Source organism: Antechinus flavipes, chromosome 4 (assembly GCF_016432865.1).
Source record: "Antechinus flavipes isolate AdamAnt ecotype Samford, QLD, Australia chromosome 4, AdamAnt_v2, whole genome shotgun sequence".
NCBI classification, from domain to species: Eukaryota; Metazoa; Chordata; class Mammalia; order Dasyuromorphia; family Dasyuridae; genus Antechinus; species Antechinus flavipes.
The window spans coordinates 184,735,411-184,864,352 of NC_067401.1; the positions used below are offsets into that span (position 1 = coordinate 184,735,411).

General features: G+C 38.7%; 3 protein-coding genes across 3 annotated transcripts; 1 reads left to right on the plus strand and 2 right to left on the minus strand.

The window, feature by feature from the left end:
- The first annotated feature begins 10,512 nt into the window (after nt 1-10,512).
- ALOX12B (arachidonate 12-lipoxygenase, 12R type) lies at nt 10,513-27,266 on the plus strand. The gene is made up of 15 exons (XM_051995750.1): nt 10,513-11,035; nt 11,910-12,114; nt 14,937-15,018; nt 15,161-15,250; nt 15,498-15,620; nt 15,971-16,074; nt 16,523-16,695; nt 16,995-17,138; nt 17,359-17,562; nt 22,605-22,691; nt 23,199-23,368; nt 25,032-25,153; nt 25,895-25,995; nt 26,175-26,345; nt 26,880-27,266. The coding sequence occupies exons 1-15, from the start codon at nt 10,889-10,891 to the stop codon at nt 27,057-27,059; spliced, it is 2,103 nt and encodes a 700-aa protein (XP_051851710.1). The 5' UTR covers nt 10,513-10,888; the 3' UTR covers nt 27,060-27,266.
- A 66-nt stretch (nt 27,267-27,332) lies between these two features.
- ALOX15B (arachidonate 15-lipoxygenase type B) lies at nt 27,333-43,860 on the minus strand. The gene is made up of 14 exons (XM_051995748.1): nt 43,714-43,860; nt 43,369-43,588; nt 42,694-42,775; nt 39,353-39,449; nt 39,141-39,279; nt 35,904-36,076; nt 34,238-34,384; nt 33,269-33,472; nt 32,864-32,950; nt 29,732-29,901; nt 28,650-28,771; nt 28,452-28,552; nt 28,004-28,165; nt 27,333-27,808 (listed from the first exon to the last, which is right to left on the minus strand). Exons 1-14 carry the CDS (start codon nt 43,858-43,860, stop codon nt 27,629-27,631), a joined length of 2,031 nt encoding a protein of 676 aa, XP_051851708.1. The 3' UTR covers nt 27,333-27,628.
- Nucleotides 43,861-61,577: 17,717 nt separating this feature from the next.
- Nucleotides 61,578-102,746, minus strand: GUCY2D (guanylate cyclase 2D, retinal; the record flags this gene model as incomplete). Its single annotated transcript, XM_051992607.1, has 18 exons — nt 61,578-61,787; nt 62,312-62,397; nt 63,484-63,578; nt 63,787-63,885; nt 64,119-64,293; nt 64,537-64,729; nt 66,246-66,409; nt 67,126-67,274; nt 68,038-68,187; nt 70,818-70,974; nt 71,127-71,339; nt 71,782-71,862; nt 98,168-98,266; nt 98,836-98,938; nt 99,371-99,455; nt 99,824-100,175; nt 101,386-101,687; nt 102,152-102,746. Coding segments are annotated over 18 exons (3,192 nt in total), but the record flags the coding sequence as incomplete, so codon positions are not given.
- Nucleotides 102,747-128,942: the final 26,196 nt, after the last annotated feature.

Here is a 128,942-nt window from a genome sequence, read left to right on the forward strand (position 1 = left end):
TCAAATGCTCTTTAAAGTATATGAGCTGCTATTAAAGTTTATAATCATTTGTGATTATTTGTCCAGTCTATAAATGCTAGGTTTGCTATTGAGAAAGGAAAATTAACCTAAAAGATAAAGAAAACTTGTCAGTTCAGACTAAGAGCGTGAGAAAGTAGGGGATTGAGAAAGTTTATTGAAAAATAATTTTTGATATGTCCATACCCCATAGTTCTTTGAATTTGGATAGAAACTTAATAGGAAAATGAGTCATTAATAAAGAAAGATAGACCCAACCACATATTTTAATGACTATATTTATATGACTATATTTTTAGCCCTAAATAGGGGATAATAGATTGTCAGAATTAGAAGAGAATTATAGGTTTTCTAATCTAACTTTTTTATTTTACTCATGAGGAAACTGAGATAAAAGGAAAGTTAATTGCCCAATACCACATATTGAGACAATAGCAAAATTTAAACTCACCCATGTGTGAGTCTACTCTATGTCCAGTTATCTTCCTATTCAATGTCTACCAATATTCCAGTATTAATCATAATCCTGTTCTGTAATAATCTTCTCTAAAATATAATATTTTCTGGGAGCAGGTTTCTTGGGGGGCTTCTGGAGGCAGCCTTAGTTTCAGTTCAGTGTAATCACCCTGAATGCAGCCAGAAATTAAAGTCCAAATCCTTTATTGTCTCCTTCAAAGTCTTGTCTCCTTCCTTGAGCCCAGTTAGCTTTCTTAGAACCTTATTTCTCTCCTTGGTTCCAAGAGCTCCTGCCACTAGTCCTTTGTCTCTGCCAGCTTCTGCTCTAGTTCCCTCCGAATGTCTCCGAATCCAAAGGTTTGTACTTCAGCCTCCCACCAGCACAAAGGTGGAAGATGGAATTAATTTGTCTCAGCCTCTGAGAGCTTCTGCTGCACCTGTCCTTTCTGGCCCTGAGAGCTCCTCCTTATATGTTCCACACTGAGTATACATCAATCATTATATCAGTAGGAAACCATTATTTGTTGTAGGATTAAATCAATGCTAAGCTAGATTTAACCACTGTCTCCTCAATTCCATTTATTTAGCACCTTGTTTCAAGTTCTGGCCCATAACACTGTTCCTTTTTTTTTTTTTTTTTTTTCAAAGCAACTAAAATAAAATTATTTATCTACTTGTATTTTAAAGTTTTTTGTTTTTAAAACATATGCAAAGTTTTCAACATTCACGCTTACAGAACCTTGTATTCCAATTTTTTTCTCTCTCTCTTCCCCCTACCACCTCCTCTAGAAGGCAAGTAATCCAATATATGTTAAACATATGCAAATTTTCTATTCATATTTCCACAATTATCATGTAACACAAGAAAAATCAGATCAAAAAGGGAAAAAAAAGGAAAAAAATAACAGAATGCAAACAAATAACAACAAAAAAAGGTGAAAATACTATGTTGTGATCCAAACTCAGTCCCCCCTGTCCTCTCTCTGGGTGCAAATGACTATCTCCATCACAAGACCATTGGAACTGTCCTGAATCACCTCACTATTGAAAAGAGCTATGTATAATCCTATTCCTAATCTGGGTCCCTAACACAAATTTAAAATGTATCTATTTCTGTGGCTTTAGGATTACTATTCCTAAAGTTATCCTAACCAATACCTAATCCTAACAAGGCAGAGATTCTTAAGCTGGGGGCAAGGAGTCCATGAACTTGTTATATACATACATATATACACACTCACACACACATATATAAAACTAATGTACCTAATTTAATTTATCATATATATACCAATCATAATGAAATAAAGTTATAAATATTTATATAGGTAGATAGCTTTATTTCGATATAATTGATTTTATTTATGTATTTAAAAACATTATTCTGGGAAAGAGTCCACACATTGCCAAAGAGGTCCACAAAAAATGCAATACTTTATATATAACCTTACTATGTATAAAGGAACACAAGGTCCCAAATGTCAACAGGGCCTTCAAGTCTTTCAACATGAAAGAAAATGTCCTGGGGGCCCATTACCTGCCTCCAATTCCTTGAATTCCTGATCTCATTTATTCTAGTAGCTTGACTCCTTAAAGAATTCTAATTTTTACTGGTTAACTCTTTTTTTTTTTTAAATTTTTTATTTAATAATTACTTTATATTGACACTCGTTTCTGTTCCGATTTTTTTTTCCCCTCCCTCCCTCCACCCCCTCCCCTAGATGGCAAGCAGTACTGGTTAACTCTTTTATTAGAAAAGTCTCTCTTTTCTCTGCCAGGCCTGGGTCATTGTTGAAGGCTTAGTAAGGATTCTACAGAATCATTGGAAGATGACTTGGTAGAGTAAATAGAAAGCTGATCTTGAAGTCAGGAAAACTAGATTCAAATCTTCCCTCTGTCACATATTGGCTATGTAACTCATAATAAATCATTTAACCTCTCAGTGCTCCGGGCAATTCTAAGGCTACAGTACTGATCACAGAGCAGATGGAGAGCAGTATTGGTATTTCTCTCACTTGGGAGTTCACTAGATCAATTTCTTCTGCATTCCCCTCTCCTCCCTCTCTGCACCCTTTAGATGTTTATTACCATTTTTTTTTTAATATCTATTACTACTAACCAACACCTCCCTCTTCCCTTCCTCCTTAGTAGAAATCCTCCCTAATAAATACTCAGTTACACAAAATATCCATATATTGACCATACAGGTGAATTTATGTTGGATTTAGACCTCTTGGCCCATCACTACTTTGCCAAGAGATGCTTCATCCTCATTCTTTTGAACCTAGGTCTAGCCTTTAGCCCCCTTATTAGAAAAAAGGTCAAAAGAAATAAACAGAAACAGTAAAGTTGATTATATATGTGATATGGTACCAAAAAACCAGAGAGCTTAACCAATATGATCAATATGCCTGGATGTTCCTAAACATCCTCAATTACAATTACCCATTCAGGAATAGTCTATTTTCTCAAAGTATGGTATGGGCAAGAACAAAGCTGGACATATCTCTCCACAGCTGAACTTGGAGTCTGAATGCCCTGAATTTCTGGGTTTGCACTTTCATAACATTAGATACTATATTTGATTACTCTGGGCCTTCACTTGTAAAATAAGGAGGTTGATAGATGGTTTTTAAGATTCTTTTATGTTATGATTCTTTTGCTGACTCTCTTGTCAGACACTTTCTTCCTCCCATATTGTTCTGATTCTAAGTAGATAGACTGTTATCTTCCCATTTTCTAATTTGTCTCAATTAATTCATGAGGGTTACCTTTACCTGGTCTGCCCTGGCACACTGACCAAGGCCCAGCTATATGTTGAGGTCACACAAAAATATTCATACATCATGAAGGTTATTGTGGAAAATTTCTATCACTTAGAGGATATAACATATCTTTTCAGGATATAGAACCATGAAAACAGTGTATATGATGGTTATAGCAATAAATGTGAAAGCAAGTAACTGAAATACTTTAAAACTCTGTCTAATCATTGGTTCAAAAGATTGAGGATGAAGCACCTCTTGGAAGGCAGTGATGGACTAAGAAGTCCAAATACAACATGAATTCTTGAGTATGGTCAATATATAGATGTTTTGTGTGACCAAATATGCGTTATTAAAAAGGAATAGAAGTTAAGTAGTGATAGATACAAAAACAAAATTGTCAATGAAACATTTAAAAGGTGCATAGAGGGAGGAGAAGGGAGTGTTGAAGAGGAAACAGATCTTTTAATACTCTTTCATTAAATAAATAGATATTATAAACAATACATATGTATTTTTTTAGAGAAGGAAGAAAACAAACTTTAATTAGGTGCCTGCGTGTGTCAGGCACTATACTAAGCATTTTACAAATTATTTCATTTGAGCCCCACAACAATCAAAGAAAATAGATGTTATTATTATCCCTATTTTATAATTGCGGAAACTGAGATAAACAGAAATTGAGTGACTTGCCCAGGATCACACAGTTAGTAAGTGTTCAAGGACAGATTTAAACTCTTTTTGACTTTATACCCAGTGTTTTATCCACTAGTGGATAGGTACAGATATATTCTGTACCTAACAGAAGTTTCTTATTTCTTCCTCTTCCCTGTTTTTCTTGATGTTTTAACATACTTGGGATTGTTGATTGTGGAATGCACAGTCAAAAAAGGAAATCTTTCTTTTAACATTGAACATCAATACACTTAAACTTGTTTAGTAACTATCTAGTTACTATCTACATTTAAATGAATTTATTTCAATTCACTCATTTTTTACAACAACTTTCCAGTCATCCTCTCTAAGTCCTGGAAAAGATTCATTGTCTCTTCATTCTTTTTCTCTTTTATGGTCTTTTCTTTTCTTCTTATATGGTCATAGCTGAAGTGAACTCCAGTCTTTTAAATGGATTTTTCCACTCTGCATTATTTCATATTGATCTTTCCATATATTTGCATATCTCATATATATCTGTCTTAGTAATTATATTAGTCCAATGCTCCTTTTGAGTACAGATCTTCCTATACAGAAACATTTTTAGGTTATATCAAAATGACATGATCAACCAGGACCTTACTCTTTGGTATCATCTGTAACCAAATAGTGACCCAAGGAGGGGTCAGTGGGGTTGGAGAAATGAAAAACAGTGGCCTATACATTATCATACACATGCATGCACAAAAGCATCTACTTAGACATACATGTAAACAGACATGTACATGCACATATACACACATTCCTCATGTGTTGTTTTTTTTTTTTTTAACTAATGCACGACAATTTATTTTATCATTCTCCAAATAGATTCTACAAGTTTGCTGTTTCACCAACAATTGGGTCAATAATTGGGTCATTTCTCTAAATCTTGGTGGCATTGAATTTTGTTATTTTAAATTACTTTTGTCCATTTTATTCATGTTAGGTGATACTCCAAAGGAGACTTTTACATAATTCTTATCTCTAAATTAAGATCTAGTTCTCTTTTTGTTGTATATGGGCCCTTGGTTTCTGCTAAGACTTATTTTAAAATCCTAAGATCTTCTTCTCTTTTTATTAATGTTTTTATTGAGCTTTCCTTTATAATAAAGATTTTAAAAGAAAGAAAATAAGTTGTTCAGCAAATTCAACTGATATGAGTTTGACAGCATAAGTAATTTTTAGTACCTATAGTCCCTTGCCTCTGAAATGTAATTGTAATCACACATTGTTCTATTTCATTTTATTGTTATTTCAATTTCTGATGTTATGGTCTCTCTCTCTATATATATATAATAGCTAGCATTATATAATGCTTTAATGTTTGTATAGCATTTTATACATATTATCTCATTTTATTCTCATAACAGAGAAGGTATTCCCATTTGACAAATGAGAGACCTGAGGCAGAAAGACTTGGCCAGGATGATACAACTAATATATTGTTTTCCTGGTTTCATTTACTTTATATAAATTCATCTACATTTTGCTATGCTTCTCCAAATCTTCAAATCTATAATATTCACTTATTTTAGTTTGTTTAATCATTCCCCATTCAATGGGAATTAATTTTATTTCCTGTCCTTTGCTGTCAGAAAAAGTGCTGCTAGAAATATTTTGTTGTATATGGGACCTTGGTTTCTGCTAAGACTTATTTTAAAATCCTAACTCTATTGCTTAATCCATTCCTAATTTTATCTCCAACCCTAACTTTCTTTTTGTATGTGTGTGCTATATTTTTCTTTATTTTGTTAAATGATTCTCATTTGGATTTATTTTTTAGTTTTCAACATTTAAGATTTTGATTTCCAATTTTTTCCTTTCTCTCCCTCTTTTTCCCTCTCCCCAAGTTGACAAGCAGTTTATACATGTGAGATCATATTAAATATATTTCATCAGTCATGTTATGCAAGAAGAATCAGGATAAAAACAACCCTAACTTTCTAAGCCAAACAAATTAACATTAGCCCAATTTTTTATCCCTATCCCTACATTTAATTCCAAATGAACTACAATCCCATTCCTAACCCCTATCATAACATTAGCCCCTTCTCAGGCCTCAGTCTCCTTGAGACAAAAAGAGATTCTCCTTGACCTCTCACCAGCCTTTGACTATGTTGATCACCCTTTTCTGGTGGCTCTCTCCTCTCTAGGTTTTCATGACATTGTTCTCTGCTGGTTCTTCTACCTGTCAAACTGGTCCTTCTCAATTTCCTTTGCTAGTTTCTGATCTAGGTTACACCCACTAGCATAGATATCTTCCAATACTCTGTTGTGGGCCCTTCTCTTTTCCCTCTATATTATTTATACTATTATTATTTCTTTACAGATGATTCCCAGATCTATATATTCAGCCTTAACTTCTCTCCTGAGCTGCGGTATCACAACACACCAAACATTTATATATCTCGAACTGGATGCTCCCCAGATAACTTAAATTCAATATGCCCCAAACAAAACTCTATTTTCATCCTCAAACTTTCTTCTTCTGAAATCCTCTACTACTTTTGAGGGTACAAACCATCGTCCAATAACCTAATCTCACAAATTTGGTGTCATCCTCAACCCTTCACTCAAACTCACCTCACATATCTGTCTGTGGCCAAGTCTTTCCTTTTCTACCTTCACATTTTGTACCTCAATCTCTCTACTCAGATGACACTTTAGTCATTTAGACTATTGCAATTCCCTTTTGATCAGTCTCTCTGCCTCAAATCTCTATCCACTCCTGTTCATTCTTCATTCAAAATCCTTTCTCTAATGTCTGATCGTGACACTTATCATCCCTCCACCTCTTCCTTTCTCTCCTCCCCAATAAAGTCCAGAAATCTGAAAAATAGGGAAGTGAGTTATGTGATTTGTTCCAGCAATATCAGCATATAAATATCAGCAATTAATTCCAGTGTCTTGTTATTGCTTCCAGGAATAAATATAAAGTACTTTCTTTATCTGGCATTTAAAGTCCTTTACAACTAGTTTCTTTCTCCTTTTCCAGTTTCCTTACATTTTATTTCTTTTTGCATTCATTACCATCCAGAATCATCTGCTTTCCTACTCTTAGTACAGGACACCCCACCTCCTGTTTCTATGCCTTTGCATTGGTTGTACTTCATGCTTGGACTGCCTTTGCTCCTTACATCTGTCTATTCTGACTTCCATTCAAGACTCAGCCCAAATTCTATCTTTAATAATAGGTTTTTTTCCCTCCTAATCAAACTCTCTATTCTCCACACCAGGGTTAATATCTTCCCTCTGAAATTAATTTCCTTCTGGTATTTATAAATCTTGTCTATACATGTTGTTGTTCAATTATTTCAGTTATATCCAAATAAATTTTCATGACCCAATTTGGGATTTCTTTGGCAAATAAACTGGAATAGGTTACCATTTCCTTCTTCAACTCATTTTACTGATAAGGAAACCTAGGCCAATAGGATTTAATAACTTGCTTGCTCAGAATCACACAGCCCTCCTGACTCTGGCCAGGCACTTTATCCATTGTACCACCTACCTGTCTTGTCTATACACAGTTGTTTGCATTAGAATGGAAACTCCTTGAGGAGAGAGACCCTGTGTCATATGCCTTTCTTATATCCCCAACTCTCAACACAGTGCCTCAAACATAGTATGAGTTTAATATATGCTTATTGACGGACCCTAAACCTATTCCTATCCAGACCCTTTTCTTTCTCTCTAATACTGATCTTGCTAATCTAAGCACTATGTACAGAAACATTTCTAGTTGAATTGATATAGTCAATTATGGTTCTGTCTAAACTTTTCTGGGTTCTGTGCTGGGCAGTGACTTTGAAAAGGCATCAGCTTTGGCTCTAAATGTTTAAATATTCCTTTTCCCATTAAAGAAAAAGAGTAGCATTTTCCCAGCACATTTTTTAGGACGTCATCTTGAGGCATCTTTTTTTCCCTTCCAAGATTCCTTTATGGGAGCAGCTAGTTGATGCAATGGATAAAGCACCAGCCATGAAGTCAGGAGGACCTGGGTTCACATCTGGCCTCAGACACCTAATTATTATTAGCTGTGTGACCCTGGGCAAGTCACTTTTCTTTTCTGACTCAGCAGAAAAACAAAAAAAGAAAAATAAATTGTCTTCACCAAAACATAGATTCATGAAGAAGATACTTTGTGTCTAGCATTGCAAACTAGAATCATAGATTTGGAGTTAAAAGAGATCTTAGAGGGAAGCTAGGTGGTGCAGTGGATAAACTATCAGCTCTCACTTAAGGAGGACCTGAATTCAAATCCAGTCTTAGACTGTTGATGGTTACTAGCTGTGTGATCCTGGGCAAGTCACTTAACCCCAAATGCTGGGAGTAGGGATTAGGGGGGAATCTTAACAAATTCAATCCCTTCATTTTATGAAAAAATAGTTCAGAATAGTTGTGCCACATGGGATTTAAATCCAAGTCCTAGAATTACAAAACATTTCTCTTACAACACTGCCTTTCTCAACTTACTGTAACTGAATTTCACATTTTGGGGAAATTTTGGGGAGAGGAAAATGATCTATCTGATTTGCCCTGATGATATCAGAATCTCTAACCTAGTCTAAACCTAGGAAACACACCCTCCTTGACCATGACCCTCACAAGGGATTCTGTGTCAGCATCAGAGCTTTAGTAGATGCGGCAGATATGGTCTGGGAGGAAATTTTAAAAGCAGGGGAAAAGCCTGGCACGGATACCACAAATACTTTACATAGAATTTGCATCTTGAAAAGTGAACTTTGGTGGTAGTGCTTCAGGGCTTGCTGACTGTCGTCATCAGTTATGGGGTGAGTAGAGATCTCCATAGAGAGCATAACTGACGTGATTGAGCTCCCTCCCTCTCTATCCTTTCTGCCTTCTCCCTCACATTTCAGGGCTAGCCCCAAGCACATAGCTTAATGTGCTATCCTTTACTATTACTCTAAAGTCTGCCCCTAATCTTGAGCCAAATCCTTGATTTGTCCTGATCCTGAAGCAGAGCCCTAATATTAACCTTCTCCTGCCTCTTGTCCCCTTATCAAATCCTTACCTTATTCTTAAAATTATCTTAATCTAAAAACTAGTTTTACCTATATCATATCTATTTCTGACATTTACACGAGCCTCATACTTTTATTTTTAATTTAATTTTATTTTTGGTACTGAATTCTCTCCCTTCTTCCTTCCTCTCAACCCACTGCAAATATGTGTAGTTAGTCATGTGCAAAAAAATAAAGAAAAGAAAGAAAAAATATGCAATAATCTTCATTCTGTGAAGATGGAGAGCATCTTATTTATACTCATTTTATTATGAGTACTTTGGAATTGAAGTTTAACCCTATGCTTTGAATTCTATTCCTGAACTTTACTCAATGTCATTTCAGTTTTTCACATTCATAAAATTCTAATCTAAGAGCCCATTCCTTTTCTGAATCCTAATTCTAATCTCATCATTATTCTTAATTTTACCCTTAAATTCTAATCTTAGGCCAACTCTTCAAAGTCAACCAAACCCCTAACCCCTTCCCTGAGCGTCATTATAGTACTAGTGCAGGAGGGGAAGTGGGAGAAGCACAAGATAACACAGAGGTAATCACTCTAGGAAGACTCTGGGCATTGGCATTGCTCCTCCCTCCAGTGGTGTCCCTTACAAAGGTCTGTCAAAACTCTTTAACATTAGCATTTCCTAGTTCCAAAGCACTGGCTAGTAGTCACAGACAGAAAAAGGGTAGAAATAGTCGAGGGCACAGCAGTGTGTTTCTCTCTCCATCTTCCTTTGACTCAAATGTTAACTTGGATCCAGAGTAAAAAGCAGGATTTTAGGCAGCTATAATAAATTAGTACTGGATTTGGGGATCAATAAAACTGAGTTGAGAACCTCTTATTTACTAGTTGTGTGACTTTGAGCAAATGTTACCATTTTTTCCTCCTCTAATGTGGGCAGGTTGGAATAAGTCCAAAGGTGCCTTTCAGTTCTAAAATCATTTGATCTTTTTATTCCCAGCTCCCCAGTCTAGCCATATCTCCATTCTTATTTGGTACTCCATCCCTTCCTCTTAGTCTATCCTTTTCCATCTTCAGAGGCTTCTTTGGGTATCTAGACATAGCCAGTATAGTAAAGAAAATACTATGGATGGTTTTTCCTTCTCTTCTCTCATGTAAAGGTGAGAGTTTTTCCCATCTTCTTTTCCAGTGTTCCCTCCCCATACTAGTGTATAGCCAGTCAACTATCATCTTTCTCTGCCCCACTCCCCTGAGGTGCCCTCCAACCCAGGAATAACTTCAGGCAATCTAGGCAAACTTCAGAGCCAATGCAGGTCACCTCTCCCTACTTCTTCCTTCTCCCTTAATTGCCCAGGGCAGGCTAAGAAAGGAGGTTATTAATCTGATAAAAATCGGGGTGCCCCACCCAATCTCTACTACCCCCCCCCAATAAACACACAGACAAATGCACATTTCCCTGAAGGCCTAAGACTCAAGCTCAACTGGCTTCCCCACCCACCCTGGAAGACATGGCAATATAGGGAGGGGCTCTTGGTACCCATCCCTGCCCGCCCTCTGACTCGACCAGACAGAAAGACTCATAGCCTCCTCCAAACCACAGCTCCTAAGGAGAGTTGAGAGCTGGAGAGATCTTCTAAAATTCAGAGGTCTACTATCACCAGATCCCAGAACATCTCCATTGAGGAGATAGATCATTTCTGTCTATTCAGATCTGAGGCATCAACCAACATCATTCCTGGATTCTGAGTCCTGCCAAGAAGACCATACTCTTTATTGGATCACAGATTCTGAGAAAAATCATCCAGTCCTCTCTGTAGACAGAGAAGGTTTCCTGACTGCTCTAAGGACGACACCACTCCTAGGAAGCCTGTTATCTCTTGCTCCCAGTCTGGATCTTTCATTTCCAAGTGACTGACGCCAGTCCCCTGCCCCTCTTGTCCCCTGCTACTGATTCCATCCCCACTATGGTCACCTACAAAGTCAGGGTGGCCACAGGCAAAGACCTGATGTCTGGGACGTTTGATTGCATCTCACTGACCATGGTGGGAACTTTGGGAGAGAGCCACAAGCAACGGCTGGATCATTTTGGGAGAGATTTTGCCTCTGGATCAGTGAGTGGGGAGGCTGTTGTGGAGGAGGGAAGGATGGAAACAAAGAAGAAAGGAAGGAAGGATGGAAACAAGGAAGGAAGGAGAGGAGGGAAGGAAGGAAGGAAGGAAGGAAGGAAAGAAAGAAGGAAAAGAAATCAGCATTGAGAAGACAGGATTTTAACAATACATTTATGTTCACTTTAAAATAGATTTTTGGTCATTTGGTCTATTGTATATAGTGAATATATAAGAAAATAAAAATGACTCCGTAAAGGATAAATAGGGGTTTAATTTGAAAAGGGAAGGAGGGAACTGAAATAGAGAAAGATTGGGGAGGGCCATAGGGTAATTAGGGAGTATGTTAACTTTGAACTAGTCATTTGATACTAATGGTAGTCCTAAATCTTTATTCCTTTCCCTTTCCCCATCCATCTATTTAGACCTTTTCTTTTCCCTGATTTTTTCCCTTTCTTCAACTTTTTCCTCCTTCTTACTTTTCCTAAATGTCTGCATTTCCCAAATTCTTTCTTTTTTTCCTCAAGCTTTCTCCTTCCTTTAAATTTCTCTGCAATGCCACTCTTTTTCCTTCTCTTATTCCATTTCCCTCTCTTTTCCTCTTCTCAATTCTCTCTCCCTTCTACATATTAAAAAGATGCATCAGTAATGTTTAAATATCAATTTGTTTTGGTTTTTTTGGGAACTTGAGATGGAGTTAAATAAAACTCCTGCTTGGTTGCTGGGCATTCCGAATGGTTTCTGAAAACTCAGCTCCTTCTGTCTTTGAGGGAATGAAGGGAAACAGGCAAAGAAGCTGTTCTGTTGAAGGTGGGTGATGGAGCAGTAAGATCTTGTAGCTGCCTGGGAAGACCTCATGCCTCTGCCTCCTCCCCTCCAGATTGATAGGTACACCATCCAGTGTGATCAGGACCTGGGGGAGCTCATTCTCATCCGCCTTCACAAGGAGCGTTCCACCTTCTTCCCTAAGAACTCCTGGTACTGCAACTATGTTCAGATCTGCACTCCTGCATGCATCACCTACCACTTCCCTGTCTACCAATGGATAGATGGCTATGAGACGTTGGAGCTTCGAGAGGGCACAGGTGGGGGACACCACACCTAACGTGACATCCCACTGCCCCTCCTTTGTGACACCCTGTGACTCCCATACCAAGATGAGCACCTAGAGTGCTCTATTACTCTTACAGGGTATGCTTTCATGGTTATAGGGAATCTTCTTATTACTTAATTTGCTATGTGACTCTGGGCAAGTCTCCTCCCTGTTTTGGGTTTTAAAGAGAGAGGGGGGAGCTATAGAGATCATTAAGTACCCAAAATGTGCTAGGCATGTGCTAAGCACTTTACAATCGTTACCCCATTTGATCCTCATAACAACCCTGGGAGGTAGATATTGTTATCCCCATTTTATAGTTAACTAATAAAGCATGTAGGATTAAATGATTTGTCTATGGTCACATAGCTAGTCAGGTAGTCCTGACAAAAATTTAGTGATCTATCACTCTATTATGCCTCTATTAAAAAAAAAAAAGAAGAAGAGATTATATCAGATGATTTTTAACATCTCCTTTGTTTCTATTGGTTTTGGGGAATACATTGTTCATCTAGTCCTAGGAAATTTCCTATATTTCCATAGGCCACTCTTCCATTGGCCATTAAGGCCAATCCTTAGTATTTCTAAAGGATATCTTATTCAGATCTTATTCAGATGGCCCCTGCCCTAACAAGCCCCTTCTTCTTAAGACTGCCTTGCTACCATTTAGACTATATAGAACTCTAGTTGGGGGAACAATCCTAGATCCCTGGAGTAAAATCCCATTGATTTTCTCTGCCAACATTCACTTTTCTATTCAAATGACTAGTTAACTGGGGCACTTAGTATGGCTTAGTAGGTTGAAAATGCTGGGCTCTGGGGTGTACTGGTGTTCTTGGGGGATATTCAGTTAATCTAGTTATCCTTTATCCTTCTAGTGCTATTAGAAGCATTAGAAGCACTTGCCTCCAAGTGTTAGCAAGAGTATTCCCCAGTTCTATTTCTGGGACTTACAGTGAACTTTTAATTGCTAGCTCCCAAAGTTTCTCAGAAAAGCTCAGGCAGGAATAACTGACACCAGATCAATGTAATCATTAGGGATTAGGATGCTCTATCAGTCTCTTTCATCCCAAATTGTATTTCTCCACTCAGAACTTTGGAAAAGCAAGGTCTAATTCCAGAGCAAGCAAGTTCTCAATTCAACCCTATTATTGTTGCCAGTTTGTCTATCACTCTTGTTTGACCTGAAGCCCACTGAAGAAAGATGGCTCTAACTGCTGGGGAGTGGGCTGTGAAAGGACTTTTTTGATGGCAAGAAGATAGAAAATCAGAAGAGTTGGGCTCTCATAGTTATTCTTGGGGTGACCTTGGTCATCATTTCTCTATTGGAGCTCAGTTTTCTATAAAATGAATGGATTGGATCAGATATTCTCTAAGTAAATGATGCTTTATGTTGTCTATGATGGAACAAGATACATCTTGTTCCTACCACAGGCTACCCTGGTGCTCTCACGAGGTAGGCTAGGTTGTAACTCCTGAAGAGTTTCCTAAGGGTCATTCTCATTCCTGTGAGATGCTTCATTTGTCAAGGCCCTTGGCCTCCTTGTTTCACATCTCCTGTCCCTGAAGAGTTCTAGATTCCATTTTTTGTTCCCATCAGAACCTTTTTCCTTTCCCTCTGAAAATCAGATAGTGAGGTGGAAGTGGAGCCTGCTGAAGATAGAAGGAAAGGGGCACCTTCCTGACATTAAGGAAGAAGAAAAAAGAGAAAAAGAAGTGTGTCTTTGATTGTATATCTTTTTCAGAAGTTCTTATTAGGATTAGAGATAAGGCAGTCTGTCATGGAAGCAGAGTACTAGGCAGGATCAGTCCAGGACTTGGGTGTCAGGAAAAGAATGAAGCTTGGCAGGGCTGGCTCCTGTAATACCAGGACACAGATTTGAGTCATCAGGTGAATACTCTGGCTAGCCTGGTTCCTGCCCTAGGGAGGAAACATAAAGGGATGGGAGGGACTTTCAAGGGGAGTAAAGATGTGCTGCCGATGAGGGGGATTCTACATGGTTTAAGAAAGAAAGGGAAAAGCATCATTCAGTCCTATATCCCCTTAGAGGGAAAAAGATTAAAATAGCCATGCTAGATTTCAATGAAACTAGCCTTGAGTAGGGAAGTGGTGGAATAAAGCTTAATCTGACTTGAAAAAGGACAGACAGAACACTTTTCCCTTGAGATCTCCTCCTATAGCCTCTCAGATCTTTCCTTCTAGATCTTAAATAATAGAGCTTTCTTTCACAGGAATCTCTGTTCCTATTAGAGCCCTTTCTTCCCACCTCGTATCTAAATTCTCCTGCTCAAGCCTGGGGTTTCCAGAGAATTGTCCCTCCTGGAGGCTATCCCTACTGCTATTGATATGAAATATGCTATCAACCCTCATGGGGCAACTAGGTGGTGCAGTGGATAGAGTGTCAGGCTTAAAATCAAGGAGATACTTACTGTAGGACCCAGAATCAAGGAGATACTTACTGTAGGACCCCTACTTGCCTTAGTTTCCTCATCTGTAAAATGAGCTGAAGACAGAAATGGCAAACTACTCCAGTATTTTTGTCAAGAAAACCCCAAGTAGGGTTATAAAAGTCAGAAGTGACAGAATAACAACAAAAATTCTGGGACAATGCATTTGGCTAGCAAGTTGGCAAGAATCCTTCCCCAAATCATTCTGTTGTCCTATTGCAAGAATTTCTGTCAGTAGAATCAGGAAGTTTTCCCAAAGGAATCAGTGCTTAGATCCCCTGTTGGGGACAGGAGTTAAAGGGAGATAAATCCTAGTATTGGCAGTAAAGAGATCAGATGGCCAACCCCATTTCCATGTTCTTACAGGGAAGACAGTATTAGATGAAAACCTCCCTATTCTGTTGACCCATCGTCAGGAAGAGCTTAGAGCCAAACAAGACTTCTATCGGTAAGAACATTATGGAAACTTAAGTGGGACTTATAGAGGAGGAGGGTCCATGCTTCCTCCCCTTATGGTCAAGTTTAATGCTTGCTGACTTGTAATGACAAAATTCAGGTAATCTAGCCCAAGGTCTCTCTTCTCTTTTTAGCTGGAGAGTCTTTGTTCCTGGACTTCCAAACTATGTGCACATTCCCAGTTACCATCCCCCTGTTCGGCATCGTAACCCTGATCGGCCAGAGTAAGAACTAGCACATATATAAATATAGGGTCCATGGCCCTATTCTAGGTCTGCCATTCTTGGGATTCCTACTGTCTATCCCACTTAGCCCTTAATCTTTTCTCTACCCGTGACCCATACATATGGCTCCAAGTTCCATGCTCCAAACCAACTTAACCTGGGTCCTATCTTATGTTTGGTTCCTATTTCCACTTCTGAAATCCAAACATCTTGTTCTTCAGTCCTTGGCTCTCCTTTCTCTCCATAGATGGAATGGCTACATCCCAGGATTTCCAATTCTCATCAATATTAAAGCCACCAAGTTCCTGAACTCAAATCTAAGATTTTCTGCTATCAAGACAGCCTCCTTTTTCCTCCGCTTGGGACCAGCGTGAGTTGGGAAGGGGGAGCAAAGGAGAGGAAAAGTCAGGATTGGGGAAAGTTTTGGAACCTGTAGAAGGAATCACTTCAGGTCCACTCTCTTGTTTTGTCATCTTGGCTCTCTTCTTGACTTTCTAATCGTTTTAATAGTTTTAAAGATACTTAAAAGCAGGGAGAAGGGGAAAGAAAAGTAGAGACAGCTATATACACTGGATTAGGGAAAATGGGGAAGCAAGGGAAGAGAGAGACAGAGAGACAAAGACAGAGAGAGACATAGAGAGGGACAAAGACAGAGAGAAGAGGAGAGGGGGAGAGAGAGAGAAACAATGTCTCCTTCTTCTTCTCCATTTCTTTTCCCAGGTCCTTGGGAATGAAACTTCGGGGACTGTTAGATGAGAAGAGGTCATGGAAAAGGCTAAAGGAAATCCGCAAGATCTTCCCTGCCACCAAGACTGCCATCTCTGGTATGGAAAGAATAAAAAGACTGAAACAGTAAGACAAAAAGAAAGAGAAGAGAGAGACACATACACACACACAGAGAAACAGAGAGTGAAGGAGTAACATGTTGGAAGAGTTATAAGCAGGGAGGAAATTGTGCCCCAATAAATCTCAACAGTCTTGGCATCTAACAGAGAAAGAAACCAGATGGAGTCAGATTCTGGAGATGTTAATTAGATGCAGGAATCCCTCACTCAGCTATGGTAGAAGAGCTTTTGGTTAGAGCTTCTGCTAGTTAGTAGCTTCTGCTAGTGTTACCCTATAATTTTTCTTCTCCTGTATCTCTTTTTCTGTCTTAGTGTCTCTTGTATCTCTCCTTGCTGAATAACCTCTTTCTTTGTCTTTGTCCCATGTCCCTCTCTAACTATCTCTATGCTTCTCCCTGCCTCCCTGAGCACATTCCTGTTTCCCCAGAGTATGTATATAATCACTGGAAGGAGGATCAATTCTTTGGCTATCAATACCTCAATGGCATCAATCCTGGTCTGCTGAAACGTTGCCTCTGCCTCCCAGAGAAATTCCCTGTGACTGATGACATGGTGGCCCCATCCCTGGGGGAAGACACCTGCCTGCAGGCTGAATTGGAGGTGATTACTTCATCCTAATTCTTCATAGTCTCTTCCCTTATTGCTGATGCAGTTTTGACCATCTCCCTCCCCCCCAAATCCTCCTTCACCATCTCTCTTCCTGCTCCCTAATTCAAGAATCACCAAAATGGAAGGTAAAGACACTTTTCTACTTATTTGTATAGATTTATATCACCAGAATCCTGTCTATCTTGCCTTAAGGCCCTTGAGCTTCACTCTGAACCCTGAGTTCTCTTTGGATATTGTCTCATCTCTCATACTTCTAATCTAATTCTTTTTTTCCCTCCCTCTCCTACCAGAAGGGAAACATCTACCTGGCAGACTACAAAATCCTAGAGGGCATCCCTGCTGTACAGCTTAATGGAAGGCAGCAATACCATTGTGCCCCACTCTGCCTGTTGCACTGTGGACCACAGGGGGACTTGATGCCTATCGCTATTCAGGTGCTTGATGGGATGGGGAGAAAACACAATTGTGGATGGGAAGGATAGATGTGAGGAATGAGAAGGATATGTGGTAGACATCTCAGCTGTCTTTGTCTCTGAGTCTGTCTTTGTCTCTCTGTCTGTCTCCTCTCTTTCTTTCTCTGTCTCTCCATCTCTGTTTCTCTGCTTCAACCTTTCTGGCCATCACTAATGCTCCATTCTCATTCCTATTTCCCAGCTCAGTCAGACTCCTGGCCCTGATAGCCCCATTTTCCTTCCCACTGACCCTGAGTGGGATTGGCTCCTTGCCAAGACCTGGGTGCGTTATGCTGAATTCTACTGCCATGAAGCCATTTCTCACCTACTGGAGACTCACCTGGTAGCAGAAGCCTTCTGTCTGGCCACCATTCGGCAATTGCCCATGTGCCATCCACTTTATAAGGTCAGGAAATGAGGAAATCGCATTGTTCTTATTAGTTATTAGGAGACAATTGAACTTCGTTGCAACCTTATTAACTCATTTATTCATTCATTCAAGCAAAAATTCATAAATCAATCAATCAGAATTTCTTAAATGTGTACTATATGCCAGACACAGAGGCAAATGCTATGAAATGAAATAAACCTTGTCCTCAGGAACCTTACATTATATCAGGGGAGACAAAATGCATATATATATAGAGAAAGAGATTATATACAAAATAGGTACAAGATAGTTTGAGAGAGAAGGTACTAACAGTTGGGAATACCAGGAAATGTTCCATTTAGAAAGTAATGAGCTGAAATTTGAAAAGTGTAAGAAATGCTAAGGGAATTCAGAAGAAGGAAAGGAATAAGTATTTATTAAATATCTATCATGGGCCAGAAACTAGACTAAGTACTTTACATAGTCTTTGATCCTCACCACTCACCTATTTTATACTGGCGGAAATAGGAGCAGACAAAGATTAAATGTCACACAGCTAGTGTTGGGGGCTGGATTTGAACTCAGACATCCTGCCTTCAGGTCTAGCCCTCTATCTGTTGAATCACCTAGCTAACTCTCTTCCCTCAAAAAGGAGAAATTATGTTAAGTAAAGTTAAGACTCCTGTTTTGTAATGTTGAATTTGAGTTAGTAAGGGACACCCAGTTCAAGATATCTAAAAGATTGCTGGTGATGTAGAATTGGAGCTCCAGGAGAGAAGTTAAGGCAGGATCTATTGATCTGTAAATCATCTACTTAGAGATGATCATTGAACCCACAAAAGCTGATGAGAAAACCAAACAAGACAAGGCCCAGAACAGATCTTTAGGTGACATCCATGGTTAGTAGTCATAATCTAGATCAAGGACCAGCAAAGCAGACTGGAGAATTGTCAGAAAGGTGTGAGGAGAAACAGAAAAACCCTAAAGAGAAGAGAATATACAGAAGAAAGTTATCAACAATGTCAAAAGCTACAGAAAGAGTAAGAAAAACTAGGGTTGACAAAAAACCCATCAGATTTGCGACAAGAAATCATTGGTAACCCTAGAAAAGGTCCTCAGTAGAATGATAAAGTTGGAAGTTTAATTGCAAAAGATTCAGAATGGAGTGAGAGAAGAAGAGGGAGAGGCATCTAATGTAGCTAACTTTTTCAAAGAACTTAGTCAGGAAGAGAAGGAAAAATATTGGAAGATCACTTGTGGGGAATGGATCAAATGAACGTTTTTGTTTTTTTTTAAGTATGAGGGATACCTGAACATTTCTGTAGGAATCAAGGAAGGAACCAATATATAGGGAAGAGGAAGAAAATCATTGAGAAAGTGAGGATGAAAATGGGGGCAAACTACTGGGGAAGACTAATGAAGATGGGATCATTGACATATCTAGAGAGATTTACTTTGACAAGGAGAATGACCACCTCAGAGATATTCATGAAGTAGGAGATAGTGGGAAAAGATATTTGAGAGATGCAAGATGAGAAGGAGGAGGAAAAGGGAACCCTTGGCTAATGGTGATTAGTAATTTTTAGTGCAGTATAAGGCCTCAGCAGAAAAGTTGGGGACAGACAGGAGATGAAAAGATTTAAAATACCTATTGTAGTGAGTTGGATAGTGAATTTATTAGCTGTTTTAAAACCATTCCTTTCCTGAGGTGAGAGTCCAGCTAATATTATGTAACATAAATTTGGAGTAGATCTAATTAGCATGACTATGATTTTTTTTTCTATTCAAGTATCTGTGGATAGAAGAGAAGAGTCATTTGGCAGAAAAGTACTTCAGAGTTAAGCTTTAGCAAGACATGTTTAGTGATAAAACAAGGGGACAATAGGTTAGTGAGCAGGAGATAGTCTAGAGTTAAATTAGTATACCAAAGGGTCAAGATTAGGAAAGGGAAAAAATAGCCTATATAATAGTGATAGCCTGGGAAAGAACTAAAATTAGAGAGTGGAGATTATGGAGAGAATGCCAAAGAAGAAGAAAGGGTTGTAAAGCATAGGGAATGATGGAATGATAAGAGATTATGATTGGATGAAAAAATTCCAGAATTCATGATCTTAGAAGACAGTATTCTATAAAAAAAAATGTATTCTAGAAATGCATGACCACCACAAAAGCGAAAGTTGGGAGATGATAAAATGTTGTGTGGGAGGAACAGAAAAAAGGCCAGTTTGACCAGATTGTACAATTCAAGAATAAGAATAATGTATAACAATGTGGCAAAGATAGATTGGAGCAAGATTTTTATGGATCTTAAAACCCAAAAAAGAGTAGATTATATTGTTTCTTATGTGCAATAGGGAGCCATTGAAATTTATTAAGTAGAGGAATGACATGATCAGATTTCTGCTTAAGGAAAATCTGTTTGGCAACTGTGTGAAGGATGGAGTATTTGAGTGAGGAGATACTTGAAATAAAGGGACTAGTTAGGTTATTGAAGTGATCTAAATGAGAGGCAAACTAGTGAAACTATGAGAGATGAACTAGGATACAGAAAGGGTTGAGTGAAAAATGTGGAGGTAAAAATGGGTAGATTTGGTTAACTAATTGGGTACAAGAGATAGTCAGGAGTTGGGGTTTAAGCCAAAGCTATGAATCTAGGAGATTATTAGAATATTTATTCATGTATTCTATAGAAATTGGGAAGTTTGGAAGAAGAATTGGTCTAGAGGGGAAAATAATGAGTTCTCTTTGGGACAGTTTGATATAATTCAAGGGCATACAATTGAAAATGTCCAATAGATAAGTAATCATTGGGAGTAACTTTTGTAGGAAACACTGGTTGAGGACAGAGATCATATTACCGTCAATAATTTCAAAACTTGAGAGCTGATAAGTCACTGAGAGAGTTTAAGAGAGAGAACAGGGCCCAAGACAGAACACTGGAGAAAACTCTTAGTTAAGGAACATGATATAGATGATGAATCAGCAAAAGATTCTGAGATGATACAATCAGACTGGTAACTAAACTGTAGAGTTGGGAACCAGGAAAGAATAGTATCACAAAAGCCCAGGGAAGACAGATTATTTAGTAGGAAGTGGTAATTGTATCAATTGCTGCAGAAAAGTCAAGAACAATGAGGACCAAGAGAAGACCATTATATTTGGCATTAAAGAGGTCTTTGGTAACTTTGGAGAGAGTGGTTTCACTTGAGTGATGAAAATGGAAGCCAGATTGCAAAAGGTTGAGGAATGAGTGAGAAGAGAAGAGAAAATAGAGACAATGAATATAGGAGCTCTTTCCAAATCGTTTAATTAAATTAATTAAAGAAATGAAAGATATAGGACAATAATTTGAAGAGACAGTAGAGTCTAGTGGGGATTTTTTAAATTAAGAATGGAGGAAATGTGGGCATGTTTAAAGACAGAGATAGAAGCAGAAGATAGAGACTGTGGATTAGAGAGAAAAGATTGGAGGAATGCTTGAGGGGGCAATCTTCTGGAGACTGGAGAGTATGGAATCAAGAAGAGGAAGGGTTGATGCAGGAAGAAGGACCATCTAATTATTAGAAACATGGGGGAAGGAGAAAATGGATAATTATATGAAGGAGTTTTAAGATTAAGTGAGAGCTCACAACAAATAATGGCCTCAGTTTTTTCAGTAAAGTAATAATATCTTTGGAAAGTGTGGGGGAAATTAAGAAGGCATAAAAGACTTGAAGAGAGAAGAGATGAGTTGAAATAGTTTCTGTCAGGAATGGGGATTATGCCAAAGTTTTGAACCTGCGAGGCTGGAAGGATAGTGTTGCCCTGGATAAAAACTTGGAAATTCTTAAAAGGGTTAGGGTCAAGGGATAAATATAATGAGTTGGGTAATTTGACATATTTATGGGATATCTAATTTGAAACATTCAAAAGGTAATTAAGATGGTGATTAGAATTGGGAGAGACATAGAGATGGAATATAGAGTTGTGGAACTTACTCCACAAATGTCTTTCTCTGGCAACTCATCATGACATAGAAGTACCCCTTGGATTCACACAGGTTACTCCAAATAGAAAGCAATTGAACATTGGTCCACTTTCAGCATTAGCTAGGCAACAGCTTGCCATACAAGGACTTGCTTAGAGAATCTCATCACTGAAAGACTGGCCATTGGATGACATATTTTTTGGCTACAATATGTTAAAATGTTATGGGATTGTGACATGTGTTAGTGGTACCTACATTGATGAAATCACAGAACCTTGGAATACTGAAAGACTGTGAACTAGGGATTATGGGGTTTACAAAGAGGCATAAGACATGGAGCAAATTCACTAACCTCACGAATCTAAGAGGAGAAAAGACTCATATGTGAATAATTAAAATACAATATAGAATTTAGCTGCTAAGTGCATCAGATAGGCACAAATTGCTGTGGGAGTCTAGAGAAAGAAAAGATCATTTCAAACTGTGATATCAAAAGAGGCTATATTGGAAGAGGTGGGATTAATCAGGACCCTAAAGGAAGGTAGAAGTTCAAAAATTGGAGACAGAAGGTAGGGGTGAGAAGTAGGGATAGTAGTGATGGAAGAGAATTTTAAATTTTAGGCTTAAGGAACCATGTGAGCAGTGGAGGATCATCAAGGTCTATGTTTCAGACAGGGTCTAGTTGGACAGATTATAGAGTGAAACAATATGCATAGTGCTTCTAATGCAGTGCCTGGCACTGCTTAATGAATACCCGTTCCCTTTACCTTCCCTCCCCATGAGAAAATACAAGAAAGCAAGTGTTTCTTTCAGCTAGCCCTCAGCATGTGAGAAATCCCAAAGGCAAAGGACAGGTATCTAAAAATCTCCCTAGTGGGCAAGGAGGATTGGAATTAGAACTCTTAGGGAGATTTTCCCAGAGGTGAGGTGTGGGAAGACTTGCCTTCTAGGCATAGGAAGAGAGAGAAAAGGGCTTCTGGGTAAGCTTTTCTAATGCTCTGCTGTAGAGATACCAACAAAGGAGTCTTTCCTGCCTGGGTGAGATGAGTAATTCTGAATCACTTATCTCCCAGTTTGTTTTCTGATCCTATCTGCTCCATTCTCTCCTCAGCTCGTCATCCCACACACTCGATACACCATCCAGATCAACAGCATTGGTCGTGCTCTCCTCCTGAATGAAGGTGGCCTGTCTGACAGGGTAAGGGGGAATTTCCTACCCAGAATTTCCGGAACTCCCCCCCTACTTTTCTTCTACTTCCCCAAACTTTCTGGGTTAGATAGCTTTACTTTGCTTCTGAGTTCCCAAGTCTATAGCAGTTAAAGACACTAAAGTTAGATTGATGGAAAGACTTTTCATCTGTTTTGTGGAAGGAATGAATGGGGCTAATCAGCAGAGAAAACTGTTCTGAATCTCAAAGTAGAGAGAAAGTAGAGGAATGGGAAGATTGTGAGCAGCATCTGGAGAAGAGTAGGGATGATTGGAGTTTCATGGTGGCGGAGGGGAGGGGAAGTGGCAAGTTCTTGACTAAGGGTGAGTCCCAAGGTGGGATTACTTGTCCATTTCTTCATAGGAGAAGGGGTATAAAGGGTAAGTTCTGTCCCCACCATTTCCCTTTGTCTGCTTCTCTGGGGAGGAGTGTGTTGGTATAATGGGAGGGATTTTTGTGTGTGCGCCATGTTCCCATATCTGGCTCCTTGTCACCAGGCAATGTCTCTAGGACTAGCAGGTTTTGCTGAGGTCATGTGCAGAGCTCTTGCTGAGACTAAATATGAGGATCTCTACCTTCCCAATGACTTCATCCGTCGTGGGGTACAGGACCTGCCTCGATACTATTATCGAGATGACTGTCTGGCCGTGTGGGAGGCTCTTGAGACGTGAGTGGATGGAGAACTAAGGAAACAGAAATAAAGTTCGAAAAGAGCTGAAAAGATGAAAAGGTAGAAGAGGATGGGGTATGTGGGTAGTAGGGTTATTGGAGATAGCAGAAGCATGAGGGAGGTCACAGTTGCATAAAAAGAACTTGTATATGGGTTTGATTTTAAATGAAGATTGATTCATTTTATCAGGAGCTAATGGAAGTGAAAAGTCTATTGAATTATATTCTACATCATCACATGTAAATATATATGCATATCCTCTAAGATAAGAGGAGCTTTGGTGGAGCAAAAAGAGCATCAGACTCTGAAAATGGTATGACATACTTATAATTCCTGTTAGTGGGGAGGCTGAGGCTGAACACTAAGTCCAATGCAATTATGGTGAGTCTTCAAAAGATGGAGGAGTGCGGGATAGTTACCAGTCTGTCTAAGAATCAGTATTTGCTTCTTGAGTTCCCAAGTCTGTTAGATTGCTAATGGCTCTTGTATTTATAGCCTGGTTTAGATAAAGAGATTCAGTTGCAAAAGAAAGAAAGGAAAAAAAAGAGCATTGGACTAGAATACAGGATTATTAGTATTTATTACTAACTTCTTGTATAACTTTGGACAAGGTCCTTCTCTCTGGGCTTTTGATCCCACATCTGTAAAAATGAATGGGATTGGTTTAGATCAGGGATAGGGAATGTCATGTGGTCTGGCCTTGCCAAGGCAACCACAGGTAATGATGAGCTGAAAACTTTCTACAACACCCTACCTATTTTTAACCTTTTAAGTTGATAATTTTGTATGATCCATGAATGATGTTATAAATATCCAGATGGCCCTCAGGAGAAAAAAAGGTTTCCTGCTCCTGGATTAGATGATCTTTGAGCATTTCTCCCAGCTCTAAAGTTCTAGTTATAAATCTGTTTGCACCTCTTTGTGTTGTACCTTTTGTCCGGCAGTACTCATGGTCAGTCTTCCCAACTTAATCCAAGAGTTCCGTCTCTATTCTATACACATCTCGAGAGTCTTGGCCTTTTGAGTCAGAAAGTCTGAGGAGATTTTTGACCCCCCTGAAAGAGTTCATAGTTCTTTTAGTCCTGCTGATAGTCCAAACTTCTTTTTTAAAGTAGAGCAGGAAACTGAGGCCCAGAGAAGTTAAATGTCTTATTTAATGCTTACTTAATTTTGCAAAAATAGTAAATAGCTGAGCAGGGAAATGAATCTTGGAACTTTGGACCCAAGTGTGAGGGGTTTTCCCCTGTTACAACTACCTACTCAGAACCATCACTGCAGGGCAAACTAAGTAACTACTTAATACTTTTAATATATATATGTACATATACATATATATATTTTTTTAAATAAAGAGACTTATTTTTTTATCCTAGGAAATCCCTTCTCTTTGGAAGTTTATTTCACACAGCCAAATTCCCAAGGCATGGGAGTGGGAAAAGCTCAAAGCCCCTTCTAGAGGACAAAAAGGGGCACACTTTTCAAACCTTATCTAGGATTTTGAATACTCTTCAAATATTGGTCCTAAGAGAAATTAAGAGAGGCAGTCCCTGGAGAAATGAGGGTGCTACTTGACAGAGAGTGGGGGGGAAGGATAGGGGGGCCCCTAAGCTTGAGATAGGGAAGTATCTTTCCTTCTGGGCCTGAATTGTCTCCTTTATAGGTATGTGTCTGAGATCATCAAGTATTACTACCAGAATGATGCTACTGTGGAAGGAGATACCGAACTACAAGCTTGGGTGCTGGAGATATTTAACGAGTGTTTTCTGGGTCGGGAGAGCTCAGGTACTGGAATCCATTCCCAGCTTTCTCCTCCCCAACCCAAGCTCTCCACTTCTTTCTGGATCCTAGAAAGTAAACATCCTGGGAAAGCTACTGAAAGGGATTAACTTCAATTCTACAGATGCTTATTTATTTATTTGGTCTACTGTTTGCAGTTATCCTAGGTCCTGGGGCAGATACAGGAGATATAGATAAGATACGCTTCAATTGGAGGGAGTGGATTGTGCTGGTCTCAGAATCAGTAGGTTCAGGTTCTGAATCCTGTGTGATCCATTTAAAATTCATGACCTCTCTGAGCCTCCTTGATAAAATAGGGATCATGACATTTATCTTACAAGGTAGTTGTGAAGCTCAGATAATATGTGCAAAATACTTTTCAAGCCTATATTAATTATTGTTTTTACAGTCTGGTAATAGAATAAGACATCAACATTGAGTGATTAGAGAAATTCAGAATAAAGAATAAAAATATGAATTCTGAAGTGAAAGATTGTTACTGATAGGGGAGATCAATGAAGGCTTCCAGAAAAAAAGTGAGACATTTAAATTAGGTTTTAAAGGATAGTATTTCAGATATAGGGAACTTAGAACCTGATAAAAGACAGAGAATAATCCAGGTGGAATTCTGTAGAGAATGCATGGGGGGAAGGGAGAGAGAGGGGAGAAGTATGAAATAAGGTTTAAAACACAAAATGTTATTAGATTGTGGAGATTTTTGGAAATAACCCCATATTCTTTTCCCAGGATTCCCCACCTGCATAAAGACAGTGCCTGAGCTCATCCGTTATGTCACTATTATCATCTACACTTGCTCAGCCAAGCATGCTGCTGTCAACACAGGACAGGTATTGGGGAGGGGACCCAAAGTCTGTCTACTCCTTCACAGACTTTTTTCTGCTCCCAGTCCCATGACTCTAACTGAATAATGCTAGGGATTACTCTGATAGTGGAGTAAGCCACCGGTCATTTGGAAATGAGATTTTCACTTTAATAACAGATCCCCCTCTCTTTCCTTCACCTTTAGCTAGAGTACACAAGCTGGATGCCCAATTTCCCATCATCCATGAGGTGCCCACCCATGCAGGAGAAGGGGCTGACCACTGAAGAGAGTTTTATGGAATCACTGCCTGATGTGAAAACCTCATGCATTGTGCTCCTTGTGCTCTGGACCCTTAGTAAAGAACCTGATGACAAGGTATCAAAGGAAGGAAGATGGAGGCTGAGTGGAGGAATGCTGGCTGGGAAAGTGAAATATAGATTCATGAAGTTTTCAGGAATTAAATTGGACGGAGCTAGAGATTTGGTGGGGGATGGGGGAGAAAAGATTGAGGAAGCTTTCCTATGGAGGCCTTTTGGAAGGAATGAATGAGGGAGCTGAGTGGTGACATCAAATGGACCTATAAGTTACAGTGTATGTGTAGAGCAGAACTAGAACCCAGACAGGTTTAAAATTTGTGCTCTTTATGTTACTATCTGCTTGGTTTCTATTTTTTTTTATAACTATATGAAGTAAGGCCATGGAAAAGATTGACCAGTATTTTTAAAAAATGCTTTTATAAAAAGTCATATCTTTAGGTGTCACTCTCTAGGTGTCTACCTACCTTGTCTACCTTCTGCTATGTGTAAGGTTAAGAGACTACAGAACATGTACTAGGCTTAGTTCAACTCAGAGTTGGAGACTGGATGTTTGGGCCCTATAACTTCCTTCTCTTTTTTTTTCAACTCACAGAGACCCCTGGGTCACTTTCCTGACATTCACTTTGTTGAGGAAGCACCATGGAAGAGCATCCAGAATTTGAAAGAGCGTTTGACCCAAATTTCCTGCAACATCCGAGAACGGAACAAGACTCTCCCCATTGGCTACTACTATCTAGACCCTGCCTTAATTGAGAACAGCATCTCTATCTAGATGTTTTCTCCTGGTCCCCAACTGTAATGCATATGTATGCATGTATGGACAGGATACACATCCCATTCAGGGTCTCCAGCCCTGATTCTTTTTGAGGACTAGGAAACCTATCTTCCTTTGAGGGAGAAATGATTTACCCTTCTATGGATTCCTACTTTGTACCATCCAACACACCTTGAACTCTGTTCTTAAACACATACACACACACACTTCTAGTTGTGTCAATGTGTATGATTTAGGAGTAAGAAAAGTTTGAATTATACAAAGCATACTGGGACAGGGCTAGGTCTTGACATCATTTACTAGTATCACTGGCATTTCTGGAGGCTTTAGAACAAAAAGGCATAGACCTGCTTTGAAGGGGTGGAGGAGACAGAGTCTGGAGACAGGAGTGAGAGAGAAAAAAGTGATAAGGGTTTCAAATTCTGGGATCCAAGGCTGGAATATGAAGGCTCTAGAATTAGATTGGAAGTAGGGATCCGGATTTCTTGGTTTTCTAGCTCATCATACTATTATGATGTTGGACAAGCTGATGTTTTCTCTTGGGTGGGAATAGAGAGAGGGTTCTGTTATATAGCAACACTGTTCTCTATATGGAGAGGATCAAGGTAGGTGTAAGGCAGGTCTAGGCCCTTATTCCGTTCCTGGATATCTTGGGAGATCTGGACCAGGCGACTCTGGAAGGCAGCTATACTTTGTTTGGGGGCCTCCTCCGTGAAGTGCACCTCTGGGTAGGTACCCAGAAGCCTCTGTGGATAATGGAGAAACATTTGGGACTGAGGCATCTAAGGTTCTCCCTTCCTCCCCCAGGTTTGAACTCCCAACTCTTACACTCTGGTCTCCCTCATCTGGGAATCAGACTAGGATCAAACCTCTCAGTTTTGTCCTGAATCTAAAATCCCTCTGATCAAGCCCTAGCCCCAATAAGAAACTGCATGGCTTACCATATCTCTGTCCTGGTCACTGACACCCCAGAAGAGTATCAAGGCATGGCAAGCTGTGGAGACATCCCCGAGGGATCCTAGAAAGTCTGCAGTGCCCTTAGTTATGGGTGGAGGCAGTCTCATGGAGGTGGGAATGTTGGGTACCCAGGCACTGAAGTCAAACTGACACACACACACACCCATCCACAGATAGTTAAGTCAGGACCCAAGGCTTCTAGCTCCCTCCAGGGGACCCTCCTTTCCCAATTCTAAGTCACAATCTTCTCCCACTCCCACTCCCACCTCCCTCCTAATCTTGAGTTCTTAGAAATCCAGGGCCTTGCCCAGACTTGTTACCAGTTTTATTCTTCTGAGATCTGAGCTCATAGGAACTCATAGTTCTGAGCTCAAGACCAACTAGGCCCTCTCAGGGACCCAAAATCAGTAAGAAGTTTATGAGTCAGCTCACCTGTCCACTGTTGACTGCAGCATGCTGAGCAGAAGAGTTGAAAATAATCATAGTGAGAAACTGAACCAGGTCCTGCAGGGTCTCCAGGCAAGTGGGGATACCTGGAGAGATAGCAAGAACTAAGGGGCTAGATATCTAAGAGAAACCAGTTCTGGTGGGATATGGGAAAACTGAGATGTTAGGAGCAGAAACCTATACCTGAGCATTCTTGGCCCAAAAAGCCCTCCACGAAGATTTCCTGGACCCAGGACTGGAGTTCTGAGTCCTGGAAGACAGATCTGTCCTCTGGGTAATAGATGTCAATGATATTTGAGACGAATCTGAAATAGTAAATATTTTACTAAATACCTGTACATTTACTGTGTATTCAGCGTAACCAGTATAGGAGGGGATTGATCAATTAATCAGTGAGCAAGCTTATTGGATGGTAATAGGAGAGAAGGTTAGGACAAAATAATCTATCAGTCAATATTAAGAGCCTAGTATGTACCATTTACTACTACATATATTATGCTAAATTCTGGGGATACAAAAAGAGACAAAAGACAATTCCTTCACTCAGGGGGCTTGCAATCTACTATGGGAGTAACTGGCAAACAAATCTTATGCCAAACAAACTATATATAAGTAGAGAATAAATAGGAAGTAGTTAAGAGAAGAAAGGTACTAGAATTAAGAGGGGTTAGGGAAAGCTTCTTGTAGATGATGGGATTTTAGTTGGGACCACAACACAGAGAAACTTGAAAAATCAAAGAAAAAATAGTAAGAAACTGGGGACCATTGTAGATTCTTGAGCACTGGCATGAAAATAATGTTTTAGGGAGATCAATCTGATTGCTGTATACAAGAGGAACTAGAGAAAGAGAAAGACAGGAGGGAAATCAATTATGAAAAATTACAACAGGTAGGTGAGAGGGGATGAAAGTTTAAACTAGTATCCTAGCAGCAAAAGATTGAAAGGAGGATACCATTAAGAGAAATTTTGAAAGAATCAATAGCAATAGGTGTCTCATGGGATGTAGGGAAAAGTAAAAGTTAAAAAAAACTAACACTCCAAACCTGAGTGACTACAAGTATGGTTTTACCAACAGAAATTGAGACATTAAAAGAAGCAAGTCAAAGAAAAAGCTAGAAAATACAATATAAAAAGGTAGAAAATGGTGCCAAAATCTAGCTCTCTAAGGGGAATTAGAGATTGTAGAATATAAAAGGTAGGCAGAGGTATAAAGTAGTACAGAGAAACATCTGGAGGTCTTGGACCCATGGGTCCTAATCTTTACCTTTCCACAGCATCCCAGATCTGCAGCCCATCATCTCTATAGTGATAATTGGCAAGACCCTGTACCTCTCGATCAGCCAAGTTGTGGGGTAAGCAGAGGGAACGGTAGGTGAGCATTTTCATCCCTCTGGCTACCAGTTCAAGACAGCCAACGTGTCCTAAAGCTGTAGACTGCAATGAAACAGAGACATCATTCCCCTTCCTGGAATAGAGAGTACTTATATCCCTTGTTTCTTCTCCTACTTTCTTAAGGAATTATTTTCTTTTTCTTTTTCTTCTTACTTTCTTAAGGCCCCAAGACCTTCACTCCCTCCAACCTTTGCTTCCCTGCCCCCATTCATCCTACAAACATTCATACAGAACACCAGGCTAGGAACTAAGAATACAAAGGTTCCCTCAAAAAAAAATGACAATCTAGTAGGGGAGATAAGATAGGGACACATAACTGTGTAGGAGAGAAAGGAATTTGGTGTTGGAAGTATAAAAAGTACTAGCCCCACCTTTCTCCTTGAGTTTTGCCAAGTTAAGCTACCCAAGAGAGATTTTCATGGGGAGACTAAAGATAGATTCAGAACATTTCCTTGTATTTTCTTTCTTTTTTCTTTTTAAAAAAATTTTATAATTATAACCTTTTATTGACAGTACATATGCATAGGTAATTTTTTACAACATTATCCCTTGTACTCACTTCTGTTCTGACTTTTCCCTTCCCTCCCTCCACCCTCTCCCCTTGATGGCAGTCTTATACATGGCAAATATGTTATAGTATATCCTAGATACAATATATGTGTGCAGAACTGAACAGTTCTCTTGTTGCACAGGAAGAATTATTTCCTTGTATTTTCAATCTTTATTAGAGAAACTTGCAAAGATTTTTTTTTCTCCCTTTGTCAACTGTTTCCTTCTAATTTTAACTTCATTGATTTTATATGAGCAAAACCTCTTCAATTTTATATAATTGAAATTGTCCATTTCTAAGATCTTCTCTATCCCTTGTATCCATTACATGTTACAGGGTCTAAATCTTAAAAGATTAGATACAGAGTAAAAAGAACTGACAAATTACTCCAACGGTAATTATAACTCGGGAACTTTGGGATAATAGTTCAACCCAGACGCCAGCAGATGGCAGCCTAGCAGAAAGAATAGACCGGTGGAGGACTCCCCTCCCTTTCTCCCCAACCCCCATTGGAAGCAGAGAGGTCTTTATTTCAGTAGAAATGCCACCTTGAGAGGTCCTGGCCATATGTCTCCTTCTCCCACAGCAGGAGATTGTGTTCTTGTTGTTGCTTTCAAGGAGAGGGCCATGATTGCAGAAAGTGTGTAACGAGCAGTGATTTACTGAGTTTTGTTCTGGGTGGGACAGACAATAATCAGGGGCGCTAGAATGAGAATGCAATGACAGGACATTTGGACTGTCCAAACTGCAAGCTTCTCTCCCTCCTTTATAAATTCCTAGAAAGAGTCACCTATGCTCTTTGCTTGTTTCCTTTACTCTTACTCTATATTTGAACCTTATAACCTAGCTTCTTATGTCAATTCAGCTGAAACTCTTTTCTCTAAGATGATATGGGTTTTGGAGTTGCAAATTTTGTTGACATTTTCTCAGCCTCTTTGCAACCTTTGATACCGTTGACTATCCTCCTGCCTACTCTTCCTTCTTGTCTAATCAGTGCTTTTCAGTCTCTTTTCTTGGATATATCTTCCCCACCTGCCCAAACCCAATCCTTCTCCAAAACTCCTCTATAGAAGACAAGTTCCTTCCTTCTAATCACCAAAGTTTCATCTTCCTTGTCCTCCCCCTTCATCTATACAATCTGTTCCCAAATCTTGTGTAATCTTAATATCCTCAGGTCTTTCTCCTCTACACTCATGCAACCACCACCCTATTTCAGGTCCTCATCACATATTCCACATCATTCTCATTAAACTTCCAGACACCAGAGTTGATTGTTAAATTTTCATTCAACTTATTATGCACCTTGGAAATCAGCAATGCTACAAATCAGGACTTGATTTATTGTTTTGTTGATTATCTAGACTTAAGAATGTAATGGAGAAATGCTAATAATACAAATTAAACTTTAAAACGTATTGTGTGTAGATTTTTTTCTTTTTTTTTTTTTTGGAGAGCCAGTTGTTAAAATTTACCAGGCAAATCTATTTATATCAAATTTCAGTTCATATGCCACTCTCTTAAAAAATTCTTTCATCACCATATTAATTATTAGTCTCTAATTCCTCAAATGATTACTTATATAAATATCTGCATGAATGTAACCACCAAATAGAATGTAAGCTTCTTAAGGGCAGAGTCTGTTTTGATTTTATCTTTTTATCTGTCCTCATCAGTGTCATGGAGAAGTAACCAGAGAGCTTGCTGTGGAGACAGGAAACCTGATTTCAGTATCTGAGTGTGACACATACTGGCTACGGGATTCGGGCAAATCATAGGTCCAGATAAAATAATAATAATAATAACCCCCACTTCCTAGAAAAACACTTAACAACTGCATATTGTATTGAATTAGATTGTAAACTATCAGATGAATTACAAGGATGCCCTCCTTCCATCCCCTTGTGTCTTAGGAAGTAATTCTTTTTTCCCTGCTTCACCCTATCTCAGGGCTGAACATCTGAGTGTGTCTTCCCTGCTTCTTGCCCTGGATAATAACATCCTAGTTATAGTTCTGTTGATTGGTGCTATTAGAAAGATTTATACTAAGTTCTCTAAATTATGAGGTAAAAAATATTATTCTTCCAGTCCCTAGATCTATTAGCATTCTGTATTGCAGTTGACAATGTCCTCAGTTTCCCAATCTCCAGCTTCAGATAGCCTTGCTTCCAATTTTCTCTCCAAGAAGGCCTCCAACTCTTAGCCATCTCTCCATTTCCCTTTTCCTTAATACTTAGATTCTCTTTTATCCTTGAATCCTGCCCCAGCTTCCCCCATCCCATTCCATTTTATATCTTAGATCTCCAGTCACCTTTAAGGATTCTTAGTTCTCTGATTTGTCCTCCCTTCTGATGTCCCCATCCTCCTCATTGTTCCCACAGCCAGGCTCAGATTCCAAAGATCCCCTCCTTTCCCCAACATTCCCCACTCCATCTCTACCATTCCCCTTTCTCTGACCTTGTCAATGAGGCCCCCAGGTTTAAAGAGATCCATGCGTCCTATAGTATTGATGTGAAATGTAAAGTGGAAATGAGGGATGAGCAGCTGTAGGAAGGAAAAGTGACAGATGGTGAGGGTCATGTGATATAATAGACGGGTTTTAGATTTGGAGTCAGAATACTAGGGTTCACATCTTGGCTTAGCCACTTTTTATCTAAGTGATCTTGGACTAATCATTTAACCTCTCTGGGACTCAGTTTCCTCATCTGTAAAATGAGGGGTTGTGACTAGATGATTTTAGGGTTTCCTTTTAGTTCTAAATATGTAAACCTTTGACCCTTCATGAAGGTTCTATTATTTTTTGGAAGGGGTTAAATGGCTGGGGCTTGGAGGGAATGTAGAAGGATTGACTATAATCCCTACCTTGAAGACTGGATGACACATGGGTAGCTGACGCATGGTGGCTATGGCAAAAACCTCAGAAATGAAGTGAGTACAGAGCAGGTGAGTGACCATCTCATGGACGAGGAACTCTGAATTTCGGACCCAGGTCTTGGCGAGAAGCCAGTCTTCCTCTGAATCACTTGGTAAGAAGATGGGGTTGTTGGGACCTGGAGTCTGGTTGAGCTAAAGAACAAAGGGATGCCAGAGAGACAAAGACAGATGGAATAAATGTTTTCTGAGCTTTTGATCATCACAGTAGCTCAACAAAGACACTTCTTGAGTCATAAATCTATATGATATTCAGAACTGGGAGGAAACTCAAGGACTCTTTATTCCAGTCCCATCATAAAACAGAGGATGGGGGCAGGGAGGGAAGGGAAGAAAGAAATGATTAGTAGCAAAGTTAGGAATAGGATTCAGACCTTCTGGTTTCCAGTTCAGTATACTTCAAAATACAAAAAAAAAAAAAAAATGTCATCACCATCTTCTTCATTTTAAAAGCATTTTAAAAATAACTTTTCAATATGACATTCACTTCCAAATATATCTCTCCCAATATTTTCCCCAGGTAAGTCATTCCTTGTAACAAAGAATTCTAAAAGAAAATAAAAGAACTTTAATCTTTCAAAATATCTATTCCTATTACAATGCAGACTGCAACCTCTCAGTACCCTAGTAAACAGTTTTTTTAAGAGTTATTGCGCACTTCCCTCCCCCAAATTGTTGCCTGATAGTGCTTTGTACTAAGCCTATTCAAGCTTATAATTAGTGTAGGATAGACATGCCACTTGTGTTGGTTAGTTTTTGAGATTTCAAAGTCAAATCCTTGCCTTTAAGGGATTTTAGTGGTAGATACCATCATGACATATTTAAAAAATGCATTTACATACATCATCTTTTTTCATCCCATCCCATGACACATCTTCTTTCCCCCATGACCCCTCTCACCTGGATGGCAATGGGCAGGAGTGGCCCACCATCTGGCTTCTGGTGTAACAGAGTCATTGGGGCAGCCACATATTGGGGTCTCCCATCAATCAGTCCAGGGGAGAGACCTGAGAGGAGGCTATGATTCACCAGGTACAGAGAACCCTTCTAAAAGGAAGAAAAGGGCCAAGGATAGATCTTCTAACTGTTGGAAGTCCAATTCCAGGAGACTCAGAAGGAAGGAATAAGTATAACTTGGAAAAAAGAAATGCAGTGAATGTGGAGTCAGGAAAAAATGAGTCCAAGCCTGATCTCACATACATACTAACTGTATAACTTTGATCAAGTCACTTAACCCATTTGCTTCAGTTTCCTTATCTGTAAAATGGGGATAATAGCACCTATTTCCCAGAGTTAAAAGATAGTGAATAATCAATAAGATAATCATTGTAAAGTGCACTGGCCTGGCACACAGTAAGTGCTATATAAATGTTTGATATTATTATGGGACAGCTAGATGATTTATTGACTAGAATACTAGGTCTGGAGTTGAGAGTACCTGACTTCAAATCCAGCCTCAGACACTTATTAGCCGTGTAACCCTGGGCAAATCACCTAAATAACAAAGTACTTCAGTATCTTTGCCAAAAAAAATTCCCTGGTCCATGGGGTCACGAAGAGTCAGACAAAACTGACAATTATTATTATTACTATTTTTAAAGTCTTCTTAGTCATTAATTTATATCATAGAGTGGCAGAGCTAGAAGGGACTTTTGGGGATGACTTATTTTATGAAGGAGGAAATGGGTTCAGAATGGGATAGGACTTGCCTGAAGTCATGTATCTCTAATTGAGTCAGGACAAATTAACCAGCCAATGGCCAATGCTGGAATTTTAGAGGACCAGCCACTGCAGGATATGTCACTAGTGATTTCTGGAGAGCTAGAGTTATGACTCTCAAATTTGGAGATCCCACCATGGATGCAGATTCACAATTTATAATTTATCCTAGAGAATTATCTGAGAGTGCTAAGGTACAAGTATTTGGACTGTTATCTATGAGGAAGAGAATTTGAACCCTAAACTTCTTAACTCTAAGGCTCACTCTCTTTTTACCATGTATGCTGTCTCTCAAAGGATCTCCAAATCAGTTTTCTACCTCATTGCACAAAAAAATCATTTGTTAGGCCAGCTCTGGACATCTGGAAGGCTTTCTCCAGCTCAAAATTGATGATAAATTGCTAAGCCCCTTGAATATATATGAACTGGTTCATCATCATAAATTTTTTTTTAATGGGTCATCCTCAGGGCAAAAATAGGAACTTCACATTTTGCTTAAAGAGTATAACATGAACTCCTGGCCGACTTAGCCCTGTCCCCTCTGTTTTTGGCATCACAGATTAAAAATACCCATCAGGTAAGAGTGAGATGTTCTTTATGGGAAGTGACAAATTTAACTGAGGACTGAATGCCCATGTTCTTTTTTTGGTAGCTTTTTATTTACAAAACACATGCATGGGTAGTTTTTTAGTATTGACCCTTGCAAAACCTTCTATTCCAACTTTTCTCCTCCTTCTCCCCATTCCCTCCCCCAGATGTTGCCCATGTTCTTTGAGAGCCATGGTTGGAGGAAGAGGTAAGAACCAACAGTATGGGGTCTGAGGATCTAGATGACTGAGTGTCTCACCTCTAGTTCCTCCTGAAGGCTGGTACCTGGTCCCAACAGTGGGGCTACCATGTTATTGGTGACAGGGAAGTTGTCTGGGAGGCTGTGGCAGCATTGAATCAAGACAGGGTTGAGGCCATTCAGGAACTGGGAGGCAAAAAACTCATCATCTTGCCAATATTCAGCTACATACTCTGAGAGATAAATGACACCAGAATCACTACCCAACCTTCCTAGGAACCCAAGCTCCGGAGGCTTCGTAGTGTTGGACAAGAAGACAAATTTTCTTCTTCCACAAGTGGTTTGTTAGCTTAGTAGGGTGTTGATTTCCCTGGGAAGGATTTGAGTTTTTCTGACTCTATTCTAAGCATCCCAGTCCCTATCTGGGATCCAGGCATTCCTAGCTATTCTAAATCCTAAAAGAATATAAGCTTCTTGAAAGGCATGGACTATTTCATTTTTGTCTTTGAATCTCCAGTACCTAGCTCAGTGGGTAACAACAGCACAGTAACTCTTAAAATGTTTGCTGTTTGTAACTAAAGTCATGGCTTCTGAGGCAAACTTAGTCCTATTGAATGGCAGGTTAAATTAGTATGAGGAAAAAGGGAGATAAGAAAGTAGGGGAAAATTGAAGAGAATTCAAATTTAGTCATTATAAGAAAGGAAGTGGCTTTATCAGAGAATTAAAAAGGAGGGAGTTTCTGGCAAAAGTGGGGAGAGGAAAGAGGTGAGAAGGGAAGTGGGAGTCTGGATATCCAGCTATCCTCCTAGCTCTGCCATTCATCTGAGCATAGGATTTCTCTTTTTCAGTGCCTAAATTTGCTTCTCTGCAATTCACTGCTTCTAATTCAGAATCTGATCTTGATCTTGCAGAGTAATCATTCAAATTTCTGAAAACATTTATGAGATCCCCTTCTTAATGGATTAATTGAGTACTTTATCTTTCTGTATTTGGTCAATGAGCATCTTTACATCTTAGGCTTTTTTTTTTTTTTTTTTTGTGGAGAGTGAAATAAATTTGATACCCATATTGTACATTATCTACACATTATCCATCTACACAGTATCCCTTATCTCATAAACTTCAATGATTTGATATTACTCTTACATAAACAACTCATGAACTTGGGTTTTTTTTTTTTTTATTTCTCTTGAACTCCAGTCTTCAGGCTAGGCATCTCTTGTTGGGTGACTTTAGTGTCACATCAAATTCAATATGTGATTCTGTCATTGGACATACATATAACTTCTGTAGGTCCTGGTTTCCTCTAGTAATAAATCCCTTCCAGATCTGACATTTTATCATCCTATTACAAAACTGAACCTATTATTGTATCCCCAAATCTGGTCTTCCTCCTAACTACTTTGGCTCTGTGAATGCACCACTATTTCCTGAGTCACCTAAGCTTGAAACCTCCAAGTTATCTTCCTTTTCTCTTCTAATAAGTTGTCAATTCTATAATTGTTACCTCTACAACATTTCATCCATCTGTTCTCTCTAATTATATATACCAACCTCTTGAGTTTCATTACTTCCTTTCTAGGCTATTGTAAAAGTTGGTATGCCTCTTAATTACTCTCTTTGACTTTTGTCTTTTCCCTTCCCAATAGATATTCTACAGAAATAATCTTCCTAATATATGTGTGATCACATCATTCCTCCTACTTCAAATCCTTCTATGGCTCTGATTACCTATTGAATAAAGTCCAGATTCCTGAAAGCTTGGCATGTAAGTCACTACCTAATCTAGTTCCAATATACTTTTCCATTTTTATTTCAAATTACTATCCTTTGCATGTAGTACATACCAACCAAACTGGAATATTCAAAGATTCTATTAACCCCATTTTTTTGGCCCAGTGCTCACCTAAATCTTATGTGTCTGGAATAAACTGCTCTGCGCTGCCCTCCACCCCCATTTCTAATTCTTAATTTCTGTCTCTTGGAGGCTTATCCAATGCTATGGATCCTTCCTTATGCTCTCAGACTAAAACCAATCTATCCTTGCTCAGTCCTGATGCAACATTGCCTTTTTTGTGCATTTGTGTTACACTAATTTGCATTACAAAATTTTTGCCCGGAACCTTTCAATCAACAGGTTTATGTGAGATGAAGGGCAGTGAGGAAGGGATTAAGAAAGAAGGAACAAGATTATCTTTCTGTACCCCTCAGAACACAACTGAAGGAGGAAACTAGGCCAGAGTGGGGAACTTGGAGTTTATCTTGGACCGGAAGCAAGTCAAGGACAACTGAAAGTGCTTTTGGTCATATTAAAAAATCTTTTATGAGGGGTAGCTAGGTGGTGTGGTGGATAGAGCGCCAGCCCTGAAGGCAGAAGGACCTGAGTTCAAATGTGACCTCAGATATTTAACACTTCCTGTGTGCCCCTGAGCAAGTCACTTAACCCCCCCCAATTGTCTTCAGCAAAAAAAAAAAAAAAAGAAAAGAAAAAGAAAAAAATCTTGTATATGTAATCATATATAGCAGGGCTTCTTCCTCTATAAGAGGGTTTTTATGCTACCTTGTCTCGAATCTGAGCACAGGTGTTTCAGGCATTGCTCTTGTATGTGCATATTGCATATTCAGAATTGTATTGTAATGCAATATGGGTAAGCACAGCCAGAAACACTTCAAATTCCTTATACATTTGATTTTTAATTGATTTTTGGTTTTTGAATTCAGAGACCTTTTTCTGTTGCCAATTTTTTTGTGATTCCCACATTCAGTTACATGATCACATGCAACATGGGGTTGCAACTTATAAATTTAAGAAGCTTTGTACAGGACACTTGTGTCATACACATAACCCAAGGGTGGGGCTGGAGAGAACCTTACATAGGAAGTGAGTTCATATTGGACAAGAAATCAAGGCAGAAAGCTTTTGGTTACATAATGAAACAAGCTTGTATAAGATAGGAAGTGATCATACACAGAACAGGAAACTAGCTCAGAGATGGGGATAGAACATGGGCAACAGGATGTGAGTTTATGTTGGACAGAAGTAACTAAAGGCAGATAGGAAGTGCTCTTGATCACATTTGGAAATAAGCTTATATTTAGGAAGTAAGGATAGGAAGCATGCAGGACAGGAAGTAAGCCATTGAATACAGAAAATGATTTCCTTTTGGATGTAAAACGGAACATTTGTAGGCTGACCATAATTGTTGGAGCCATAGCTACTACTGCTCAGACTTATGGGGCTGAGACTTTGACCCTTATTGATATTCCTTATTCCCCTTATACTTAAGGTAACAGACCTGAAACTTCTGACTTCAAGAATGCAAAGATTTCACAGATTTCATCCATACTCTCCCAGGGGCCTTTGCGGTCCAGCATCCTCTTCATTTTCAGTCCCATTTGTCTGCAGAAAGAAAGACCAGCTGAAGGAGGGGACAGCTGAATGGGTCATGGGAATGGAAATGAGGATGGGGAAGCAGTCTCACGGGGGCATGGTGCGAAGTTTGAGGACCACATTCTTGTTAGTGGAGGATCGAAGATTTGGATCTAGCTCCTTCAGATTTTTGGCATCCAGACAGTGAGGCAACCCTGGGAAATACTCATTCCACCTGGCGACCGAGAAGATAAAGATGGGAGAGAAAATTACTGGTCCATTCCAGGGCCCCATATTTGTAACAGACATAGAGATGGCAGTGTGACAAGGAAAAGAATAAGAGGATGTATATTTGGTAACAAAAAAGGAGCATTTGGGACAGAAAGAAAATGATAGGTGGAAATATGGTGACAATATTTCTCAGAACTAAAGTTAGGAGCAGGGGCTGACATTCCTTTACAATATTTTGCTTAAAATGTATTCTTTTTGAAATTAGGCAAGTACAATAGGTATGATTGATGCATGAGCTAGGTGATTCAGTAGATAAGAGCACTGGACCTAGATTCATGAATATGCGAGGTCAATATGGTCTCATGTGCCTGGAGAAGGAAATGTCAAATCAAATTTTGCCAAGAAAACCCCACAGAGGGTACTGGCATACTATGGGCCACAGAGTATTCAACACAGAGTTGGATATAATATGCATAATCATATTCTTTCTCCCTATACTCTCATCTCAATTCACCTTAGCTTTGCCTTCTCATAGTCTTCAGCCTTCTTATTCCATTGTGTCCTTTGGAACCCATGCTCTATTATTAACTTTCCTTTAACCTAGATGTTTTCACTTCATATTCTTTTTATCATTTTGGGTAATCAGAAACAAGGATCTGCCCAGGAGGTACTGAATGTCTTATGTATATGGTGCTTCTTATGTATATTTTATGTATATGAGGTTCCTTATGTTTATGGTGCTCCTCTCATCCTCAACCATTTTGACAACAAGAGGAGGTAAACATATTTTTGATTTCCCACTTCACTTCCAGACTGTCATTCAGCAAACTCTCCTTTGATGTTTATGTTATACACTTATAGCACCAATTCTAATTCCTTGCAACAGGCATATTTAAATCTCCAGAATCTACCTACTCTTTTCTTTCTCAAAGGTATTCAGTACCTGGCTCACAGTCTTCTTCTCTTCAAGCTTGGGGACTTTAACAAACATTTTGATATTCTTTAAATACCCTGATCTTCCATTTTATCATCCTCAACCTCTGCACACAGGACTGATCACATTTTTAATCCTATAACAACAAATTTTTAAAATAAGTGACTTACTAGGTCATACTAGCTAGGAAGTGTTAAGTGTCTGAAACAGAGACAGAGACTTGATCTGAACTTGAACCCAGATCCTCCTGACTTCAGGGCTGGTCCTCTATCCACTATACCATCTAGCTGCCCCTGAAATTCTTTTGAGTTTAATGTCCTATTCTTTCAGCTCTCCTTCTCTTTCACCTCTCCTAAATAAATTCTTTGCCTTTGCCAAAAATATAAGGCCCCCTTATTCTTTTCTGTTTTCCCAGTCTATTACCCTTATGCTCCTTTCCTCCTTCCTCTTCATAGTCATGACTCTGTGGTACATCAGTGGATCCTGTGGTTGAAACAGATTATCAGCTATCCTGGAATCTCTTACTCCCTTATTCTACTTTCAGCCTTGCCTTGCTAAATGCCAACCTGAGTCTCCCACCATCTTTCTTCTCTATTCCTGATGATTCTGTTTTATCTAAAAACATGCCAACATTTCTCTTCTTAAAAAAAAAACACACACACATTTTCTTGAACTTGCCATTCCTTCAATCTATCATCCTAATCTCTTTTCCTTTTACAACTCCTAGATATATTTTAGGCGTATACTATACCAATTGCCTCAATTTCCTTAATTCCCACTCATTTCTCAAAACTTTTTAATTCTATGTTAGTGAAACTACTCCAAAGTTACCAGTATTCTTTTGATTGCTAACCATAATGTGTTTTTGTCAGGCCTTGTTCATCTATACCTTTCTGAAGCTATATTTATAATCTCTTTTTCTTGGCTTCTTTGACACTTTTCTTGCTTTGAGTGAATTACTATCTGACTACTCATTCTCAGTCTCTCCACTCTGTGTCTGATCCCTTTATTATAGATGTCCTCCAAAGTTTTAAAGGACCTCTTCTCTTCCCTCTCTACTTTCTCTCTATGTTCATATCATCTCCTACAAGTTCAATTATCATCACTGTGCAGATAATCTACAAATCTATACATACATCTCTAATCTTTTTCCTGAATTCCAGCTGATTTTGATCTTGTATTACTAACTTCCTACCAGGCATCTTAAATATTCCAAAGACATCTCAAATGCCACATATTCAAAAAGGATTTCATTTTTTATTCTAAAGCCCATTTTATCTCCAAACTCTGCTGACAGCATCACCATCCCTTCAATCATTTCAATTCTAAAGGTTAGGTAGTCATTCTTGACTCTTCCTTCTCCCTCATTTCTCATATTCAAACAGTTGCCATGTATTGTTGATTTTTTTTTCCTCTATGACATCTCTCAATTATTTCCATCTGTCCCTTTTTCTGACTCTTAGAGGCAGCTAGGTGGCACAATGAAATCAGGAAGACCGAGTTCAAATTCATTCTCAGAAACTTAGTCATTATGTGACCTTGGGCAAGTGAGGATCAAATTAAATAATGTTTGTAAAGCACTTAGCACAATGCCTGGCACATAGTTTAATAAGGCTTATTCCTGTATTATTCCAGCTTTTCTTTAGTTCTCTTCTGTTTCAGGAATATCCTGTCTTGATTCCTAAGAGTTAAGTCACCTCATTCCTTATATTTAAGGATGCTAAACAAGAACCCTAAACAAGAACACTGATCTTATTCCATCCAGCTCTACACCCTGGGCCATTTTGCCAGCTGTGATCACCCTTCATTCATTCCCTCCACTTTCCATCTCTAGTTAAGTGACAAAGAGGTAAGATGAAGGAGAGAATAAATAGGGAGAGAGAAAGTAAAAATTAAAGGACCTGAGAAAAGACAAATGGAAAAGGAAAAGGAAGGTAGGAGAAGAAGAATCCTGAAAGATTAAATGCAAATTCATAGTCCCCTATTGAGGCTCTCAAAGTACCTATGGGCCTGCACACACAGGCACATACAGGAAGCCAGACAACTCTTCCATAGCAGAGTTCTTGTTCTGTTTGCTTTTGGACTCAGTGTTTTCATTAATAAAAGGAATCCCTGAGGATATAATTACCCATAATAAAGCAAATTAGCACTTGTTTATGATTTGTAGGGTTCTTGTCCCCAAATTCTGGAGCTCTGCCCATTAGTGACTTTACCCAGCTATTGGATTCGGACGGGTTCTAAATCCACTGGGGTCAGCTAGGTAAGCAGCTCATATAGTGTTTATGGACAATATCTCCAGATTCTCTATTCTCACCTATATTTCTGTTGTCTTCGTTTGAGCTCCAAATGGCGCTGCTCCAGGAGGATTGGGGAAGATTCAGCCCAGATCACTTTGGCTAAGGGAGAAAGGAGAAAAATGGTCACCAAGAGGAGAAAGGAAACCTAACATCATCACCTTACATTAATACCCTAAACACTAAACAATCTCAGTCCCATAATGATCTTGACTGAAAGTTGATCCTGACTCAAAAGCTCACCTTGAATCAGAAATCAGAGAATGTCAGAATTGAAAATACTTGTTTTCCATAAATGATTGCAAGGGATAATGTCGTGTAAAAATTATCCTGGCATGGATTCTGTCAATACAAAGTTATTATTAAATAAAATAAAATTAAAAAAAAAAAAAAGAAAATACTTGTTTTCCTTCTAAAACATACAATACATTGAAGTAAGCCTCAGTGCCACTATCTGACCAAAACCTATTCCCAACCCCAGAGACGCTCAACGAATTGTTCTTGATCCTAAATGCATGTGTCTTTCCTTCCCTGAGCATCCCTTTCCTGCCTCTTCAACATTTTTGTTTTCTGTTTATCTGGCAGTGGGCTAGGTGTCTGTGCTACAAGTCTGTTTCTCTCTCTCCCTCCTAAACATTAGGTACACAGAACAGATGTCTGAGTTCCCAGTTTCATTGTGGGGAAGGTATTCTCACCTGCTCCATCCCGAATCACCAGGCTCTCTGTGCCTTCCAGCCACTGGTAACAGGGAAAATGGAGAGGAGGGTTTTTAGGGGAAATGAGCTGAAGCTCTTGGCAGAACCAGGCATCAGGATTCAAAGAGGAGGACTTGGGCTGCTCAGGATATGCATTGTGAATTTGCAGCAGCAATTCAGAACCCACATCTTGGAGAATCTTCACTTCAAAATCCTCCTCCTGGTGGCAAAGGACACAAGGGTTTGTTTGGGGTAGAGGGAATGATAAGGGACTGGGAGCAAGACAGGGCTGTACTAAGGATAAAGAATTAGGTATAAGATCAGAATCAGATTTTTTTTACTTACCACCCCTTGGTTGAAATCTTTGCCAAAGTTGCCCAGCTTCAGGGGAAGACTTTCCCCTTCTGTCCCCACCAAACTGACTGAGATGTTGTCCCAGGACACCACTCCAAGAAAGGAACCTGTAGAGACTTTAACAATGTATATCGCCATCAGGGAAAAAGGCAATGGGAATCAGGGCAAGAAAGCTATTCAAGATAGGTTTGAAATGGCTATTTATATTTGAGATCAAATAAGAATGGAGACCAGGTTAAGATTGAAGTATGAGTATGAGATTATGGATAGGCTTAGGAGGTTAAGGACTCCTCTTAGGCCTTGTTCCTTTCTATCTCTACCTCAAGTTGATGGCTTCTGTTTCATTTATTAAAAAAGCAGATGGACTGGAATCTACATAGTCCCACCCCAATGTTTCCCTAAACTTAACCCTCCCAGAATCCCCAGGAGGGATCATAAACTATGGAAAAAGTCAAGAAGTGAGATGAAACCCAGGGCTCAAGCATGGGTCATTTGCTTAAGATTTTAATTATCAATGAAGAGAAGGATGATTCAACATTTAAGACTGCATGAAAGTAAAGGAATAGTTAAAACAAGCACTTAGAAGAAGAATGATTCTTCCTTTCTGCAAATCATATGTGGCTCCAGATTCTCTTTTGAGGAGGCCTTGTGAGAAAGAAAGATACATACGTGCTTCTCAACATGTCCTTGATTTCCAGCTTACCACTTTAGAGGCTGAGTCTTAAGCAAATCTACTCCAGGTTTGATTCTTAAAGTCAGCCTGTCTCATATCCAGTCTTGTATTAAGAGAGACTAGACCAGTCCAGGCCCCCGGGCTTTCCTTTTGAAAAGAAGATAAACATCCTTGTTGCTCTCTCTACTCTCAATCAAGAAGTCCCCTTTCTGTCTACATTCATTTTGCTGGCACAGCAAACAGCGATTCCTTATTTCCCCCAAACCCAGCTAGCCCCAGTTCATATCTTTGTGACTATTCTTTCTTTTGCCCAGAATTCCTTATTCCTAACTTTGGCCCCTCCTTTCAAATAATGTATCAATCTCTCCCCCTTCAATCTGTGTCACCTCTTGCTTCATTTCCAGTTCAATCTCATCTAATTCACATTTATTACACATCTTCAAAGTCTAAGACATTGTACTAGTGACTAGAAATAGTGACAAAATGAACAATCAAGGAGCTCTACTAGGGGAAAGAAGGGATAATATAATATGTAAACACATAACTATATGTAACACCTGGACTGCAAATCAAGCAGACCTTATTCCAGATTCCACCAGTTTTGTGACATCTTCATCTTCAAACTTGGTTTTGGAAGCTTCTAGGAAGAAAAAAATTCTTTCTCCCTCTTGTATCATGTAGATTGGAAGTGCTACCTCTTTCTGTTATTGTTTGCTTATATTTTTGTTTTTCTTCCCAGGTTATTTTTATCTGCTTTCTAAATCCAATTTTTCCTGTGTAACAAGACAACTGCATAAATATGTATACATATAATTATATTTAACATATACTTTAACAAATATAACATGTATGAGACTACCTGCCATCTCGCGGTGGGGAAGTGGAGGGAAGGAGGGGAAAAGTTGGAACAGAAGTTTTTGCATAGGTCAATGTTTTGTCAATAAAAAGCTATAATAATAATTTTTTTAAAAGGAAGTACTACTAGGAAAGTTGAGACAGGCCTGATTTCAAAATGCCAGCTTCCTTGCTTTGCTTTTCCAGGACTCTGGCTGGGACATGGCACTCACTAGTAATCTCATTTTGCTTCCTACTTAGTTAACATAGAAACAGGAGAGACAAAGATCTGGACATTGTCCCCTCATCTATGGCCAAAGCATTCCAAGGCTCATTTATTCAGCTTAGTGTCAAGTTAGGTGCTTGTGTTGTCATGTATATTCTGTGTTCAGTTATGAATTAAGAAAACTAGATACCAAACATCTGCTGGTATGATTAATGCCAAAGCTTTGATTCCTTTAGATGAATGGTACATCTCTGAATTAATGTGGCCTGAGGCACATAAAGAGGAATGGGCACAGATATTGCAAGAAAGTCTCACAAATAAAGAAGGCATACTACTATCATACCCTTAAGCAAGTTTCCAGTAGAAAGGAGAATCTATAAACAGAGATTCATCATCATTTTAAATAATTGTTTTGCTTGATTGAAAAGGGAGTTTGCTAGCCATGGGACAGAAAAGTACCATTAAGTTGGAGCTCCCACACATACAGTCCTGTGGAAATGGAACATTTAATCAGCAAACAGGTAAAAGAACATTTTTGTATGTTCTGTCCAAAAAGCATCTCCAGTTACTCTGACTCACCCTAGTTCATACCCTCACCTTAGCTTCTGCTGAGATCTAATTGGGGCAGGGTGTGATTGAGGGCTTTGGAGGATAACAAAGCTACTCTAAATTTTCTTTGCACCCCAGCCCTTGAACTGTCAGAAAAGAATGATATTGCATTCTAGTCATCACTGCCCTGCTTGCTGGTTTCAAAGTTCTCAAATTTTCCCCCTCCCCAAGCCTTGCCAAATCCCATAACCTATTTCATCACAGCCCTACCTACTTCTGCCTTTCTTCTTCTTTACTGTCATCTCCCTTACTCAGCCCTTCTACTTTCATTTCTACCTCTATTTTCTTCTTTCACTGTGTCTCTGCATCTCTAGCTATCTTAGGCAGTTTAGTAGTATTTAAATATGACCTATTATTATTACTACTATCTTTTCGGGCAAAATGAAAGTTTATTGTTAGATAGAAATCAGTTTACCCAGAAGGAATAAGGGAGAGACCTAGAACTCAAAAATCTTAAAAACAAATGTAAAAAAATTTTTAAATGTAACTGAGGGAAAACTTTAAATAAATAAATAAATAAATGAAAACCCACTAAAGATTAAAACTACCTGCTAAGTTTACAAAAATTTTTCCTGATATAAATATTTTTAGCAAGAATTCTCTTAGAATTGATATTTAAAAGAGCTCATATTCCTACAGAGATGGAAGAGGGGAAAAAAATTCCAAGTAGAAAAGAATAGCATCCAGAAAGGCATAAGAATAAATGTGCAGAGCACATTCCAAGGAAATGTTTCAGTAGTCATGTTTTGAAGTAGGTAGGGGTCTCTTTAAGAAACTGTATTTCCTGCAAATTAAGACAACTCTGAGATACTACTGCACACCTATCAGATTGGCTAGAGTGACAGGGAAAGATAATGTGGAATGTTGGAGGGGATGTGGGAAAACAGGGACACTGATACATTGTTAGTAGCAATTTGGAACTATGCTCAAAAAGTTATCAGACTGTGCATACCCTTTGATCCAGCAATGTTTCTACTGGACTTATACCCCAAAGAGATACTAAAGAAGGGAAAGGGACCTGTATGTGCCAAAATGTTTGTGGCAGCCCTGTTTGTAGCTAGAAGCTGGAAAATGAATGGATGTCCATCAATTGGAGAATGGTTGAGAAAATTGTGGCATGTGAACGTTATGGAATATTATTGTTCTGTAAGGAATGACCAGCAGGATGAATATAGAGAGGTTTGGAGAGACTTACATGAACTGATGCTAAGTGAAATGAGCAGAACCAGGAGATCATCATATACCTCAACAATGATACTGTTTGAGGATGTATTCTGATGGAAGTGGATCTCTTCAATAAAGAGAGCTAATTCAGTTTCAATTGATCAAAGATGGACAGAAGCAGCTACACCCAAAGAAAAAACACTGGGAAATGAATATAAACTGTTTGCATTTTTGTTTTTCTTCCCGGGTTATTTATACCTTCTGAATTCAATTCTCCCTATGTAACAAGAAAACTGTTCGGTTCTGCACACATATATTGTACCTAGGATATACTGTAACCTATTCAACATGTAAAGGACTGCTTGCCATCTGGGGGAGGGGGTGGAGGGAGAGAGGGGAAAAATCAGAAACAGAAGTGAGTGCAAGGAATAATGCTGTAAAAAAATTACCCTGGCATGGGTTCTGTCAATAAAAAGTTATTAAAAAAAAAAAAAAAGAAACTGTTATTTCCTAATGATCTGTGATTCCTTTCAGATTCCCAGCCCTTCCTGGCTGAGGCTTATCCTCCCCAGACAAGTAGTCTTTCCAAAATGCCAGAGCTTTTGATTCAATTACAAATCCTGGTCAAAAAGCATCCCTTTGAATTCCAATAGGAGATCCCAGCTTGTCCCAGCTTCCATTCTGACTTGCTTGGGCTGCCCAACCCCCACTGGTTCTGATTTGCTCAGGCCTCCCAACCCCCACTAAGATACCCAATATAATAAGCTTCCATCAACTAAAGTCTTTGCAGATGGACCTTGGCAGCTCCCTTTTCCCCAGGACCTTCTGTCCACTGAGAACTGCATTCTTAGTGGAAAACTCCATTTTCCATGGATCCGCCACTATAGAAGTCAGTCTCTGGATAAGCTGATTTCTATCTAACAATAAACTTTCATTTTGCAACTAGTATTTGGGAATGAGTGAATTCTTTCATTCCTAAAATCTACAGCCGATTTAAAGGGGATTCTTAATAACTCTCTTATAGCCACTAACCTCTAGACCACCAGGAATCTAGACCACTCAAACAGCATCAGTTTGACTGGTAAATAACAGAATTTGACAGTATGGAATGGGAGAAATATAGGAGGTAGATATGGGGTATAGTGGGGATAGAGGGGGTGAGATGATGATGTTGTTGAGGTGGTATAGAGCCCAGATTGAGAATGTCAAACTAAAGAGTTCGGAATTTATTTGAAAAATAAAGTAATGACATAATGAACCTTGTGCATGACTAGGTTCTTTTAGTAGCAATGAGAACAAAAGATTGGTTCTCAGAAGTAATTTAGAAATATACTGGGAAAAGTTCCAGGTAAGTAAAAAATACAGCAGAATGCTTTTTAGTAAACAAGAGTACTTTGTAGTAACCAAGATGTAGGATATGTTCTCACATCTTCTTGTCTACAAGGTCAGGACTCAATCCACTGTATCAACTAGCTTCCTAAGGAAGGACACGAATTGACCACTATAATCTAAAAGAAGACAACATCAAGAAGTTTAAAATTCCAATCTTAGGAACCACCATGACTTCAGAGGCTGTTGGTAAAGTATGCTTGTCCCTTCTCAGCTGAAAGAGGGTGGGCTATCCTTGCAAAGTGAGACATACATTTTTAAAGGTGTTAATGACTTTTGATTCTTTTAGGGGTGGGACATGGTCATTGGGAAGTGACAACAATGTCAAAAAGATCCTCCACAAAACATTTTTTTAAAAGAGAATTTTATTAGAGAAAAACTAAATCACCACAAAAGTCTAAGTGACAAGGAAATTATTAACAATTATAAAAGCCCATTTCAAAATAACAAGTACAAAAATGTTCATAGCAGTATTGGTTGTGATATATATGAAACAAAATGTCCCAAGGATTGGTCAATAACTGAGAAACCTGTGGCATTGAAATGCAAAGGAATGTTATGACTTTACTGAAAAAAATGATGAATATGAAGAATTTGGTGGAAAAAAAACGAGAAGACAAATGAAGGGATGCAAAATTGAGAAAGGAGATGCTAACAAATAATATATACAAAAGTAGAAATAAAATCAACAGTCTGAAGCCATAAAAATTTGGTCAATATTTTGACTCAATATTAAAGTTATACTAATATAGCCTTCCTTTCTTTTAACAATTAACTTTTCAGGGAAAATTTTCAGAAGTCTTATTAATGTCTCTCTTTGAGTATTTGTTAGAGAATTTCCATGGTGTAAAAGCAAAGTATATCAACACATTTTTCCTTGAAAAGATAAAAATAAAGTGTAGATTAAAGTTCAGTTATTCGTCAGACACCAGTTTTTGCTTTTCCTAGGTTGTCTGGAGGCTGCAAATGTTTTTGACTCCATGGGGCCCAATAGCCAGTTATTTCTCCAGGGTGACAAGGCAGAGCTCACAGACAAGGTAAGCACATGTTTAGGACCACTGATCAAGCTATACCTCACTGTTGCCCTCAGCCAGTTCTATGTGGCTTAGAAGTTCGAGGATGACTTTTCTCACTCAAAAAACTACCTCAATCATTGCCTTGCCAACTGGAGTCTGATCTTTTATGCATTCTAGAGCTATCATTCTTTATTACCACCTTCAAGCTTTGGTCTCCTATTAGGAAGTCTGAGGATGAATTTTTAGTTAAAAGAGATGAGTTTGAATTCTGACTTTGGCATTTAATATTTTTATGCCTTTTGTTAAATATTAATAAAGTGCATCTTTAATAAGACTCATTTTCCTCATTTGTAAAATGATGAGCTTGGACTAAATCAGCTCTAAGTTCCTTCCAACCTTGTAATATTCTAAAATAAATTTGGATCTTTCTTGTCTTCAGACTTTCCTGTAATGTGACAAGTTTTTCCTGAAATCAAATGAAGAAGCTTGTGGTTTTCCTGACTACCTCTCTAAATGTCCCATTACTGAGTAAGCCAAGAGACAATAATGTAAGTAAGAAGAAGGCTGGCAGAATAAGAAGGCCTTTTAAAGGGGCTAATGTAAGAAGTCAGCTGAGGAATTATACCGAAGTCCAAAGAGAGACAGAGAAAATATTTCATTATTATATCTATTAGTTAAAAACAAGGAATGTCTTAACACTGCCTAGCTGTGTGACCCTGGGCAAGTCACTTAACCCCAATTGCCTCAGCAAAAACAAAAAACAAAACAAAGCAAAACAAAAACAAAAACAAAAAACAACAAGGGATGACTGTCCAGGAATATTGCTACTTACTCTTTCTGAGCCACATCGGGGAAGAGATTCAACCTCTCCAGATACAACATTCCTTCCTTTCTTGGTTTTGCTGAACTGTTATTTTGTTGTTTGTTTTTTTTTTATCTTTATTAGAGTTGCTTCTCTGAGGGAAAAGAGAAGGATATTTTTGGAAATAATTATTTTAAAACATCATATAAAAATTATACAATTAAAAAAAAAACAATAGGGGACAGAAATCTAGTCCATGACCACAAGAAAGAAAATGAGAGAAGTGGGTGTGTCTCTCTTTGGGTGTGTCTGGGTGTATCTGTGTCTGTGTGCTTGTGTGTGTACATATTTCTGTGATCTCTTCAGTATAATTTTATAGGATCCCCCATGGTGCCAGCATAAGAACAATGTTTCTTGGATGAAAGTATGAAATTAAAATAGAGGAGAGAGAACAGAGACAGAAACAAAGAAGAAATTATAGCGATATATAGAAGCACAAAGGCATAAAGACAGAATGAGGACATAGAGACAGACTTTCTTGGAGAAGAGTTATTTTAGGATATTACTGCTAAAACTATATTGTATTTTCACAACCACAGAGGTCAAAGAGGACACAATATACAGAATCATAAAATCTTAGGCATAAAGAGACCTGCTCCATATTTGAACCAGAATTCACTCTGTGGCAGTCAATATTTATTAAGAACCTAATATGTGCCAGGTGATGTACTAAGTGCTGGGGAGCAGAACAAAAACACAATCCTGCTCCCAAGAAGCTCACCATCTAATGAGGAAGACAACATGCAAATAGATGTGTACAAACAAGATAAATACAGAGGGGGAATAGTGATAATCAACAAAGGGAAGGTACTAGGAATGGAAATGTAATGGAAAAGGCTTCTTGCAGAAGGTAAGATTTTAGCTGGAACTTAAAGGAAATCAGGCAAAGCAGGAAATGGAATTGAGGAAAGAGTGCATACTAGGAATGGAGGACAGTCAGCAAAATTGTCCCAAGACAAAAAATAGAATGTCTTGTTTGAGGAACAGTAAGGGAGACTGTGCCACTGATGTCAGTAGGGAGTACGATATAAGAAGATTAAAAAGTTCAGAAATCTTTGTAAAGGGAAAGTAATTTTCAATGAGATTTATGAAGGGCCAAAACTTTTGATTAACTATCATTACAGCTATTTACAAATTTATTTGCTTTATGGGATGGAATATTGGCTAACTTTTCCTTGATCTGAACATCCACTTTTGTAACAGATAATTGTTTTTCTTTTTTTTGTTTCTAATGACAAGGTTAAAATTCATGTGTTTCTCTATCTTTAATGATTTTGGTCTAGTACAATGTACAGGTGTAAATAAGGTCATGTTATCTTGTTAGAAATTTACTTCTGTTTTTCCTCATTACAGTGACCCTACATTTGATGCTTGAGCTTAGCTGTCACTTTTTTTCCATTCTGATTTGGTTCTTCTAATGTTAAGTTTATTGTTTCTTTGTTTCCAGTCAGAGGCTAGAAAAATAAATGATATACAATTCTTAAGAAACTTAATATTACATAAGGCCTCAGAAGAGGAGGATGTTTGGTGGCTATTTCTGGACTCAGGCTAAGCCTGCTAGAAGTTTAACTTTAAGATAAGTGTAGGGTCACTATAAGAAAAAACAGAAGGAAATTTCTAACAAGATAACATGACCTTATTTACACATGTACATTGTACTAGAACAAAATCATTAAAGGTAGAGAAACACATGAATTTTAACCTTGTCGTTGATTAGAATTAGAAAGGTAATGCAAGAATAATAAAGAGTTAGTGAAAACAAGACTACCTTGAATCAAAGCCCTGTCTCTGATACACACTGATCCATCTACTGCCTGAAGTCACTGGAAAGTAAGCAGAAGGTGACTAAATGTTCCTCATCCTTCTGATGGTAAGTGACTCAGGTTCCTACCTTAACTACTCTTTTCTGAGCCTATTCTAGTTTCTCACTTTATTAAGTTACTATTCTCCCTCACTCCAAAATGGATTCAAGATACCAGGATTGCATAATTATGTAAACTGAGATTGAAGAGCACAGGTTTTTGTTTTTTGTTTTTTGTTTTCTGTTTCCCCCTTCCCTTTTCCATTTCTTAGGAGTGTTACTACCCAAAGAGAAGTTCAGAAATTCAGTCATCCCTTTCTAATCCTAATAATTTTTAGCTAGCCTCTGTTCCCAACAACTCCCTGCCTATACAAATGACTTTTGTTAATATATATGGGTATGAAAGGGCAGATAGTTCCCCACATCAAAGACAATAACAATATAATAACATAGACAGAAAGATAACTAATGTTTTACTTTTATAGAGCTAAGATAAAAAAAAAAAAGGCAGTCTAGAAAATTGAGCCAAATGTAATAAGATACAATTTAACAGGAAAAATGGTAAAGTGCTACATCATAGCAAAAAAAAAAAAAAATCAACTTCAAAAGAATAAATATAAGGCTAGATTGTGATTTATCTGAAAAAGATATCTGCAAGTCTATGTGTCAATAGTGTTTCTTTGTAACTAAAACTGCTAATAAAGCTAGGCTTGCCCTAGAACAGTGTCCAATAAAGGAGGTGATAGTGCAGCCATAAATACTTTGATTTGGTCAGGCTCTATCTGGAATGTTGAGTGACATATTTTAGGAAGGATCTTGACAAATTAGAGATTTTCTCAAAGGGGAATGATCAAGATGATGAAAACCTTCAAGTTCTAGCCACAATCACTTCATTGAATCATAATTTATTATCTATTAACTGAGGGAATTCAATATGTATACATACAAAAATATAAGATAATTTGAGTTGAGACAACTGAGGGGACTACTTTCCATAGCTGAACCATAGATGAGTATCTATGTCAGAACCCAACCCATCTGCAAATTGTTAGGTAACATCAATCTTCAAGCAAATACAAAAGGAGATCTGCTCACTTCCAGAGTGACAATACTCCAACCATATGCATATTCTTTATAGAAAACTAGAAATTATATGAGGGTTTTTTTAAGAAGCTTTTTTTTTGTATATAGAGAATTGACTCAAATTTATAATAGTTCAAGCCATTGTCCAGTTGATAAATGGTCAAAGGATATGAACAGACAATTTTCAGATGAAGAAATTGAAACTATTTGTAGCCATGTGAAAAGATGCTCCAAATCACTATTGATCAGAGAAATACAAATTAAGACAACTCTGAGATACCACTACACACTGTCAGATTGGCTAAGATGACAAGAAAAGATAATGATGAATGTTGGAGAGAATGTTGGAAACCTGAAGCACTGAAACATTATTGGTGGAACTGTGAATGGATCCAACCATTCTGAAGAACAGTTTGGAAATATGCTCAAAAAGTTATCAAACTGTGCATACACTTTGACCCAGCAGTGTTACTACTGGGATTATATCCCAAAGAGATATTAAAGGAGGAAAAGGGACCCACATATGCAAAAATGTTTGTGGCAGCCCCCTTTGTAGTGGCAGGAAACTGGAAACTGAGTGGATGCCCATCAATTGGAGAATGGCTGAATAAATTGTGGTGTATGAATGCTATGGAATACTATTGTTCTATAAGAAACGACCAGCAGGATGATTTCAGAGAGGCTTGGAGAAACCTAAGTAAACTAAATGAAATAAACAGAATCAGGAGATCATTATACATGGCAACAACCAGACTATCTGATGATCAATTCTGACAGATGTGGCAACATTGAGATGATTCAAACCAATTCCACTTGTGCAGTGATGAAGAGAACCATCTACACCCAGAGAAAGAACCATGGGAACAGAGGGTGGAACACAACATAGAATTCTCATTCTCTCTGTTGTTATTTGCTTGCATTTTGTTTTGTTTTTTCCCTTCAGCTTTTCTTTTTCTTCTTGATCTGATTTTTCTTGTGCAACCAGATAACTGTATAAATATATATACACATATTGTATCTAACATGTATTTCAACATATTTAACATCTATTGAACTACTTGCCAGATGGGGGAGAGGGTGGAGGGAAGAAAGGGAAATTTTGCAACAAAAGGTTATGCAAGGGTCAATGTTGGAAAAATTACCCATGCATATGCTTTGTAAATAAAAAGATTTAATTTTTTAAGAAAGTTTTTTTTTTGTCTAGTCAGTCTACACTTGAAATATCATTTTTTTGCTTTTTCCCTTAAAATTTATATATATCCATTAATACACTTAGCTGAAAACATATCTTTTATTATGCTATATTTTCTTTTTATATTTATTGTTTATGTTTTCAATTATAGAAAAAATATTACAAAATAAAGTTACATTGCTGGCTTCTGCTATACCATTTTCCTAAAATGTACACCAATAACTGTAGCACTCCACTTATTTACAAAAATTTGAAATTCTGTTATTCTTAAGATCACCTTAGATTTAAAGGCAACCTTATTGTATGTTTAAAGTGTATTATAACAGTGTGGTAGTTAATAAAACACCATTTTTAATAAATAAATAAATACAAGGAGATTTGCAAAAAGAACAGAAACAAAAAACAGGAATTGTTTAATACATTTTTATTGAATTTATAAACCAGGGAGCTAAATATCTACCCAGCTAAAATCACTTTACATTGACTTAAAATGAAGTTTATTTTAATTAGCTCAACACCTCAACTCAGTTTTTTAAAAATGTCACTGTTTTCATTACAGAATATCACAGGAGGGGTCATGACTTCAGGGATAGGTAGCAGCTCAAAACAACAAAACTCAATTTACTGTGTTTTCTTCTATTCAAGGCTAGGCTTTTTTTTAAACCCCTCCCCTTTGCCCACCCCTCTTAGAAGAATGAGCACTTTAACATATCTATTAAATGCACTTGCCAAGTATTATTTATTGTGTATCTTTGTTAGTCGTGCATCTTTCTGTAGCTCAGCATAACATATTTCCCATTAGACAATAAGCTCTATATAAGGACAGTTTTTTCTGGATTTTGCATCTCACCTAAGCCCCCAACCCAGTGCTCTGCACACAGCAGGTACATGATTCTATGTTTGTTGAATTGAATGGAAAAAGCTAGCAAGAGTTTAACTAATAACATTATACATCAACAAAAATGGAATTCCTGAGGGTTAGGAAAAGGTTTGCCATTGAATGCCTTTAACTTATTTTTTCCCTCCTCTATCAACTAATCTGAATTCTGCCCTAGCAGTGTAGAATGGCTAAGAGGTAAGAGAGACCCAGAACAGGCATGCATTATATTCTTCAGTCCTGAAATAGCCTCCCAAGATCACAGGTCAAGAATTCTAGATCTCGAAGGAACCTTAAAGATCAACCAACTCAGGTCCTTTGGGCAGCTGAGTAGCACAATAGAGAGAGTGTTGTACTGAGACAGAAGATTATCTTCCTGAGTTAAAATCCATCAGACCTTTATTAATTATGTGATCCTATGAAAATCACTTCACCCAGTTTTCTCATTTGAATTGGAGAAGAAAATGGCAAACCCTCCAGTTTTTTGCCAAGAAAATCTCAAATGGGGTCATGAAGAGGACACGACCAAAAACAATTGAACAACAATCCAACTCTTTTGTTTTACAGTGGGGTTATCTGAATTCCAGAGAGAAAAGTGATGGTATCAAGGACACATAAGCAATGAGTCAACGGCAGAGCTTTGATTAGAATCTTAGGTCTCCAATCTTTAAATCCAGTATTCTTCCCAAACATTAAGATAATTTCTTCCAGATAAAATAGTACCTTGCCTTGGGATGTTTTCTAAAATAAGATACTAAGGGATTAAGAAAGATTGAGAATAAGGGAAGAGCTAGATTACCAGGGAAGAGAAGAAAATAAAGGGATATAAGTATATTTAACAGTAGAATCTCTAGAACCAGGTTTATTTCTCTATCCCACAATCAGGAGAGATATTGTGTACTATTCTGGTATACTGTCTGAGTTAAGGGAATTGGCAATAAACTCACTGCAATACCTATAATCATCTTCATTTCTTTCTGAGGTTTAGGGATATGATTAATCCCAGCAACAATAATACTGCATATACAGCCTCAGTCCAGTGTTTTTTTATTTTCTTTACAGAATTCTAGAATCTTAGAACTGAAAAAAACTTAGAATTGGAAAGGAAATCTGCTGGCTCTTCTAGTTCAACTTTCCATTCAATTCACAATCCCCTCTACGACTTATTCCAGTGATGGAGAATTATTTCCCAAAGCAAGCCATTTCGTTTTCCAATAGTTTAGTTAGTTGCAAAGTTCTTTTAGCATCCATTGTAGAGTACTGGCTTCCAGGACTTTGCTTTCTCCTGCTTATCCTTCCTTCTGACAATTCCTTCTGAATCCTTTGCTGAATCATCTTCCAAATCCCTTAGTGCTCTGTCCTCTGCTCTCTTTTCTCTCTCTCCCTTGGTTTTCACCCACTTCCTAGCCTTCAATTACCACCTGTACTATCCTGGTTAATTCCCAAGCACTGGTCCCAGATTTCCAAATGCCCACTGGATCAGAGACTCTAGAATTAGGAGGGACCTTAGTGGTTGGTTCAATGAGGTAAAGTCATTTCCCCTAAGTTACATAGGTAATAAATAATAGCCAAATCAGGATTCGAAACCAGATCAATCTACAGCCTTTTCTCCAGATGCATACTACCTTTCCTGATAGAAAGTCCAGTAGTATTACAAATTTAGCAAAATCAAATTCTTCCTTCTTTCCCTTATCTCAGCTCTCTTGTTTCTTTCAATACAGCCCTCCCAGTTGGTTATTCAAGTTTGAAATTTGAAAGTAACCTTGGACTATTCTTTCTTCCTCATCCCTACATCAAATAAGATGCTGAATCCTATCAATTCTTTCACCAAAAAATCATTGCAATTTGTCCTTCCACCATTCTTCCACAGCCTACTTCATGCCCTAATATAACTGCCTTTGAACTGGTATCCTGCCTTCTAGTCTTCTCCTTCTCCCTTCCAGTATAGCAGAAAAAAAATCTAAGTTTGAAGTCAGAGGATCTAGGCTTGGAGCCCAGATTTTCTGCTTACTTGTCCTTATCATCTCTAAGTGATTCTAAGGCACAGGTCTTCTCTCATTGTCCTGCTCAAAAAATTGTCAGTGATGACAGGATAAAATACAATATTTCTTAGCCTAGTATTCTAAGACCTTCTACAACTGGACTCCAATTTTTTTTCAGTCTAATTTCATATTATCTGCTTTCACATTCTTCATTTCTCAAAATGAACGACTCATTGTTCTCAAATTTAATTTAGCCTCTCCCATGTTGGGGAATATACTTTACCCTTATCTCTGATTGTTAAAGATTTGTATTTTTCTTCAAGACCCAACTCAGGTGTTACCACCTCTATGGAGCTTTCCCTGGTCCTATCAGCCAATCTTCCCTTCCTCTCCTTACCTTGTAATATGCCTCATTCAAATTCACAAACATTGAGCTTCTGCTGTGTATAAGGGACTATATACATGTTTTGTATAATTAGACCAAAATCTCCTTGAGGCTAAGAACTGTTTCCTTTATATATGTATATATATATTTGTGTAATCATTGCCCAATAGAGCTTCTTGTACATTTTAATAAAAGTTTGTTTAAATGAATTAAATAATATCATATGCAGGGAACTACTGCTGAAAATGATCACCTTCATAGAGTACTATGAGACTCTGAATCAGATAAGCAAGAAGGTGGCCTTGAATTTTACACCCTTTGGTTAAGAAGAAATCCAGGTAGAATCTTCTGTTCCCCCAACATTCTAGGTCATTATAGATTCACAATAATTTCTCATTATGGACTCCATTTTTTTTCTAAGCACCAAATCTGCCTTTTTAGAGGGCTTCATTGAATCCAAATTGAATGTGTTAGCAGAGCAACATGAAAGCCAAAAAGCAAATATGACCTTAGGTACACTGAAAGGAAGATTGTTCAGAATAGGGAGGTGAGCATCCAGCTGAACTCTCTCCAAAACAATCTCAAGTACTGCATTGGATTTGGAACACCATTGTTCAGGAAAGACAACTACAGAAGAGGATAATCAAGAGGGGAAGAGGAAGACCATTCCATACAGAAACCAACTGAAATAATTAGAAACATTTAGACAAAAAAAAAAAAAAAAAGAAAGAAAGAAAAGCTTGGGAACTGGGGATGGGGAACAAAAAAGTGGTCTTCAAATATGTGCAGATAGAAAAGAGATTAGAATTGTTCTTCTTGTCCAGAGGAAGCAAAGTGGGTAGAAATTGCAGAAAAGCAGATTTCATTCAGTAGAGTGGCTAACTTTTTAACAAGTAAAATTGTCCAATTATGGAATGGACTATCTTGGGAGGGTGTGATCCCTTTCCCTGGAGGACTTTATTAAGAAAATGCTATTAGGGATGTTGAAGAGGCAATCCCTACATGTTGGACTGTCCTTTCCAGCTCTGAGGTTTTATATCCTTAGGCAGCTCATCTTTGCCCATAAACTAAAATTTATAGTGCTTTCCAATTTATAAGCTACTTTCCTTACAACAGCCCTGTGAGGGAAGTAGTGCAAGTATCATTATCCCCATTTTACAGTTGAGGAAACTGAGGCTCAAAGAAGTAATGGGACTTGCCCAGGGTCACACAAGTAAGTAAGCAGAGACAGAACTTTAAATCGTGTTTTAGAATGTCCAGTCCATTGTTCTTTGCTCATTAACACACTGCCTCTCTCCCATGTGCAAAAAGATCAGTTTCTAAATAGTGGCTTAAGATATTTCCCAAAGTATGCACTTAGGTATCTTTTAAGTCCTGAGTGACAAACCTAAACCTTTCACCATGTGCATTTGCACACAAAAACACAGACAAACACAGACACACAAACACATATACCCCACTTATACCTCCCCTCTCCTCTACCTTCCACTGGAGGTATAGAAGGGAATCCTATTCAGTAGTTTATCTGTCTTTGGAGGGCAATGAACTCAGCACCTCTTGATATCCAAGGTTCCCAGCAAGGCAGGAAGTATTTTAGTCCTAGAATCCTCTGAGGTCACAGCACCTAATCCCATTATCTTCTGTGATTTGGCTTGTGCTCAAGACCCAGGATTCCTGAGTTGGTGGATTATAGTGGGGGTGATAGCTAGAGAGAAGTAGAAGGCATTGAATCCCAGGATTCTGAGAAACCCCAATGCTAGTGTAGCTTGGGTTGATGATCAATCTTAGAAGCATTCTCAGATAGTGTCTCCTTGGTTTAGTTCAAGTGAACCTATGGAAACTTGGGGAGAGTTGGTTTCCATCCATCTAGGTCTAAGAGGCTGGCATTATAAAATGACTGAAAGTCTTATAATGGAGAAGCCAGAAAAAATGATGATTCAGGGGTTGCAGAGACAGAACTTCACGTCTTTCTTTTTCTTTGTGGCTATAAGGCTATTTCTTTGTGGCTTACTCAGAGGGTAAGAGTACAAAGGGATCTTAAAATTGTCCAGTCCAACTTTCTCATTTTATAGAACTTTGAGTTACCTCTCAGGAACTGGGTAAGGGAAGGGTTACCCTATCTCTTACCCTGACACAGGTAATATATTCTCTCTTTCATATTTTCTTCCTTGATTAAGTGACAGAGCAGCAAATGTGATATAGATATGTCCAGGTATTAACCTTGTGAATATTGTAAGGTCTGGAGAGATTGTGGACACCTGGCATCTTTCTCTCCCCTGGCACTCGAGCTGACATATTCGAGCTAGAGAAAAAGGGGAAGAAAACTACATGGAATCTAAGCAAAAGAATTAGGAGTCATAAGAACATTAAGATGTAAATTTGGGTCATCCTGATAACTCTGGATGAGAAATGTATAACCAGTATTTAAGATCACCTCAAAAATGCAATTCAAGGAGAGCCAGCATGAGAATAACAGAAGTTCTAATTTTGAGGAATTGCAAAGAAATGTATATATATAATGGTTTCATATAGACATGATGAAGGGCTCCCTACTTCTGAGGGAAGCTGTTGGTAAGCACCTCATAAATAAGATAAGAAAAGATGTATTAAATTTGTTGAATAACAATATTCTCCAAATGTTAAATCAATATTGGAATGATCCTTGGACAGCTATGGTGATAATTAAACATGTCAAAATAATGTGAAGAATATCTATAATTGTTTTTCAAGATCAAGTTGTATATTATAATATGTTCTGAAATCATTCATGATTTGCAATGATTGAAACTGAACATGACTACAAGGCATAATTGATTCTAAAAGGGACAGAAGCTACTTCCATTTTTATATCCACTTAGTCCCAGTTTAGTAACCACTGAGTCCTTGGTTCTTTTGACTTCACAGCCTATTAGAAGACACTTATTTTTTTCCCCATCCCACAGTACCAGGCCTTTAGTCCTGAATGATCAGAAAATTGCTTTCTCTAAACTGAGATATAGTCACTTGGATCGCAATCAGGCAAGGAATATTTGAAGTCCACTCCAAGAACTGGCATTTATTGGGAAGTCCATCCATGTTACCCTTCCAAACTTCTGGGATTGTCTGATGCTTAAAGTTCCAAAGTCCTCAAATCATTTGGGGCTGTGGATTCTGACGTTCCAGATTTTTCTTGAATCCCTGGAACCTCCCATGTTCTAAAACTGTTTGAAGCTAGAAGTTCAAATGGATAAAAATCCTCAGTTTGATTAAGGTCTGGATAATCTGAAGTTTCAAAAATTTCTGCAAATGAAGGAGCTTTCAGAGTAGGAAGTTCTAGAGTTCTAGAAATATAACAAGGACCAATAATCTAATATCGTAGGATCCAGTCTCAGAACCATGGAGTATCAGAGGGTAAGAGTACAAACGGATGTTAAAATTGTTCAGTCCGACTTTCTCATTTTATAGAGAAGGAAAATTACTTGTCAAAAGTCACAACACGAACTTGCAGTCTGGTAGTCTACAGTCATTGAGTCTTTTGGTTCTGGCATATGATATGCCAGAAAACACAGCCCCAACTTGATAGCTAAAAATTTGCTGTGTATTGTCTCTAACAATAAAATAAAATAAAAACAATAAAAGTCCCTTTTAGGCTTCAGTCCCCTTCAATGACTCCAAGAATTCTGCACTGCTCCTGGATGTCATATTCTCATGGTTTCCTTTCTCACTCTCTCTCCCTCAGGAGGAAAGGACATTGAGTGGTGTCATAGAATAATAGTAATAAAATGTATTCCAGGTTGTCCACAAAGGAAGCATTTGTGGAGAGGACTCCAGCTGGGGATACCATAGATGGGGGAGAGTCATGTGGTTTAGGAAAGAAGGAATCACCTCTTCTTGGAGCCTCATTTTCCCAGTGACTGCCCTGGGCGTGCTTTTTCTAGCTTCTTCCTTCTCTCTTCAGGGATCTCTTGTAAACTAATGCCATGGTTACTGGCCCTAGGGAAATTAAAAACAATAACAATAATACTTTGCATCCATAGAGAAGATTTTATACATATTATTTATTTACATATTACTTTATACTTTCTAAAGCATTTTCACATATGCTATCTCTTTTTAATTATAATTATATCAATTTTACAGGTGAATGAGATTGAGAGAAAAATGATTGATCCAAGGTCAAAACTCAGATTAGAACCAGATCTCCTGATTCCCCATTCAGTGCTTAGGGTTGAGGAGAAAGACAGGTATCAGAAATTGTAGGGAGAGGAGGAGACAGAAAGGACATAGGCAACAGGATCCTAGGATTTAGAGCTAAAAAGGACCTTAAAGATTATCTAGTTCTTTTATTTCCCAACACATAAAGCTCAGGGATTTCTAAGAGAGATGTAGGGAAATTGGAGAAGATAGTAACAGTGATAGGAGACTACCAAATCCTCCCTCCAGCTTTTCCACTTTTAATCCTGAAATCTCTGTGAGGTCCAACTCCACTACCCTTCCCATGGTCTGAGCCTACTCACCCTGGCTGTAGGTCAGGAGGGATAGGAATAGGTTTGTTAAACCCTTTTCTCCCTACAAGCCAGAAGGTATCTTCTATGCCTTTTCCCTGTGAGGAGAAATGTGGGAAGACAATCAGAATAGGTCTGGGTTAAGAGGGAAGGTTGATACAGTGATTAGAGGACCACAGTGAAAAAAGCTGCATCTGAGGAGGAAGTTCAAAGTCAATAGGAATATAGGAGAATGGGTTCCAGTGAACTGAGTGAGCAGTGAGCAGTAGCCAAAGAGGATTCTCAAATCAGTGGTCAAAGCTAGCTTAGAGACAAATGGAGGCGTCTTCTTGGAGATGACTGTACATTATTAGTCTAGAATATAAGAAGATATAGTGGGGAGAGGAGGAGCAAGAGTGGCCTGGCATTCTAAGGAATGTATCTACTCCATCCAAGGGATAGGAAGAAGGATGGATATTCAGTAAGAGTACTGTTAGGAAAAGTTAGAAAGATTGTAATGAAACTATACTACCTGATACATTTGTAAATACTCCATGAGATATTTAGGCATCTTTAAAAGTTAGGATACAGTCTACAAAAATGTGACTAATCCAAAGGCAGGTTAATTTACAATTTTTAAAAAATGGATTTTTCATTTGGAGGCTTATTCTTTCACCAGAGTTTTAGAAAATAAAACAATATTGTTTGTTTGCTTTTCTGGAGCAAGGGGAGAGAAAAAGACAGAAACAGAGAAAGAGGGAAAAAAAAGAGACAGAGAGACAGACAAAGAAAGAGGCAGTGATAGAGACAGACAAAGAGAAGAAGGACTAGGGAAGAAGTAGCAGTGAGACCAAAGGGGAGAGTCCTATTTAGGCGTAATTCTATATAAAGGAAAGGGAATGAGCATTTCTTAAGCATTTATTACATGACAGGCAATATGCTAAGCACTTTATAAATATTATCTAATTTAATCTTTACAACTTGGCTTGTGGGTGCTATTATTATCCTCATTTTATAGTAGAGGAAATAGAGTATAATTAACTTGTCCAAATTCACATAACTAATGCACAATGCCTGACACATAGTAAATATTAGTTATGATGATGACAGTAGTGATGTGTCTGAGGCAAAATTTGAACTCAGAGCTTCCTGATCCCAAGTCCAGCACCTTCCACTGTTTCAATAGTTTTTCTGTGAGGCATCACCTTGAGTTCTGTTTTGCCTCTGTTTTCTACCTGGAAGCCCTCATTCAAACTCTGAAGAATCTTCACCGTGCTCATATTCACATGGATTCGATAAGCTAAAGAGAAGGTCAGATTGACAGTTCAGAATTAACTTCAAATTCTCTAACCCCAAACTTCTTCCTGGTACCTCATCATTTCCTGCTTCCCCCAACACTGTTTTCCCCCCACTTCTCCTAATTCTACCCCTGCCCTAATAGTAGCAAACTCTCCTTATTTTTCTTCCCATCCCCAACATGTCCAGCCTCCACCCTGGCCCCAGCTCACGTAGTCCTGTGGACTCCATTCGAGAGGCTGTATTGACCGTATCTCCAAAGAGGCAGTAACGAGGCATGGTGAGACCCACCACTCCAGCCACACATGGGCCTAATGAGAAAAACAGGGGGGCACAAAGTAACAGAAACAGGCAGAGACATGGAACAGAGAGCAAGAGACATGTTGTTGAAATTCAGAACCAGTGCATTTTAAGGGGATTTGGGAGATTCTTGGGTAGAAAAAATATCCCTAGTGTGGAGCCCAATAGGAGGGTTTGGGGAACTCTAGAGATGAAAAAACTTAATTGGTAAAGAGTGGGAGTTCTTGGTGGGTGGGCTGATTACCAGAATGCAGGCCAATACGGATGCGTACGGGAACCTCTGGCATATGGCGCATGCGGAAGGAGCCCACGGAGCTGAGGATATCCAATGACATGTTGGCAATCTCTGCTGCATGCCTCTGCCCATTTCGCTTTGGCAGCCCTGAAGCTACCATGTAGGCATCACCAATTGTTTCCACCTTCAAGGACCAAGACAGCCAACAATAAGCTATTCCCAACTTCCTGACTAAGAGCTGATTGCCATAGAATCTTCTATTCTATTCTGTTTTGTTTCCTTTCCATGGGTCCTTCCAGGTCCAGATACTCAATATTATTCCCACTTCCCTGCTTAAGCAGAAGCTCTCAGGGCTCCTGAGTGGGTAACACCCAGCTGACCCTTTTCCCTAAGGTCGCTCCCCATCCCTATCCCTCCATATCCCAACCTTGTAGACATCATGGGAACCAATGATGGCATCAAAAAGTGTGTAGAGGTCATTAAGCAGATCGACAACTTCAATGGGCTCACTCATGGCTGAGATAGTAGTGAAACCGACAATGTCACTGAAGTACAGCGTGACCGCCTCAAAATATTCAGGCTCTACTGGGATCCCCAGCTTCAGAGCCTGAGCCACAGACCTGAGGAAGAGAGCAGTGAGTATAGATTTGAAGGTCCATTCAGCAAACAATGAGCACCATGGCATGGTAAGTGCTGAGAAAAATAGCCCCTGCCCTCCAAGAGTGAATTCACCACGAGATGACTGATACAAGTTGCCATACAGAGTGCTATAGGAGCTCAGAAGAGTCAGAGATCATTCCTGACTGGGAAGATCAAGAAAGGCTTCGTGGACAAGGTAGCATTTGAGCTAGCTTTCAGGAAGCTCCTGCCAGGCAGAAAAACCAGCATGAGGATAGAGGTAGAATATGTTTAAGGAGCAGCAAATAGTCTAGTTTGTCTGGGGAGGATAGAACTATATAAACCTTGTATCTGTGTGGGATGGTTAAGACACAAGTTACCCATGTGTAGGACCTCCACTATCCCCATGGGAGAGGATAAGAAAAGGAGGAAGTTGGACTAAATTATCTCCAAAATGCTTTGTAGATCTGATATCCTATAATTCAAAGAAAGCTGCATGACCAGCAACTATGTATTCTCCGGACTTGAGGATGAGGAATGAAGATGTATCTTCAAAGTACAGGTCAACTGTACTCTTAAAAAGGACTTGGAGAAAGGCAAAGGCCATATGAAGGACTGGTAGTTTTTACATAAAAGGCACTTTAGAGGTCATCTAGTCTTCTATCCTCATTTAAGAGATGAAGAAAGTTTCGTTCCAAGAAATGAAATGGCTTGCCCAACATCTCACAGGTAGCAAGCACAGGTAGAACTAGAATTTGAATTCAGGTCTTTTAACTTACATTTCCAGCACATTTTTCCATAGCATTATTGACTCTCAGATGAGCAAGTCTTAACTCGCTCCCATCATTTTCCTGGATGCTTGTGATCAGCCATCTGTTGCCTCTTTTTGTGCTTAGAGAGCTAGGTCCCAATTAGATTTTTTTCTCCCCTTTTCTTCTTCTTCTCTTTTTTTTTCTCTGAGGCAATTGAAGTTAAGTGACTTGCCCAGGGTCACACAGCTAAGAAGTGTTAAGTGTCTGAGGACAAATTTGAACTCATATCCTCCTCACTTCAGGACTGGTACTCTATCCACTGCACCAACTAGCTGCTCCTAGGTCCCAATTAGTGCCAATAAGGAATCCTTTGACAGGGTCCCATTATTTTATTTCATACTGCATATTTCCATTAGGCTGGAACTAATGACCCTATTTTACATAATTATAACTTTGAATAGCGTAAATTTAAATACATGCTACTACTTCAAGAGATTCATTATTTGCATTAATCAAAATCCAGCAGTGTAGCCAAATTCTGATTGTTCTCAGGGAGGAACTAGTAGAAGGAATTGTCTGTATAGAGTCTAGAGAAGTTCCAAGATTAAATCTGGTACTTTGGTGACAGCCTCAGGCCTGTTATTCATGTCCATAGATCTTTCATGCCCTCTCCTCTCCCTGCTCTTTAGTGAATATTCTCAGACTTATTCTCCACCCACAGTCATTCTTCTTCACCTTATTAAAGTGTCCCCACAGAGTCACTCACGGGGGTAGCATCTGAGAGAGAAGTTTGTCTGTCTTCTGTTTCTCAAGCTCTAGCTCCTCTGTCCGCTCTCGAATCAGATCTTCCAGGTTGCTAGAATATTGTTCCAGCATCCGAAGCATGGAATCAATGATGTTTGTCTTCCGTCCCTTATTGATGTTCTTGAACTGGGTAGGAAGTCAGAAAGAGGCTCTTAAGGACTTGATCTCACAACAATCCAAGGGTTGCAGCCTAATCATATCCCAACCCCCAACTCCTTATCTAACTCTGTCACCGGCTATCTCAACAAGGACTTTCTCCCTTCTTCCCCTTCCCCACAATTTAACCAATAAAGTTGAACTTTCCTTCTCTGTCCTATCAATTCCTCTTCTCATAGGACATTTCTTTATGTCTAGCAGGCTTTAAGCCTGTTTGAAAATTATGCTCTCCTCCACCTTCATTGCTTCTGTTGCGGTCTGCTGATGGCTTTCAACTGTGACTGCAATACATGTAACACAAAATAACTACTATGGGTATCAAAAACACAGTTTTCTGTCATTAAAAATATGTGCACTTACAAAAAGTGATTTTAAAAAGTGTTCCTGGTTGTTCCATCCATATGTTGTGCCTTAGGACCTTACCTGTCTATCTCTAGTCCTGACTCTGCTCTCACTGGCAGGGCCTTCCTCCCGAGGAACTAGGCAGGTGCTACACTCCAGCCAAAGGTACCCCTACACACACACACACACACACACACACACACACACACACACACACACCATCTACTCTAATGTCTCCCTCAACTGCCAGTCACTGGCCTAGTGCAAAATTACACTAATTCTTGGCTATGAGGTAAGAGATTATTCTGCTCCTACATATTCCTGGAGCCCTTCCAGTCTCTGACCAAGTCAAAAGTTGTGTCCATGGTGGGCCTTTGTTCTGGCTGCTCTGCCCAGCACTGCTTCATGAGCTGGATACATTCCATGGGAGCCTGATCTATGGACACTGAGGGTCGGCACATTGGTGGGGGGCTCTGCACTTTTTGGACAATCTCTGTGGGGAAAGAGAGAATAGAGTCCAGAATGTAAAAACCAATTCAAAATCATCCCTTAATCCCAGCTGATCTAAGAGTGGCTTCTGGGAAGTATGCATGAGAAGGGGTTGGGAATAGTGGTAGAGAAGACAATGTGATGAAGAGAGTGTGATATTTAAGGGGAAAGGGTTTTGAGAATCCATTGAAAAGAGACTAGGTGGGGAGCCTAGTGAGGAAAACTAGAATGCTGACAGCAAAGGACCAATGGGCATTATAAGTCTAGGAGCTGGGAGTTTTAGTGGGGCTTCTTTTAGATGAGTTTCAACAGGTATGTGTTGTATGTGAGAGTAAAAGTACCTTAAGTACACTATCATTTTGACCTTGGAGGGCTAGTCACAGATGGGCCCAAATGTCAATTGAGGTTGGTAATTCCCAAGATTCCCAATGTCTCTATCCAGAAATGAGGATGACATTTTAATTTTGCCCTTATGGAGATCCTCTATCCCATCCTAGCAATCCAGGTACTTCTCCAGAAGTTCCCCAAAAGTATATAGTCTCCAGCATGAAGAAGGGCGAGAAAATGGGGCATCAATATTTGAAAAGGCTTATTGAGTTGCAGTTTACTATCCCTGAGAGTGAAGGAAAGGTCAAAAGGAATGCCCAATTGAACCCAGGACTGGAACTATCCCTCTGTAAGAGAAGAGATCTTCCTGCTGACTTCCTCCTCTTCCTGCTGACTTCCTCCCCAAAGAACAAGCCCAAAATGGAGATCTGGGGAGATACCCTCTGGGGTCAGCTCCAACATGGCATAAGGCTCACAGCGGCAAACTACTTCTTGCATGATGATGCCCACGCTGAACACATCTCCTTGCAGAGTCCCCTGTCGTTCCAAAGTCTGGTTCCGCAGGAGTTCAGGGGCTGTCCACAAGCGGTCTTAGTGAAAGGGGGAGGGAGGGGTCACAGGATACAGAGGGAAAAGGAAAACTCTTAATGTGCAGTATTGAGAGCCAAAGCCATGATGCTATATCACTCCTTGCTTCTCCCCACCTCACTGACCACCCCAGGTCCCAGGATAAGTTTCTGCTATAGGGAAACTTGATCCTCATAGAATCAGAGGGTTAGATGAGAGACCTCAGAGAGCATCAAGAAGTCTTCTTTTTTGTAGGCTTCTTCTGAGCTTTTTACCACTCAAGTCTTTCTCCAGCCCTAGAATTAGGAGATTGCTGACCTCCTGTGGGAATTCACACACTTAACCCAATAAAAGTTCCATTATTAAACACAGCTATCCTTCTCGCCTCAGGTGTCTCTATCCAAGCCCTGAGGCAAAAAACCTTGCCTAAAGTAATTTCTCTATGGAGTCAAAATTAAAGATCCTTTTCGTGTTCTTTGTACCAAAGCTCCCTAACAGCTTCTTCCCCTAGAAGGAAACCCTCACTCTCTCAGACATAAGACAATCTTATGATTATAAGATTCCAGAAAAAGGGAACTTAAAGATTATCTATTCCAAGTTTCTCATTTTATCATTCTGAAGATTTCTTCATCTGTAAAAAGAAAGGAGTAGAGGGGAAAAGGATGGATTATAAGGCTTCTTAAACTTAAAAACAAAACAAAACAAAAAACCAACAAACTTTTTCCACTTGTGATGCCTCTTTGTCAGAGAAATTCTTACTCAACCCAGTCTCAAATTTGAGCTGCGGTATTTCTGCAGTGTTCATGCATATGGAATGCAAAGTGCTCGTGTTGTATGTTCAGAGGCAATGTGTGTTGCAACTTGAGAAAGCACTGCAGAAACACCTTGGATTCATCTTGCACTTGCTTTTGAATTAATTTTGGACTATTGCATTAAGACACCTTTTACTATTGCCAAATTTTTCATGACCTCTACATTCAGTGACCCACAGTTTAGAAGCTTTGGATTAGGTGATTTCTAAGGCCATTTCTGCCTAGATGGTAGGTCAATCCCTTATTCTTTTTTTCTTTCTTTCTTTCTTTCTTTTTTTTTTTTCCTTTTCTTTTCTTTCTTTTTTTTTTTTTTTTTTTTTTTTTTTTTTTTTTTTTGCTGAGGCAATTATGGTTAAGTGATTTGCCCAGAGTCACACAGCTAGGAAGTGTTAAGTGTCTGAAGTCAAATTTGAACTCAGGTCTTCCCTAGCTGCCCCCTCAATCCCTTATTTTTTAACATGTCACAAACTGAATTTATCATCCTTTCACCTTCTCAAGGAAGCTTTCCAGGTCCTCAAAATAGACAATGACTCTTTTCCCCTCAGACTTCAAACATGATTTTTTAAAAATACCTTAGTGTTGTGCTTAATATTTATTAGTTCATATTGTACTTCTCTGTGGATGCTATATACATTCTCCTTGACTGTAGATTTCATCAGGACAAGTACTGTCTAAATTGTATCTCCTCCACAGAAGAAGTATTGTGTAATGGCTAAAAGCTGCCCTTAGTATTAAAAAAAACAAAACAAAACAAAAAAAAACAAAAACCTGGGTTCTTCAAGTCCTGCCATACAAGCTGTTGTAAACACAGACAAACCCTTTAACCACTTGATTTCCCCCAAAACTCTGAAAGGTTAAGTTACAAAAGAGTTGCAGGTCAGCATTAATGGAGGGAGATTTCACATGGAGACTTTCAAACCCACACTCCAATCAAATCACCAGATCTAGACCAAAAAAAATATACACATAGTGTCTCCTCACATCTAGTCTGCTTACAACAGACACTTAATTTGCTGCACTGAATTGAATTCTACTTCTGTTCAGCCAGGTTAATTCCGTCTGAGTAAAGTACTCAGAGATAACAGCCAGGATGCCTCCTCCTAGCCCTCCTGATTCAGCCCCTTCCAAATTCCCAGCCAGAGTTTTTTGGTTAGTGTTATTTCTGTTTTCCTGGCACAGAAGGAAACTAAGCTACCCAGGGACAGAACTAGGAATAAGATTCAAATCTCCTAACTTCTGATTGGTAGGGCTTTCATCTCTGCTTTTTACTGATTTATAAGGGGAAACATAATACCACATTTTTTCTAAATTACTCTGAAACTAAGATTGTCTTAATTATTGCTCCAAGTATTGAGCCCTTACTGCACTAACTATAAGAAGCTCTAGAAACTTCTTCCAGTTAGGCCCTGAGAAGATTTAGAGATAGGGAAGATGAATTCCTACCCTGGACATAGGGGATTAAGGACAGATCCTTGAAAGTAAGTGTCCAATCACTGGGACTCCCTTTGAGTGACAAGGATACATTATAGGTTGATAGGGAACTTAAAAATTATTCAATTTGATCTCTTTAACTTACAGGTGAGACAACTGAGACTCAGACGCATTGTTCAATGTCATGCAAGTAATAAATAGCAGAACTGAGATTCAAAGCCAGATCTTCAAAGTTCAATCCCAGGGGTCCTAATATATCACCTCTGTAAGATAACTGAATTGTACCTTAGACGAGATAAGGACACTAGGAGGAGTAAAGGAAAACAGACAAATAAGCAGTACCTGGGAACAAGGAGAAGGGAAATTGTTAGGGAACAAGGGATATGTGAATATTTGGGAAGGGCCTGTACCCTCAGCTTGGGGTGGCTCCAAGGACACTCTCTGAGCCTCCAGCAACCGCCCGTGACCATGATCTGTGATCTTGAGCACGAATCTCCCATCCACCACACAGTTCCGGGACTTGAGTCTCCCATGGGCAACCCCACGATGGTGCAAATAGCGTATGCCCTTAGAAGCAGCAAACATTAGAAGTTCACTGAAAATGGGTAGCCATAGCCCTTAGTCCCCACCTCTGGATAGCCATTGCTGGACTGTTCTGGTCCCCATTAGTCCCTTCATCTGCTTCCTCCCAAGGACACCTCTTCTTCTCACTCCCATACCTTAATGAGATCAAGCAGGAGGGAGGATTTGAACATCCAGTCAAGTTTTATGTCTCTCTGAGTGAGCAGATCTTGGAGGGATCCTCGAGTACAGTACTCAGAGACCACAGCCAGGATGCCTCCTCCTGGCCCTCCTGATCCAGACCCTTCCAAATTCCCAGCCAGGAAAAGCCCTGCAAGGAGAGCTATATTCTCATGGCGGAGCTCCCGTAGCTATGAGATTTGGGGGTAGAAGAAAAAAAAAAGCAATTAGACTTCATGAGGGACTTCCTGATTGGGGATAGGGATTTGGAGGGGAAAATGAGGTTGCCAAAGGACCTTTTATCCTAGAGAAAAGGGAAAAGAGAGAGAGAAAGAGATCTGGGAAGTCTTTCACTGCTAATTCCTTTTCCAAAGAGAAAAAGCTTTCTGTGAAAGAAAATGTCATTGAAAGGGAGAGGAGAAAGAAAGACCATCAGGATGCTATTGAATTTGTGGAAAGAAGGACAAATAAAGGGAGGCTTGGGACAAAGATTGAAGGGTAGAACTTTTTCTTACCTTCTAATCTTAGGTTTTGCTAATTCAATATAATATGTTGTGTTATTAAATAGTGAAACAATGCCTTGGGAACATTAAATGGATGAAGCTCTTTCTTACTTTCCTAAATTTTTCTCACCTTCGAGAAGGCCTTTTTGGTTGCAGGACGAATTTCAGTATATTGATCACCTGGAAATTTCTTCAGCCAAACCCAGTCTCCCTGGAACAAAAGGAGTGGAGAAAAGGGATCAATATTTAGTAGGATCATCCTTCCCCCCAAAGGAACTTCCCCATTTTTCCTTGGAATTTCTTTAACTTTTTCCTTTTTTTCCCCCAATGAATGAAAATGATTTTCTCTCCTTCTTCTCTCCTTGTAACGAATATGTAGTCAAGAAGGAAAAAAAAAAACCTTTCATTGGCCAAGTTCAAAAATGTATGAGGATTGGTTCTTGGGAATCAGTTATTCATTGCATTCAGAGTTCTTATGTCTTTCAAGATGTTTGTCTTTACAATGTTATTATCATAGAAATTATTCTCTTGGTTCTGCTCATTTTATGTTGCTCCATTTTGTATAAATCTTCTCAGACTTTTCTGAAACTGTCATTTTCATCATTTCTTATGATGAATAATTCCATAATAATAGAAAATATTCCATTATGTTGTTATTGTTATTTAGTCTCTTCATTACTCCACTTGGGGTTTTCTTAGCAAAGATATTGTAGTGGTTTGCCATTTCCTTCTCCAGCTCATTTTGAAGATGAGGAATTGAGGCAAACAGGATTAAATCATTTACCCTGGATCACACAGGCAGTAAGTGTCTGAAACCAGATTTGAATTCAGAAAAAATGAATCTTCTTGACTCCCAGACCAGACATTCTGCCCACTGTGCCACCTAGCTATTTATTTAATAATGGGAATTGCTAATATAATGATTTCTATATAATAATTATTATAATTATATATTATATATATTACAAAATATATAATAATTATAAGAATAATTATTCCTACTACCCCCCCATGGGAAAAAGAGGCTCCAAATCTGAAATTCAGTTTTACAATCAATTAACTTGGCTGGAACACATTCATTCGACAGGTTACTGGGAATTGGATTTAGTACAAAATCACAGTAATCATTATCATAATTTTCACATCATTATCATCCATAGGCCACTCGATTATTATTGAATTATCAATCACTATCAGTCCAGAGGCAAGCTAGGAGAGTTCTGTGCTTGGAGTCTCAACATTACCCATCACTTAACTTTTATAATTCACCATAATCACCACTTTAATGTATTATAATTATTATCTTGTGCTCATTATTACAACAGAAAGGATTCTGAACCAAGAGACCTAGATTCTGATTCCAGCTATACCACTGATTAGCTCTGTGACCAGATGTAAGTCCCTGCCCCTTTCCTCAACCACACCTTCTGTAGAATGAAGAACTGGAGTTCTGATTCTATGGTGAAATAAGCTAGACTGAGCTTCCCTACTTTCTTCTAACCTTAGTCCTCTCCCCTTCTCTCTATGCTTTCTCTTTTTGCATCCCTTTCCTGAAACTTCATTAAATTGATAACTTTCAGATCAATATATGCAGCCATTGAGATTATAATATGTACAGAGGGAGGAATGGCAGCTAGGTGATGTAGTGGACAGAATGACAGGATTAGAGGCAGGAAGATTTATCTTCCTATTGTTCAAAGACAATAGCTGTATGTAGCTGGGCAAGTCCCTTAACTCTCTTTGCCTCAGTTTCCCCATTTGTAAAATGAACTGGAGAGGGAAAGGGGAAATCATTCCAGTACCTTTGCCAAAGAAACCCCTGAACAACAACACAAAGGGGAAGAATGTCAGATTTGGAATCAGAGAATCTAAGGTTGAATTCTATCTTTGCCACTTCACACTTTTAATCATTGGGCCTTAGTTTCTTCATCAGAAAAATTAGGGGGTTGGACCCCTTTGCTTTGCTCCCTCTTGATGGAAGGTGGGAAAGGAGTAATCAAGTGGAACTTAACATCAGAATTGTGTCTTTGCTAAAACTCCAGGGTGTTGTCAATTTGAGTTTGAGGACATAGCTGCATGGAGTTTGTTCTATTATAGATTTATTCTATTTGTTGATTCTATGTCTATGAGTTAAAACTAGATGCAAAGAAATCAAAGCGAGGAAAAGGGAACAAAACCAGATGATTTCTTTTTGTTGTTGTTGTTTTGGTTTTTTTTTGTTTGTTTTTCTTTTTTCAGTTGCTTTTTTTTTTTTTATTGAAGCTTTTTATTTACAAAGCACATGCATGGGTAATGTTCCCAACATTGATCCTTGAATAACCTTTTGTTGCAAATTTTCCCCTCTTTCCTCCCATCTCCTCCCCTAGCTGGCAGGTAGTTCAGTACATGTTAAATATGTTGAAATACATGTTAGATCCAATATATGTATACATATTATACTATGATCTTGTTGCGCAAGAAAAATCAGATCAAGAAGGAAGAAAAAGAAAAGCTGAGAAAGAAAACACAATGCAAGTAAATAACAACAGAAAGAGTGAGAATGCTATTGAAGTGGGTTGTGGTCCCTTTAAGAAACTGTATTTCCTAATGATCTGTGATCCCTTTCAGATTCCAGCCCCTCCTGGTATATATCCTCCCCAGACAAGTTGTCTTTCCAGGATGTCAGAGCTTTTGATTCAATTACAAATACTGGTCAAAAAGCATCCCTTTGAATTCCAATAGGAGATCTGGGTTTGTCCCAGCCCCCATTGGATCTGAGCCAACTTGGGCTCTCAAAGGCCTGACTGGTTCTGATCTGCTCCGGTTGTCACAGCCCCCACCAAGACACCCAATATAATAAGCTTCCATCAACTAAAGTCTTTGCAGATGGACCTTGGCAGCTCCCTTTTCTGTCCACTGAGAACTGCATTCTTAGTGCAAAACCCCATTTTCCATAGATCTGCCACTATAGAAGTCAGTCTCTTGGTAAACTGATTTCTAACAATAAACTTTCATTTTGCAACTAATATTTAAGAATGATTGAATTCTTTCACTTCTAAAACCTGAAGCTGATTTAATAGGGATTCTTACTAACTCTCTTATAGCCACTAACCTCTAGACCACCAGGAATCTAGACCACTCAAACAGCATCACCATGTTATAGTTCCACACTCTTGTTCCCACAGTTCTCTCTCTGGGTGTAAATGGCTTTTTTCATCACTGCACAAGTGGAACTGGTTTGAAGCATCTCAATACTGAAGAGAGCCACTTCCATCAGAATTGATTGTTGTGTAGTTTTGTTGTTGCCATATATAATGATCTCCTGAAAACCAGATGATTTCTAAGTTCCCTTTTAGACTTCACTCATTACATGATCCTGTGAGCTCCAGAGGGATGTCCTGAAGGAATCTCTAACTTAAAACTAAATTCATCAGCATCTTTAATTGCACTCCCCCTTATAAAACTGAGCTTTCTTCTTTTTCCATATTTGTGCACTTATAAAATACCAAAAAAAATCACCCATCAGAGTTTTCTTTCTCCTTCAGGGACTTGAAATCAGACAGATTTGGGTTTGAATTCTTTCTGGTTACTTACTAATTGGACCTTGGGGAAATCACAATGTCTTTGAGCCTCAGTTTCCTCATCTGTGAAATGATAATACTTGTAGTGCCAACTTCACAAGGCTGTTAAGAGATTTAAATTAAATAATTTATGCAAAACACATCGCCCTTATAAATGTCAGTTCCTGGCCTGTTGGATATTATCTGTGTGTCTCTGGTCCAGTCACTTAATCTTTTAATGGTCTAAGCAGATTTCTAATACTCTGAATCAAAGAGAAAATGCTAGCCTGCATTAATAGGGGGAAATTCTTCATCTGGGAATTACCTATACTAATGAAATAATAGATCCCATGTCTATCTATATAAAATGTAAGCTATTATTATTGTCATAGAAAAACTATTTATTTTGTTCTTTGAAACAGTCCTTAGGCCCCAATATGGGAATTTATTTGGCTTGATTATGTTTATTGTTACAAAGGGTTTGTTTTTCTTTTTCTTTCTCTTTCTTTCCCCTTAGTGGGTTGGGAAATGTGGGAAGGGGAAAAAAAAAAAGCTTGAAAATGGAAATAAAATTTAATTAAAGAAAAAACAGCATTCTGTTATCCTTTTATATTTAATGTTTTTTGGAATATTGCACTGCTTTTTATACTAAAGAAATAGTATGTAAATGATGCGGGAAAGATTCCTTTCTAGATTCCCACCCTCTCCTAGTTAATAGTGTAAATTGCCCTTTAACTCACAAATCCTGGTCCCTTTGAATTCCAATAGAAGATCTGGCCTGTTCCCAGCCCCACCCGGATATGAGCCAACTTTGGGGCTACACCCGAAAGCCCCTCGAGCTAAGTCTCCTATTATAAAAAGGCCACATTGGGAACCCCTCTTTGCAGAATTCCAAACATGGCTACCACGTGAGGACCCTCTGTCCACTGGACCCTCTGTCCACTGGACCCTCTGTCCAGTGCCCTCCTTATCTCTACCTTCGCCTATACTTTACCTTTGCTTATTCAGTAATAAACCTCTTTTATCAATCTAGCTCTCTGGGCCAATAAATGCTTTTATTAGGAACTTGCGCCGCTACTAGACCCCCTTGCGTCAAATCTGTACCCCAAACCTGCCACTAGACCTTAAACCCTAATTTCATTTAGCTACCCCAAACTAGACCTCAACATTTGGTTCCCTGATCGGGAACACTGGAAGCTAGGTAATTTGGCGATCAAACTGGACCCCAACCTTTTCGGGGCACTTAGAACCAATCTGGGTTTTGAGCTGTTCAGGCAGTATTCTTCTGGGAAGAATCTGCGTTCTTTCTTTGATCTCACTCTATCTCTAAAGGTAGTGGGGAGAATATCTGCGTTCTGTCTCACCCTACTTCCATTTCAGGTGAAAAGGCTTCTATTTTTATCTAGACACTCCCCTGCCTCTAACGGCTTTCCTGGAGCAGATGCTTTGCTTGAAGAAACTCCCTCTGACCAAATCCTTTGGAGAGAGAAAGACCCTTCCTTTGCATCTCAATGCATTTCTAATCTTTTTTCTCTTGTCACCAGAAAGCCCTGCTCTCCAGCAGGAACTGTTGAGACACGAGAGGAAGTGTCTCTTTAACACTCCACCCCAGACCAAGGGGACACGTGGCTGTTCTGAGGACCCCACTCCTTTTGGGGGTCCCAGGCCAGCGCTCTCTTTGCTCTGTTCTGGGGAGATAGCTGGAGAAACTTGAGCCCCACTCCACTGTTAAATGCAGTGGAGTCTCTAATGGCCAGGCTGTAGCCACGAGGAGAAAGGTCACTGAATTGGGGCGAGTTTAGAGAATGTCTCTGCCCACGGCAGCTACTCCCTGGACAGGGGTAAGCGGTCTTCCCTTCAGGTTTTGCTCTCCCAGCAAGATTTGGGGGCTTAGGTGAGTTGCCCCGCCTTCAATCTGGTGTAATCGCCAGAGGAGCCCTCCATTCAAGACGCACTGCGCTGGGTAAGATGGCATCTCTTCCTCCCCAACCCTCGTTCTGGCCTTTCCTCCCCCTTCTTACATGGAGTGGGGAGTGTAGAACTCGAGGCCTGTTTCAGACCTCTCCCATGTGGCTTGGTAATCTGCCATTTAAATGCTCCTATCCTGCCCCCTCCTTGGGGTTACTGTACAGTGGAGAGATTGGGGACTCAATCTTAATCTTCTTAAATCTCCGGAAAAGTTTTCACCAACTTTTAAAATAGAAATTTGCTAGCAATTTGGACAAGTGGGCCGCGCCCCTTCCAGACCTTTACCTGGCTCTTAAAGCCGCAGCTTCCAGCCCTCAGGAAGTGTGCTTGTCCCATACATTTTAAATGGTGTTGAGGTCTAGCTTTGGGGTACCTAAATGAAATTAGGGTTAAGGTCTAGTGGCAGGTTTGGGGTACAGATTCGGCGCAAGGGGGTCTAGTAGCGGCGCGAGTTCCCAATAAAAGCATTATTGGCCCAGAGAGCTAGATTGATAAAAGAGGTTTATTATTAGATAAGCAAAGTTAAAGTATAGGCGAAGATAAAGAGGGCACTGGACAGAGGGTCCAGTGGACAGAGGACAGAGGATCCTCACATGGTAGCCATGTTTGGAATCTCTGCAAAGAAGGGTTCCCAGCGTGGACTTTTTATAATAGGAGACTTGGCTCGAGGGGCTTTCGGGTGTAGCCCCAAAGTTGGCTCATATCCGGGTGGGGCTGGGAACAGGTCAGATCTTCTATTGAAATTCAAAGGGACCAGGATTTGTGAGTTAAAGGGCAATTTACATTATTAACTAGGAGAGGGTGGGAATCTAGAAAGCAATCTTTCCCGCATCAATGGGACTCAGTTTCCCTGATTTGGTCATCCTGCGTTAATTGTAGAAACCTCAGAATTACGCTTTCGCATGCTCACAAGGCTGTCTACAAAGAGTGGGGATTTTAAACTGCTCTCGGTTTTTTTCTTAGCCTCAGGGTACTACTTAAAACTATTTCTTAGCTGCTTGTGGAGAGATAACCTAGGTAAACCAGGATAGGTCTGTCTGTCTCACACTTTTCTACCTAATCCTACAGGTGGGAACTCTTTTGCTCCTAATTTTCTTAGTCCTAAAACCTTTTGCTCTTAGCACACTCGGTTCTATTCTTTTCTGGATTGGCATTCTATGTCCCTGCCAACAAAGGGTTTTTTTCTAGGCTCCAACCCTGGCCAGGTTGCAGCTTCAAGAAAGACCTTTGGAATGATGGGTGGGGAATAAAATTTCAGGTCAAGGCAAATTAAATTCTTTAAAAGATGGCTTTTTATTTCTTTTCTCCCCTCATTCCTTGACTGCAGCAAGAAATGAGTTAATGTGAGAAACTGGAGCCATTTAAGAATTCGGTGAATACCTTTAGGAAAGAAGTCTGTCTTTCCCTTGTGCTTTTCTATGTTCTCTAGACTTGTTCCCTGTTTTCCCTCCCCCATTCTTTGAGATGCTGAGGGACTAAGATGGGATAGTTTACCTTCCTACTTAGATGGTGTATTTTCTAGAGGTATTGGGCAATTTGTAACTGAGTTATGTCTTAAAATTTGTCATCTCTGTTGGGCAATTATAAGTTATATGAAGTTTGGTTCAGTTACTTGTGAACTTCAAAATCTGTGTAATGTTAAATTTAAAACTGTCTACTTAGATAAGAAAGATAGCTCTATAAGCTGTAAACCCCTTTACTGTGATTCTTGAGAACTAGATTCATCTGAAGTCCTTGATTAATGATAACTGATGTAGAAGATAAAATCCTTTGGGACTGCAGCTAATATTTGCTGGGAGTTTCGAGTTCAGATGTGACTGCATAGACCAAAAGTAAAACCTTTTTTACTTCCTGGGGCTAGAGTTTCTTTAAAGGTTTACTTCGCCCAAGTACTTGGGGCCACTCCCACCTTGTCTTTTGAGAAAGCTGGGAATCTCACGGCCCTGATTAGGCTTAGGCCTATAGCCTTTTACACTGTATGTTGATGGAAGGCAGAGCTAGGCCCCTGACTTGCTGCTCAAGGAGCCCAGGGCTATAGAATAGACTTACTGTCTAGTATTAAGAGGGGAGCTATTGAAAGGAGAATATACCCACTCCTACCACATCTCTCCTTTGCTACCTTGCCCTCAATGTTGGTGGCCCTCTTAGGAGGTTTCCACTGAGGCAAACCCACCATATCATGCTTCTATAACGAGAGGCAGCTCAAATGCCCGGGCTAATTTGAGCTCGCTGGGAGACTCCTGCAGTCTTGGGGGGATTTGTCGCTCATAGGATGCTGTGAGGACGAAATCCTGTTTTGTTTTTTTTTTTTGGCAAACGGTCCTCTGGGAGGGCCCTTTGTGACACCTTCTAGAGACGTCTAGGAAGGTTACATTATAGAATGCGAAAGTTTTTGGGTTTTGCCATGAATTAGCTTTCTTAACTCTGGACAAGGTAAAAGATTTTTTTTCTTTCCTTATCTTGCAGTAGACACCCAAAGCCCTCGGGGTCGGGCTTGGGTCGTCGTTGGGAGCTCTAAGCTCTGGCACAATTCTTTCGGAATTGCTGCGGATTGACAAAAGGCCTTCTTTTGTCGGCTCTATCTCTAAGAGATACGAGGGAGGCTGCAAGGATTTGGAAGAATGAAAGTTTTTACCTGTCCACACCCCATCCCTATGGAGATTTTAAGCTGTCTCTTAATGCAGAGACAAACACTGGGCTTGAGAAAAATGCCTCATTCTCAACACCTGAACTCTGAATAGATTAGCTGAATTCCCAATCTCTCTGGACAAGTCCATCCTTTAGCTTTTTTCTTTCTAATCCTGGGACTGATTAACATTTGTGTCCTCAGACAAAAGCAGCCAGCCAAAACACACCCAGCACTCTTGTCTCTTTAAAAGCTGAAAGACTCAACCTAGTGAAACCTAGGACCCACCCACCATCTCAACTTTTTCGGGGTCCAAACCTCAATGTTTCTTCCACTCTGCTGCTAACAGCTGTTGGTTTCCCTTTAACTCTAACCTGAGACACTGAGCTCTTTTCTCAGGGCAACTTCTGCCTCCTGAAAAAACATTTGGAGCGGAAGCGCCGTTTAATACAAATCTCTCCCAGACTTAGGCCTGTAGGTGCCCTGGAAACTGTCCGAGGAGACCCTAGTCTCTGTCCTGAGTTCGAGCAGGAGGAACAATGGAGAAATTGCGTCACACCACAGGGGCTGAATTGGCCCCCGGTGTCCTGCTCCCTAGTAGGGAAATGGGGTCTGGCCCTGTTTCCCTTTTTATCCCAGGACAGTCCCAACACCTCAGGGGCCCGTAAGCTGGGTTGGCAGTGCTGAGATACTTTGCACTCCCTCTGACCCCTTCCACCCCTCCCCCATAAGAGCGGGGAAAGTGGGGAGAAGGCTTAGGGTCTTTACTTATTGAAGAACCAACTCTTTTTAAAGAAAGGCAGCACAGTAAAAAGATTTCTAAGAGTTTAAATTGCATTCTTATCTTGATTACATATATAGTCCTCCAGTTTCCCCCTGACTTCTTAGTCTACACCCTGGACCAACACCAGAGAAATTAGCTTTCCTGGAAATTAAGAGTGAAAGGGCTAAATTCGAGGCTACCTAACACTTTTACTATAGACAAATAATCTTTTGCTTCCAGCATTTTCTCCTACTTCTCCTTGTTAGATGGGCCATCAGCATTTTTACAGGCAGCCCACAGAAGGGACCTGATGCATCTCCTGCTGTCGTCATCTCCACCCTGGATGACACTCCCAGTTTTAACCTGCTCCCGAGATCTGGGCTTCAACCTTTGGACTCTCAACCGCCCTTCAGCCTGGAGAACATGGGACAACTGACTGGGAATGACTGACTGGGACACACACCCCTTAGATGCACTGCTGCCACCCCCAAACCCTACACCTCATGCCTCACCTCCTGGCATGAACCCCCAAATCTCTACTACCCTTGCCAGCTTGAAGCAGTTAAGAGGAGATCTGGTGCCCCTTTTCCCACATGCCTTTGGAGGTGACTGCTTGAGGGGAGGGATGAAGAGGGGACCCCTGAACTTGGAAAATCCTGGAAGGAGAAAATCTTCAATTCTGTCTCAATAAGAGACTTTGCCCTATTTCTTTTTCCTTAAATGAATTTAAGTTCCAACTGCTTGAGGGGGGAATGATGTGGGAAAGATTCCTTTCTAGATTCCCACCCTCTCCTAGTTAATAATGTAAATTGCCCTTTAACTCACAAATCCTGATCCCTTTGAATTCCAATAGAAGATCTGACCTGTCCCAGCCCCACCCGGATATGAGCCAACTTTGGGGCTACACCCGAAAGCCCCTCGAGCTAAGTCTCCTATTATAAAAAAGCCACACTGGGAACCCTTCTTTGCAGAGATTCCAAACATGGCTACCATGTGAGGACCCTCTGTCCACTGGACCCTCTGTCCAGTGCCCTCCTTATCTCTACCTTCGCCTATACTTTAACTTTGCTTATCCAATAACAAACCTCTTTTATCAATCTAGCTCTCTGGGCCAATAAATGCTTTTATTGGGAACTCGGCGCTGCTACTAGACCCCTTTGCGCCGAATCTGTACCCAAATCTGCCACTAGACCTTAACCCTAATTTCATTTAGATACCCCAAAGCTAGACCTCAACATAAGTTCATCTTTGTAGGATCATTGAAAGAATCCCTGAAACAACTCCAGTAATAGACAGAAGGCATTGTGTTCTTTATTCTATTTCCATATAATTTTTACTTTTTTCAGGTAAGTCTCTGTATTTTGAAAGTTTTTCAGCCATACATTTTGGAGAGATAAGTCTTTGTATGACAACATATTTAAAAATATTTGCCCCTAGAGAAGGACCGTTTGTTCTTAGGATTTCATGGATTGATGTTATATCTAGATAATAATGAGCATCCTATGAGAACACTCCAGTTCAGTATACTTTATTGACTGACTAATATTTTGACCACAGATATTTTGAGGTCTATATTTGTAGTAAAAGGGATTTATTGTCTTATAGTTCTGGAAATTCTGGACTAATAATTCTAGTCACCAAGTTATTGTTATTCTTATTATTATAGTTATTATAAATAATAATTAGAGGTAGCTTCAGAATCAAGAAGATTGGGCTTCAAGTCCTACCTCTGAAATGTAATGGCCTTGAGAAAATTTGAGATCCTTGAGAGAAGTTAATTGCTTCTCAATGACCTATACAATCAACTCTCTCTCTTTCTCTCTCTGTCTCTGTCTCTGTCTCTCTCTCTCTTTCTCTTTTTCTCTTTTTGGTGGGGGCGGGGGAGGAGGAGGCAATTGGAGTTAAATAACTTGCCCAGGGTCACACAACTAGTAAGTGTTAAGTATCTGAGGCTGGATTTGAACTCAGGTCCTCCTACCTCAAGGTTGGTTCTCTGTCTATCAGCTCTCTAATAATAGCTGCCATTAACTTCATATTACAGGCGGGGGAAGTGAGGCAACAGAGGTTAAGTGACTTTTTTCAGCATCATTCTAATAGTAATTGTTTGAGACTGGATTTGAGCTCAGGTCTCCCTCTTTATATGTTCAGCATTCTCTCCAAAGGACCACCTTCAGAAATCCCTCTGAAGACGTAAGGGGCTGAGCAGGTATCAAAGTTAGAGGGAGTTTCTTTATCAGGAGTTCTCTATACTGGTCATAGATCTAGACCAAAAAAATTATTATTATACAGCCAGTTACTATGCCCAGATATCCCCAAAACATATGGTACCTGTTCTCTTTTCTCCATGGGTCATATCATGTCACATCAGGATTAGGGGAAAGGCCCTTTGGCTGGTTTCTGGCAAATGAGCCATTAACCTTCACAAAAGTAGTTATAGATTGTGGAGACAAAGAGGTCTATGTTAAAATGTAATATGTTTTAAAACATTTAATAGAAGTCAATCTGTCCTTCATTAGGACTGCTGTGAAGTAGCTCTTTTATAGAAAAGTTGGCCCATAAAACTTAATCATGGAGCAATGCAAAGTATTGAACAATGGAGTTACAAGTTCAAATTCCAATTCAGCTACTCCTCAGTAAATCATTTAACCTAAGTCTCTGTAAGAAGAAGAAAGGAAGTTAATGGAATTAAGGTTCTTTCCATTTTCAAATTTGTGATCCTCTGAACTTCATGAATCATGAAAGGCAGCACTGCCATGTATCATATGGCTCAAGTCATCATGGTTACATACAAGAATAATCTTTTTATCTTCGCATAGTTTAAAGTTAAAAAAAAACTAAATGAAAGATTTAATACTTGGGCAGCCAGGTGGTACAATGCACAAAGTTCTAGGCTTGGAGTCAAGAAGACTAATCTTTCTGAATTCAAATCTGACCTCAGACATTTACCACCTGGATGACCCTGGGCAAGTTATCTAATTTTGTTTGCCTTTGTTTCTCATCTGCAAAAATTGAGTGGATGCCCATTAGTTGGGAAATAGCTGAATAAGTTATGGTATAAGAATGTAATGGAATATTATTATTCTATAAGAAATGATTAGCAGACTGATTTCAGAAAGGCCTGAAGAGACTTATATGAACTGATGTTAAGTGGAGGAGTAGAACCAAGAGAACATTGTATACAACAACAAGATTATGTGATGATCAACTGTGATGGACTTTGCTCTTTTTAAAAATGAGCTGATTCAAGTCAATTCCAATAGATTTGTGATGGAGAGAGCCATCTGCATCCAGAGTGAGGACTATGGTGACTGAATGTTCCACATTCATTGTATTTTCACCTTTTTTGTTGTTGTTTGCTTGCTTGTTTTTTTTTTTCTCATTTTCCCCTCTTTGGATCTGATTTTTCTTGTGCAGAATGATAAATATGGAAATATGTTTAGAAGAATTACACATATTTAATCTATATTGAATAATTTGCTTTCTAGGAGAAGGGGGAGATAAGGAGGGAGGGAGAAAACTTCAGAACACAAGGATTTTCAAGGGTGAATTTGAAAATTATCCTTATATGTATTTTGAAAAATAAAAAGCTATTATTTTTTAAAAATCAATAAATATTGCTACATTTCATATTAAAAAAAAAAAAACACCAAATGGGGTCACAAAGAATTTAAAATAATTGAACAGCAACATACAGTATATAAGGATCATACTGAGAGATCACATGTTAACATTATCTATGTTCTGTTGTATTTTTATTTATTTTGTTAATTATTTCTCGATTACATTTTAGTTTGTATCTGTTCTTTCTTGGTTGTTGTAGGTTGCACAGGGCAGCTGACTGTATTTGACACCTCTGTCTTAGGCAACTCTCTAATTATAAGTACACTTGCATGGTTAGAGAGTTTCCTCTACCACCAAAATCACAGGCCCAGTCTCTATTCCTATTATATATACTCTACCACTAACTGATTGCATTTAAATGTGATTGAGTTTCCAACATATTACTTTCTTCATATCTCTCTTTAAGGAATTTCCATTATCATCAAGTAGAAGATGGCTGAAATACTATATCCTTTCTTAAAGTTGCACTGAAAACATAACTGCTTTAGATCCTTTGAGATAATAAGGTAGAAGAAAAATTGATCCATGACTTCCACCTTACCATGGTTAAAGGGAACTGGATCTGAGGTTCAAGTCTTATTCTGCCATTTAATACTAGCATGAGCTTGGGCACTGATCCTCCTTAGGCCTCATCTGTCAAATGAGGGAGTTGGAATAGATTAGAGGATCCCTAAGATAGATGCAAAGGTTTTGGCAAAATACATGAAAAACTTCCTTTTGAATTTTTCTATAAATAGAAGAAATTAATAATTTTTGTAGTATAAAGATCTTTTTCATGCTTTTCCTTTTGAAAGTATGTAGACCAAAATCAAAATTTTTCTTTAGGGAAATGAATTAAGAGTAGAAACCAAATCTTGAACAAAGAGTTCCTTTTATCTTATTAAATTTATTGCTCCACCATTGGAATGACTGGATTGCTACCTAAAAGAAGTGGCTTCTCCTTTCAGAAGGAAGTACTCTTTTTGTTCAGAAAGGATAAGATCTCAGGGAAGGAGACCCTTTCCATCCTGGAAGGCAGAGAGAGACCAAGGAAGGACTTGAATAGTTATTAAGTGAATATTATTTTATTTTTTGGAGTAGAATATTAACTCCAAACTGTATTTTAGTATATTATGACATTTATTTTGTTCAAGATTATTCTAAATATTACTTCAAATCATGCTCAGGGTAAAGAAATATGTGCAAACCATGGTAGCAAAGTAGGAAAATTTTCTCTAATCTAGAAGTGACTTAGATTTAGAAAAATGTTAAATTAATAAAAATTGTTTCCGGCAGATTTGTCTTCTCCTCCTTCAGAGATGATCACTGAGACTGGCCTGGTTAAAGCCTATTCTTCAGAATTTTAGAAGCAGAGGAAACCATTTTCCTTCTTCTAGAATCTGGAACCAGTCTAACCCAAAGGTCTGCTCATCACACCTCTTTCCTCCGGGTTTGACTTTTTTCTAATTGATAAAAGATTAGGAACCCTTAGAGGGGAATGGTTTCCAATTTTTTTTTAATACTTGGAATTCAGTAGTTAATAGCTGCAAGAAACCATAGCCATCACCTAGTCCTACCTCCTTATTTCACAAATGGGGAAACTAAATCCTGGATAGAGAAGGGATTACTCAAGTGGTAGACAGCTAATAAATGGTAGAAGTAAAATTCAAATAAAATCCAATTATCTGAGTTAGCCTCTGAGGTCCTTTGAAATTCTTAAGATTCTGAATGTAGTCTAAATTCCTTATAGGAGATTAACCCTCTTACATAGACATTGCCATGGAAACTTAGTTGTAGTAATACCAGCATGCTAATGGCCAGATGTTACCTAGAGTTCCCTTCATTTATGGATTTGGTTTGGTTTTATTTTAATGGAGCTTTCCTTTGGAGAAAAACCAAATGGCATCCTGAAGAAGAAAGGATAGTCTTTCAGAGGTTACCTCATCTTGCCAAGCTTAATCGGGAGCTAAATACAACCCATTGGCACTCTTGCCACCAAAAGCAAGTACAACAGAAGCAAGGCCTGACCAGGAGGAATACCAGGAGTAGAAGTTATAGTAGTTACTGAAAGTGAAATTCAGCTCATTTCTTGACCTCTTTCTCCTACTTTGTTTGCTTGAATTGCTGAATCTGACCACTTTTTTTTTTTTCCATTTCCACCTCCAAACTGGATGAAGGGAATGAATGAATCAGCTGTCTATTATATGCTTTATGTACCTTATATGCCTCATTTAATACATATCTGTGTTTTTATGATATTTGATAATTCTATTAAAGTATGCTCATTTAATGATTAAGAGAGAGAAAGCTCACTAAAAGGTAGAAATTTTCCCTACTTCAGCCTGAGTATGATGTGATAAGAGAAAGAGAATTTCTACAATTTTAGTAAGGTTAAAGTATATATCATAGACTGCCTTTTTGAATCTGGAAAGAGACTTAACAAGGAAACAAGCTTGTGGAAAGGTGTAGAGAGTTAGTGTGGTTGTATCTAATTGGCATTTGCTGCTTGTCAAGCATTAGACAGCTCCTTGTCAACAATCTATGTGGGGTACACATATCATTTTATATGTGGTTTACAGTTTGATAATATTCTATGGCATTTTTTAAATATAAGCCTATTTTTATGACCTCCTAAAATAGATCTCTATCTCCTATATAATTTCTATCCCTAGTTTCCTCAGTTTCTTCTGTAAAGTGATCCAAAGGTGATAGAAGGGTCAAATGAGATAACGAATATAATGTAATTTGCTAGATTTATATCATCATTGTCATCATCAGGTTGGATCACTTTTATGAGGATAAATGGCCATTTGCTAGAAACTAGCCAAGGTGCCTTTCCCCTAATCTTGATGTGACATGATATGGCCAAGAGAAAAGGGGACAAGTGCCATATATTTTGGGATTATCTAGACATAGTAACTGGTTGTATAATAATAATAATAATAATATGTCTTCTACTGAGTTCAAGTAGTGTTTATAGAATAATGAGTGAGTTGGGAAATGTTTAATAAAGGGGAGGGTATGGGCAATATATCCACATATATTTTAAAATGTAATCTGTATTATTAACAGTTTATTAACTTTAGAAAATGAATGAAATAATAAATCAAGCTTTGATTTGTATCGCTTGTTGATTTCTGAGGAAAAAATTCTTACACTGAATATTTATTAGTTGGCTCTCAAGCCTATTTAAGCTAGTTTCAGCATATCTCTATCAAGATTCTTTCTAGTTCTGAATCCTGTTGTAAACAGAGGTATTAACTGTAAAGGCAATTGTATAAGTGGATTGGAGAGGTGGGAAGGAATTTAATTGAGCTAGAAGGATGAATAACATCTACAGAATGAAACTGAAAAAAGGTAAAGAATATGTGTTATCAAGAAAATTAGATGAATAGGCAAGAAAGTGATAAAATGTTAGAGAAAAAAGAACCAAAGACAGAACACATCCATGATGATGGAATTGCAAGTGCAGGGTCAAGAGACAGATAATCTTTGTTGGGAACTTCAACCTTTTCCTTATAAAAAAGTTACTCTGATCCACAACTTTAGCAAAGTTGCAGGATACAAAATAAACCCATATAAGTCATCAACATTCTTCTATATCACTAACAAAATCCAACAGTCAGAGTTACAAAGAGAAATTCCATTTAAAGTAACTACTGATAATATAAAATACTTAGGAATCTATCTGCCAAGGGAAAATCAGAAACTTTATGAGCAAAACTACAAAACACTTTCACACAAATTAAGTCTGAGCCTACCAACTAGAAAAATATTAAATGCTCTTGGATAGGGCCAGCAAATATAATAAAGATGGCAATACTACCTAAACTAATCTATTTGTTTAGCGCTATACCAGAGTCCCAAAAAATTATTTTAATGACCTAGAAAAAATAACACCAAAGTTCATATGGAAAAACAAAAGGTCAAAAATTTCAAGGGAATTAATGAAAAAAAAAAATCAAATGAAGGTGGCCTAGTTGTACAGATCTAAAATTATATTATAAAGCAGCAGTTACCAAAACCATTTGGTATTGGCTAAGAAATAGATTAGTTGATCAGTGGAATAGGTTAGCTTCAAAGAACAAAACAGTCAATAACTTTAATACTCTAGTGTTTGACAAACGCAAAGATCCCAGCTTTTGGGAAAAGAACTCACTGCTTGACAAAAATTGCTGGGAAAATTGGAAACTAGTATGGCAGAAACTAGGCATTGGCCCATACTTAACACTGTATACCAAGATAAGGTCCAAATGGGTTCATGACCTAGGCATAAAGAATGAGATTATAAATAAATTAGAGGAACACAGGATAGTTTACCTCTCAGACCTGTGGAAGAGGAAGGAATTTATGACCAGAGAAGAACTAGAGATCATTATTGATCACAAAATAAAAAATTTTGATTATATCAAATTGAAAAGTTTTTGTACAAACAAAACCAATGCAGACAAGATTAGAAGGGAAGCAATAAACTGGGGAAACATTTTTACAGTCAAAGGTTCTGATAAAGGCCTCATTTCCAAAATATATAAAGAATTGACTCTAATTTATAATAAATCAAGCCATTCTCCAATTGATAAGTGGCCAAAGGATATGAACAGACAATTCTCAGACAAAGAAATTGAAACTATTTCTAGCCATATGAAAAGATGCTCCAAGTTATTATTAATCAGAGAAATGCAAATTAAGACAACTCTGAAATACCACTACCTGTCAGACTGGCTAGAATGACAGGGAAAGATAATGCAGAATGTTGGAGGGGATGTGGGAAAACAGGGACACTAATATGTTGTTAGTGGAATTGTGAACACATCCAGCCATTCTGGAGAGCAATTTGGAACTATGCTCAAAAAGTTATCAAACTGTGCATACCCTTTGATCCAGCAGTGCTACTACTGGACTTATATCCCAAAGAGATCTCAAAGAAGGGAAAGGGACCTGTATGTGCCAAAATGTTTGTGGCAGCCCTCTTTGTAGTGGCCAGAAACTGGAAACTAAGTAGATGCCCATCAACTGGAGAATGGCTGAATAAATTGTGGTATATGAATATTATGGAATATTATTGTTTGGTAAGAAATGACCAACAGGATGATTTCAGAAAGGCCTGGAGAGACTTACATGAACTGATGCTGAGTAAAATGAGCAGAATGAGAAGATCATTATATATTTCAACAACAATATTATATGATGATCAATTCTGATAGACCAGGCCATCTTCAGCAATGAGATGAACCAAATCAGTTCTAATGGAGCAGTAATGAACTGAACCAGCTACACCCAGCGAAAGAACTCTGGGAGATGACTAAGAACCATTACATTGAATTCCCAATTCCTATATTTTTGCCTGCCTGCATTTTTTGATTTCCTTCACAGGCTAATTGTACAATATTTCAGAGTCCGATTCTTTTTGTACAGCAAAATAATGGTTTGGACATGTATCCTTATTTTGTATTTAATTTATACTTTAATATATTTAACATGTATTGGTCATCCTGCCATCTAGAGGAGGGGGTGGAGGGAAGGAGGGGAAAAATTGGAACAAAAGATTGGCAATTGTTAATGCTGTAAAATTACCCATGCATATAACTTGTAAATAAAAAGCTATTAAAAATTTTTTAAAAAGTTATTCTGATTTCCCCAATGTCTCACAGGGAAAGGATTTGGGGTGAGATAAGACAGGGAGAGTAAAGAAGGAAAAAAAGGATTTGGATTATCCTTCTATAATTTTCATCCTCTCCATGCTTGGATTCCCTGAAATAGAGAAGAGGAAAGGTAGTATCAATAGGGTACAGACTGCTCCTTTCTAGCAAATCCCCAGATTGGGGTGAAGAGTTAGAGTAAAGAAAGGGGTTGCCATTTGTGACCTTGAATATAAGAATATGGCACTTTCCATGCAAATTAAGATAACTCTGAGATACTACTACACACCTGTCAGATTAGCTAAGATGACAGGGAAAGATAATGCGGAATGTTGGAGGGAATGTGGGAAAACAGGGACACTAATACATTGTTGGTGGAATTGTGAATATATCCAGCCATTCTGGAGAACAATTTGGAACTATGCCCAAAAAATTATCAAACTGTCCATATCCTTTGACCTAACAGTGTTACTACTGGGTTTATATCCCAAAGAGATTTTAAAGAGGAGAAAGGGATCTGTATATGCAAGAATGTTTGTGGCAGCCCTCTTTGTAGTGGCCAGAAACTGGAAACTGAGTGGATGTCCATCAATTGGAGAATGGCTGAATAAATTGTGGAATATGAATACTATGGAATATTATTGTTCTGTAAGAAATGACCAACAGGATGATTTCAGAAAGGCCTGGAGAGATTCACATGAACTGATGCTGAGCAAAATGAGCAGGATGAGAAGATCATTATATACTTCAACAACAATACTATATGATAATTAATTCTGATGGATGTGGCCCTCTTCAGCAATGAGATGAACCAAACCAGTTCCAATAGAGCAGTAATGAATTGAACCAGCTACACCCAGGGAAAGAACTCTGGGAGATGACTAAGAACCATTATGTTGAATTCCCAATCCCTATATTTTTGCCCGCCTGCATTTTTGATTTCCTTCACAGGCTAATTGCACACTTCTTCAAAGTCCGATTGTTTTTGTACAGCAAAATAACTGTTTGGACATGTATACTTATATTTAATTTATACTTTAACATATTTAATATATATTGGTCACCCTGCCATCTGCAGGGGGTGGTGAATGGAGGGAAGAAGGGGAAAAATTGGAACAAAAGGTTTGGCAATTGTCAATGCTGTAAAATTATCCATGCATATAACTTGTAAATAAAAAGGTATAATTTTTAAAAAGGAAAAAAAGAAAAAAATTCAAGAATATGGCACTTTCCTATAATGTCAGATATGTTTTAAAAAATTCAGAACAGAAGAGGGAATCTAAACTCAACCCCCCCAAAATTTTTTTACTCTATATTGGAAAAAGAGGGAGAATCAAAGAGTAGGATGCTGGATATGATAACTGACAACAAAGAGAAGGAAAGACTGTTTGATTATTATTTTGCTTCTTTTTTTTCCAACCCAAAAAAACAGCATTTGTATTAGAGATAAGAGAACAAAAATGAGTAATAACAGTTGTGAACATTTGTGTGGTGCTTTAAGGTTTGAAAAACATAATAGAGAGTTGATACTAAAGAGAATCTCAATTATCCATCCTCGTCAGAGGAAAGTCACCTAGCCCAGAAAAATTAAATTATCAGAGACTTTGAAGATGTGATTGCTGAGTCACTGAGACACTACAAGATGGGAGACTGGCAAATGTTGCTCTAGTTTAAAAAAAAAAAAGGAAAAGAAAATGTCTATAAACTATAGACCATTTGATCCCACCACCCTCCCCCCCTTTTTTTTTTAAAGCAGATTGCATCTTTATCTCTTGGACTTAACCTCTTTAGTCTCTCCCTATTACTTGATTTTCTTTATATTCTTTAAACATGCTTAAATCATTATAAATCTTTTTTTTTTTTTAATTTAGATCCTATTATCCCCTCAACATATTGTCCTATGTCTTCCTTCCCTTCCTCAGCCGAATTCCTTGAAAAAGTTCTCTATGAAACCCTAGAACTCTAAGGGACCTTGAAAATTCAATTCCTGTAACCTTTTTGGTTCAGGCTTAAAACAGCATTAAAAAGGGTAATTCATTATGGACCTGGGAAATAGAGTGGGGCTCCAGGAGCATGTGATACTAATAGAGAATACCAGAGGTATTTTGGCCACCTCCCTCATCCCTTTCCTCCTGCAAAAAAAAAAAAAAAAAAAAAAAAAAAAAGTCGGGAAGAATATGTTGTCCTGTATTCCTTTACAGATGGGAAAAGGAGTGGTGAAATCCAGTTCAGATAGTATTAATGCCAAACTTTTATCTAGTGCTTAAAGACTTGCAAAATGTTTTCCTCCGTAGTCCAGTCAGGTGAGATTTTTGGGACACCTTGCACCATCCATTTTTCAGATGAAATGGATTCAGATAAGAAATGACTCTCTTTGGGCACCCAGCTAATAAGTTTCCACCTCTTTACTGAGATCCCAATCTAGGTCTTCTGACTCAGAGTATGGTGCTGAGTTTGAATCCTCCCATTTAGCTACGAGGCTTCTCTTTGGCCTCCCAATTCCTTAGAACAATTTGGCTTCCTCCTCCAATCATCAGGAAATAAGGAATCCTAGTTTCTCTCCCTTTGAACCTAGTCTCTCTGGGCCACCACCTGAGGATGGAGCTATTGTTCAAATAAGACACTTCTTAACTTCAGGCATTTTCACCAGCTATCTCTTAGAATTAGAATATTCTTCCTCTTCATTTCAGTCTCCTGGCTTCTCTTGTTTTCTTCAAGTTCAACTAAAATCCCACCTTCTATAGAAAGCTTTTCCTGATTCCTTAAAATATTAGTGCCTTCCCCAGTTTATCCTGTATTTAACCTCTCTATATACAGTTGTTTTCATATTGTTTCCCCATTAGACTGTAAACTTCTTAAAAGCAGGGATAGTTTTTTGCCTTTCTTGTATCCCAGTGTATAGTGCCTGGCACATACTTGACAGCATGTCTCAGAGAAAAAATAGCTTGGACATAAATTCAACTAAAATTACTGAAAAAGATGAAGCAAGAGTTTTTTTAAAAGGAGTTAATTTTTTTTTTTTTTTTAATAAATGAAAGGAGACTTCTTGAGAAGGGAAAAAGAGAGCTATTATGGAAAAAAAAAAAAAAAAGAATTAAAAAGAGAATAAACAGCTTGGTACAAACTCCCTGAAAATTTGAATAGACCATCAGTCCAAGTCAAGGACTTCATGAGATGATAAGAAACATTAAAAAAAAAGTTAAAAGTTTGAAAAATAGAACAAAATATAAAGTAATTCATAGCAAAACAAGTTACATGGAAAATAAATGAAGAAAAAAGAATTAAGAATCACTGAACTAGCTGAATACATGACCAAAAGATAGAGAAAGAGCAAAAGAGAGAGAGTTTAGATATGCCATTTCAAAAAAATCTTGCCTAAATCTCTTAGAATCAGAGGGTAAAGTAGAATTAGAAAGAATCCACTGGTAACATCCTGAAAGACTCTCCAAAATGAGAGATTTCAGATCAAAATAAAAATATTGCAAATATCCAGAAAGAAAGATTTCAAATACCTAGGTGTCACAGTCAGGAACACACATGATTAACAGCCATCACTGTAAAGCAGTGGAGATCTTGGAATACAATGTTCTAGAAGGCAAAAGATACAAATGTACAGGCAAGAATAGCTTACCAGAAAAATGGAATATAATAGTGAAAATTGGACATTTCTTGAAATAGAGGTCTTCCAAATATTTCTGACAAAAAGGCCAGAGCTACAGAGAAATGCTGAAGTTCAAATATAGAAGTGAAGAAAAACATATAAAGGCAAACATAAATGGTGATAAAGGACTAAATAAGGATAACTGCTTACTTTGAAATATATAAAAATGATATATGTGATCTTTCTGAATACTATCATTAGGATTCATCAAGAGAATCTAATTTAGATAAGGTTTGGGAATGGTTCTGTTATGTCTTCATTATATTTTTTCAAAATAACTCATTCATCTTTAATCATACAATATTATTGTTTACTATGTCCAGTGTCCTCTTGGTTCTGTTAAGCTCACTTTTTGTCAGTTCATATATCTTTCCAGTTTTTTTAAAACCAGCTTTTCTTATAGCACTAATCATACTTAATCACAATCATATACCAACCACAGCTTGTTTAGCCATTACTCAATTGTAGGACATCCCCTCAATTTCCAATTCTTTGTCATCACAAAAAGAGACGTTATAAATATTTATAAACATTTTTCTTTTTCTTTAATCTTTTTGGAATCCTATCTTCATGATCTTAAGAAAAGAAGGGAAAGAGGAGAAGAGCATTATTAAGGAGAAAGGGAGAAGGAAAAGAAAGATTAGGGACAATTATCATAAGTGCACATAAGGCAAAGTGCACAAGTAGATATCTACTCAAACAAGGAGGAAGAGGAAGGTGGAAGGAGCATTTGAACCTTACTTACTTTGATCTGAAATGATTAACACACAGTTGAGTACAAAAGCACAATCTATTTTACTCCTGAGGAAAATAGGAGAGAAAAGGAAGAAGTGGGGAAAGGGAATTAGTGGGAGAGGAGATTAAGGGAGGGATTAGTTTTAAGGAAAACAATCTCTAAGAATGTATAAAAAGTATTTATAACTTTCAAGTGGCAAAAAATAGAAATTGAGGAGGAGCCCATTTAAACAGAATGGATGAACAATATATGGTATATAAATTTGATAGAATAAGATTCTGAAAGAAAACATAGATCTCCCTTCCCCTCCAAAAAAAAACCCTCAAGAAAAATAAAGTTTAAAAAAAAAGAGTATGCTTTGATGTGTATTCAGACACAAACAATTCTTTCTCTGGATAATAGACAGCATTTTTCATCAGAAGTCCTTCAGAGTAGTGATGAATCACGGTATTGCTGAGAATAGTAATCATTCACAGCTGATCATCCCACAATATTGCTATTACTTTGTATACAATATTTTTCACTTTGCTTGAGTTCATGGAGGACATTCCAAGTTTTTCTGAGACTATCCTGCTCATCATTTCCCACAAAACAATAATATTCCATCATAATCACATACAACAATTTATTCAATCATTCTACAACTGATGACCATGCCCTCAATTTCTAATTCTGTGCCTTTAGAGAAGAACTGCAATAAATATTTTTGCACATATTTTTCTTTTCTTTTTTTAAAAATCTCGTTTGGGATTCATGCCTAGTAGTAATATTGTTAAATCAAAGGATATGCATGATTTTATAGCCCTTTGGGTATAGCTCATATCTTTTGATTACTTATCAATTGGGGAATAGCTTTTTAAAAAAATTGACTCAACTCCTTATATATTTGAGAAATGAGGCCTTGTTTTAAATTCCTTTTCTCAGTTACTGTTGCTAGTATCTCTACTGGGCCTGTATCCCAAAGAGATCATAAAGGAGGGAAAGGGACCCACATATGGAAAAATACTTGTGGCAGCCCTTTCTGTAGTGGCAAGAAACTGGTAACTGAGATTCCATCAGTTGGGGAATGGCTGAATAAGTTATGTTGTATGAACGTTATGAAACATTAGTCTTCTATAAGAAATGAGCAGCAGCATAATTTCAGAGAGGCCTGGAGAGACTTACATGAACTGATGCTAAGCGAAATGAGTAGAATCAGAAGAACATTGTACATGGTAACAATAAGATTATATGATGATCAATTCTGATGAAATGGCTCTTTTCAATAGAGAGGTGATTCAGGCCTGTTTCAATGATCTTGTGATAAAGAGAGCCACCCACACTCAGAGAGAAGACTGTGGGGACTGAGTGTGGATCACAACATAGTATTTTCATTTTTGTTGTTGTTTGCTTGCATTTTGTTTTCTTTCTCATTTTTTCCTTTTTGATCTGATTTTTCTTGTGCAATATGATAATTGTGGAAATATGTATAGAAGAAATGCACATATTTAACACATTTTGTATTACTTGTCTTCTGGGGGAGGTGGGGGAAAGGGAGGGAAAAATATTTGGAACACAAGGTTTTATAAGAGTGAATGCTGAAAATTATCTATGCATGTATTTTGAAAATAAGAAGCTTTGGGGCAGCTAGGTGGTACAGTCATAGAGCACCAGCCCTGAAGTCAAAAGGATCTGAGTTCAAATTTGACCTCAGATACTTAACACTTCCTAGCTGTGTGACTCTGGGCAAATCACTTAATCCCAATTGCCTTACCGAAAAAAGAAAAAAAAAAAAAGAAGCTTTAATTTTAAAAATAAAAATAATTACTATTGCTAATTTTCCTCCTGTTTATTCTATTTTCTCTCTCCTTCCACCCTGACCCTCCTCAAAAGTGTTTTGCTATTGACCATCCCTTCCCCCACTATGCCCTCTCTTATCACCTCCTCCCCTTCCCCTAAACCCTTTTTCCTCTTCTCCCCACTTTCCTGAAGGGTAAGATAGATTTCTTCACCTATATTAAGTGTGCATATTATTTCCTCTTTGAGGCAACTTTGATGAGAGTGAGAGTAAGGTTCACTCAGTCTTCCTCTTCCCCCTCCTCCTTTCCACTATAAATGTTTTTTCTTGCCTCTTTTATGGCAGAAAATTTATATATGGTGTTCAGTTCTAATCAAAGTAATGATCAACTAATGATGAAGCACTACCTTCCTCCTGAGAGAGGCACTCAATGCAATTTGAGATAAATTTTCTTTTGGACATGGCCAGGGGAAATTTCTTTTGAGTGATTATACATTTTTGTAATGAATCATATTTTTCTCATGTAGTCATTTTTGGGAGTTGGGTTGGGAAAGTAAGAAAATGAATCAAGACAGATTTAAAAAATTAAAATATTTCAAAAACTAAAACAAATGCTTGTTTACTGGATGATTAGCATTGCCACTTGGAAAAGATGCTAAACAAAAAAGAAAGCAGTAGTCAATTTTTTGAGTGTCAGAAAGAATGGTCCCCCCTTCCTTCCTCCCCCCCCCCCCCCCCCCAGTGCATAGCTGATATTCAGTGCTGCCCATGGGAACTAAAATTTGATTGAGTTCTAACCGGTACTCCACACTGGTCCTAATGGTCATATAAAGGGCTTCAGTGGTCACATAGAGATGAAGGCTTATAAAGATGAAGTAATTTGCTTAAATACAAGTATTTAGTGTTGGAACACCTTTAGAAACCCAGGTATAATGATTCCAAATCTAATACTCTTCCCACCATATCATCCTATCTTTCATAAATATTCACCACAGAAAATCTTGCCCATGGTACATCAACCCTAAACCAGAATCCATAATTGCCATTTTGCCAGGGTATGTTAAAATTACTGCTTGGGGACAATTTGACATGAACACCTCATATCCTGTACAACCCCCAATAGTTCCCTGAGAGGTATATTCTCACTATAAATACTTGCACAGAAACCCAAGTAACTCACATTTTACATCAATGACAACAATCCTGAAAACCACATTTTATACCAGATATTCAGTCTTTTTCAGAAAGGGAATCTATTCTTCCTTTTCTACATGGGTTCATAATCACTAAACATGTAGGGATGGAGAGTGATGGCTGCTTGAGCTTGTTAGCCAGGCAATTTGCCAAGTCCACGTTCAAGATCCTTTAGTTAATCATGACTGATTTGCTGGAGAGGCTTCTTTTCATGATAATAAGAAAATTCATCCTTCCCTTAGAGCCATATTCTAGATCTAGAAGTGTCAAGAATGCTATCTGCTGCCTGTAATATTATATAAAGTGCCAGAACTAGATTAAAATGCATTGGGGAAATAGTTATCAAAACATACAATAAAACATGGATAACATTACATTTACAACTCATTCATGTAACCTACAGAGATCCTTATGTATGGTCTGTGGTTATTCAATCATTTCTAACTCTTCCTGGCCCCATTTGGTATTTCCTTGGCAAAGATATTGCCATTTTCCTTTTCAGTTCATTTTATAGGTGAGGAACTGAGGCAAACAGGGCTAAGTGACTTGTCCAGGGTCACTCAGCTAGTAAGAGTCTGAAGCTAAATTCAATTTATGAATATATGTTTTCCTGATTCCAGGCCTGGCATTCTATCCCTAGCTGCCCCTATGCATGATTCAGTGGTCCTCATTTCTACTGGAGTTTGACATCATTTCATTTAGATAATACAAAATACAGTTTAACATAACTGACAATTGGGGGCAGCTAGGTGTCACAGTGGACAGCCCTGAAGTTAGAAGGACCTGAGTTCAAATCTGATCTCAGACACTTAACATTTCCTCACTGTGGGACCCTGGGCAAGTCACTTAACCTCAATTGCCTCAGCTATATATATATGTATATATGTAGGATAAAACAGAGTTTTCATGTACTCCTCCCTTATTCCATTGTTCAGCTGATATTATTTTGAATTGGCATCTATAGCTAGAGGAAAGACTGGCTCTGTGAGGAAGAATCCTGACAGGGTACTCACCTCATACATGCCAATATTAGAATTATCTTGGGGCTGGTTGATGCTACGCATGTCAGATATACTGTGGGCAGCCAGACTTGACCGGCTCCCCTCTGTTACCTGGGCAAAGAAAAGGGAAGAAGAAGTATAAGATAAATGGGGAAGTGAGTAAGGATGACAAGGCAGCAATCCTGGGCTGTGATTGAATTAGGTTGAAGCTGAAAGTTAAGGATTAGGTCCTGAAGAGAATAGGGGCCAGGTATTAAGGGAGAAAATAATCATCTCTTCAGATGTATATAATTATTTATAGGGCAAATCCCTTTCACATCCTTTACTCCATTATATTCTTACTGCTTTGAGATAATTAGTCCTCAGGTAATATTATTATCCCAGTTTACAGAGGAGGAAATTGAAGTCCAGAGTGATAAAGGGGAAGTATTTTTGGTAGTCACACAGTAATTCAGTAGCAGTGACCACATGGGAGTCAAGTCTTTTGACTCCCAGCTCAGGGCTCTGTTCATTACCCTGTGCTACTTTTCAGAAAATGATGGAGAAATAGTAGGCTGGGGTAAAGAGCCAGTGGAATCAAGGGCTGAAATGATACTGAAAAAAATTTTCCAGAGTCTCCTATTTCTTTTCCCAGTCTTATGGGACTCTTCCCAACTTTGCACACATCTAGACTTCCATACCTTTCGGGAATTGCTCCCCTGCCGAGGAAGGAAAGTGATGTCCTCCAGAGTCAGGATCATTTTGTTGGGACCAGAGATCATTTGGGCATGGAGGAGCTGGTGTCTGGGAGCCCAGATGCAGAGAAGTCATTTTGGAAAGGGAAACTTGGGGAGAGAGTAATGGAGACAAGGAGAGGACCACCCCCCTCCCAGGTACAGAATAGAAAATGAGGGAGTTTCATCCCTGTGTAACAGCTCCCAGTTCCTTCTGGCACCTCTCCTATCAAGGCCATACAACTTGACTAGGACTGATAACAACCCCAACACCCATCTACTTCTCCCTGGTCTGATGAACAACTTCTTTGCTTTCCAGCCTCAGTTACAGAAGATAGAACCAAGCCATCCAAAGACATGGTTCACAGAACTAGGCACAGACAGGAGAGTTGACTCATCTATCAACCCCCAATAACAGTTTCTACAACAATTCTCATCTCTTTCCTCCAAGTTCTGTTCCCCTTTTCCATCCAGTTTCTCTTCCTTCCCAACCTCAGCTTACCGAATGTAATAGGCCAGTGTGGTGACCACCAGCCCCACAGCAACAATGATAAGGATGACAAGAAGGATGAACCTGGGCTCTATTCCTAAGAAGAAAATGGAAAGGAGTTCTGTGTGACAACATTTATTAGTGAGGAGAAGAAAGGGAAAGAGAATTTGGAAACATGATAATCAAGTGGAAGAAGATCAAGGAGCAGAGCCAGGTAGGATTTCTGGTGTGGTAGGGAACTTTCTAGGAGGGGACTTTTAAGATGATCATGGGGGGAGACCTCATGGGTAATCAAGGAGTCCTAGCAGGATGCTAGGAGAGAAATATTTAGGGTTTCTAGGAGGTCTGAAGCAGAGTCCAGAAGAGATCCTGAAGTGGGGGCAGGACAGTCAACTGAAGAATCCCAGGAAGAATTACATAGGACATGTGTAGTCTTAAGGATGAAGAAGGGGAAAGAACCCTTACCTCCACTGCAGATCACGTTGAGGTCAAACCAACAAGGAGGATCAGGACCAGGCCCCCGGCCACCATGAGGAAAGTGGATGGGATTACCAGCATAGTTGAGGACACCCTGAGTTGGATCCAGTGTATATGTGGGGAGTAACTGGTCCCCCACCCCATCTGTATCCAGTAGCACGAAAGGAGGCTCCTTTGCCCCTCCTACATCTCCACAGAAGCCAGGGACCTCAGTTTTGGGGATGTGTCGGGCCACTGCTGCCCCAGAGATCCATCCTCCACCCCCAGCTACTTGTGCTCCTACCACAGCTCCTGCCAGCAGGTAGATAGCATCATAGATTGTGCCAAAGAGTGGGGATACCTGAAGAATGACAGAATCAGGGGCCATCTAGTCCAGCCCTTTGCGACATCCCTAACAAGTCCTTACTCTGTTGGAAGACTCCTAGTAATGGGGAACTCAAGGTAGCTCATGACTCTTTTAAACATCTCTAAGCATCGGGGCATTTTTCTTTGAATTTATGATTTCCAGTTAACATTCCTAGTTCCATTCTCTGAAACCCAAAAGAACAAGCCTGTTTCTTCATCTACTTATAATCCTTTGACTATTGTCAGACAGTTATATCCCTCATTATGCCAATGGTCTTCCTTTCCTTGCTCATCACTTTGCCAGTGTCCTTCTTAAAACACTCTAAGTAGGAGGAATCCAGTCAAAGCAGAACACAGCAGGACAATGAGCTCCTTCTTTATAGATGGTATATTTTCTCATGCTTAGCCTAGGCTTTTTTTTCCCCCAGCCTTGTCAGGGTAAACTCATTTTGAGTTCTGGATTCTCTAAAACTCCCAGTCCTTTTCACATGAACTGCCTCTACCAGTCATACCCTACCCTCATCCCCTTGTATTTTATGTAACTGTTTTATCTTTTGTAAAATGCAAAACATTGCATTTTTCTTTGTACCACATTCCATTTTGTTTGCTACAGGCTATTGTTGCAGTCCATCAGGGTCCTTTTAGATTCTAGCACTGTTATCCAAAGTGTTACCTAGCCTTATAATCAGACCTAATGCTCCAAATGGGAGAGATGATGATCCTAGTGCATTCTGCTTGAGTCTGCCAACTGGGGAATTGTGTTCAAGTCTACTACATTTCAAGAAGGACATCGACAAATTGGAGGACATCCCAGTTTCTTTGTATCATCCAGAAATTTGATAAACATGCCTTTGACTAAGTCATTGATGAAAAAGTGGGAGGGAAGAGAGAGACTGAGACAGAGCCACGTCTATCCCACTAACCAGGAATCTATCTTCCTTATTATTTCATATGCTGGGCACTCTTTACTGGCTAAAGGGAGACAGTTTACATTGATTTTATTCTATATTCCAGTTGGTCACTCCGTACCTATCCTCAGCTTCTTACTGCCCCTTCCTTTACTTCCTTCTTATACTGTTGCTCTGTCACTCCATCATCTCTCTGCTTTTAGATCTCCTCCATCTCTGCTTCGCATTATTCCAGGACCCTCTCTTCCTGGCCCTCTGCCTTGCCTATTCCCTCTGAGTCCCCACATGTCTTCTCACCTCCTGGGGTTTAAGGTCCAGCGGAAGCTCCTGTTGCTCCTGGGCCTGCCGTAAGCTAGCTGACACATTCCCTTTAGGGCAGTAGCGGGTTAGAGTGAGCACTGCATCATGAGCTTTTCGGAGTCTGGAACTGTTGTTGATGGGCCTCAGGGCCTCAGGGCCCGGGGGTAGGGCATAGTGCAGAGTGTCGAAGGGAAGGAACACCATTGTGCCTTCTACTAGGCCCAGTTCCTCGGCAGCCTCCAACAGGAACCGCTGCTCTTCCCCACCCAGTAGAACTGAATGCATCACCATGATCACCACTGTGGAGGCAGAGCAGAGGTGGAGAGGATCTCAGGCATCAGAACTCCCTCCCATTTGACTCAGGAGTTCCCCCATCCTAGGCCTCTCACTTTTCAATCCCTTCCCTTTCTAGATAACCATGCCTTTAGCCATAACTAGGGGAGGTCCACCATTCCCAAGCCTTAAGGCCCTCTGCCATCCCTTATCACAAGAACAGATTACAGCTCTCACCCAGTCCCAAGACTAACATCTCCAAGGCTCTATTGGGTCCATGCTTCTCCTCTGCTGGGGCTTGCCTGTGTGCTCTCACTCCCACCTACTCCCACCCCCACCTCTTTTCAGGGGTTAGGGGTTCAAGGCATGTTTGCCATGATGCAGATTCCTTGGGAGACAGGCCATCTCCCTTTCCAGTGAGATGACACCTGAACAAAGTCCAAGAATTGTCCCTGCTTGCTAGAATTTTTAATTGTAGCTCTGTCTGTACCTTTGACACTGGGTCCATCTCTAATTCTTTTAAGGGCATTCTTGGCACTTTCCTGGTCTGTAGTCTCCAAGGAGGTCACCATGGTTACAGGCAGGCCTTTCCTCCGGAGGCCCCCAGCAAGAGCCTGGCCAGCCTCTACCCACAGGTCCTGTGGGGCAGTGACTAGGGCTACCGTGGCCCAGCGAAATGCTCGCAACAGGACATAAAGGACATCAGGGGCTAAGGGAAGGGCAGGGGCTGTGGTTCGAGCTTCCCCTTGGGGGCAGCTCCAGGGCACCAGGGGGACCCCAGCTTCTTGAGCGAACAGTTCAGCAGGATGGCATGCAGCTGGATTCACAGGGCCCACTAGACCAGAGACACGGGCTAACGAAGGAGATAGGGCCCCCAGGGAGCCTGAGGTATGACATGGCTCTGGAAGCAGGATGACCTCAAACCAGGGACCATCTTCCAGGGCTTGGTCACGGTTCACGCGAGTAGCAGCCAGTCGGGCAGCCAAGTGTGGGTAGGCCCGAGAAAAGATAGGGTCACATGTCCAGGGGCCCAATATACCTACTGTAAAAGTGGCAGGGAAGATGGGTGCAGGGAGAAAGAGAAGAAATAGAAAGAAAAGAGGAAAAGGGAGAGGAGGAAAGCACCATAGAGAGTGATGGGAGAGACCATTTATGGGGGGGATAAGCATGATGAGACAAAAGAATAATAGAGTCAAAGAGATAAGGAAGAAGATGGAGTGGGAGCCATAGTGGGACAACTTGGGAGACAGATAGAAAAGATAAAGGTCAAAGGGAAAGGATTAAGCAGAAGGAGAGAAAAGAGGAGGGAACAAAACCATCATTTGAGATCCAATTTCCACCTAAACTATTCCTTACCATAATGATACCTGTTCCCCTACTCTCTTGTCCCCTTACTTTCCTTAATCCCTTAGCATCTCAAGGCCAGGATAGTTCTTTGCCTAGCCACTACAGAAGTTCACCACTACAATAACCCCTCACCTTCACCCTCACCCCTATCCCCACACACATATACAAGGAATCTGAAGGCAAGATTGAGGAGCAAGGTAAGAACAGATAATGTTTGGTGACATTTTCCCCCACCTACCCGTCCACCCCCCCACTGCTTCTCTATCCTGTATCACTTTTCTTCTCTCTTCATAGCCCCTTCCCCTCAGCACTTCTCCTGGAAAGCCAATTCCTATTCAACAACAGCTATCTTTTCCCCAGTCTAAAAAATAAGGGTTTATCCAGGCTAGAATCTGACCTCAGCCCACCTCTGACTTCTTCCCAATTCTTTCTATGGGACCTTTCCCACTTACCAGCGGCTCCCAAAGATTCAGCCCTTTTCTGGCAATTTAGGGGTAGAAATTAAAGCCCTTAGCTCCCCTTCGGTCCTTGCCTCTCTCCTCTACCAACTGGGCCCCCAGTTGGGGAAGAAAGGACACAGATAGCACACAGCTCCTGGGTGCTATCTCCATAATCTCCCACATATATACTCATAAACTGATTAGTCGCTGTGGGGCCCCCAGAGGGAGAAGGGACAAGAGATTAGCTGGAAGCTGAAACAGTGAAACAGGCAACTGACTCTGAGGTCCTTGATTTGGTAGCTATCACCCAAGCAAAGGCTCAGAAAGGCACCCACTTCTGGGGTATCTTCCTCCCCATGGTAAGTCATCCCAAAAGCAATTCATTGCAGACAGAGTGCCTTCCCTGGGATCACAGGAAGGACTTAACTGTTAGCAGGGAAGATAATAGGGTTATATACCATTTATAAATAAGGTTATGATAGGTAAAAATAGTAAAGACCCTCCAGGGTTTACTCATTTTCTTCACTCTTCTGAATCCTTCTATTTCTTGCTTTCTACTTGCTCTGATTCTAACGTTCTGGTTCAATTCACATTGTCTTCTATTCTTGAATTACTTGCTCTCTTGTTTTTTCCTCAAGCCCTTTTCATCATCTCTTCTCTCTTTTAGCAGAGGAACCTTCCTCAAGTTAAGAAAGAGATGCTATGATCTCACTCTTTTCCTGTATTCTATACCTTATAACTCTTTGTCAGTCAGTTCCATCTCATGTCTTCTCTGGAAGAAAGCACTCAGTATCATTTCTACTATCTCTGTAACTGCCAAGGTCTCTCTAATAATTACTTCTTTAATGTACAGGTCCCCCCCATTTAAGAAGCTTTAAAGATGGTGTCCTTTTGACTTTCCTTTCACAGTCAAACTCCTAAGGAAAATTTATATGTGTGGTGGGTACATTTTATTATTTTCATTCCATTTGTTCTCTTTCTTAACACTTTACAATCTGTCTCCTTATCTCACTATGCAAATGAAACCTTACTTTCCACAGTGATCAGTAACCTCTTAATTGCCAAATATGGTAGTCTTTTTTAAAAAAGGCTTTTTATTTACAAAACATATGCATGGGTAATTTTTCAACACTGACCCTTGAAAAACCTTCTGTTCCAAATTTCCCCCTCCCCTAGATGGCAGGTATTCCAATAGATGTTAAAATGTATGTTAAATCATATATACACACACACACACACACACACACACACACACACACACACACAGAGTTATCTTGCTGCACAAGAAAAATCGTATCTGGGGAAAAAAAAAAAAAAAAAAAAACCTGAGAAGGAAAACAAAAATGCAAGCTAACAACAGAAAGAGTGAAAATGATATGTTGTGGTCCACAACAGTCCTCTCCCTGGGTATAGATGGCTCTCTCCATTAGTGAACAATTGGAACTGGTCTGAATCAATTCATTGCTGAAGATAGCCATTTCCATCAGAATTGATCTTCATATAGTCTTGCTGTTGCCATGTACAATGATCTCTTGGTTCGGCTCGTTTCACTTAGCATCAGTTCATGTAAGTCTCTCCAGGCCTCTCTGAAATCATTCTGCTGATCATTTCTTACAAAACAATAATATTCCATAACATTCATAAACCATAATTAATCAGCCATTCTCCAATTGATGGGCATCCATTCAGTTTCCAGTTTCTGGCCACTGCAAACAGGGCTGCCACAAACATTTGGGTCTCTTTCCTTCCTTTAAGATCTCTTTGAGTTATAAGCCCAGTAGTAACACTGCTAGGTCACAGGGTATGCACAGTTTTTTGGGCATAATTCCAGATTGCTCTCCCGAATGGTTGGATTCGTTCACAACTCCACCAACAATGCACCAGTGTCCTAATTTTCCCGCATCCCCTCCAACATTCATCATTATTTTTTCCTGTCATCTTAGCCAATCTGAGAGGTGTGTATTGATATCTCAAGAGTTGTCTTAATTTGTATTTCTCTGATCAAGAGTGATTTGGAGCATCTTTTCATATGACTAGAAATAGTTTCAATTTCTTCATCTGAAAATTGTTCATATTCTTTGGCCATTTATCAATTGGAGAATGGCTTGATTTCTTATAAATTTGAGTCAATTCTCCATATATTTTAGAAATGAGGCCTTTATCAGAACCTTTGAATGTAAAATATTTTCCCAGTTTATTGCTTTCCCTCTAATCTTGACTGTATTAAAATTTGTACTAAAATTTTTTAACTTAATATAATCATAACGATCTAATTTGTAATCAATAATGATCTCTAGTTCTTCTTTGGTCACAAATTCCTTCCTCCTCCACGAGTCTGAGAGGTAAACTATCCCATGTTCTTTTAATTTATTTATAATATCATTCTTTATGCCTAGATCATGAACCCATTTTGATGGTGTATGGTGTTAAGTGTAGGTCAGTGCTTAGTTTCTGCCACAAATGTGGTAGTCTTTTTTTCAATTCTCATCTTTATTTTTCCATCCCTCTTCAATACTTCAAAACAATAATACATCCTGAAAATACTCATTTATTCCCTTTTTTTCCTCTTATCTGTTCAGCTATTCTTCCCCACTCTCACTTTGCTAACTCTGTGTTATCTATCCAAATATATGTCTAAGAATGTCTATTCTACCTCTCTGCCTTTTCTTTGAAATCATCCCACACATTTCATTATTCTTTCAAATGTGGATGACTCCCAGTACAATATCTAGGCCCAAGTCCCTCTCCTGAGCTCCTGTTCTGCATCACCAGCAGTCTAGCAAGTATTTTCCACTAGATATCTTGGGTTGTTGTTCAGTCATTTTTAAGACATGTCCAATTTCTTGTGACCTCATTTGGGGTTTTCTTGGCATAGATACTGGAGTGGTTTCTCATTTCCTTCTCCACTACACCACCTAGCCACCTCAGATGCTCTATTGTTATTTCAAAATCAACATGTCCAAAGGAAAATTTATTATCACTCCATGCAAATCCACATCTCTTTCAAAAGTCCCTATTTTTGTTAAGGACTTACAACCTGACTCATCTTCAGCTCCTCATTCTCCCTTACCTTACATATTGACTCAGTTGCTAGACTTGCTCATTCTACTTCGACAACATCCTATGAAGCTTTCTGCCCACTCACCTGACTACAACCCTAATCCAGATTATCATTGCCTCTTACCTGTATTATTACTAACCCTCTAATTGATCTTTTTTCCTCAAATCTCTGCTCTCCAACTATCATTCACATAGTTGCCAATGTGATATTTATAAAGCATAATTCTTTCATGCCCTTGCCCCAGAAAAGCTCTAGTGACTCTCTTGATTCTAGGATTCAATACAAACTCCTCTGCCTGGCATTTAAAGCCCTACAATACCTATCTCCAACCTGTTTTTCCAACATTATTAGATATCCTCAGTTCAGTCAGATGAGCTTTCTTGCTGAATCTCAGATGAAACATTCCATTTTCCATTTGCACAGGCTTAGAATATAGGGGTGCATTTTAGTCTTAATTCTGTTGCTTAGACTCACTAGCTTTCTTGAAAGATAAAACCAATTCTTCCCCTTCTACAAGTAGGATGTTTTTGATTCTCTCCCTCCAGTCTGGTAGTGCCTATCCACCAAATTTAATTTGTCTATATTTTACATATTACCTATGTATGTACATATTGTTTTCTCCCATTGACTTTGATCTCCTTAAGTGTAAAGACTATTTGACTTCTGCATTTATATTCCAAATGCCTAGCATACTATCTGATACATTTAGGTGGTTAATAAATACAAATTGATTCATTGACTATATTGACACTATGAATAGAACCATCACTATAGAAAATACAAATGAAATGTGACCATAAAGGGATGCTTTGAAAAGAAAAGAGGGTAATGTTGAAGAGTGTCTATTTCTTTTGTCTCAAGCTCTCACCAAAAAACTTATGGGATTTTCAGAACTAGGTAACCCTATATCCTGGCATTAATCTCTCTCAACACAGAGGTCCTAATGTTTCAAAAGAAAAGTTTGTTTGTTTGTTTTTAATAAAGAAAGAAGACTCAAACCTTGGTTCCCAAGGTGATTATTCATAGGATTTAAAACTGAGAAGTATCTCAGTTTATTTAATTATTTAATCCAATCTCTTCATTTAACTAATGAGGAAAACTAAGAGAAGTGATTTGCATAAGAAATCATCAACTCTCTCTCACAGAATGTATTTCCCCATGCCCTAGCTCTACTAGTCGCTTACTGACACTGCCACTGTGTCTGAGTAGCCTATGTATCACAACTCTTGCCAGCTAAGCACATAGACTCAAGAAAATTGCATCACATCTGGGATTCCTTTATATTTGAGATCACTCAGGAGAAAGATCTTATGTGATCTTAAAGCTCTGAATGATAAAGGCCTCATGGCACAATAGAAAGAACTCTGGATATGTAGTAAGAAATCAGGTTTAAAATATTCCTCATAGTGAATTCCTGCTGTTCCCAAAATAACATTCCTGGGGAGAATTGCAATGCTTTGTTCTACTTTCCCTTCTGTGAGGGAATAAATCAGACTGTACTAGCCCCTTAGCTCTAAGATCAATGAGTTTGCCTCTCATGGCAGGGTGAAAGATTCCAGAATCTAGGGATTCTAGTAGTATGTACTCAAATCTGGAATGTAACTGAGGGTAAGTCTAGCAGTTTTCTCAGGGATGAACATACCCCAGGCAAACCTTGGGGAATATTGTGGAGGCAGCACTCTCAAATCTGCTTTGCCTGGGAACTGAGTGGGCATATTGCACCAACCCAAATGGCTATTCCTTTTACCCTGGCATTTGATAAAGAAAGAAAGATTGGGTCAGGAAGAATTAAGTCAAGGCCAATAACTGATGAATTCAAGGCTAGAAATCTACTTCTGGATTTGAGTCATTCCTACATTGGTAAGTAAATATTATTGGATAAATTATACTAGTGAAGGGAATAGCAGAGTATTTAGATGCTACTGACAGAATGGCATGGGAAAATAGAATGACTCTGGACAGGTTATTAGCAGGAAAAGGAGGAATGTATGTTATAACTGGAGGTAGTTTTATTCCTAGCCTTGTCAGAATTAGCAGAGAATTCTTTGTGAGGAGATCTGTGCAGAGGTTAACAGACTTTTATGAAGTGGGGTGTAAAAAGTATTAGCCAAATTTAAGGGGTTAAAAAAGGATATGAAAATCAAGTTATTTTTTAAAAGAGGGGAATTGTGAGAAATGAATAAGCATTTATTTGGTTTCCACAAATGAAAATGAAATTTTATGAAAATTAAATTGGAGAAATGAAACTTAAATTAGAAAACTGAAACCCCCAAGGATATCAAAGAAAAATCAAGAGTAGAGGGCATTTTCCCAAAAAAGAATCTTAGCTTCTTGGGGGCAGGGACTGAATTTTGTAATCAGGAGAAGTGGCCTGAGATTTGAAAAGAATCTTTTGTTGTTTGCCCCTAGCCCTCCTCTGTTCCTTTCCTCTTCTGAAATGTTCTTTTGGGACTGGGACTATGATGAGGGGTGGAGATTCATGCCTTGTAACTTCTGTAACATCCAATTAATGGGGAATCAGGAGAGGGACTTGTGCTTCAGAATTGGAAATAAAATGCTGCCTTTGGAGTTTCAAAGATATGCCTGCTAACCTAGGCACCCATTTTTTCAAGAATGTAAAATAAATCTTTCCTGCATTCATCTGTGACTTGGTGGAGCTCTTTGTAAGATATTTTGTTTCTTACAATATCTAATGGTAGCTATCTCTAGGGTGGAGGGGAAACAGGGAAGAAATTTTTTTTAATAATTTTATTGCATATTTGAAAGGAATGGCAAGTTGTGCATAGTAGATTTGCAATTTCTTGTGCAATCATCTTTTTATTGTATGCTTGTTTTATTCCATAAATTAAAATTGAAAAATATTATCTCAAAAAAAATATTCCTCATGGTAATGTAGTAAGACTCTGGACTTCTACTCTCAACCCACATATGCACTAGCAAGTTGCCTCTCTACCTTGCATCTGCCCCTCAGAGTAGGGATAACCTTCAGAGAGAGTAGGATCTTCTAATACTATTGGCTCACCAACCAAGTATGTTCCTTCCACTATCATCACTAGTGATTAGCACTTCAATTTCATATAACAGTGCGATATCTTTTCAACATGATTCATAACCAATTAACATCAATTAAAAGGATTATTTACTGAGAACATAGAGTAGGAACCATATTTTAACCTTTTCCTCCCACTCAGGCTAGGCTAATTTTTCCTTAATGATATTAATGCTGGTAAATTCTGTAAAAAACTGTCCCCTTTTGATCTGTAAAATTAATACTCTGAAATTGTGTACCCTTGATCTGTTAAGGAAGGGAGATTCGAGTCTCAGGCCCTCCTGGGAAACATATCTCCTCAGACAAGTTAAATGGCATCATCTGACTGGGTCTTTTCTAAGGCAAATCATCCCTCCCCCATTGGTAGCTGGCTCCTCATTCAGGAAGTGATTTCCATTCAACTGGAGATCTGGGCCTGGGGACATTGGCTTTCTTTTCAACCTGAAACCTGAGCCTCAGATTTTCTTATTAAAGGATATTTCTAAACTCTTAATCCTTGCAAAGGTCTGGAGTAGGGCACAGCTGCATGCTAGCACTCCTGCACGCTGAGAAGACATTCTCTTTTCAGAGAAAAACCTTGTGCTGGGACTTTGCCACTTTGCCAAAGTCAGTCTTTCTAGCAAAGCTGGCTTCTCATCCTACAATAAACTTCCCTTTTGCCCTAAAACTCTTCTAGTTCATGAATTCTCTCACAAAGGATCTGTGCCGACCAAAAGGGGATTCCCACAACTCTCTGACTGCTACTAGAACCCCATCAATATTACGACATTCTTCCAGAAGATTAAAGGCTCAAACTGTTGACATAATGTCCTAGTTGTCTGGTTATGAAATAGCAAAGACAAACCCAGAGGTGCCCAGAGATTTGGTTATTGAATTACAACAGGAGAGGTAGGTATCAGCTGAATTAACTCAAGGAATTCTAAAAGCTTTCCTCATGGAATATCTTTCTCTTGCTTTAGCCAAGTATGTCTCTTTCTGTTAACTCTTGAATGACCTACAATCAGTAAGCAATAAATGTTTATTAAATTCCTAATATGATAATGTGGAATGTTGGAGGGGATGTGGGAAAACAGGGACACTGATACATTGTTGGTGGAATTGTGAACACATCCAGCCATTCTGGAGAGCAATTTGGAACTATGCTCAAAAAGTTATCAAACTGTGCACACCCTTTGATCCAGTGTTTCTACTGGGCTTATATCCCAAAGAGATACTAAAGAAGGGAAGGGCTATGTGCATGAATGTTTGTGGCAGCCCTGTTTGTAGTGGCTAGAAACTGGAAAATGAATGGATGCCCATCAATTGGAGAATGGTTGAGTAAATTGTGGTATATGAATGTTATGGAATATTATTGTTCAGTAAGAAACAACCAGCAGAATGAATACAGAGAGGACTGGCGAGACTTACATGAACTGATGCTAAGTGAAATGAGCAGAACTAGGAGATCATTATATACCTCAACAACGATACTGTTTGAGGATGTATTCTGATAGAAGTGGATTTCTTTGACAAAGAGAAGCTCTAATTCAGTTTCAATTGATCAATGATGAACAGAAGCAGCTACACCCAAAGAAAGAACACTGGGAAATGAATATAAAGAAATGAATATAAACTGCTTGCATTTTTGTTTTTCTTCCTGGGTTATTTATACCTTCTGATTCCAATTCTCCCTGTGCAACAAGAAAACTGTTCGGTTCTGCAAACATATATTGTATCTAGGATATACCATAATCTATTTAACATGTATAGGACTGCTTGCCATCTGGTGGAGAGAGTGAAGAGAGGGAGGGAAAAATCGGAACAGAAGTGAGTGCAAGGGATAATGTTGTAAAAAATTACCCTGGCATGGGTTCTGTCAATAAAAAGTTATTTTTAAAAAAATTACTTACTATGTTCCATTGTCTTATTTTGTTCCAATAATGAAACTAAAGTACCAGGATTGAGTCAGGCTCAGCATGTACAACAGAATATGAATTGGAGGTATGTTCTCCCCTACTTTCATCCCTGGGAAGAATGGATTCAAACTTCAAGAGAGCTACTACACATATCACTCCCATAACTTTATAAAGGATTGCATTGGAACCAGCCTTTAAGAAGGAAAGATATCAACAAGTGGAGATGGAGAAAACTTGTGTGGATTATAGAAAGATGGTGATATCCTATAACTCTGACCAAATCTCACCCAAATAAACTTGGGACTTAGTAGAGCTACATCACTACTTAAAAATAGAAAGAATTACCAGTAGAATTGAAGAAGGGATCCCATACTGCAACATATCCAACATATAAAGGACTGCTTGCCATCTAGGGGAGGGGGTGGAGGGAGGGAGGGGAAAAAAATTGGAACAGAAACGAGTGCAAGGGATAATGTTGTAAAAATAAAAAAAAAAAATTACCCTGGCATGGATTCTGTCAATATAAAGTAATTATTAAATAAAAATTAAAAACAAAATAAAACAAAAAAAAATGAAGAAGGGATCCTAAACTCGAAAATCTCCTTCAACTCTGCCCCAGGGAATCAGATAAAGTGGTTTATCTAGGTCGGGTTGGTTCAGAATCCCAACCCTATTGAATTAAAAAGACTCATTCAATTCTATTCAAATTCCAGCCCAAGCTGAAACCCAGCTTGTGTTAAAAAGAACCAACTTGGAACAACTCCTTACAGAGATCCTGAAGCCTCTGCTATGCCATGCTATGCCAAGGAAGCCTCTGCCCACTGGAATAATATTCTCTTCCAGTGCTGTCCTCTTTTTATCTTCACCTGTTTCCCTAATGAGACTTTATGCCTCTCTGTCAGGATTTCTCTATGCCTCTCTGTCAGGATTTCTCTACTAGAAACTTAATTTCCCGATGACAATAATAAACCTCTTTTATCAATCTAGCCTTTTTGGGTCTGAAAATTCCTTTACAGAGAATCTCTGTGCGACCAGAAGGGGGTTCCCCAAAATTCCCTACCCTTGTGCCAAACCCCAAGGGGATGTAGGGGAGTCAAATCTGTCTATTTGGTTCCCTGAACTCCAAACCTGCCACTAGATCATATCATTTAACTCCCTGACCATCAGAAACCTTAAAGAAAAGATGGTAAAATATTTTTAAAATTCAATGTTGGTGGTGGTGTAGGGGGGGAAAAGAAGAGGAAAAGAAGGGGAAACACACCAGTGCCCTGATGGTGGAATTTTGAATTGATCCTGCCATTTTGAATGATGCAAGAAAAATAATGAAATTTAATGAAGTATGGTAATGTTATGCCACAGTTCTCTTTAACTGTCTTGACTCAGTTTCCCTGCATTAGTTTCCCTGGTCTCAGTTTCTTTAACTGTTCTATGTCAATCCCCTAAGTTGTAAACCCCACCCCTCTGGTCTGACTGAGGACCAATTACTCTAAGGTTATAAATTGTTATCAAGATAAACAAGAGTGTAGACCTTCTGACTCTTTTCTGTCCTCAAGAATTTACAATATCCCTCTAAAATATTCCAAAATACCTCTGTGTATTCAGACATCCTGTCTCTGGGTTTTGTTTTTTTTTTTTTTTAGGATTTATGGCCTCCTCCATCCTGACAGCTTCTTACCCCTTCCTTTGTTTAGAGAAAAGATATTTAAGAAGTTGGGGTTCTTCCATTCATGGCTGGAGGCTGGCAGCTGGAGGCTGGATTCTGGATGCTGGATTCTGGACGCTGGATTCTTTGAGATGACAGTCTCCTCCAGCCCTGGGACCAACATGGATTCCTTGGTCCCAGAATATCTTTATCTCTGTCTTACTGGATAATTTGAGACGAGAGTCCTGTCCAGTCAATCTTACCCTCCCATTAATAAAATATTTAAAACTCTCTAATCTCTCTCCTGCCTCAATTTCTCTGGCATTACATTTTGGAGGTCCCCCCGAGATAATAGAAACTGAGAACTGGATTAGAGATTAGAGACCTCTCAGTCTCCACCTAGGCTTGAGGAGGCTCAGGATTTTAATCTATTCCTTGGGAAAAGATCAGCACTCTGGATGGAAAAAGAAGCAGTTTTCAGCCTCAGTCTGGCCTACAGTGGACAACGAAATCAATTCGGCATTTGGGAGAGTAAGTCTGTCTGGGTACCTTTTGGGATACCGTCTGGTTCTGGTTATTCTGGTTCTGGTCTGGTCTTTGCTAGCAATCTATGGTCTCAGAATAAATACCGACGGGTTTGAAATTTCTGAGACGGGTATTTTCTGGTTCGCTGGAAAATATCCTCTGGGTATGTGTTATATGTTTGATTAATGTTGTAACTGTGTAAGTCTGTGTGAAGTGTGTTTTATGTTCTATGTGATTTGTCTGTTGGTTGAAAAATTTTTAAGAACAACGTTGCAACTGTGCTTAGTAAAATGGAGCTCCACGTGGTCTGTGTGTGTCTGTTAAAAGTTAGCAAGTTTGTAAGAGATAAGAATTCAGCCTCTGTGCTGCAGGCTCAGAAAATATCAAGAAGTTTGAAAAATCTTTCTCTCTCCCTCTCTCTGTCTCTGGCTGACTGCAGCAGCCTGTGAGAAAAAGGGAGAAATGGGAGAGAAAGGAAGAAATAAAAAAAGGAAATGAATAAAAAAATAGATTGAAAGGGATTTGAAAGTTCAGAAAATTAAAATATGTATATAGAAGAGCAGTGTGCTAACATTTAAAGGAAAGAACTTTGAATTGAATATCTAGGCATTCTCTGTGAAGGCAGAGAAAAGCACTAAATGGGCTTGGAAGTTCACAAAAGCCTCTTTGGAGTCTGGAAGGGAAAAAGGGAATTCAAGGTGAAACAAACTTCTCTCTCGGGGTGGAATCTGGAAAAAGTCCCTAGTCTGTTTGCTGATTTAAGAGCTTTATTAAGTTTTTAGAACAATGATTAAGGAAAATTTGCTTGTGATTTTAAATTTTTTTAAGGAAAAGCCTAGTAGAGTAAAGAGCAATAAAATTCAAGCTTAGCCTGGCCTGGGCAATAAAAAGATCTGGAGATAAGATGCTAATAGCTGTTAGAAGAAAGGTGGCAGAAAAGAAAAGGAAAAAAAAACCTTTTAAAAACAGCTGTATTCGTTTGATTCAGTTTGTTCCTTCTGAAATATATTGAGTTATCTGTTAACATCAGTTATATCTTAAATCCAGCTCTGCTAGACACGTGTAGGTTTTGTGGAGGTTTGGGCTGTTCACTATAGTGTGAATCTTACAGGTTTTTGAAGGGAAAAGGAAAGAAGAATGCAGGTGATTTAGGAAGGACTGATTTGTAGGGGCAATTAGAGGTTTGCATGGTTTTAGGAAGGTGAAAGAAAGACTTTTGGGAGAAAGTAAAGAGGTGGGGGAGGGAGCCATTCATTTCCATCTTCTGCTACTTTACCAAAGGAGCATCTAAGTAGGAAAGTTCTTTAAGGAGATTGTTCAAGTATGTAGCTAGGGAGAAAGAAAAAGTTGGAAATGGGTGGATTTGGGAAGAAACCTGATGTTGGGAAACTGATGGGCTAAATCTTGTAAAGGATCCCCATGTAGAAATTGAATGGGGAAACCTGAGGGAAGTTTTTTCTAAGGGGCAGGAGTGGGGAAAGGGTGGCCACATAAAATCCTCTCCTCCCCTCTAAGTGTGTTCCTGCCATTTTTTTTTTTCTTATCTGATTACGGCCAATGCAGCAAACTGTGATTTTTTAAGGTCATGCTTACTTTTAGGTTAATTGATTGAATATTTGTTTCTTGATACATAATTTTTTTTTTTTTTGGTTAAGAGATATGTTCATAAATGTGATCCATACTTTGGTAGGAATATTTCTAAAAGTTTAATTGCTATTTTAAGAAACTTCTTGAATTCTTTTATGTGGAATTGGGTCTTTTGTATAAGTTTAAATTGATTGTATTGGGTCATCCTGAGGTTATTTAAAGGGCCTCTGAAAATAATAGTTTTTTTTCCTTTGTCCTTTTGAAAATGTTTCTGTTATGGACAATATGCAATTTGGGATATTTTTCTATATATTGGGTATTTTAAAAGCAAAATGATTTGTATGTATAATGTTCACTCATGTAACATCTACTTAGATATGATAATTGTTCTAAGTTGTGAACTTACTGAGACAAAATTTCTTTCTGTCATTACTATAAGATTAGGGTAAATCTTTGTTTAGGAGTTATCAGAAATTTGATTAATGGAATTTGTTATTGGGAGTAAAATTTTTTGGGCTTAGAGTTAATTAGTTAATGCTATTGGGAGTTTTAAAGCTCCACCCTCTGACAGTTACAGGGACAATTGATAAGCTTTTAAAACTTAACTGCTTATGTTATGTTATAGTTATGTTCTTGATATTTTTCCTTCTATAACTGATCTCTCTGATCAGAGCAATGGTCAATAGAAACTGTTAATGCAATTCAATTATGTCATGCCTTGCTATTTTCAGTCTGGTCATATGTAATCATTGTATCCTAAGTGCTTGGGCAACTGAGTATTTCGCCTGGTCATCTGTCTGTTACTGGATATTTGTGTTTTGTTTCTTTAAAGTTTCTACATGATAAGAGGATAATTAATAATGGTCTGTAAGACTTCACCGGTTTGCTTGGCTTGTAAAGCAAACTCATCTCTTCACATAGGAAACAATTTACTTTGGCCTCCTCATATTTTGCAGCAGTTTGGTGAGCTGAGTCTTTCTATCTGAGACTGATCTAATCTTTAAGTGTTAGATTTGTGTTTTTGTTCTAGATTTTGGTCAAATTATAGATATTGGCTTGCTTCTGGAACCGGGATTAGCTTTGATCAGCTTTGATTGTCAGCATGATACACCCACTCTGCATGGAATGCCATTTGTCAGCCTGGAGCACCGTGTTTTAAATGAGACCATGGACTGAACCCTGCATCGAATGTACTTTGGACTGATATGAGGGACTTTGGGAATGGTTGATCTCTGACAGTTAAACCTTGCCTGGATCATCTATTATTGTGTGTTTAAGATTTGGGATGGGATTTGTTAAAACTGTGTAATTATTGCTGTTATGTTTGAGGGCATTTTAGGAGATGCTACCGTACTAGTCTGTTATGTATAGGGACTTTGATTCACTCTTGGGGTTTGAATATGGGATGATCATTTGATAATTCCTTTCCGTGAGAAAAAAAAAAGGGGGGGGGGAGAAAGAGATAGAACACTGGGGAAACTGGTATTTTTTTTCAAAATACCTGAAAGAAAGGGAACCCCTAGCTCCTATTCATTTTGCCTTAGGCATTTCTGCCCCACCCCTATGTCACTAGTTCAGACTGAATTTGGATGCTTTAGTTTTAGAATCCCTTATTTTGTTAAAATTGCCCTGGCAGACTCAGTTTTGGGGATTATTTTATTTAGAAAAGTTTTAGAAATCATACACCTGCCTTGGGACTTGGCAGTCTCTTTGATCTGTTTTTCCAGTCCTGTAACCCCAGTTCATTAATTAGTACCTCAGCATTTCAAAGGACCTTGTTTGATATCAGGTATCTAAAAGTTTGGAGTTTGCCTGCCTTGATGGTCTAACTGTGCATAATCTGCAATCTGATCCTTTCTGCAGCCCTGTTTCTCTGGGCGGGGACAGGTGGAGCTACTACAAGCCTCATCCTTCCCCCATGGAGAGGCTGCCTCTCTGAATGGGCCTTGGACCCTGCTGATCCGTAGGCAGAGACTGAGTTAAGTGCACAAATGACCACAGATCTAACTGTCCATCTCAAACTGGATTCTCTGGCTGAGATGGTGCTCCAGAACTGTAGAGGGCCTGACATGCTTTCAACAAGGGAGCCTTTGTGTTGAGGTCTAGCTTTGGGGTACCTAAATGAAATTAGGGTTAAGGTCTAGTGGCAGGTTTGGGTACAGATTCGGCGTAAGGGGGTCTACTAGCGGCGCAAGTTTCCAGTAAAAGCATTTATTGGCCCAGAGAGCTAGATTGATAAAAGAGGTTTATTATTGGGTAAGCAAAGTTAAAGTATAGGTGAAGGTAGAGATAAGGAGGACACTGGACAGAGGGTCCAGTGGACAGAGGGTCCTCACGTGGTAGCCATGTTTGGAATCTCTGCAAAGAGGGGTTCCCAGCGTGGCCTTTTTATAATAGGAGACTTAGCTCGAGAGGCTTTTGGGTGTAGCCCCAAAGTTGGCTCATATCCGGGTGGGGCTGGGAACAGGTCAAATCTTCTATTGGAATTCAAAGGGACCAGGATTTGTGAGTTAAAGGGTAATTTACATTATTAACTAGGAGGGGGTGGGAATCTAGAAAGGAATCTTTCCAGCATCATTTGCACAGCTGTTAACTCTGGGGTTATCAGGGAGAGACTTGTTTTTGCCATATGAGTCCTTACATTTTTCTAGTTTTATTTTGGGTTGGTCAAAATTATGGTGCTAAGACCTCCTGGGTACTTAGGGGAAGGTGCTAAGATTCAAAGGTTTGAATATTTAGGAGAGAGAGTGTGGAATATTATGCCACAGTTCTCTTTAATTGTCTTGACTCAGTTTCCATGCACTAGTTTCCCTTGTCTCAGTTTCTTTAACTGTTCTGTGTCAATCCCCTAAATTGTAAACTGCCCCCCCTCTGGTCTGACTGAGGACTAATTACTCTAAGGTTATAAATTGTTATCAAGATAAAAAAGAGAGTAGACCTCTTGACTCTTTTCTGTCCTCAAGAATTTACAATATCCCTCTAAAATATTCCAAAATACCTCTGTGTATTCAGACATCCTGTCTCTGGGTTTTTTGTTTTTTTTTTTTTAGGATTTATGGCCTCCTCCATCCTGACAGCTTCTTACCCCTTCCTTTGTTTAGAGAAAAGATATTTAAGAAGTTGGGGTTCCTCCATTCATGGTTGGAGGCTGGAGCTGGCGGCTGTATGCTGGACGCTGATTCTTTGAGATGACAGTCTCCTCCATCCCTGGGACCAACATGGATTCCTCGGTCCCAGTATATCTTTATCTCTGTCTTACTGGATAATTTGAGACGAGAGTCCTGTCCAGTCAATCTTACTCTCCCAAGAATAAAAATATTAAAACTCTCTAATCTCTCTCCTGCCTCAGTTTCTCCGGCATTACAGTAAGAGCTACATCCTAACCCCAATCCTCATGCAAATTAGGCTAGTTTTTCCTTAAAGGTATTATGACTATTCTGGAGACTTGGTTGGCTCAGACTTCCTAGTTGCCTGAAGACAAAACACAGCCAAGGTTTTCTAGGTTTATTCTTTGATGCTTTGGCAAGTGAAAAAAAATGGCCAACCCAGATATGGGAACTGACTCAATTTGACATGACCTTAATGCTTAACTCTATTGAACATCATCTTGCTATAGTAAATAAAGCTCCTTTTGTTAACTATTAAATTACCTTACAGCATTATGTCTCTTCTCTTATTGGAACACCACTAGGTTTTCTGGTTGACTAGTGCTTTTTGAAAGTACTCTGGTTCTGGCTATGTAAGTATTTTTATTGTTCAGTCATTTTCAGTTGTGTCTGACTCTTCGTGACCTCATTGGAGATTATCTTGGCAAAAATACTAGAGTCATTTGTCCTTTCCTTTTCCAATTTATTTTACAAGTGAAGAAACAGGATTAAGTGACTTTTCCAGAGTCACATAGTTAGCGTCTGAAGTTAGATTTGAACTCAGAAAGCCCAGTATTCTATCTACCGCCCTACCTAGCTGCAACTGTGTTTAGCTATAGCCTATCCAACACTTGTTGGATGCACCCAACAGACCAGACCCTGTGTTTCAAAGTCCACTTGCGAATTCTAGCAGCCAAGCATTCTTCATAGACTTCCAAGGACTGGGCTTATTGGCCAGCCTTGCCACATAGCTATGACTCAAACCCCAACCAGAAATTAAATCTAATTGGGATAGATTAACAAAGCAAATTAAAAAGAAAATATCACCTTATTCAAAAGAACACCTCCTCTCACTGAACTGACTCAACACACAAACTACAAAAAAAGTGCATATTGCCTTTTACTGCTATTTTACTAATTTGCTAATTTACTCCTGTTTCTAGGACAACATCCCTACTGCAAATATTTCTTTACAATTCATATAGCTCAAACTCTGGCCTCGATGCCCCCTCCCTCTCTCTCCACAGCTATCAGTCCTCGGCTCTATCAAAGTGATAATTGACAGCTTCTAGATCAAGCTGCTGCCGCCATCTACTGGAGATGAGGTGAACAAAGGAAGAGTAAGAAAAGGTTCTTCAACAGAAATGTTAACATTTTTTAATGATTTTGTCCAACCAAAAAATTTGTGTCCAATCAATACATTTTCAGTGTGAGTCCTGTAATCATGCTGTGTATACAAAAGGACTTCTTGAGTGGCTTTTAAAAGCTTTTTTTTTTTTTAAATCCCACACCTTTTGGGCAATTAGGTGGCACAGTAGATAGGGCACTGGGCCTGGAATCAAGAAAACCTGAGTTCAAAATCCCGTCTTACTAGTTGTGTGATCCTTTGCAAGTCACAAATCAATAAGTGACAAAAAACACAAAGATGACTTGAGGAGGAAGAGAGCAGAAAGACTTCCTGATATTGTTGTTCTGTAAGAAATGACCAACAGGATGATTTCAGAGAGGCCTGGAGAGATTTACATGAACTGATGCTGAGTGAAATGAGCAGAATCAGGAGATTATTATTTACTTCAACAACAATACTATATGGTGATCAATTCTGATGGACTTGGCTCTCTTCAACAGTGAGATGATTAAAGCCAGTTCTAATTATTCAGTGATGAAGAGAGCCATCTACACCCAGCAAAAGGACTGTGAGAATTGAATGTGGGAATAACACAGCATTTTCATTCTTCTTGTTGTTTGCTTGCTATTTTGCTTCTCTTTTTTTCTTGTGCAGCATGATAATTGTGTGTGTGTGTGTGTGTGTGTGTGTGTGTGTGTGTGTGTGCATATATATATATTGGATTTGTTTAACATATATTGGACTACTTGCCATCTGGGGGAGGACACGGGGGAAGGAAAGAAAAATTGGAAGAGGGTTCTAATTCCAAGGGCTAATGTTGAAGAATTAATATGTTTTGAAAAATAAAAAGCTTTAATAAGAAATTTTTTTTTAATTAAAAAAAAGAAAGACTTCCTGGAGGAGGTGTCACCTGAATTGATCAGCTAAAAAAAACAAAACAAAACAAAACAAAAACTACAGGTTCTAAAAGGTGGAGGTGAAAAGGGAATGCTTAGAGGATGAATCATCTCTCCAAAGACACATAGATGGGAAATAATGATAGTTGAAGTTATCTGACATCAGCTCAGGAGCTCATCACCTCTCTCTTGGATATTCACTACTGCACTGCTTTAAGTCTCTATCCACTTCAATAAATCTTTTACATGATTGCCAATGTGCTATTCCTAAAGCATAGGTCTAACCATATTATCAATACCCAGCTTTAAAAGGCCCAGTGGCTCCCTACTTCCTCTGGGATCATATACCAACTCATCTGTTTGTCATTTAAAACTTTTTCCTTTCTAACTCACTATCCCCTCCCATCTTAAATCACACACTTTCCCACGCCAACGAAACTGACTTAGCCGTTCTTTGTGACATGATCATCATCATCTCTTAGAATTTCAACTGTCTTTCAAAGCTTATTCCAAGGATCACTTCCTTTAAAACACCCAACTATTAGTGCTTCCTTATATCCCCCAGTACCTTATATTCATTTTCGTATAATTATGATATACTTGAATGAAGAAAGTATTTATTAAATGCTTACTGATGTGGGTGGTTTGAGGACCAAAATGATATGGGTGATATAGGCATCAAAAGTTGGGGTTGGTCATATGAAGAATTCACAATGGCCATTCTCTTTGGCAAATGGAGATTTATTTAGGGGAATAGGTTACAGAAAAATGAAGAGATACAATAGCCACCAGGAATGGTAAATATGAAAAGACAAGTTCCTCAATAGAACTCAAAATTACCCAACAGAAAGGGAGCACCCCATGAGGTTGGAGCATGCCCTTAGCTGTCAGGCTAAATCCTGAAAGGGATTCAGCACCCCAAAAGAGTGAGTTAGCTATAAGGAGGAGAAGTGGAGTTGGGAAACAGAATTAGGGGAGATACCATGTGGCATGGTGGAGGAAAGAGAAAGACCATGAGGCAGAGTGCTTTGGCAGACTGACTCAAAAGAGAATAGCAGCCATGGAATGACCCATAAGTAGATTTTTATAGGGAAAATTTAACCTCAGGGACATAACTTGGATTTCTGATAGGGCATAGCAAGGTGAGACTGGTTGAGAACCCTACAGAGGTTGGATCTCAGGGGTTAGACATAACTTGGATTTCAGACTGGACAACCTCCCAAAGGGTGGGACCATGGAGCTAAAACAGATTTCTATCAGAGCCTTCTCCCTGCTTGCCTCAGGGATCAATTCTTTAGTTTCTCTCTGTCTAAAACACCATTCAGGACCTCATCAGTTACTAAGAGCAAAGCTCTGACAATACAAAAAGTAACAGTCCCTACTCTGACAGGGAGGACAACACATATGGAAGGTTTTTGCTACAAGTCAGATGGATAGGTCCCGTGGTCCATGACAGTCTCAGGAGGAAAAAAGACTGCAAGCTTCTAGAAAAAAAAAAAAATCAAGTATTGAGAAACCACAATCAGGATTACCTAGGATCTGGCAACTTCTACAATAAAGGATCAGACAGAATATGATATACCATATTCTGAAAGGCAAAGGACCTGGTATTATAACCAAGAATCAACTACTCATCGATACTGAATACTATCTTTCAGGGGAAGAGATGAATCTTCGATGAAGTAAGGGACTTTCAATCATTTCTATTGAAAAGACAAAAACTAAACAGAAATTTTCATCTTCAAACACAGAACAGAAGAGAAACGTAGAAAGATAAACAGGAAAGAAAAAAAATATTTAAAGGTTAAACACAAATAAGGTGCTGATACCAAAATCAGGAAAAACCAAAACAGAGAAAGAAAATTACAGACCAATCTCCCTAATGAATATTGACACAAAAATTTTAAATAACATATTAGTAAAAAAAAAATTTATCAGCCAGATAATACTATGACTAAGTGGGATTTATACTAGGAAGGCAGAACTAGTTCAACAAAAGGAAAACTATTCTCATAATTGACCTTTTCAATAACAAAACTAACAAATCATATGATAATCTCAATAGATGCAGAAAAAAGTTTTTGACATAGTACAGCACCCACTTCTATTAAAAACACTAAAAAAGAGTTTTCCTTAAAATGATAAGGAGCTTCTATCTAAAACCTTTAGAAAACATTAGTTATAATGGAGAGAAGATAGATAAATTCCTAATAAGATTAGGAATGAAACAAGGATGCTCACTATCACCACTATTGTGAAGACCGAGTTAGCACTCTGGATACCTTAGAATCAGCTGGAGTCAGGATAAGCAAAAGTCCTTGGTCTTTATTCTTGGTCTTTAGGGATAGAACTGAAGGGAATGGACACAGGATCTCCATGACTCTCCTCTTCTATCGCCAAAGTGATTCTGGCTTGTATTACTCCACCCCCAATCCCTCATACAATTCTCTGTATACACCAAAAGATCAAACCAGCACAGAATAGTGGGAGGGCCATTTTCCAAGCATATACTAATATTGTACAATTGGTAATTAGCCTTAAGTGGTCGGCTGTCCAACCCCAGTGCATCAACTCAGAGTTTCAGCCCTTTACAACTATTATTCAATATTGTACTTGAAATGTTGGCTCTAATAACCACTAAAAAAAGAAAAAAGAAATTAAAGGCATTAGAATAGGCAATGAGGAGATAAAACTATCATTCTTTGCAGATGATATGATGACAATTTAGAGAATTCCAGGCAATCATCCAAAAACCTATTTGAAACAATTAACAGTTTTAGCAAATTTGTAGGATATCAAATAAATCCACACAAATCATTAGCATTTCTATATGCTGCTAAGGAAGCCCAGAGATAGAAAGAGAAATTTCATTTCAAATAACTGTAGACAAAATAAAATATTTGAGTGTCTACCTGTCTAGACAAATCTAAGTACTATATGAGTACAATTACAAAACACCTTTCTCACAGATAAAGTCAGATCTATCTAAACTCAAAAATATCAGTTGCTCATGGGTAGGCAAAGCTAATTTAATAAAAATGACAATTCCACCTAAATTAGTCTACTTGCTCAGTGCCATATCAATCAAATTCCCAAACAATTATTTTATAGAGCTAGAAAAAATAATAAAGTTCATTTGGAAAAACGAAAGGTCAAGAATAACAATATCCCTTTCTGATTCAGATACCAGTTATATAATTTTATGCTGCCTTTCTTAGAGAAACATATATAAAAGCTGATGAGGTTCTTTTTTATACCCTCATGTATAAATATATGCAGAAAAGCTATTTTGAATTATTGTGTGTATTTATTTCCTACATTTATGTATCTGTAAATACATATTTTTTTGCCCATGTAATAAACATCCTTGAGATTAAAAAAAAAAAATCAAAGCCATCTATAGTCATATGAAAAAATGCTCCAAAATTGGAGGGAATGTGGGAAAATTGGGACACTAATGCATTGTTGGTAGAGTTATGAAATGATCCAACTATTCTGGAGAACAATTTGGAACTATGCTCAAAAGACTATAAAACTATACATATTCTTACCTCTCAGACCTGTGGAGAAGGAAAGAATTTGTGACCAAAGAAGAACTAGAGATCATTATTGATCACAAATAGAAAATTTTGATTATGTCAAGTTAAAAAGCTTTTGTGCAAACAAAATTAATGCAGACAAGATTAGAAAGGAAGCAATAAACTGGGAAAACATTTTTACAGTCAAAGGTTCTGATAAAGGCCTCATTTCGAGAATTGACTCTATAAGAAATCAAGCCATTCTCCATTTGATAAATGGTCAAAGGATATGAACATACAATTTTCTGATGAAGAAATTGAAACTATTTCTACACATATGAAAAGGTGTTCCAAATCATTATTGATCAGAGAAATGCAAATTAAGAGAACTCTGAGATACCACTACACACCTGTCAGATTGGCTAAGATGACAGGAAAAGATAATGATGAATGTTGGAGGGAATGTGGGAAAACTGGGACACTGATGCATTGTTGGTGAAATTGTGAACACATCCAGCCATTCTGGAGAGCAATTAAGAATTATACTCAAAAAGTTATCAAACTGCATACCCTTTGATCCAGCAGTGTTTCTACTGGGCTTATATCCCAAAGAGAAATTAAAGAAGGGAAAGGGACCTGTATGTGCAAAAATGTTTGTGGCAGCCCTTTTTGTAGTGGCTAGAAACTGGAAATTGAATGGATGCCAATCAATTGGAGAATGGCTGAATAAATTATGATATATGAATGTTATAGAATATTATTGTTCTGTAAGAAATGACCAGCAGGATGAATACAGAGAGGTTTGGAGAGACTTACATGAACTGATGCTGAGTGAAATGAGCAGATCCAGGAAATCATTATACAATTCAACAACAATACTATATGAGGATCAATTCTGATGGAAGTGGCTATCTTTGGCAATGAGAGGATCCAGATCAGTTTCAATTGATCAGTGATGAACAGAACCAGCTACACCAGTGAAATAACACTGGGAAATGAGTGTGGACCACAATATAACATTTGTACTCTTTCTGTTATTGTTCTCTTGCATTTTTGTTTTTCTTCCCAGGTTATTTTTACCTTCTTTCTAACTCTGATTTTTCTTGTGCAACAAGATAACTGTAGAAATATGTATACATATTAAAAAAAACAAAAAAAACAAAAAACAAACCTGTACATATCCTTTGATCCAGTAGTGCCACTACTGGGTCTGTATCCCACAGAAATAAAAGAATTATTTTTTGTGTCACAGTTCCCTTTTATTGTCCTGATTCAGTTTCCCTAATGGTCCTGCCTCAATTTCCCTAAATTGTTCTGCCTGTTTCTTTAGTTGCAACCCCCTTTCCTGCCCATTAGAACTGAGATAATTAGGGCTGTGGAGATCTGACATTCCAGAAGATAAAACTCCAGATGTCCTCTCTCAGGTATCTAATTATTATCCTCTAAGTCCGGAATTCCTGGCTCTAAACTGGAACCTCCTTAATTCCCAGTTTATAAGAATTTATGGTCCTACCCTCCAATCTGTCAGAACTATACTGATGGTCCCTGCCTGGAGATTCCCACTCACCAGAGTTTGGATTCCACTCCCTGACTTTGTTTAGCTACCTGAGTTGGCTATAAATAAGTTATTGAGAACTCACATTGGCTGCTGGATGCTTTGGACATCAGTCCTGGGGGCATCATGCCCCCAGCACAATCTCCCTTTTAGAAATCCAAATAAAAATATTAAAAACTCTCTAATCTCTATCTTGCCTCAGTTTCTCCAGCATTACATTGGGAAAAGGACCCAAATGTGCAGAAATGTTTGTAGCAGCTTTTTTTGTGATGGCAAAGAATTGGAAAATGAGTAGATGCCCATCAATTGGGGAAATGGCTGAATAAATTATGGTACATGAAAATAATAGAATATTATTGTTCTATAAAAAATGAACAGGTTGTTTTTAGAAAGACTTGGAAACCAGTTCCAAAGGTCTTGTGTTTGAGAGAGACATTTGCACCCAGAAAGGGAATTGTGGGGACTGAATATGGACCACAACAAAGTATTTTCACTTTTTTGTTCTTTCTCATTTTTTTTCCTTTTTGATCTGATTTTTTTTTTTGTGCAGCAAGACAATTGTGGAAATATGTATAGAAGAATTGCACATTTGACATATATTGGATTACTGGCCTCTAGCGGAGGAGATGGGGGGAAGGGAAGGAGAAAAAATTTTGGAACACAAGGTTTTGCAAAGGTGAATAATGAAAACTATGTTTTGAAAATAAAAAGGTTAAAAAAAAAAAGCCTAGAAAGATTTATATGAAATAATGCTGTGTAACACAAGCAGAACCAGGAAAATATTGTACAATAGCAAGATTGTGTCATGATCAACTATGACAGACTTAGTTCTTCTCAGACGTTCAGTGAACCAAGGCAATCCCAATAAATGTTGGATGGAAAATGCCATTAAAATCAGAGCAAGAACTATGGAGACTGAATTTTTAAATCAACATAAGCTATGTTCATTTTTTCCTTTTTTTTGTGGGGTAATGTTTTACACCAACTTTTTTTTTTAAAATCAATCGATTCTATTGGCTTTTAGAAAAGGTAATTTACCTTGGGGTTGGGGGGGGAGGGGGGCGGGGAAATGGCGATACAGTCTATCCTTAAACAATACATAGTCCCTGGAGAAAGTGGACAGACTTAAAAGTACACAGGTAGTAAAACAATCTGCGTTTGACTTTCTGGATTTCAAAATCGTGCCCATTGCACATCATTTTCAGTATGTTGTCTTCCCTCATTAGAATGTAAGCTCCTTGAGGGCATGGAATGTTTTTTTGCTTAAGCACTTAATGTTGAGCCTGGCACATAGTAAAATTCTTGTTTAATTCCTTTTCTCTGGTATTTAGGGCCCGAAGTCAGTGGAATCTTGTTTGGAATAGCAATGGAATAGCAGTGGAAGACAGGTCACTCAGGATTGGGAGATACACCTCAAGAATGCTTAAAGTCATAGGAGTTAAGAGCCAATTCAGCAATCAGAAGCAAGTAACAGAGGGCCTCACAGGATACTTGGGATCCGTTCCATCTCCCAACATCTGTTCCTAGGCTTTTTGGGGCCCTCACAGGGGCCTGCGTCAACTTCTTATTGGCATTTTTGAGGGATGAAGCTAACATTGGCTTATTAGTTCAGGGTTGATGTTGGGATCATACTGAGCACTCATAGTTATATGAAACATTAAGTTTCTCAGCTTTTAAATATATCCTTTTGTTGTGAATTCTTAACCAGCTCTGTCCCATTGTGAGGAAATCCTAAAAGGAACTCATCCTGTTCCTATTATCATAATTACATATAAAGTCAGTCCACATTTGTCCCACACTTTGCTTACTTCCCTAGACTCTGCTTTTGCTCCTCCTCTCCCGAGATTTTACGAATAAACTGGGAAGCATGTTGCTTAATCACCTATGATTCTGAATCGTTTAGTCATATTTGATTAAGCCCATGAGCTATTGTACATAATGGCAAATCTGTTGCCTAATAAAGGCCTGTCATGATTGTTTTGTGTTGTAAACTTAATCATTATGCTTTCCCACTGTCAAACTATGCTCTCTCAATTTCCTAAACACTTCAGTTCCTCTAATCTATGAAAACTAACAGGAAAGGGTGTGGTGAGACTTGCATGGTCTATAGATATCAGCTACATTATTAGGTCTATACTCCTAAAGAAATCAAAGGCTTTATATACACCCTCTTTATAGCAGTTCTTTTCATGGTGATCAAAAATTGTAAGCCGCTTGTCTTCCTATTGGGTAATGGCTAAATAGTGTGGTATGAGAATGTAATGGAATATTGTGCCTTAAGAAATAATGAAATGGATAATTTCAGAGAAACTGGAAGGACCTTTTATGAAATGATGCAATGAAGTGAGCAGAACTACAACAATCTATACAAAAGTAATTTTATGAAAATATTTTTAGAGATTTTTAGAACTTCAACCAACACAATCATAAACTATGAATCTAAAAGAATGAAAATGAGGCATGGCATTCAACTTTGTTATTTTAAAGAGTTGATGTTTCCTTTAATGTTTGTTTCTGATTTTTGGCAGAGATATTTTGGAAGAAATATTTCTAAATCATCATTCAACTCCTGGGTTGGAGAACAAAGCCAAAGATGTCAGACTCTAAAAATGATTAGTAACAAAAATTTACTACTTAGATGACTTTTTTTTAACCCGACTTGTGAAAAAGAGAACCCAGAAGATACATTTCATGTGCCATATTGGAGGAAGGAAATTTAGGAGGATGTATCCAACTTCTAAATGCTTACTCTGACATTGCTCTGCCCCACTACTTACTCTAACATTCTGGTAAGCGGTAGTTTTCCTACAATGGCACTCAACTGTGGGATGCTTGCTATTAGTTAAGGGAAGTTTGTTTAGCCTGGGCAGTTTTTGCCTGGCACTCAACATTGATGTTGCAAGAAAATAAGACATGCAGATTATCTAGTAGTTAACAAAAGGAGATTTTTACTTAGGCATAGAGTAAAAGGGATCTTCAAGGATGCTCCAGCACTTTGCTTGATTAGAAAAAGCCTGTCTTGCCCTGCCTCATCTCCAACTGGAAAGGAGTCTGGTCAGGCAGGATGTGGTGATTCCTCCATTTAGAGTGAAGGGCCACAACTCCTAGTGGGTGGGCCTTAAGTGATCAGAATACTATTTTAATATGACCTGAAGCTACTAGAAACCTATACTAAGGGAGATATGGATTAAGTGGGCTAAGGCCCACTGAGCTAACTGGGTCCCAGACACAGCTTCATAGCTTATGAGAAAAAAAAAACCTGGTAGGTTTTC

What these genes read in the sequence shown, in the direction of transcription:
- ALOX12B (XM_051995750.1), top strand. Translation starts at nt 10,889, where the DNA reads ATGGTCACCTACAAAGTCAGGGTGGCCACAGGCAAAGACCTGATGTCT. An exon ending in TCTGGGTCGGGAGAGCTCAG is followed by an intron (nt 25,154 to 25,894) that starts GTACTGGAATCC and finishes TTCTTTTCCCAG; the next exon opens with GATTCCCCACCTGCATAAAG. An exon ending in GTAAAGAACCTGATGACAAG is followed by an intron (nt 26,346 to 26,879) that starts GTATCAAAGGAA and finishes TTCAACTCACAG; the next exon opens with AGACCCCTGGGTCACTTTCC.
- ALOX15B (XM_051995748.1), bottom strand. Translation starts at nt 43,860, where the DNA reads ATGGCGATATACATTGTTAAAGTCTCTACAGGTTCCTTTCTTGGAGTG. An exon ending in CCTCCACTAACAAGAATGTG is followed by an intron (nt 39,280 to 39,352) that starts GTCCTCAAACTT and finishes TGACCCATTCAG; the next exon opens with CTGTCCCCTCCTTCAGCTGG. An exon ending in ATCTGGGATGCTGTGGAAAG is followed by an intron (nt 28,772 to 29,731) that starts GTAAAGATTAGG and finishes TTACTATTTCAG; the next exon opens with ATTCGTCTCAAATATCATTG.